The following is a 144,179-nucleotide window of genomic DNA, read 5'->3' on the forward strand; positions in this document are numbered from 1 at the left end:
TTCTTTGCTTAGTACTTGGTTTCCAACTGAGCTCTTGAGATTCATACATGTGGCTCTCTTTTCTCCGAAGGTCTCTTTAATTTTCCTGTGGGTAGTAGCCGTCTTACCCCTAGTGAGATATACCTCTAAATCCTTACATTTGTCCTCTAGCCGTGCCTGCTTAGCCATTTTGCACTACCTGTCTATCTCATTTTTCAGACGTTTGTATTCCTTTTTGCCTGCTTCATTTACTGAATTTTTGTATTTTTTCCTTTCATCTATTACCTTCAATATTTCTTCTGTTACCCAAGGATTTCTACTAGCCCTCGTCTTTTTACCTACTTGATCCTCTGCTGCCTTCAGTACTTCATCCATCAGAGCTATCCATTCTTCTTCTACTGTATTTTTCCCCCATTCTTGTCAATTGTTCCCTTCTGCTCTCCCTGAAACTCCGTACAACAGTGTCTATAAAGAGGCGATTGAAATTAGGTTGGCTGATAATTTAATTAACAGAGACAATGGGTTTCCTCCTGTATTATCTCGCATCAAAACTGAAAGTTCTTCGGTGCGGCCTTGATTGGGATATATCGTTGCCAGCAGTGTTTCACTAAGAGCGGCGCCACTTGCCTGTTTTGGAAGGCAGAAACCGTGATCGGTCGTGTACTGAACGGTGGCCTATATAGGACGTCGATTTGCAACCTGGCATCAGTTCTCAGTGGGACTCATCAGCAGAAGCAGCATTTTCCTGAAGATGGCGACCAGTTGGATCGCCGAAATATCGAGTCAAGTTGATTTAAGGATCCGGCAGCAAATCCGAAGAGACTTTCATGACTTATTACGCCGGGAAAGTCTACGGAATCACACATAGTAAAGCTGCATGCCCTCGGGAAAAACTACGGCTGTAGTTTCCTCTTGCTTTCAGCCGTCACGGCATAGTACTGAGGTTAAAATGAAGGATACCCTTCTGAGATTGCATAATCTGAACTGAAAATTAGCTTCTTGAAGAAAGTAACTAGCACCGTATTCCAATCTATTTTGGAGAGATTGACCCAAAGTTGAATACTTTGTAATGGATTTCTACTTAAGAGTGCTCGAAATAATTGTTGCCACGCGTTATTGAGTTGAAAAGGCCCCTACATTCTAGAAGTAAGTTTGCTAATTACTTGAATATGTAAAGTAAGAAAGACGTCTTTCAAAGCTAGACAGTTCAGATAGCATGCTCTATTATGAGGAAGAGAGTTGGTAGTCAGTTAATATCGCACTGTAGAGATATATGCATCACTAGAGGCTGATTTGGATTATCTGTTTAAACGTGAAGTAAATGCCAGCATCTTCAATTTATCAAATGTATCTTTGAATTTTAAAATCAATAACTCTTGCCTCATAATTGTATGTCGAGTCATGTTGTTAGCTTGCTACAAATACAAATAATTAAAACTGCTAAGCGAATCCCTGTTCAAACCCTGTGAGCCGTGACACCATTAAATTATTAGACTGTTCTGTCTGGCACCGCTGGCTCATGTGTAGTATCGACTATCCCTCTTTTAGCCCCATTGCCAATATCTATGAGAAAGAGTTGCTATCTGTGGGTTGTGTGCGTAAAAGGTCTTCGCCTGCCGATATATATACGGGGTTCGCTAGCCTGAGACGGAGGCATGAAGTTTGGGGATTGGCGGTAGCGTTTCGACAAAAGGTGGTCACGAGGTCCGAGTGGCCGAAGCCACCAAGGAGGGCCAGCGCAGAGCGAAGATACCAGAGTACTTCGCCGGGGTCAGCGTCGACTACGACCGACCTTCCGTCGGTTGGTTGGGAAACTTCGTGTCAGGCGACCGCTCGTGGCCTGGCTGCCCTCTTCTACCTGGCTTTCATCAGCACCACTCGGTAACCGCTGCGACGCACCGTGGATCCATGGAACTGCTTGCTGATAAGTAGGAGTAACATTCAGTAATCCTCGTGGTGATTTGTTTCATTCTCTACCTGCCCTCGTCATTATTTTCTGGTTTGTACCCGACCCTCAGAGTTTTACTAAGTTAGCTCTTTGGTCGTAAATATAGCCAGTAGTACTGGACTAAGACACTAGTTGTCATTTGAAAATTTTCCCCTCTATTATATTGACGTTCCTTTCTGGTTTGTATCCGATCATTAATGTTCTAATTAATCAGCTTTTGGCCGTAAATACAGCCGGAACAATTGTGCGTTAAAGAAAAGAGGGACCTTGTGGTTAGATTTAGCTGTTAACAGGTTCAATTCTTTGATTGTAATTGCATTTTGTAGTCATTAGTTTTAATATGAACAACCTGTTGTACTAAGCTGTTCGTCTCTGTGTTTGAAAACCCGGGTCATTATTGCTGTATTTTAGCTGGATGTTGTGGTTTCGCCGAGCGAGTTCTCGTGTAATAGGTGTTCACAAGTAATGTTTTAAGACGTTCTCTCAGAAAGGTCTTAATAATTGACAATCGGTTTAACTTTAAAAATATTAACAAACCAACTGTCACCGGGCCTTAAGTCAAAATAAAATTGTCAGAAGAGACGGGCTGGGATCCTGTCGCACCTCGGTTGTCGATTGAAATTAACAGCTTGGTTGCTTTAAAGTAAGCCTTTTCATTGTCATATTGTTTGGTAATCTGTTTAACCTTTAAACACAGGTGCGTCTTAAATCCCGAACCTTTCCACATACAGCTTTCAAATTAGAAGTTAAGTCATATGTTTTGAGTAATTGAATCACTCTTCTCATCAATAGCGCATATATAGTTTTCATGTGTTGCAGAAGGGCATTTAATAAGGCAGACTGTGTCCAACGCGATAGCAAACACCGTTGTTTCTCTCGATAACGTGAGGGTTGCAAGTCCGGCCGTCTTGTGATCGTTTTCATAGTGTTTGCTGTTTTACAATACAGCACTTCAGATTTTTCTGCAAAGATTAAAAGCTTATTCAGCTTAAGGTGTAAGGTCAAAAGAATTTTGCAAATTTGTTCATTTTGTTAAAGAAAATTTTATGGTTAAATGCCCCGATTATCTGTAAAAGACAGCCGGCCGCGGTGGTCTAGCTGTTCTAGGCGCTCATTCCGGAACCGCGCGACTGCTACGGTCGCAGGTTCGAATCCTGCCTCGGGCATGAATGTGTGTGATGTCCTTAGGTTAGTTAGGTTTAAGTGGTTCTAAGCTCTAGGGGACTGATGACCACAGTAGTTAAGTCCCATAGTGCTCAGAGCCATTTGAACCATTTTTTGTAAAAGACAGTTTATATCTTGTTAAATAAACAGGTTGTGTTAAAAGAAAGTTATATTGGAAGGTCCTCCCTTCCATGTTTTCCTAAATTCCAGTAAGTACTGCGTATCACCCTGCATTGGAATCTACACTTCTGTATAAAACAATGTGTTTTGGATACGAAATCAAGAGTCTATCTACATTATCGCAGCCATAAATCCTATAAAAGGTTAACATTATCTTGCTGGTGCACTAATAATATAAAGGTATGTTAAAAGCATTATTGGGGGCCACCAACATTCCTTCCTTCTTTGTATTTTACCTGAGTGGGATGTCATCTTCCAGGGTAAGAAAAGTACTACTGTGATTTGAGAAGCATGACAATGAACTTAGGTTGATCATTTGGTCACCAGATTTGCCTGCTCTGTGCTCTGTGGCACACATCTGGGACAGTGTAGGGCGCCAGCACCGCGTATACGTATTTACAGTATCGTAGTTTATGGTGTAAACCCGTGGTCTAGCGGTAGCGTCTTTGATTCATAATCAAAACGTCTTCGGTTGGATCCCCGCCACTGCCTAAATTTTGATAAATAATCAGCATTGGCGGCCGAAGACTTCCGGCTTAAGAAGTCAGCCTCATTCTGCCAACGGCCTTGTCAAAGAGGGCGGAGGAGCGGATAGAGTTTCAGGGCACTCTCTTGTCATAGGGGTGGGAAATTGCCCCTAAAGGCGGAAGAATCAGCAATGATCAACGACATGAGGATGCAGAAGGCAATGGAAACCACTGCATTAAAGACACGTAACGTGTATCCACAGGACATGTGGCCTGTAGTTGAAGAAGTGTTATGATGATCTCTTCATTGGCAAAAAATTCCGGAATAGTCACCCATTCGGATCTCCGGGAGGGGACTGCCAAGGGGGAGGTTACCATGAGAAAAAGATTCAATAATCAACGAAAGGATAACGCTCTACGAGTCGAGGCGTGGAATGTCAGAAGCTTGAACGTGGTAGGGAAACTAGAAAATCTGAAAAGGGAAATGCAAAGGCTCAATCTAGATATAGTAGGGGTCAGTGAAGTGAAGTGGAAGGAAGACAAGGATTTCTGGTCAGATGAGTATCGGGTAATATCAACAGAAGCAGGAAATGGTATAACAGGTGTAGGATTCGTTATGAATAGGAAGATAGGGCAGAGGATGTGTTACTGTGAACAGTTCAGTGACCGGGATCTTCTAATCAGAATCGAAGTCAAAACCTTTGGTGACATTAAAAGCAACGGTGGTAACATTAAGAGTACAACGGGAATTCCACTGTTAAATACAGAGGAGAGAGCAGATAGGCGGAAAGAATACATTGAAAGCCTCTATGAGGGTGAAGATTTGTCTGATGTGATAGAAGAAGAAACAGGAGTTGATTTAGAAGAGATAGGGGATCCAGTATTAGAATCGGAATTTAAAAGAGCTTTGGAGGACTTACGGTCAAATAAGGCAGAAGGGATAGATAACATTCCATTAGAATTTCTAAAACCATTAGGGGAAGTGTCAACAAAACTATTCACGGTTGTGCGTAGAATATATGAGTCTGGCGATATACCATCTGACTTTCGGAAAAGCATCATCCACACAATTCCGAAGACGGCAAGAGCTGACAAGTGCGAGAATTGTCGCACAATCAGCTTAACACCTCATGCATAAAGGCTGCTTACAAGAATAATATACAGAAGAATGGAAAAGAAAATTGAGAATGCGCTAGGTGACGATTAGTTTGGCCTTAGGAAAAGTAAAGGCACGACAGAGGCAATTCTGACGTTACGGCTAATAATGGAAGCAAGGCTAAAGAAAAATCAAGACACGTTCATAGGATTTGTCGACCTGGAAAAAGCGTTCGACAATATAAAATGGTGCAAGCTGTTCGAGATTCTGAAAAACGTTGGGGTAAGCTATAGGGAGAGACGGGTCATATACAATATGTACAACAACCAAGAGGGAATAATAAGAGTGGACGATCAAGAACGAAGTGCTCGTATTAAGAAGGGAGTAAGAGAAGGCTGTAGCCTTTCGCCCCTACTCTTCAATCTGTACATCGAGGAAGCAATGATGGAAATAAAAGAAAGGTTCAGGAGTGGAATTAAAATACAAGGTGAAAGGATATCAATGATACGATTCGCTGATGACATTGCTATCCTGAGTGAAAGTGAAGAAGAATTAAATGATCTGCTGAACGGAATGAACGGTCTAATGAGTACCCAGTATGGTTTGAGAGTAAATCGGAGAAAGACGAAGGTAATGAGAAGTAGTAGAAATTAGATCAGCTAGAATCTTAACATCAGGATTGATGGTCACGAAGTCGATGAAGTTAAGGAATTCTGCTACCTAGGCAGTAAAATAACCAATGACGGACGGAGCAAGGAAGACATCAAAAGCAGACTCGCTATGGCAAAAAAGGCATTTTTGGCCAAGAGAAGTCTACTAATATCAAATACCGGCCTTAATTTGAGGAAGAAATTTCTGAGGATGTACGTCTGGAGTACAGCATTGTATGGTAGTGAAACGTGGACTGTGGGAAAACCGGAACGGAAGACAATCGAAGCATTTGAGATGTGGTGCTATACACGAATGTTGAAAATTAGGTGGACTGATAAGGTAAGGAATGAGGAGGTTCTACGCAGAATCGGAGAGGAAAGGAATATGTCGAAAACACTGATAAGGAGAAAGCACAGGATGACAGGACATCCGCTAAGACATGAGGGAATGACTTCCATAGTACTAGAGGGAACTGTAGAGGGCAAAAACTGTAGAGGAAAACAGAGATTGCAATACTTCAAGCAAATAATTGAGGACGTAGGTTGCAAGTGCTACTCTGAGATGAAGAGGTTAGCACAGGAAAGGAATTCGTGGCGGGCCGCATCAAACCAGTCAGTAGACTGATGACAAAAAAAAAGTTTATGGGAATTGTGTGACGGAGCCTAGGTATTTGTTGTCACATACCTTGGTTAGTGTGACAAGGACTTGTCGAAACCATTACACGCAGAATTATTGCTGCATTGGCCTCCAAAAGTGCACCAAAGTGCAGTTATGAAGGTGGTATTAATGTTTCAGCTCAGATGTGTATATTACCAACAGACCTTAAAATACCTCATTTTGGAAGTGTTGTGACCTACTGAAAAACACAAAATGGGCTAGTAAGACAAAGACAAAATAACCATAAAGGATAGTCAAAACATAAAACAACGAGCAATGTAACATCTTAAAACGTATTTCGAACCTTGTATCAAAGAATCAAGTACATGTGACAGATACAATGAGTAAAAGTCACTGAGGTGACAGAAGTAATGGGACGTCCCAGTGTCATGTCAGACCTCCTTGTACCCGGCGTGGTACAGCAGCTCGATGTGTCATGTACTCAACAGGTCGTTTTAAGTCCCCTACAGAGGTACTGAGCCACACTGGCTCTATATCTGTCCATAATTGCGAAAGTGTTGCCAGTGCAGTATTTTGCGCACGAACTGACCTCTCAGTTATGTCCCATAAATGTTCGATTGAATTCATGCTGGGCAATCTGGGTGGTCAAACCATTTGCTCGGACTGCGGACAATAATGTGCCAATGATATGGCGCATAGTCATCCATAAAAATTCCATCATTCTTTTGAAACATGAAGACCGTGAATGGTGCAAGTGGGCTCCAGGTAGCCGAACATGACCACTTCCCGTCAGTGATCGATTCATTGGACCAGAGCACCCCGTCCATTCCATGTAAACACAGCCCACTCCATTACGGAGCCGGCAGCTTGCATAGAGCCTTGTTGACAACGTGGGTCCATTAGGTCTTACCAGCAGAAATCGTTGCGACTCATTTCAGCAGGGAACAGCTTTCCAGTAGTCTAGAGTCCTACCGATACACTCACGAGCCCAGGAGAGGTGCTGCAGGGGATGTCGTGCTGTTAGCAAACGCACTAGCGTCGGTCATTTGTATGCCACAGCCAAGTAACGCCAAATTCCAAGGCACTGCTGCACTGTCCTAAAGAATATGTTCGTCGTTCGCCTCACACAGATTCCTGCGGTTAGCACTGACAACTACACGCAAACGCCGCTGCTCTCGGTCGTTAAGTGAAGGTCTTCGACCACTGCATTGTTCCTGATGACAGATAATGCTTGAAATCTGGTGTTCTCTCACACTCTTGACACTGTAGATCTTGGAATACTGTATTCTGTAACGATTTACGGAATGGAAACTACAGTGAAAGTCTGTTATTTCCATCGTGCGGCTGTAATCATGTCGGAACGGTTTATGCATGAGATCCCCTGCTATACCCGCAGGACAGGACACATACTTTAATTTGTGGAATGGGACAAAATGAGTGGCTGTCAGTTACACTCGAACATACTACTTTATTGATTTGACAAACATTACAAGAGTAAAGGAAACATTAAAAAGAGATGAGGCTAAACATTAATTTTATAACTTTGCTAAATGTGCCATTCAGTCTCACGCCTCAAGGGCAAAACAACTTTAATTTAAAACCGGCTCAAGGCCAATCACCTAAGACTCAAAAAAAGGAATTTCAATTTTAAAAGGCTTAAGGCCTCATCTTAAAACATTTCTGTAAATTAGGATGAAGGCCCAAAAATCTCACGCCCTAAGGGCAAAACAATTTTAATTTAAAATCGGCTACAAGCCATATATAAACAAACAAGGACAAATAAGAAAAGGCAGCACATCAAACGGCCCTCAGAATTTTCCAAGGGTCGGCCTGGAATTCAAACACTAACGCTCGCTTAGGTGAGACAGACAGTCGGCCCAACAATTCTTGATCCGACAGCAACCCAACCGATAGACAGTTAACGGAGCAAGCGACAGGATAAATTGCGCTCCACCCGACCAGCACACCACAGGAAGCTCAATTGAACAAAACAGAAGGTATCGGCGCCCACAACGAATTACAAATTCAGCTGTCAAACTACACGGCGTGTTGGAATGTCCAACACGACGAGGCTAATACACTGCCTGAATTTACGTTAATGGCCAGGGCAGGTAACCGGAACGTTAACGGCCACAAGGCAGAAGATTCCGTTGGTGCAGTTCTATTCAACATAATCAAGTGAAACTCCACAGGAGGGCGACTTGAATTTCGCCAGCTTGCAAACAAACGTTGTTGCTCGCGGCAGTGTCCAACCAGCCCGCAACGAAATTCAAACGACACAATGTGAACAATTGGGGCTGGCTGGTAGATTAAGTGAAGACTCAACTTTCGTGTCCGGGATCAGTGAGTCACGGAGATCGTAGCATTGGAACAGCTCCTCACATTCCGACCGCGCGTGGATGATGCCAGCGGCCCCGGTCAGACTCGCGCTACGGAGACTTCCTCGCTGCTCCACGCAACCGACCAACTACCCACACGCGACACAGCCGGAAATTACAAACGCGAGGCAAAAGATAGCACAAGGGTGCGAATATCGATACACACTGCTGCTGCTCCTCGCGGAGAGAGAGAGGATTTCAGCGTAATCGCGGGAGACTAATTACAGAATAGCAACCAAGGTTTAATGCTAAGCATAACACGAGCCAACCACTGCTCAAAGCATAAAACAGTTAAGTGCAAATGACAGCTTGTACGAGTGACAGGAAGGCGTTGGTACGTCAGCTTCATCATGACTACATAAAGTAAAGCGCTCTGGCGTTCAGGCCAAATTTTCGAATGAGGGCAGCTTAATAGCGTAGCAACAGTGAAAAATGCTGTAGTGCAGTTACCACCAGAGACACGCGTTTGTCTGTACACATTCGCAACAAAGTCGTCCGGGAGATCAAATGTCTATTGGGGCAACCACCCAACCCGGCAAAATAAGACGGAGCGTGGAATGCAGTCCTTTGTGAGAAATACTGCGATACGTAAGGCTGGTGGCGCGCAGCTGAGCGTCGGTCGGCTGTGCGGCGTGAGCCGTCCCATTGTTCTGGCGAGGCGCGCCCGGCCTGCTATTGTCGTGGGGCGCGAGGACGCGCGCCCGCGCCTGCCACCGGGGCTTACTTGCAGGGAAGGCCTCAGTGGCGCCTGCCAGCGCGTTTCTCTCGAATTCTTCCGCACCTGGCAAGATAACGTCACGTTTCATACGTCACTCAGAAAAGAATTTCATTTAGTCACTCTCGTTGGATTCCAAGACGGCCATACTTTAGCATTAATGTTAGATCAGCATTTCTTAATCTATTAGACTTTAAGAGGACCCTTTTAAATGTCCACAGTTATCGTGCGGCCCCTCATCTGCAACAAACACGACACATAGGAAACTGGCCAAAACTGAACCCCTCTGCCCTGACCCCGACTCCCCCCTCCTCCTCCCCTCCCCTCCCCCCTAAATCGGACACCCTGGTTAGCCTGCATTCGCTCATGCCAGTGGAACCAAGAGTAAATAGTACACTGCGCAATAGAATTAAAGCATCACTTTTTCGAAACCCCATAACTGTCTCCCATTGCAACAGATAAATTTGAGACTTTTATCCATTGAGATAAATTTGAATCTTGGATCAGAGGTATCTACAACCTTCCCAGGTGATGGTACAAAAGTGTAAACCCCAGGCTCGACGAAACTTAAAACAGCAAGACGTCGACACTTGAGAAAAAAGTGCCAGGGCTCAGATGTTCATGTGAAGTGTAAGTGGGGTCAGTGATGCCAGACTGGCATCAAATTTCACCACAATTCTGCCCAGCACCACTGTGAACATATGACATGATGGAAGATCGTTTACATCTACGTCTACGAGGGTTGTTCAATAAGTAACGCCTCGCATTTTTTAAAAAGCCACTAATGTACATATACAAGCGTCCTTGTTGGTGCTTCACATTTGATAATTGTTTTGTTCGTCGGTGAATTTTCGAACCGTTCTGCAAGATGATAGAGACGTAGTACAGCGTCAAGTGGCGTCTACATGAGACTCACGGTACAAGCACGTGCTGTTACTGAATTCTCGTGTGCAGAAGAAGAAACCGTCGTGAATATCCATAAACGTTTGTGTGCAGTGTATAGCGATGCTGCACTTGATACGAGTACAGTTGGGCGATGGGTAAAAAAACTTAAGACTTAGGAAATGCAGAAACAGAGCTCCATCATCAGCCGCGCTTGGGACGTCCTGTCACAGCCACTGCTCCAGACATACTGAATCATGCGAAAATTGTTCCGACCGGCACATCGCAACCCGAAAATTGGCTCTACAGTTGTCGGTCAGCACTGGAAGTGCGTCTGCAATGATCGAGCCTCTCGGATATTCAAAGAGGTGCTCACGGTGGGTTCCACGACGGTTCACAGCGGACCACAAGATTCCAAGAAAGGCCATTTCATCGGAACTGTAGGAGAGTTTTGAGACCGACGGAGAGGCTCTTTCGTCACGGATCGTAAAGAGGACGAAACCCGAAAAAAAAGGCAGTCCATGCAGTGGCATCATTCTCACTCACCACAAAAGAAGAAATTCAGAACAACTCCATTTGCCGGAAAAGTCATGGTGACTGTCTTCTGCGATTGTGATGCCGTCATTCTCGTGGATGTGATGCCAAGAGGGCAAACCATCAATCAAGGGGCATACGTGAAGACTGAATAAACTCAGAAACCGTTTCATACATGTTCGATCGGACAAGAATCCAGCAGACATCTTCCTCCGACACGATAACTCACGCCCACACAGAAGTCTGAGTCCCGGGCATAGATCGCGAAATTGGATTTGACATCATTGCCCCATCCACCCTAGAGTCAAGACCTGGCACCCTCAGACTTCCGTCTCTCTGGGCCGCTTAAAGATTCTCTATGGGGAACACACTTCGAAGATGACGAGAGTGTCAATCATGCAGTGAAAACATGGCTACGCCTACGGGACAAGAGCTTTTACCCGCAAGAAATGCATACTCTTCCACAACGTTGGCACACGGTCATAGAACATGATGGAGGCAATGTAGAAAAATAGGACATGGACAAGACATGTTGATGTAAATTGTCATCAAATTCTGAATCTTAACAATAAATATGTTCCGAGAAAAAAAAGTGTGAGGCATTACTTATTGAACGACCGTCGTATATCTACATCGACATCAACATTTACACTGAAATAGCATGATTACGTTGCAATTCACAATTTAGTGCCTGACATAGAGGGTTCGTCGAACCACCTTCAAGCTATTTCTCTAACGTTACACTCTCGGACTGTTCGCGGTTTAAACGAGCACTTAAATCTTTCTGTGCGAGCTCCTATTTCTCTTCTTTTGTAATGGCGATCGTTTGTGCTTACGTAGGCGAGTGTGAAAAGAACGTTTTCGCTGTCGGAGAAAGTTAGTGATCGAAATTTTATGAAAAGATCCTGCCGTAACGAGAAACGCCACTCAATCACGTATCATATCCGAGGCACTCTCTCCCGTTTTTCGAAATTGTGAAAAACCAACTGAAATTTTTCAGTGTCCTCAATCAATACCACCTGATTCGGATCGCTGGACACCAATACCACAGAAGAGGGAGGACAAGTGGAGTGTAACCAGTCTCTTTAGTAGTACTGTTGCACTTTCTAACTACTCTGCAAATAATCGCTGTCTTTGGTTTGCTTTACTCACAAGATTATCTATTTGATCGTTCAAATTTAAGTTATTCGTAATTGTAATCCGTAAGTATTTAGTTGAATTTACAGCCTTTAGAATTGTATGATTTAACGGATTCTTTTTGGTACTCACGTGGATGACTTGACACTTTACGTGATCTAGAGTCAATTGACACTTTTCGCACCATACATGTATCTCACACAAATTTTACCCCTCCACTTGACGTCTCTGCAATGGAGGTCAGAACCACTACGTCCAGCGCTGAAATCACGCGGTATGAGTGGTCGAGGAAACATTTCAGACACAATGGCCCTCAGAATCGACATGGAAGGGCGTCAGGGAGAGACATAAGGGTCGTCAATGAAATCATACTTTCATTGGTAAGCAGATTTCTCGGTCGAAAACGGTAGTCCAGTGCGATGGGCAACAGGAAGACGTTTGTGACATTGTTGCCGTCTCCCTGAGGCTTCAAGCCTTGTCTAGTGGCAGAGTGGGCTATTCACCCCAGTGTACGGGATCTCGCCACTTTAGAGTGCAGCGCGAGCGCAATTTTTGATCCGGTGTACAGGATGGAGCCACTGGCGACCGTTCATAATCCGTTGACGAGATTTGATTGTGACCCGAAGCACCAAAGGATTCTTGTGCTTTTTCAGTGCTCCTGTTTCACGCTCTCTTACGGAGCGACCAGTGGAAGTGGTGAATGGGGGTAGGGGTGGGGGGTGCTACATTGGCACAAGCGTGAATATAACGGCAAACGGTTTATCTAAGACCCACCGGTTTGACGGTGACCTCGGTGCCACCCGTCCACTTTCATACAGAACTTTAAGAATGTGCATTTACAGAGAAAACCTCCAAAGTAGTTCTAGTGAATAGTGGCAGAATGAGTGGGGGGGGACAAATAATGTAATGGAAACTAATTAATAATTGCTACCTGAATAATTAAAAAGATTAATTGGAAAGAATAACTGAAAGAAATTGGAAGCTACACATATCATGGGTGAACTTTAACTGGCACTAACATCAACAGACCTTCAATGTCAATAGATTTAAGATCAATGTTTATTATTTACAATTACTTACTACTCAAAGTCCCATTGTGCATAGACCTGATTTTGAAAATACTGATGCACGATTCCCTCTCCGCTGCTCACGCAAATCCCTCTTGTCTGCTTCAATCCTCCTGATGCAGCATTCTCGAAGCGGGCGAAACGAAGAGTAGATGGGATTATTGATATATGTATATATAAATAAACTTGGTCTTCCTAATAACGTTTATAAGACTTTTTAATATACGGCTGAAACACATATTTTTGAAGAATACTGACAGGGCGAAGCTAGTCATACGTCCGCCCGTTACTACGTACGGAGACAAACAGGTGAAGATACAGAAATTAATCGACTGAAGAGCGTACCTCTTCTTTTTCTTGTTTTGTATCACAACATTTTCGCAGGCACAAAATAACTTCTTACGTTACCGTTGGTTATGCGTGGTTTACGCGCATAAAAAGAAAAGAACGAAGAAGAAAAGAAAAAAATAATATGATCCATTACACTAGGCACATGCAGGAAGGCAACTGGCATTGGAGTGTTGCCCACGATAACCTTAAAGAAGTGTTGTGGCGTCGAGGAGACGTCAATAACGTGTTCATCTTCCTCATGTCGCTGCAAACTGTCGTTTTCGACCGTGAAATGTTTGGGAATCAACGTCCCAAGTATGTCTCCTCCGCTACTCATAAGGAAACTGCCTAATTTCAACGCAAGGCGTCGCGGTTCAGACCTCCATCGCAGAGGCTAAGTGTAAAGTTTTTGAAAGTAATCTACTAAATTTTGGGCATGCATCGCGCTAATATTACATTACTGGCCATTAAAATTGCTACACCACGAACATGACGTGCTACAGATGCGAAATTAAACCGACAGGAAGAAGATGCTGTGATATGCAAATGATTAGCTTTTCAGAGCATTCACACAAGGTTGGCGCAGGTGGTGACACCTACAGCGTGCTGATGTGAGGAAAGTTTCCAACCGATTTCTCATACACAAAAAGCAGTTGACCGGAGTGGCCTGGTGAAACGTTGTTGTGATGCCTTGTGTAAGGAGGAGAAATGCATACAGTTCGAACAGTTCGACGACGCTTGCAGCAGCATGGACTATCAGCTCAGACACCATGGCTGCGGTTACCCTTGATGATGCATCACAGACAGGAGCGCCTGCGATGGTGTATTCAACGACGAACCAGGTTCACGAATGGCAAAACGTCATTTTTCCAGATAAATCCACGTTCTGTTTACACCATCATGATGGTAGCATTCGTGTTTGGCGACATCACGGTGAACGCACATTGGAAGTGTGTATTCGTCATCACCATACTGGCGTATCACCCGGCGTGATGGTATGGGGTACCATTGGTTACACGTCTCGGTCACCTCTTGTTCGCATTGACTGCACTTTGAATAGTGGACGTTACATTTCAGATGTGGTACCATCCGTGGCTCTACCCTTCGTTCGATCCGTGCGAACCCTACATTTCAGCAGGATAATGCACGACCGCATGTTTCAGGTCCTGTACTGGCCTTTCTGGATACAGAAAATGTTCGACTGCTGCCCTGGCCAGCACATTCTCCTGATCTCTCACCAACTGAAAACATCCGGTCAATGGTGGTCGAGCAACTAGCTCGTCACAATACGCCAGTCACTACTGTTGATGAAGTGTAGTATCGTGTTGAAGCTGCATGGGCAGCTGTACCTGTACAAGCCATCCAAGCTCTGTTTGACTCAATGCCCAGGCGTATCAAGGCCTTTATTACGGCCAGAGGTGGTTGTTCTGGGTACTGATTTCTCAGGATCTATGCATCCAAATTGCGTGAAAATGTTATCACATGTCAGTTCTAGTATAATATCTTTGTGCAATGAATACCCGTTAATTATCAGCATTTCTTCTTGGTGCAACAATTTTAATGGCCAGTAGTGTACTTAACTGCGACTCACTGGGGATGGTCGCACGATACGCAACCGAAAAATCTGTTGAAGTAATACACGTATTTGCGCGGTAGTATGCACGAAATGTAATGGATTATTCTTTACGCCATGAACAGTTGGAAACATCAATCACCCGTGCTCTGTGACGTCGAACATTATCGTCCACCAATACGAAGTCTGGACCCACAGCACCTCGCAACAACCGCAAACGAGGTCCCCAGATCTCGTCACGATACCTGACTTGCCGGTTCACCAGCACTATTTCATGAAGAGCGGTTCGAATGATCAACATAATCCCTGCCCACGCTATTGGGGATCCTACTGGAAATCAATCTCTTTCCACAATATTTGTTTCCGAAATCGTGTTCCACGTTCCCTCTAGATCCGAATCCATGAGTATCACTCTCCAGACTAAATCGGTACTCATCTGCGAAAACAGCATTGGCCCACTGTTCGAACGCCCTGGTGGCATGTTGCTGACTCTATATATTCCTTTCTGTGAAGACGCGTCAGAGGTAGACAAACAGCAGGCCTCCGACAGTAATGGTCACTTTGCCGAAGCCTCTGCAAACCGTTTGCCTAGACAGAACACGTCAAGTAGACGCTGCGAGCTGACATGCCAGCTCCTATGCAGTACTAAGACGATACTGTTGTGCCCTTAGAGCCAAATAACGGTCCTTTCTTCTGAAGTTAAACATGATCGTCCCTGTCATGGCCTTGATTCAGTTCCGATATCTACACACAGTCACCATACCCGAGAACGATTCAAACTAAGCCATCGAGCTGCATCAGTTTCGGCTGTCCTGCTTCCTTCCTTTCTTTCTCTGGCCCTCCACCGTAGACGGTCTGGTAGGCATCTTCTCTATGCCGTACTGCACCGACTGTACCTGTTTACACAACAGTTGTTGATGTGAAGCCACCCGGCAAACACTGCCTCCTTTCACAGGCTCCTTGACGTCATCATTGGCATGGTTGTCAGTTGATCAGAATGCCATATTCCGTGAATAACACGATCGTACTGGCATATGGTAGATAGTTTGTGTGATTATATCGTGAATTAGTGACAGGACAAGGAAATAGTGGTTTGTTGCTTTAATTTTGGACACCAGTGTATTATCACTATTTTCTATTTCTTAAGACAAAATGGGAGTCCAGCTTTGGGGACTCCCTCTATTTAGGCGACACAGAAGTGAGCTCAAAAACAGCTCAAAAATTCTTGAAGATCTTAAATTGTAAGTAACATAATGATGTGATACCATGAGTCAGTTTGGGCACAAGTATGAAGAACAGAGGCTTGCCACTACTTGCATCAAAGTAGTTCTGCGTCCTATATGGACGTTGTGAATGCTGCCATAGTAGGATATTCTGTGTCACTGGGGTTTCCTGTTATAAATGGGCTAAGCCAGCGGTGTGCTAAAGCCTCAGTGCTATTTTAAAATTTGCGTGGAGGAAGCAAATGTGAGGGCATGAGAAACCCTCTGGGAGACGAAATCTTGTACACATCACTCTTTACCAGGTCGTGGTAGCAGGAGACGAGGATGTGCTGAGTACATGCTTCGAAAGTTAAGTGAGGGCCATGATATAGATGGGGCCACACAACTAGCTTGACGAAAGCCAGATATCTGAAGGTTGGCGACAGTGCCGTTGGGGATCTGGAGGATGATGCAAGTAAGGTTATGGTATGTAAGTCTTTGAAGTATCTGGGGATACGATATAATCAGACGTAGAGAGTGGACATAAATAATAAAATAGGACAGGGTAAGAGTGTCGTATGACAACCGAACTCGCTCCTTTGGTTAACCAAAAGTAATAAACCGGTGATAGTTTGTTCAGTTCCTGAAAACGTCGCTACATATAAAACAGAAACATGAGAGGTAAGCGCGTGTCAGAGAAACAGATTGCTTACGCTAGAAGTGAACTTTTGAATGCAAAGTTATGAGGTCTTCAAGCTGGACCATATACCAAATACAAACTTAAGAGGCTATAGGTATCAACAGTGGACCCGTTCAGTGCACTAGGAGACAATTCAATGAGCAAACCCATCCTACTCACAAAATAAATATTAAAAAATAAAAAAATAGAAAATTATTTTAATTACTATTCATTAAATTTTATTACATTATTTAATTTTCGAAAACTATTATTTTATCATCCTGAAATGAGATTTATTTCTTAACCTGTTTGTTGACTAGATTTTTAGTATCAACATCTCTAGTGATATGACTGTACTCTAATTGTATCTTCTGCTTCACTTCACTCTCGATTAATCTTATTATAGAATCACCATTCAACTTTTGAATGTACTTATAATTTACGGTAAATCCTTTTACCTTCATCACAGTGTTCTCTTCAATTTTGTCATAATGATAGCTCTTTGGTCCAGTCAAATCCCAATTTGTTATCCATTTATTATCTCCTAACTCATCTGTCCATTCACCCAACGTGCAAACTTTTCCTAAATTGACTTAACCACCATCAATGTATACTACAGAATCGGTATCAAGATGTGCAACATTTTCTCCTAGTTCATCAAGCCTGTCATACTATCTAAGCATTCAATTTGATGTAGTGAGTGCTACTATAAAAATATTAGTAGCTATGTTATTTTCCACATAATAATCCTTGAAGTTGTATTTCCTCTGAACCATGTTGTTATCAATAAAATTTAAATCTATATTATCTATTTGGTCTTCCAATAGTAACTCCTAAAATTGTTGTAAAGCTGTAACACACTAACTTTCACTCACATTTTGCCTTCACCCACATTTTGCCCGTAATGAGTTAAGACATAGCTTAGCAACAGCTCGTTTTACTAGATTTTCCTATATTCTATCACAATCTAAGTCAATATCCAATTTCTCTTTATTTCTCTGCCTCGTGATGACTGGGTGTTGTGTGATGTCCTTAGGTTAGTTAGGTTTAAGTAGTTCTAAGTTCTAGGGAACTGATGACCATAGATGTTAAGTCCCATAGTGCTCAGAGCCATTTGAATCAATTTCTCTTTAACTGTTTTGATATATTCTTCATCAATTTCAAAATTATGTGGATTGGTTTCTAATTACATTTTCATAAAGTCTTTCACATGATTTTTAAACAACATAATTCTTAATTTTGTCGCGTTCATTCAACCACTATAAAAAGCTTCTCTTGGATTCGGTGGTTCAACAATTGCAGGTAACTGTTTTAATTTCTTAAGATTTTTATGCTCTGCTGAGTTAAGCTAATCACACTCTCTCATCTTCACTAAATTATGTCCCGCATTTCCTATTTTTGTACTTCTTGTTTAAGTCTTTTGAAAAATTAGCCATTATTTCTTTATTTTTACTATTAATCATCACTTTTTAAAACATTTTTACTACGGTGCCAAAAACAACAGTGTCATTCTCAAATCCATATACTTTTCCCTGGCTATTTTTACTTCTCCACTGTTAAGAGCATATTTAATATTGCTATTGTTTAAACTGTTTAACCAACCTTTGTATTCTTTACTATAATTATATTTTTGTTCTTTATCCAATATAGCGATTGTATTTTCAGGTAAATATTTAGATCTGTAAATCGCCATACAAACTCCAGAAATTGTTAAATAATAGAATGGATCAAATTGTTTTCTCAATTCTAAATAACCTCTTCTTAATATATCTGCATCAGAATTATAGTACTCATTTATTCCTTTCTTCATATTAAACACACAATTTTCTTTAACTCTGAAGCTATACCATTTGAGAAATGTTACTTAAAAACCGTCTTGATTGCAAATATTTTTACTCATATGACCGGTTTCGGTTCATTCACAACCATCTTCAGATCTGATATTTTAGTTACTGGAGTAACTCGTCCAAATCCAGCAGTTTTCACATGCTACGTCACATGTGAACCGAAACCGGTCATATGAATAAAAATATTTGCAATCAAGACGGTTTTTAAGTAACATTATAATTTCACTGATTGCTGTTGTCCCATAAGACATTATGTCTGTTTTTGCAAAACATTTGAGAAATGCTTGTCTATTTTTGTGTTTCAAAGTTTCAGCACAATAATATCGAGTATCTGGAATTGGTCCTATATAATTTTCATTTTCCTGTGTATGAACAAATGCGGGAAATAGCCTTTCTTCACTTCATTCGTATCAAATGTGTTTGGAGAAATACTAATGGACATTGTATAAAATCACTGCTATCTATAATTTTGAAGCCTAATTGTTTTATCTGTAATAACATCAGTTTAGATCCCGTATAGATAGTGTGTGGTTTTATTGTATTTTCAACGCCGTACTTCATAATGAACTGTGAATCGTATCCTTTAGGATAGTGAGCTGTAAATGTGTGATTCCTGTTTCGTTCAGATGTCATTCAGCAACAGAATTCGTCATTTGTCTTAAATTTATAAACAGAATGCCCATTAAAACTGTGAGCTATTATGAGATTTGGAATTTACACTGAAAACCCAAGGAAACTGGTACACCTGCCTAATATCATATCTTGTAAGGCCCCAGCAAGCACGCGTAAGTGCCGCAACGCGACGTGGCATGGATTCTTCTAATTCCTGAAGTAGTGCTGAAGGGATTTGACACCATGAATCCTGCAGGACTGTCCGTAAGATTACGAGCGGTTGATATCTGAAAACAATGTTGCAACACTTCCTAGATATGCTCAATAATGTTCATGTCTGGAGAGTTTGGTGGTTAGCGGAAGTGTTTATACTCGGAAGTGTGTTCCTGGTCCCACTCTGTAGCAATTCTGGGCGTGTGTAATGTTGCATTGTCCTGCTGGAATTCCTCAAGTACGTCGGAGTACACAACGGACTTGAATGGATACAGATGATCGGATAGGATGCTTATGTAGGTGTCACATGTCAGAGTCGTATCTAGACATATCAACCGTCCCATCTCATTGCTTATGCACACAACCCACACCATTACAGAGCCTCCACCAGACTGAACTGTTCCCTGCTGAAATGCAGGATCCGTGGATTCATGAGGTTGTCTCCATACTCATACACGTCCATCCGCTCGATACAATTTGATAAAAGCCTCGTCCGACCAGGCAGTATGTTTCCAGTCATCAACAGTCTATAGTCAGTTTTGACGGGCTCAGGCGAGGCATCAAACTTCGCTTTATGCAGTCATCAAGGGTACACGAGAGGGTCTTCGGCTCCAAAAACCCATATCGATGATGTTTCATTGAATGGTTCACATGCTGAATCTTTTTGATGGCCCAGCATTGAAATTTGCAGCAATTTTCAGTAGAGTTGAACGTAATGTTGAACGATTCTCTTCAGTCGTCGTTGGTCCCGTTCTTGCAGGATCTTTTTCTGGCCGCAGCGATGTCAGAGATTTGATGTTTTACCGGATTCCTGATATTCACACTACATTTGTGAAATGATCGTGTGGGAAAATCCCTACTTAATAGATACCTCGCAGATGCTGTGTCCCTTCGCTCGTGGGTCGACTATAACACCACTTTCAAAGTCACTTAAATCTTGATAACCTGCCATTGTAGCAGCAGTAACCGATCCATCAATGTGGCAGACTCTTGTTGTCTTAAATAGACGTTTCCGACCGCAGCGCCGTATTCTGCCTGTTAACATATCGCAGTATTTGAACACGCATGCCTAACCAGTTTCTTTGGCGCTTCAGTGTATATACCAGTTCCTTGTTGCGCTTCATTATCAAACAACATCAATGTTCCTGTTTAGGTACAATTCGATCTCAAAGGGAATCCATATTCTCAACACTCAATTTATTTACCTGCAAATATTTTATAGCCTTCACAGCACTGGAAAACATAATGATTTTTTAATTCTCCATTTTTATGACAATTTAGACAGCCTTTGTCTCTGACATCCTCACCAGTTTTTCTTTCACAAATATCGCCTTTATGCAGTCAGTGTTGGATGTAACATTTTTCATTTTTTTGTTTTACCTATTTACAGTTTCTACATCGTTCATAACCACATTTATGTTACTTAGATCTCAATCAAATCTTTTTATATCCTTTACATTTATAAGCAGTGTCAAAACCTTAATGGTGAATTTTTAAGCATTCTTCATTATAAAAGTATCTACTGCAGTTTTCACAGTAAATCTTTCTTTTCTCTCTACTGTGGTCTTCTTTGTAGCATAATATACAGATTTTTCTGTCCATTTTGCATTTGTGTTTGTTCTCGTGGTTGCATAGTTTGTTACTTTTATCACAGGAGTATGATGACCCTAATAATGCTGATATACTGTTAATTACATCAAAATTGGTTTGGTTTTTACAGAGCTATATCTCCATTTCCTTCTCAGGACCACAATAGATAAATGAATTGAAATTCTCAGCATATACAACACTTACTTCAATATATAGTAGTTGCTCAACATTTTTAATATCATCTAGAGTAAATCTCCTTCATTGTATTCACCTGACTGCGTAAAATCCAGGTTAATATTTCTTGCAAATTGTATTTATCTCCTTCTCCAATTTTCTGAATTTCGCCAGTAGTTAGTTATCTATGAAAGATATTTTTTGTCTGGTGTGTTAATACAATTACTATTGCTCTAGGAGAACAGTGATTGTCACCATTATTAATTCTAGTGTTACATTTTTAGTGTTTAAATAGTCAACTACATATATTATTTTTTGCCTCCGCCGCTATTTCTAGGCATCTCTAACACCTGAATATTAAATGAGGTATATGCTGCTATATCAGTAGTCTCATGAGATGTTAATATATCTCTGATTTTATTGCACAAAACTTGAACAGATTCTTGAGTATTATTAGATGCATTATAGCCTGTAAAAATTGGATAAAACGTTTTTGGATTTTTGGTTGTTGTATTCGCCGTACCTCCTTTTCTAAAATTAGTCCTCTTTTTTGCTACTTCTACCATTGAATTGGGTGCTTTCATTATATAATCTGTCTTTTTTACTAATGGTATCAAGTTTGTCAATGTTAGCATTGTCAAAGACAATTTTATAGTTAACAGACAATGCCTTAAATTTTTCATTAAATCTCGATCTTATTTCTTTAATCTTGAACAAATCCATTTTTTTCTCTTGCTCGGTTAGCTTTGCTAATGAACAGGTAAATTCTATCTAATTTCACTATCTTTCTTGTCTCAGGGGTTGAGTTTCTTCTGTAAGGTCATAATCAAACCAGTAAAAATAATTTATGTTAGGTACAAGTTTTGGGCGTGATCTGGTATTTTGGAATAATTCTGAATGAAATGTAAAATCTTGTAACCCACTAACATTAGTTAAGACTAATTCCTTCAATAAACTGTATCCTCTAATACCAAGATTTTAGCTTTAGCTTAGAGTTCAAGTACATTCAAACTGTCAAGTGTTTGTGGGATGAGGAGGCAAATTATATGAAATAATTAAATTTATTGAGTCTTCCTTTCTAAAATTCCTATATTCTCGTAAATTATTCGATCTGCATTAATAATGAAGTTGAGCAATTGTAAAATTTCTCAACGAAGCTACGATTTGATTCTCTTTTATTAACGAAATGTTTTTCATTAGGTTGTTGAAAAATGGGTTCTTTATAGGTGTTTAAATCTGTTATATATATATATACGTAAATTACTTATTCTGCAATAATCTCGAAGTTGAGCGACTGTGAAGTCTCTCAAAACCTCAGCCATTTATTAAGGATAAGAAAAACATCAGATTTTAATTTTTTTTTTTTTTAAAAAAAAGAGAAGTTACGAAATTTCATTTTCAGCCAGTTTTATGTTCTTGGCTGTCAGTAAATATTCTTTGAGATCGTTTTTAGCTATTTCTTTTCCATTCTTACATACTATTTTTCTTGTTTGCATATCTTCTAGTTGAAAAATCTTGCATCTCCTTGAGAGTTCGTCCCTACATATAAGATTATAGTAAAAATAATGAAAGTCTTCAATTTCTTGACAGATTATACATTTTTATTCCCTGTTTGTTGTTCATCATTCACTAGTTTTGTTAATTTTATTTAACATCCATCATTATTTACTATAATCCTGAAAACAAGTCTTGCATCTGCTTGACTGCTGGCTCCTAGGTGGTGACTTTAAGTAAAAGCAACTAAAATCTAACCTCTTAACAACCTAAACATTTCTTTGTTGCATTGCCACACTCATAATCTTTTGTGGATACCAATATTTTAGATTGGTCATCATTTGATATATGTTTTAAATAATTCTTATAATATATACTTGAAATGTATATTCCACATACTCAAAGGATTCGATTATTTCTATACATACTTTTATAGTGTTTCTCACATTATTTACAAACACGCAAATGCTTATCCCTTGTACACATATATGGATAAAAATTATCAGCTGACCTCTGTTCTTCACGTTTTTATCGCTTCTTGAATACTTTCGTTTATTGAGACAAATTTTCTATTGTTGATTATGAAATTACTAAATTTATTCTTTGAATCTGTGTAAGTCTCACTTTTTCATTTCGATAATTTTTATTTTCAGCTAATTATTCTCAATGAATTAAAGGTAATCTATCGATTAATCGGTGGACACCGGTATATTTCTTTATTAAGCCTCTACCAATTTCTTCTTCCTCACTTTCAGCGCATGATTCAAATTTTTTGTCTCATTGTTGGAAAAATTCATAATAATTTATTGTATCGAATACTTATTTTTATTTCCTTTACTCAATTTTATTTTATTTCGATTCCACGAGATAGGCATGGCTCATCCTCTCAACAGCGTGATCGAAGTCTATCGATACCATTGCATCCCAGAGATGACATGTTGTTGCCAGTGCGATATCACTGAGTGTCGTTTGTATATTGCTACCCCCTCCTAGTTGGGTTTGGTCGAGTGATATCACTTGGCGTAATACGCCTTTAAGGAGTGCTCCAAGTATCCTGGCGTAGATCTTGTAATCGTAATTAAGAAGGGTCAGTGGCCTGTAGGCCTGTATCACTGTGCCTGCGGATGGTTTGTGGATAGGGATGATCATTACTTCCACGAAGGCGGGTGGAAGAGCCACGTTAGGAGAGATAAATTTGCGGCAGTCCATCGCGGAGTCATGAGATCTTTAAATGTACGATAAAACTCTAACGGAAACCCGTCGGCCCCGGCAACTTGTTCGATGCACCGCTATCGAGCGCTTCTATTACGTCGTCATCTGTGACTTCCCCTGTTAACTCTCGGTCGGCCATCGCGTCGAGACACGCGGATAACGTGTTCCGCTTCCTCAGAGACGTGACCTATTATTCCATTAAGGCCTTGGCGAAGTCTTTTTTGCGTTGTCATACGGCGACCGTCCGGCAGTACGACCTCCTGTATTAAGGTTCTGCTACTACGTTATTTTCTCTGGTACCTTGATACATCAACGCTGATTTTTTACGCGCTAGTTCAAAGGCCCTTGCGCGACTATGACACCCTCCACTGTGAAATAAAATCCGTTGAGTGGCGTTTCCACATCATCTGCAATTAACGCTCGGTGCAATGCAGGCTTAACGCATTCCAGCCACCATTGCAACGTCTCGGATATGTCGGGAGGCGTCGTTCACAGACGTGCCAAGCATATTCGACTATGCGTCTGCACTCACGTTCCCTGAGGTGCGCTGTATTCAATTTCCAAGCTCTGCTAAACCTCCACACTCGTTGACGACTTAGGGAGTCCGTACATATGTATGCTATGTGATCTGAAAAGGCCACGGGCCACAATTCCGCATCGAGGATCGCAGATTCGAGACGACGTGATACGTAAATTCGATCGAGGCGACTTGCAGGGTGGCTAATGACATGGGTATATCCGCGTCTGTCGCCATGGGTTGTCTCCCATGTATCGATTAGATTTATGTCCTGTATCAGCTGCCGTGGCTCCTGGCATGAACTATAGCGCGAGTGCTGATCCTTTAGTGCGAGCTCTCAGTTGAAGTCTCCCCTAAATAAGACGCCTTCATACCAGCCTAAGAATAGTGGTGCATTCTCCTGTGCGCAAAATCGGGATAGAACGCGCTGTCTGTCGGTCCCCGACAGTACGTAGATGTTAATGATCCGTAATCCTAGCACTGTGAGCGCAAGTTCTTGCACTGAAGGCGGGTACACCACGTCCTCGGCTACTATGCCGCTATGTACAAGTATCGGAGTTATTGGCCCAGTTCCTGTGCTGGAGGTGCATCTCTCGTCGCATTTCTCGGGCCAGGCTGACCGAAGGCCGGGATGTTGCTGCGGTGGGTGGAGGGACTGTTACCGGCCGCTCTCCATCCGGTGGGTCGGCATTCAACCCCTGTCTCGTGTGATTCGCGTCGTACTGCTGTGTGGGAGGCAGAACTTCCAGTTGCGCATCCAGTATCGTTACACGCAATTCCGTCTGCCTTGGAATGCATTAAGTAGGTGTCTGACGGTGCTAGCCGTCGTTTCCTGTGGTGCTTCGGCGATCGTTGTTTGCGCTTGTGCGCCTCCGTGTTGAAGGGCTAAAAGGGCTCTGAGTACTAAGGGACTTAACATCTAAGGTCATCAGTCCCCTAGAACACAGAACTACTTAAACCTAACTGACCTAAGGACATCACACACATCCATGCCCGAGGCAGGATTCGAACCTGCGACCGTAGAAGTCGCGCGGTTCCAGACTGTAGCGCCTAGAACCGCTCGGCCACCCCGGCCGGATCCTCCGTGTTCGAGTGCGGAACTAACCCCGGTGCTCAGGGACAAAAGTCGCTGTCGGCACAACCGGAGGATCAGTTTCCATACCTCCTACCGATCCTTTCCGGTCGGGTAACGAAGTCGTCGACGCCGAGTGGCAGAAGAGTGCGTAGTTTCGGTGGTCTCTGCTGCAGTCGGTTGCCGTAAACTGGCAGGGTGTTGGAGCTCGTTATTTGTCCGGATGGGATCTGTCCCAAACGCGTCCGCATACGTTGGCATCAGCGGCGACAGCGTGGACGCATGTATGGATTCGCCAATTGGACCTTGCACAATCCTCCACTGCATACATTCTGAACGTACGTGGCGCTCTTTTCCACATCCAGAGCATGTTTTGGGTTGTCCATCGTTGACGATTATTGCTCTGCCGATGAACAAGTACATGAGATCATGTTTTGTCAGTTCTATTCTGATTTGTTGCGTCCCATTGAGAACGGCGTAGGTCGTGAAGCTCGACCATTTTTCCTCTACGTGGCTAAGCACTCCTACATATGGGCGTAAGGCGTCAATCACCAAGTCAGACGGAACCTCGAAGGGAAGTTAGAAGACACGTATGCTTCGTAATCCCAGTAGCGCGTGATCAGTTGTTACCTCTCCAACGTGGCCATCAGAGTGACAGAATTTGAGTTCCTGTTCAGTATCCCGAATGATTCTTCCACATACTGCATCATTAATCAGTTTGACGTACACTACACTGCTCACTATGGAGAGGTGTATTCCAATACGTTCGTTGTAGTGAAGTTTAACTGCCGGCGCGGTGGCCGTGCGGTTCTAGGCGCTTCAGTACGGAACCCCACGACTGCTGCGGTCGCAGGTTCGAATCCTGCCTCGAGCATCGATGTGTGTGATGTCCTTAGATTAGTTAGGTTTAAGTAGTTCTAAGTTCTAGGGGACTGATGACCTCAGATATTAAGTCTCATAGCGCTCAGAGCCATTTGAACAATTTTTTTTTTTTTTTTTCGAGCTTTGACTCGGAGGTACCTTTCAATTTAATATGCTTTCGGTCTCGCTTGTTCATTCGAAAAACAAATCATGAGAGTCGAATTTCGGTATGCATGTCCCATTCTCTGTCGAGTTTTCGAAACGTGCGAGTACACCGGATAGGTAAACAACCGCGTGCGCCCGAACTTCCACCGCAGCGACGTAAACAGACGCCCGTGCCGCAGCACCGCCGAAGGCAGACTGTATACAACCACGCTGACCACACAGCTACGAAGATGGATTGGAATGAACAGCCTTTTAAGTGCATAATATGGACTGAAAGTAAACCGTAAACTGATGAAAGTAATAAGAAGTAACGTAAATAAGTGAGGCACTGCGAATCATAACGGCCCAAAGCACAGAAAAAAGCTCTGAGAAAATTAGATGTTTGTGAAAATAAAATTTATAGACATCTCAGTAGTCACAAAGGTCTGAATTGTTTCTAACCAAGACTCATCATCCTATACTTCCAACACAAAATGATGTATCCGCCTTGTTATGTCACTAAATATCAATTAACAGAGATCATATCATTATTTATGATAATTTACAAAATTTCTATATATAGGCTAGCAGCTTCTGACAGTTGTCAAGTTTTTAATTATTATGAAACTAGAATTACAACACAAAGTACTAAACTCGCCACAAACACAAGTATGATCTATTCCAACACATCATGGTCCTCGTTATCATCAGTTTCATTAAGCACATATTTGGGCTTGAGATCCAGATGAGACTGCCGATACACCTCCGATTATAAACGTAGTGGAGAAGCTAGAAAATGCAAAGGCTTAATCTAGATACAGTTAAATGGAAAGAAGACAAGGATTTACTATCAGATGAGTATGGGGCAATAGCAACAGTAGCAGAAACTGGTATAAAAGGGTAGGATTCGCTATGAATAGGAAACTAGGGCATGGTGAGTCACTGCGAACAGTTCAGTGATCGGGTAGTTCTAATTACAATCTACAACGATAGTTCACATCTACACGCCGACGTCGCTTGCTAAAAATGAGAAGAAAGTACATGCAGATACTCAACCGGTAATACAGTATGTAAAGCGAGATGAAAATGTATTGGTCACGGGGGATTGGAATGTGGTTGTAGGAGAACGACAGGAAGGAAGACGTACGGAGAATATGGGCTTAGTCCTAGAAATGAGAGAGGAGACAGGTTAATTGGGTTCTGTAGTAAATTTGAGCCAGTAACACAGAATACCCTGTTCAAGAAGCATAAGAAGAGGAAGTGTTCTTGAAAAAGGCCGGGAGATCCGGGGACATTTCAGTTAGATTACGTTACGGTCAGGCAGAGATTCTGAAACCAGATTCGGCATTGTAAGACGTACACTAGAGCAGACATAGACTCAGAGCACAATTTAGTATTAACGAAGAGTAGGCTCAAGCTTAAGAAATTAGTCATGAAGAATCAATGTGTAAAGAATGGGGTAGGGATGTACTGAGGAATGAAGACGTACACTTGAATCTCTGCAGGGCTATAGATACTGCGGCAAGGAATAACTCAGTGCGCAGTTCAGTTGAAGAGGACTGAGCGTCTCTAAAAAGTGCCACCACAGTAGTTGGAAGAAAGACGTAGGTAATCAGATGGTAACTGTGGATAAACCGTGGGTTACAAAGGAATATTTCAGTTGATTGATGAAAGGAGAAAGTACAAAAATGTTCAGGGAGATTACAAGTGAATGAAATAAATAGGAAGTGTAGGGAGGCTAAGGCAAAATCGTTATGTGAAAAATGTAAAGAAATCAAAATCAAATCTGTCGGAAGGACAGATTCAGCATGCAGGAAAGTCAAAAAACCTTCAATGAAACTAAAATCAAGGGTGGTAACATTAAGAATTTAATGGGAATTACACTGTTAAATGCAGAGGAGATAGCGCATAGGTGGAAAGAGTACACCGAAGGCTTCTTCGATGGTTAAGACTTGTCTGATAACGTGATAGAATGATAGAAGAAGACACATCAATCGAAAGGGAAGAAATAGGGAATCCGGTATTAGAATCAGAATTTAAAAGAGCATTGGAAGATTTAAGATCAAATACGGCAGAAGAGATGGATACTATTCCATCGGAATCACTAAAATCATTGGAGTTGGTGGTAACAAAACGACTACTCACGATGGTGTAAAGAAAGTATGAGACTGGTGATATTCCATGAGACCTTCGGAAAAATGGCATCCACGCAATTCCGAAGATAGCAAGAGGCGACAAGTGGGAAAATGATCACACAGTCAGCTTGACAGCTGATGCATCCTAGTTACTGGCAAGAAAACTACACAGAAGAAGGGAAAATACACTCCTGGAAATGGAAAAAAGAACACATTGACGCCGGTGTGTCAGACCCACCATACTTGCTCCGGACACTGCGAGAGGGCTGTACAAGCAATGATCACACGCACGGCACAGCGGACACACCAGGAACCGCGGTGTTGGCCGTCGAATGGCGCTAGCTGCGCACCATTTGTGCACCGCCACCGTCAGTGTCAGCCAGTTTGCCGTGGCATACGGAGCTCCATCGCAGTCTTTAACACTGGTAGCATGCCGCAACAGCGTGGACGTGAACCGTATGTGCAGTTGACGGACTTTGAGCGAGGGCGTATAGTGGGCATGCGGGAGGCCGGGTGGACGTACCGCCGAATTTCTCAACACGTGGGGCGTGAGGTCTCCACAGTACAGCGATGTTGTCACCAGTGGTCGGCGGAAGGTGCACGTGCCCGTCGACCTGGGACTGGACCGCAGCGACGCACGGATGCACGCCAAGACCGTAGGATCCTACGCAGTGCCGTAGGGGACCGCACCGCCACTGCCCAGTAAATTAGGGACACTGTTGCTCCTGGGGTATCGGCGAGGACCATTCGCAACCGTCTCCATGAAGCTGGGCTACGGTCCCGCACACCGTTAGGCCGTCTTCCGCTCACGCCCCAACATCGTGCAGCCCGCCTCCAGTGGTGTCGCGACAGGCGTGAATGGAGGGACGAATGGAGACGTGTCGTCTTCAGCGATGAGAGTCGCTTCTGCCTTGGTGCCAATGATTGTCGTATGCGTGTTTGGCGCCGTGCAGGTGAGCGCCACAATCAGGACTGCAAACGACCGAGGCACACAGGGCCAACACCCGGCATCATGGTGTGGGGAGCGATCTCCTACACTGGCCGTACAGCTCTGGTGATCGTCGAGGGGACACTGAATAGTGCACGGTACATCCAAACCGTCATCGAACTCATCGTTCTACCATTCCTAGGCCGGCAAGGGAACTTGATGTTCCAACAAGACAATGCACGTCCGCATGTATCCCGTGCCACCCAACGTGCTCTAGAAGGTGTAAGTCAACTACCTTGGCCAGCAAGATCTCCGGATCTGTCCCCCATTGAGCATGTTTGGGACTGGATGAAGCGTCGTCTCACGCGGTCTGCACGTCCAGCACGAACGCTGGTCCAACTGAGGCGCCAGGTGGAAATGGCATGGCAAGCCGTTCCACAGGACTACATCCAGCATCTCTACGATCGTCTCCATGGGAGAATAGCAGCCTGCATTGCTGCGAAAGGTGGATATACACTGTACTAGTGCCGACATTGTGCATGCTCTGTTGCCTGTGTCTATGTGCCTGTGGTTCTGTCAGTGTGATCATGTGATGTATCTGACCCCAGGAATGTGTCAATAAAGTTTCCCCTTCTTGGGACAATGAATTCACGGTGTTCTTATTTCAATTTCCAGGAGTGTATAACTCTGTAAGATGACGATCAGTTTCGCTTTAGAAAACGTAAATGTCTTATGGGACGAAACTGCTGATATCATCGGTCCCTAAGGTCACCCACTACTTAATCTAACTTAAATTAACTTACGCGAAGGACTACACACACACCCATGCCCGAGGGAGAACTCGAACCTCCGACGGGGAAGCCGCTCGGACCGTGCCTCTACCCCGCTCGGAGGGAGCAGAGAGGCAGTTAAGGCGTTGTGGTTGATAATGGAAGCAAGACTAAAGAAAAAATAAAGACCTGTAAAAGCGTTCGTCAACGTAAAATGGTGAAACATGTTCGAAAATCTGAGAAAAATAGGGCTAAGCTATAGGGAAAGACGGATAATATACAATATGTACAAGAACCAAGAGGTAACAACAAGACTGGAAGACCAAGAAAGAAGTGTTGGTATTAAGAAGGGTGCACGGTAGTGGTGTAGTATTTCGGCTCTACTGTTCAGTGTATACATCAGAGAAGGAATGTGGGAAATAAAAGGAAGAGTGAAAGGATATTGATAAGGTTCCCTGATGATATTGCTATCCTCAGTGAAAATGAAGAAGCATTAAAAAATGTGATGAATGGAACAATAAGATTCTCTGATGAAATTGCTATCCTCAGTGAAAGTGAAGTAGCATTAAAAAATATACTGAATGGAATGAATAAATCAGAATATGGACTGTAGTAAATCGAAGAAGGACGAAACTAATGAATAGTAGCGAGAAACTTAACATCAGGATCGATGGTTACGAAGTGGATGAAGTTAAGAAATTCTGCTACCTAGGTACTAAAATAACCCATGACGGACAGAGCAAGCAGAATCCAAAGTAGACCATCACTGGAAAAACGAGGCGTCTGCTAATATCAAAAATAGACCATGGCAAGGAAATTTCTGAGAATGTATGTTTGGACCATAGAATTGTATGGTAGCGAGAAATGTAGGTTGGGCAAACCGGAACAGAGGAGAATCGAAGCCTTTATGATGCTAAAAATTAGGTCGACTGGTAATGTAGGGAATGAAGAGGTTGTCTGTAGAATCGGCGAGGAAAGGAATATATGGAAAACACTGAGAAGAAGAGGGACAGGGTGATGGGTCATCAGTTTAAGACATCAGGGGATAGCTTCCATGGCACTAGAGGGAGCTGCAGAGGGTAAAAACTGTGGAGGAAGACAGAGATTGGAATACATCCAGCGAATAGTTGAAGACGAAGGCTACAGTCGCTACTCTGACATAAAAAGGTTGGGACAGGAGAGGAACTAGTGACGAGACGCATCAAACCAGTCAAAAGGTTGATGACTAAAATTTAAAAAGGAAAGTTTACACTCTCCGCAGATCCTTCTAGACTGATGAAGTGGTTGCACATGGGACGAGGATACCGATAATTCAAAGGTCCACATTTAATCCCTGCACCCCGGCGTCACCCCCTCTATCGGAGTGTTCTGGAGCTCAGCGCATTTAATCATCTCTCTCCTCTTCTCTTTTCACACCAGTCCACGACAACATAAATACAACGCTACACTAAGCGACCACCTATCATAGTAAAATTATAGTTTTGCCATATCTTTCAGAAAGTCAACAGCCAACTACTTCGAAGAGGGTGTTTTTGCATAGGACCCTTTGCAGGATTCTCTGTTCTCACTGAGCCTAGTGCGTATTGTGATGTAGTACCTCCTTAGTAGAAACATACGTGATAGTTGGATCTGCCGATATATCCATCAGTCCTCTGCTTGTGAAGGTCTGTGGGTAACAGCACTAATTCTTGTGCCCGTGAAACATTATCGAAGCACCTGGTTACATCCTACGCTGGTATTGAGGAAGTGTTTGTTTCGAAATTTCGTCATGCGATACTGACTTTGTCTTCCCTAGTTTTCGTGCTTATAATTCATTCCTCATAAAAAAAAAATGTCATCGGCTTGTTTCTCGGGCGACTGCGCCAGTGATTCATATCTAACGACCTGGAGGCATTTCCGAGATGTTGTACTGCAACATTCCCTCGTTCCTTCCTTTCGTGTTTAATCGTCTTCACGATGTTACATCCAGAATACCATTCAACTAACGACTTCCACTTCCTTGCACAGGCGCCTACTCTTCATTATAAAATGGCTATGACCACTATGCGACTTAACTTCTGAGGTCATCAGTCGCCTAGAACTTAGAACTAATTAAACCTAACTAACCTAAGGACATCAAAGACATCCATGCCCGAGGCAGGATTCGAACCTGCGACCGTAGCAGTCACTCGGTTCCACACTGTAGCGCCTAGAACGGCACGGCCACTCCGGCCGGCACTCTTCATTATAAATGAAGCCGTCGTAATTGATGTTTCAGATATCACCGTTATAATAACAGTGTCCACAACGTTGAACAGGGTATGGACAATCTGCCTTTGTGAGATGACGCTTTTGTAGGACGTGTAAGTGGTGCAGCATCGCCATAAATACTTGGATTTTTTTTAAAACAGCGCGTCAGATCCGCAGCAATGATGATGACGTTTTTGATGCCCTTAATTTCAGTGGAGGACCCTTACACGCATATAGGAATAATAACTGTGTCCTTAAACCGCTAGTCTGGAAATCACCATGTCAAATGTGGATAAAGTTGCTCGGCGTCATCTGTATATCAGGTAAAGTTGCGACATTCTGTAAACACTAGCATGTCTTATGTCACTGTTTAACTGATTATCAATGCCGATAATGTAATTATGTGAAACATTATTATGTATTAAGGCATTTACATGGTGATATATTGACAGACCACACTTGAAACTTGTCAGTAAATAAAACTTTAACAAGAAATGTTATGTTGATTTTGAAGACTTGATAGAGCAGTGATGTAAGGCCTGCTTAGTGCCCATTTAGTATTTGTTGCACATGTTCCAATGTCAACACACGCAGGCTTGCCGGTGGGGGGCCACGGCGACCAATGAGCTAACACAGTTAAAAAAATCACCCCGCAACCGTCTCCGATTGCGACACAGCAATTTGAAATATGACTTAAAGGCATCTACAAACATCTTCTGTAACGATACAAAAGAGTGATGCCCTGCAACGTCACACACTAACTCAGCGACGCTTTGAAAAGCACGGTGTAGATACATAAGAAATAAAGGCCAGAGCTCGGAATTTCATATGAAAGGTGAGTTAATGACGTCACATTGCCACCATGTTTCACCAAAATTCGGCCAACCGCTATTTAGGACGTGTCATATGATGGTAAATTTCGTCATACTCCAGACATATCAGCCCCCTTCTCTTGAGGTCTCTGCGATGGAGGTCAGAAGCACGACGGCCAAGGCTGAAATCACGCGGTTTTCTTATGGGTGGCCGAGGAAAAGGTTTCAGACATCCCACTACTCAGAATCGTCAGGAAAAGATCTCAGAGGGCAGCATAAATTTGAACATGGCCAGAAACAGCAAATGGTGTTAATGCTTTCTCAGCTCTCTTGCTTCACGGCTTCCTGTGGCGTGGTCTTGGGAGGGCAATGACATCGAAACTTGCATAATACAACACCAAAGGGTTTGTGTAAGCCCCCATAGATCATCAACACCCTCAACGACGCAGACGTACGTTAGTTAGGCACTATGAAAATGTCCCTGTAGAGAGACAGCCATTAAGTTATTCCTATGTGCTAGCGTCGTGCATCCCTTTTAACAACCCCCAAATTTCGCATGCGGCCAGGAGACTCCAGTAACGTAAAGCCACTCACATTGTGTGTGTTGAAATGGTTGCCTGTCACATCGGCATCTAGGTTTTAGTTCCTGACAAAGGGGTGCGGGTGGCATTGTGGCTGTTGCTGTATTGGGGGGGGGGGGGGGGGGAGGGGGGTCTTAGCGGGACACTTTGCCGTTTTATTCTCACATGTCGCAATCCCCACATGATCACATCACTGAAAGGCGCTCTGTGCACCAGTGTTAAAAATGCGTTCGTACTACATTACAAATGGGGACGGTCACGTCCAGTGGGTTTGCAGGCTCGCGATGTCCGTAGAGAAATACTGAATCGTCTCGGGGTGGATGGGGTGGGTGTCAACGGTAGTACAGGGAGCTGTAGGACAAATAGAGATCTTCGAATGGAAGCCATGTCTATTTTCAACTAAATCTTAATTTACTCTAAATCTGAAAACGATAAATCAAAAATTTTGTGCCTCTAACAGAATTTTAATTTTTACTTTTGATCGAACCACAGTTTAATAACAAGTAATCTGCGTTTAGCATAATCTTATTTCCCCTTAAATCACACAAATATTAGACAAAAATTAGCAGTGAATTAAAATCAATTGAACCTCGAATTAGATTAACAAAATGGCTGAGACTAACGGTGTGGAAGGGAACATTATAGAAGGAAGATTGCAAGGAAGCACCAAGATCCCCTTGCCTGTGCAGCTCGCTGGTGCAAGATTAAAATTCAAACTGGAGTTAAATCAGCTGCTTATGCTGCACATCCAAAACATATGAGAGGCGAATTGCTCAGATTACGACTAACACGACCGTGGATTTCGAAAACTGAGTGCTGCAAAACAGCCCAGATGTCTGTCAGATCCCATCTCTAAAGACCTCCAATCATGGGGTTTGACCCTCCGTGGCCAACTGTCCACAAACTGTAAGTGTTTTCTTTCCTCCCAAATTCCAAGTTCTCTAAAACCACAGGCAGAGAAGCTGACTATACTATTTCCATTATGAAGACCGACATATCCCACAAAATTTTCTAAAAATCGGGCAAAAGACAGCAACTTCCCTGGCACTCCTCCTCTCCCCATCCTCTGCGCACACGATGAACAGTTTTCCTTCACGATGTCGGTACCGAAGTGTAATTATGTTTCGATTGGTTCTTGCGTCCGCGCTCTGCGTAAGGAGAGCCGATGCAGTCTCATTGGGGGAAGCGAATTTTTGGATTGAAAACAGACGCCGCTGCAATACATCTACTGGCGTAGGGTTCGTCAGGCCGTAAATAATGTACACAGAAAGCCACATTATCACACCCACTTTGTCTTCAGGTGGTGTCGATGCCGACGCGTTGTTGCCGCCCATCTTGGCGCCATTCGCCAACGCACGAGACGATCGTATGATGCGTTCTAGTTGTTGTCAAGTCTCGGACGCCAACAACAGGGCTGTGGTTGAAGCAATGCGATTGGCCAACAGCCCCTATCGCTACGAAAGCCCGGACCAGCAGGTTACGAAGTTCTTCCTTCCAAATGGAGCAAATGACCCTAAGCACTATGGGACTTAACATCTGAGGTCATCAGTCCCCTAGACCTAGAACTGCTTAAGCCTAACTAACCTAAGGACATCAGACACATCCATGGCCGAGGCAGGATTCGAACATGCGAACGTAGCAGCAGAGCGGTTCGGGACTGCAGCGCAGAGAACCGCTCGGCCATAGCGGTCGGCCAGCTCTTCCTTCCCCACACACATTCCAATAGACCGCGTACATGATGATGTAGTATGCCGGCGCTGAAATGAATACTTACCTCACAGCGATGGGTCACTTTTGTCACAACAAAGAAAATAGATGTAAGTAATGTGTACTAGAAGTGAATTTTTTGATCAAATTTGGCACATTTCTCTGAGTTGTGACGAGACTTGTTTGTCACACGTCGCTAAGCGACAAAATGTATCGCCATGTTATGTTCTCGTAAACTTTCTGAATGGAAATGCAAGGCCTGTGAATTCCGGCGGTTTACTTCGTGTCTTTACCACGTTTTGGAATGTGGTGGGATGGTCCAGCTACAAGCTACATGTGTTATGTAGACAACAGCAAAAATCCGGCAAATTTCCCACACGGAATTCCCCCGGGCAGTAGCCACGCGACTAAACTACTTACGGGTGTCTCTAAAGGCAGAGTACTTCGTCCCTGAAAACAGTGCGAGCCATGTGCGTTCGAACGAGAATTTCACGAAAGTCCACAGGTCTTCCTATAACAGAATGCAGAGAGAGCGCCACCGTTTAGTTTCCGTAAACGGCATGGGAAGCTAACTGCATTTTCATTCGCAGACGTCTTTCCGCCAATCATAAAGTGAGGTCCTGTACACTGCCATTCTTAGTTCGTTAACTCAGAACACAATACGCTCCGGCCTCCTGGGGGAATTGTGTTGAGTTTCTGAGACCTGGCAGCCCATCAGTTGTGGCTGTTCGTGTCTCGTCGGTGGAGAGTCGCTGTTCGGCGTCCGGCTTCAACTCGGTGCTCCCTTAGCTGCTTTGGAATAAGCGTCGTGTACAGCACTAGCGTTTTCTTGCATCGCATAGTTCGTAATTTGGAAATCCGTTTTTCAACTTGTGATTACTTCTTATCGATAGTCCTGTATCATACTGGGATCAAGTGTCGATGCTACGCAGTATTCGCCTTTTATGAGTTTCCCAGACTTTGGAAAGTGATTTTCATCTCAATTTACAGCCTGCCAGACAACATTCAGATCTCTTCTGCACAGGTATAGCGTTCCTGAGTTTGGAGATTATCACACTCTTCAAATTCAAGATCACTGTATTCAGAAAAATTTTGAAATTGTGTGCTTATTGTTATCTACCTTTTTTTGTGAGTCACTGTAAATTAATCCAACATGAGCTTGAACAATATTGATTGAGGGCAAAGAAATTAGTATTTTGAAATAACATTCATTCACTGCATCGTTTACTCCCATAGTGTTCTGATGAGGCGAACGATTTTTCTTTTTAATAAATATCGAAAGAGGATTCCAGCTCACGGTGTTTCAGTCTCACTGTGTCGGCGTTTACACTGTTATACAGATGCCACTGCGAGAAACGTATTCTTTTCCTTTGATTTGGAAAGTTAGCAGAGTCCTTTCTATTATAAGAATTCAGTTGAATTGTATTTTGTTGACAATGAAACTTTAGCTGGATTAGCACTTAACAGAGTGAATAATTGTCATTGCTTCACGATTGTGTTATATTCTATCGAAGTATAGAATTGCTTGTTTGGTCATTTCTGTGTTGAAGTCGCGAGTATGGCAGGCAGCTAGCACGAACGGTTGCTGAAGTCTGGCGACACGCACGCTTCACAGTATAAACTTACAGAGAGAAAAAAATCATTTCAGGATATCAAATAATTATAGATACCAGTGGTTTCTGTTGTGTCAGACGTGTGCGATGCAATAGTCATCATTCATATCGATAATCCCATGGACACGACGACCCTTTGATGAAATGTTTCAGTCCGGATGCACAACGAGCGTTTGAATTGCTACGGGAATCGATGTAGCGGCGAGCGAGCAGTTGGCAATATCGGACATGGAATATGTGTAATACCTCTCCGAATGGCCGAGGGAGTTAAGCAATCGTTTTAGAGAAGCAGAGCATCCCGGTTCTAATCCCTGTCCTCTTTCCTTGCACGTACACAATCTGTGGCGCACTCTCCCAGCGCCTGCAGCTGCTCCTGTCATAGCTGTTGTAGACAACTGGTACCTGTTACGTGTCGCGCGGGCTGCATTGATCCCGGCAGACAGGGGCTGCGAGGCGCTGCTCGGCCCTGGTACGCTGCGCGCCTTGCCTTATCGCTGCCGAAACTCGTCGGAGGACCGAAGGTAGGCCGCCGGCGCCACAGCGGCCGCGATTTACGACTGTCAGATAAGGCAGGCGTCACTTCAGGCGGCAGCGGCGGTCTCCTCAGAAGAACCGCACTCGCCACTCCGATCGCAGCGAAGTACGTTACTTCTACCGGAGGGAAAACTTACTTTCTGATGGTACGTCTTTGCCCAAGGACTGAAAATTTCTTTGCGACAAGAGCACAGTGTCTTTGTCTCTTACTTTTTGGGCCAGCATATGCCAGCCTATGAGTTATATGAGTAGTATATTTTGTTGTTGTGAGTCTTTTCTGGCTGCCAGGACAGAGTGTAGCCCCGACAGTGCTTATAGTATTGAGCAAGCAAGCCAGCAGTGGTTCACCTCTTAGTCAGGACAACTAAGTTCATAGGCTCATATCTGGGCACAGAGTTGTGGAAGTTGGACACGTGAAATCTAATGTGGGAATCCACCCCCCATTAATGGGATCACTGGCTATCACGTCAACGTGCAATACTCGCTCACAGACGACAGGTGGGAGCACTAGCAGCGGAATATATATTAAGTATGGTGAGAGGACGCGATAAATAGTGCAGCCTCTGTCGTATTGCAGAAACGGAGTGATTTTTCTGAAGTGCAAAAAGGCAATATATTCGATACCTCATCCAGAACACCCTCTCGAAACCTTGACAGCAAGCTACACCGCGAGGCAGAGCGCCTCTCTTGCAGAGTCTGCCACTTGAGTTTGCTAAATATCTCCGTATCGCTATCACGCTTACCAAATAACCCTGTGACGAAACGCGCCACTCTTCTTTGTATCTTCTCTATCTCCTTTGTCAACCCGATCTTGTACGGATCCCACACTGATTAGCAATACTCAAGTATAGGTAGAGTGAGTATTTTGTAAGCCACATCCTTTGTTGATGAATTACATTTTCCAAGGACTCTCCCAATGAATCTCAGCCTGGCACCCGCCTTACCAACAATTAATTATACATGATCATTCCGCTTGAAATTGTTCCGCACGCATACTCCCAGATATTTTACAGAAGTAACTTCTACCAGTGTTTGTTCCGCTATCATATAGTCGTACAATAAAGGATCCTTCTTTCTATGTATTCGCAATACATTACATTTGTCGATGTTAAGGGTCAGTTGCCACTCTCTGCACCAAGTGCCTATCCGCTGCAGATCTTCCTGCATTTCCCTGCAATTTTCTAATGCTGCAGCTTCTCTGTATACTACAGCATCATCCATGATAAGCCGCATTGAACTTCCAGCTTTATCTACTAGGTCACTTACATATATTGTGAAAAGCAATGGTCCCATATCACTCTCCTGTGGCACGCCAGAGGTTACTTTAACGTATGTAGACGTCTCTCCATTGATAACAACATGCTGTGTTCTGTTTGCTAAAAACTCTTCAATCTAGCCACACAGCTGGTCTGATATTCCGTAGGCTCTTACTTTATCAGGCGACAGTGCGGAACTGTATCGATCGCCTTTCGCAAGTCAAGGAAAATGGCATTTACCTGGGAGCCTGTATCTAATGTTTTCTGGGGCTCATAAAGCGAGTTGGGTCTCACACGATCACTGTTTGCGGGATCCATGTTAATTGCTACAGTTAAAGTGTACCGTGCGAGCAACTGCGATGCACCACGGGCCATCGAGGATAAGCATGAACGACAGCTGCGGAGATGTGTACGTGCAACTATTGAGAAACTGACCACCTAGATGAACTAAAAAGCTAGTAACAATGACTCTACAATGACAGTTCAGTTAATGTTTCTACGTTTAGGGCATCGCAAATGGTGTCTGGTTCAAGCACCCATGCTGTTCATCGGTGACAGAGGCTGAAATTTGCACATCAGTACCGAAACTGGAACTCCACTAAGTGGCGAAGGTAACCTGTTGAGCTGAAGAACATGTTATGCTCCATAGGATAGACAGCCGTTGGAGCGTAGTGCGTGAAACGTTTGAGATCTAATACCCTGCAACGGGGACGGGGTGCTATGCTCTGTGGAATGTTTTCGTGGCATTCTGTGCGTGATCTCGTTATTCTGGAAGGCACAATGACCGACGCAAGTACGCATCTATTCTAGGAGACCATGTCCACCCCTATATGTAGTTTGCTTTTCCTTGGCAATGTGGCATCTACAAATATGACAATGAAACGTATTACGCAGTTGGCAGTACACACGTGTGATTCTGAGAGCACCAAGGTGAGTTTCCCGCAGTATCCAGGCCACCATGCTCCCTGCATACAAACTCAATCGAGAATCTGTGTGGCCACATCGATCGGGCTGTTGACACCAAGGAACCACAAACGAAAACTAGCTTAGCTCGGCACGGCATTGCAGTTTGCGTGGTTCCACATCCCTGGCGGTACGTTCTAGAACCTCGTTGACTCTCTTCCTATGTGTCTTGCAGCAGTTCTTGATGCAAAAGTTGGTTGTACAGGATTTTGACTGGTAGCCATATTTTGACTCGAACTTTAGCAGTTATGTCGAAGGTTGTTTTATATGATGTGACAAGATTAATTAAAATATGCGATTCAGTGAATCTCTCAGGTTGAGCGGAGGTAAATTTACGGGACCAGATCTCGAATTCAGCAGTTCGTGTTAATAACGGTTATTAGTATGGATACTGGACCGCGAAGGCAACCTTACTATATTTATAATCAGACCAACATGAACAAACTACGGCATCTCAGGATTAAATTGATTTTGATGAGGAATGAGAATTACGTAAGCGTGTTCTGTTGTTTAAAGACTATTGCACGAATTCAACTGATATCATTTTATACTGCGGATGATCGCTATCCACCACAAGTTATTAATTTTCTGTAGCAGTTAATTACAGGCACGTCACTGTGTGTAGCCCTATGGTTTCATTCTCTCCCGGTCGTGATCTTTTCCTTTTTTGTCTCCCTGCTAAAGATCCGATTGTTTTCAAATTAAATAAATTGCAGTATTTCGAGGAACGCTGACGACTTACTTCTAAGAGCAATAACACAACAAAGCAGACATCTCAATATTGATACATCATATACACAAACAGTAATAGTAAGGATAGAACAAGAATTCCAATGACCAAATTTGACTTTTGAAATTACAGGTATTTATGGACGGAAAACCACCTTGTAAGCATGCCCACGCTGGACTATGAAGACCAATTTAAGCAGCAGATACATTTCGACGAAGTTTGTCGCTTAGATTGGATTTATACAGCTCTCTACGTTAGTGTACTTCCTGCAAGCCGCTTCATCTCTGCATATCTGCGTAATCGCTGCAGTCTACATCCATCTGAAACTATTTACTGTTTTCTCAAGCCATGGTCTCCTTCCATTTCTGTGCAGTCCACTCTCCCTGCACCTCCCACTATTACCAAATTCAAAGTTTATTGATGCTTCAGAATACGTTCTGTCCAACAATCCCTTCTTTTAGCCAAGACGTGACAATTTTTTTTCTTCCTAGTTAGATTCAGTACCACTTCATCAATTTATCCATTTACCCAACTGTCCTTCAGCGATGTCTTGTTGCCCTGTATTTCATAAGACAGACGTAATTCGACTACATTTCATCAACCTGTTTTACATTTGTTAATCTTAATCGTGTAACACTACGCATTCTGCAAAGGAAAACATTGTTAGTTATGGGCTGTAAAAAAATTTCATTTTGTTCGCTACTGGCCAATTTCGACGCTGTAATCATTTTCAAGTAACATGCAGGAAACCTTTATGTTGCATGTCGCAATATGTGTAACAGACAAATCAATTCACATGTGTAACAGCAACTGTAGTTGTCGATTTGTACTTTTGTTACATACAGCTGCCCCTTGAATGGGCTCCATAGGTCATCAAGGAGCTTCTGATTTGAAGACAGTCGCTTGGACTGAACGTTACCATCATAAATAAATAAATAAATATTTGCTGTTTCTGTTATAAATTTAAGTGCTAGGAAATCTTTTCTAAAGGTATTTTTGTGGAATGTAATTTTGTACAAAGAATTGAAACGTGAGTGATAACCAGTTTAGGCAAGTTGAGAAATTTTTTAGTGTGGCGCTACAGAAGAATGCTGAAGATAACGTGAGTAAATCGAATAACTGATGAAGAGGTATGGAATCGAAATGAGTGACGAAAGACAGAAATGTGTGGCACAACTCCATTAAAAGAAAGGATCAGTTAACAGTACAAGGATTTGTCAGTTTGCTAATGGAGGGATGTGTATGACATTATGTTTGTAGAGCAAGGCAAACGTTTGAGTACAGTGAGCAGATAGCAGCGGTTATCCAGAGATGAAGAGACTTGCATACAGTGGCGGCCATTGATCATGTGCTATAACGCTCTGTAAATATCGCACTTAAATTATGAAATTTCTCTTAGAATGAGAGCCAGAAATCGCTTTAAAAGTACGCCAGTTTTCTTCGAATGTGTGTTGTTACGTAAATAAAACGGATGAAAATATATATCGTAGAGCTGTCTCCGCGATGACTAGAAACCAGTGTCGAATGCTGAAATGCAGAAAAGGGAGGCAGCCGTCTGTTTTCGATTGCACAAGCTCTGATGTGAGGCCCTTTTCCAATAGACCGCTAAGCATGCCTACTCCAAATCTTAATCTCACAAGGGTATGGCGTGCGACGGAGCTCACCGATTTGACTCATGTGACAAGCAGCAATTTCATATTCCTAGAATACTTCATCTGAGTGGGCCATAGGAAAAGGTAAAAACTCACTCTGAAGGTTCATTCATAGAATATGAGTTCACATATCAGTGCTGCGGTGCAGTGGTCAAGTTCACCGACTGGTAATTCGTCGGCTCGTGTTCGGTTTCCGATGCTACCATCTTTTTACTTTTTATTTTATTTTATATCTCACAACAGTAAGCTATTAATCATAAAATTCAAATATATTTAGACAGTTCAATTTATATACATAAAATTAATGTATTTAATTTAGTTACGCTTGTTATCCTTGTACGTCACAAGGAAATAGGTGGTGGTAAAAATAGCGAATATACGTGGAAATTTAATATGAAAGAGTTTGAAAAGAGCTGGACCTGTGGTTGAGGTGTTGCAATGAACTTCTTGTTTTTCGTGTTTGCTGTTCGGGAACAGTGATGACTGGGGTGCATGGGGAATCAAAGATCTTGAACAAATTACTTTATTAATAACAAAAACTTGGCGGAAATTAAAAACAACATGCCTGATCTTTTTTCAATAGATCAAGCTAGTATCGCAACAATATTAAGACACCTATGACGAATACATAGTTAAACACAATCTGTTTAATTCTGTAATACTCTAGCGCATCGGTAAAAGTTTGAGTGAGCCGCCGCTGCTTGCAGAGAATAACATGTAGAACTGCACCAAACCAGTTGATGACTATGACAACAACAACAACAACAACAACAACAACAACAACAAGATCCCGGGGACTCAAACCTGGATTCCTGCGTTTTGCGGAGAGTGCATTGTCAACTATTTGGTGCTCGGAAAGCAAGGCACCTGTAACACGATCTGTGACTGATGCTTAAGTAGCTCATAATCAGCGGGGAACACGAATAGTAGCAAAATATCAACTGCTCCGCTACTTCTGACTTAACTTGTACTACAACCTCCTTTTCTTTATACACATGTTGCAGAGGGTAAACGGTGTCTGGAAGAAGGATGTGTCGTGACTCAAAGAATAAAGGTGTGCAAGTGTCCGGAAGCAATGACATTGGAAACAGCTCGCATGAGCAATGATGAGACTGTCTTTATGCAGTACAAATGGCTTCATGTTATCTGTAATACTGTCAGTAATTTGAAGTGGTCCACCACTAACTTGTCTTAAGTATCAGGTGCAGTGGTGAATGTGCTATGTAAGGCAATGAAGCTAGTTCGTGTTCGCAGTAACATGACTGTGAAGCACATTACGTTGTCGTGTTGTAATCTTCTGCCTGTCGATAGACGTGCCCGCTATCTGCAGTGTCACTGCAGGTGCAGAGTGGTGGGGGACGCCGGCAGACATCGCGTGGCTAACCAACCGCCTCGGGCTTCTTTGAGTAGCGCCTTCCCCACTGGAGCGGTTAGACTTCTATTAAGGGGCAATCTGTTTAAGCTCCTTAAGGACAGGCTCAGGGCTATTTCGCTCAAGATAGCGCTTTCATCCGCGCCTGATTCTTCTCGCAACTAATAATCTTAAGCGGTTACGAAATTAAGTCCGTTGGCGCAAACTTCTGGCTCGGGAAACGTCTTGCGATTACCATTAGGGTAGGCTGTTTTCATAATCCTCGGCATTACGGAAGCTCGGAATAGCTCGCCGCAATTTTGTGCTGCTATCCCTCTTTTGATCTGTTTTCTAATTTTTGTCTTGTGTACTCATTTACAACTCTGAACCTGCTCTGAATGTTGCGTTATCTTTGTGTAATTAGTAGAACTGTTCCGCAGCAGAGAGAGATACATTCATGAAGAAATGAGTGTAAAAAAATTCGTATGCTGTAAGTAATATTTCCTAATACACATTCTGAAAGATGACTACACAAATAATTAACTTAAATAACAACAGATTCTTATAAACTTAAGTACTCGCCACTTCCCCGCATCTAATGCAGCTTTTCTCTTTTCATTTTACTTAAAGGAACACCGCACACTGATTCAGGCCTGTCCGCTATACAGAAATATATTCTTTCGTTTTGTAGAATTCATCAATGTAAATAGATGAAATTGCCAATTACTTGATGTGTCTTCATTATGGTTTCTATGCAGTGGTGCTCTTGAAACAAATAGAGAGAGAGAATGCAGGAAGAAGATTATCATTTAATCGTCTGTCAGTGACGTCTTGATTACCAACGGAAACCTAGTTCAGTTAAACACATTCGAGAAGGATTTAAATCATGTCCGTGTTGAGAGCTAATTTGGTGTTACTATTGTGACATCACACACATCAGAATGAACAGACCAGGATTGGAAGCCTTTAGAAAGAAGTGAGATTAATAATAAATAGTTAGTATTAAAATTAAAAATAATATTTATTGCAAGGTAAATGTAATGAAAAGTTTATCCCTTAATAAAACCTTAAAAAGCACATGGATTGTCCTACATACATTCTTTTTTCATGAACGAAATTTTCGCTCTGCAGTGGAGTTTGCACTGATCTGAAACTTCCGACAGATGAAAACTGTGTGTTGGACCAAGACGCGAACTCGTGACTTTTGCATTTCGGAGACAAGTGCTCTGCCGATTGAGCTACCCAAGCACGACTCACAACTTCTCCTCACAGCTTTACTTCCGCCTAAAATAGGAGGCGAGGTACTGGATTGAAGTTAAAAAACATATCCCCTCATATCTCTATATCGGTGGCTGCTGTGTCACCCTCATTTGGACAACATAGTACTTCTATATGTGGGACGGAGGAGTACCTCTGATCTGAATGCAGCCAACGCCTGATCACGTAACTACGGGCTGTGGACATGGCGCCGCCGCAGCCGACACTGTTCCCGTGGTTTATGATGACGCTCTGACGACTGCTGCTGTTTCACCACGGCATCCAACACGCCCTCATGGTCCAACCCAGTATCCTCCGATGTGGCGGGAAGATGAAAGCAAGTTCTAGGTGTCACTTGCTCCACTCCGACTGCGTCGCCTCCGTCGACGATACGCATAACGATAAAATGGTGATAGGATCGTTGATCGTCCCAACTGCGACCTCTGCGTTGGAACAGTGTGAGTCTCTGCCTTCGTCTGACACAGGAGGACACACCAGAAAGCAACAATCCTTAAAGCATCATGCGCGGAGATGCAGAGCAACAGGACAGGATGAGAACCAGCTGCCAGAGGACGACAACTCCACCCGCCTAGACGAAGCTCCCATGGAGGAGGAGGAGAAAGAGGAGGAGATTAGCGTTTAACGACCCATAGACAATGAGGTCAGTAGAGACGGAGCACAAGCTCGGATTAGGGAAGGATGGAGAAGGAAAGCGGCTGTGTCCTTAGGAAGGAATCATCCTAGCATTTGCCTTAAGCGATTTAGGGAAATTACGGAAAACGTAAATCAGGAACCGTCACCATCCCGAATCCGAATGCGAATCCTGTGTGCTAACCACTGCGCCACCCTCCTCGGTATGTTCGCGCGAAGCTAACCGTCGCCGGCAGCAGTGTGGGAACACTGAATGAGACAGAGGCAGTTTCGTACGTACCCACAGCTGAGTGATCATACATCAATACACGAGATGGGAGTCCATCCCGTGAGATGTTGAAAGACGGCCTTAAACTGCGTTCAACGACGTGGAATAAGGACGATGACGCCATGCAAGATACACCGACAGGGCCAGAGCCGTTGGCGCCTGTGCTTTAGAACTGGTTCTGGCCAAGATGATGGGAGTGGCCTGAGGTGACAGTACGGCTTGACAGTCAAGAAACGTTTCCAGCCTAATAAATAACTTGAAAACTGCAATTAGACGACAGGCTTATCGTATCGGTACAGGGAACCCCAATATGATAGGAAAAATGCTGAAGATCCATTTACTGCGAGAGAGTCTTCATGCACTGGGTACTGAATTTGCTTTACTGTACGAAGTGCATTTCACATCGCTCCCCGACTTCTATGGTTACGTGACATATATGACACTGGGTGATCAGACTGGTAGCAACACCCCGATACTAGTGTGTGACGGTATTCCCATCGAAGATGAGAGGTACCTGTCCTCTGCCTGAGCGTTGGAGGTCACGGCGTTAGGTACACATATTATTAATATGTACGCTCCATCAGGATCCAACGAACGCTGCTTGAGATTGCAGTTCTGCTCAGACGTAACCACTCGGCTTCTTCTTGGTCGCTACGATCAATATATCTTCGGCTGCGATTTTAAATGTGTGCTCCATCCGAAAGGATCAGGTCGAACACTTTTTGGCTTGTTGAGAACGGATATTGGTGCGAAGCATGCATTTAATCGATACTTGGAGGAAAGTGCATGGTGAGCAGCACCAACACACAAATCTTACTAGTCACTTAGCCAGTCGTCTTGATCACGTCATGTCTCACATGATATTGCTCTGGGAGTGTTGGACGCCTTCTCAGATCATAGTGCCTTCATATGCACGGTCACCCGCCAGCAACAACGTGTATGGGACAGCGTGTTCGTAAGATGAATGTGGCACACCCCGAGGACCCAGAATGCCGTCAGATTATTGCCGTCGGGTTAGTGAAGCACGTCTTCCACGATATGCTTCGACTTTGGCATGGTGGATGGAATGTGCAAACTTTGCGTTCTGGCGGGTGCTAATACATTACGGAAAGGACTTCGTCTTCTGGCATCGTAATACTTTGGAAATTTATTATACGATATTTCGCGAACTCATATCCCAACATCCGTCACCAGACCGACAGTTAGCAAGCTGCCAAATTAATGCGCCGCTGGACAGACGTGGAGACGCAGCTTTCGATTTTGGTAATGTTAACAGAGATATCAGAGTGTCTCAAATCTGCTCGTTAATATGGTCCATATGTTGAAATCAGGTGTGATATTGCCATGAAACCCTCACAAGGGAGCTTATTTTCATAGTTTAGTCAAATTTCAGTAGAACTTCGCAACCGTGCCTTGGTGAGGCAACGCACCATAGGTCTTAAGCTCGCGGTCGTATTATTGCTGTGTTTAACGGAAGTTCACTCATTTAATGTATTTCAATGCGGTCTTTCTTTCACAGTAATATTTTAGAAGATTTTTATTTATTTTTTTATATGTTTTCTTTGTGTACTTACTTTGCCGCCACATGGCCGGTTGGAGCAACCGCCACATTGGTAAACTGCGGTTTCAGTCTGAAAATGTACAGTAAACGAATGAATAGCCATACGGTAGTGGGTGAGTGTAAGATAGAGAAGGAATAATCTTGTGTGTCCGTATTTTTTGCAATTCACCTACAATGAAGTGCGTTACGTTAAACACGCTGTTTAAAGTCTTGTATCTAGGAAAGTTCAGATTTTAATGCCCATTGATAGAATATAGACTGAAACGTCCCCTTAGAAAAATTATACAAGACTGTGCTTAAACTGACACACAATATCTTTAGCGCAACGCAATCTGACTTCCAAAAATTCCTACGAAAGAATGGCCCTGACTAGCATTAACCTATACGTTTCACAAATCACTTACCTCACAAAAATCTTCGTTACTCAAGCTACTGCAATACAGCGAGCGCCACTACTGCCAGCTAACTAAAAGATTCAAACTACTGAAGGCACTAACTACTGATAGGCATAGTTAGCAAATGAAAGATTTAACAGAGAACAAACAATGTATTTACCTCACTAGTCATAATACATATAGCAGTTCATGACACCAATTCTTACAAATTTCAAAACTCCGCCATCTCTCTCCCCACGTCCACCACTGCTGGCGGCTCACCTCCAACTGCGCAACGCTACGCGCTGTTAGCATCCAGCTGCCGCTGCCCATGAAAGCATAATTAAACCAAAATTGGCAGTCATAATTAAGAGCACCACTTGCTACCCCTTTCTTCAGCGTACGTTTTAACGAAAATTGAAATATTTAGGCAAATACTCTTCCGACCTGACCCAGTTCGCTTGTAATGTCTTTGCTAAACTTGTTTGGTGACCCATAGTAATTGACTGTGATAAGCATGGGTTTAGGTATAATTGTGTGCCTGCATAAAATTACATTGAAGCCAAGTGTGCGCTCCCTTCTCATTTTCCGTAATTACGTGGCGACAGTGAGTCATGTTAACTAGAGGGACCAGTTGTGATGATGTAGATTCCAACAGACACACGGCTAGTTATTGAAATGCCATCGGTACGGAATATAATCAATTAATCTATACGCTCGACTGATTATTTCCTGGCTTCGTCATAAACAATAGGTGAAAGTCAGTACCAGAGTTGAATGCTGGGTCATGAAAGTATATACTAGATCTATGCTCCCTATTAAGCCCTGCGTAGGTCCCTTATGTAGTGGTTCTAAAAAAAATATATTTCGTTATCTGTTGCCTTCAAATTTTTACCAGTTGGTTAAAACATTCCGCTAGAAATTAAAAAAAAATGGTTCATATGGCTCTGAGCACTATGGGACTTAACTGCTGAGGTCATCAGCCCCTAGAACTTAGAACTACTTGAACCTAACTAACCTAAGGACATCACATACATTCATGCCCGAAGCAGGATTCGAGCCTGCGACCGTAGCGGTCGCGCGGTTCCAGATTGTAGCGCCTAGAACCGCTCGGCCACTCCGGCCGGCCACTAGAAATTATTAATACCCGGAAATAACTCACAGGTGCCTGTAATTTCGTGCACCATACGAATTTGTTAAATCATTACTATAGAGGGTAGCTTGCAGGAATTGTAGGACATGATAAACGACGGTAATCTTCGTACCAGGTCGAGTTACACCCTTAACTATACCACCACCAGTACGTAGGTTACGTGGCACCATCAACACGCTTACAGGCAGGCAGTCAGACAATCTGATTCCCGTGTCTGCTCTGAAACCTGTTAAGATTGCACCCATTACTCCTTCTCTTTTTCACATCCCGCCATTCATACTCGAATATAGTTACGTGCACCCTGGTGTGCTGGCCACGCCAGCTCTAAGAGTGAGAAAAGTGTATCGTTTGCTACCGAGAACCCTGTCTCCCAATGTGATGTAGAGTAAAAGTCCGGCCACACTATGGCCTGCGGCATGGAAAGCAGTCTTTGCTCCCTACACAGACATGAGTAACATGATACCATGTGCTCAACTGGAAATACACGACACAGTTTGCACGAAATTTGGCTGATGGATTCTCCCCTCTGCCCACATTGTTATCTTCCGAACACTGACGAATACCATTTAACATTTCTAACGGCATTTGACCTAGAGATACTGGTACACAGGATCTTCGACTGCTATCTTCTTGCTCCGCCTCATACAATTGACCCTTGGCTCCTCCTATGCCTCGAGGACACTTACTTCCCAACCGTCAAGAATTACACTCTCACATTTTTTAAAGGCATGTCCCTTTACTACTTATTATGCGATGGTAAGAACATAGTTCTTGATTACTGGCAATATGTCCCAGATAATCATAGCACATTTGAGCACACTCCTTGCTACCAACAACTCTTCGCAAATTATTTGTGCAGTGGCTCATAAACTCCGCTCACAGCTGGGATATACAAGGCAGAATATTACCCCCACAGTGGGTTTTGATGATGACACGAGGCGAGATCGTTATCGACTTGGTACCAATGAACATTGTCCGCATACAGGTAACGCATGCAGAATTGCGTCCTGGACTTGACTATTTGTTTTTCATCATTATTTTGGTTTGCTTTGGCCCCGTGTCCACTGTTTAAGCAATAAATCTGTTGGGATTTCCATTCTTTTACTTGCTATTAGATGTATTCAGTTCACCTGTGTGTTGGAAGGTCGACACACAAAGTATACGTGACTAAAAAAATATTTCACGTTGAGATAATTTATGTTCTTTAACTTGTTTGCGATGCCTTCTTACTAACAGAAACAATTTGTTTAACAAGTACATCCTCAATAAAGAAAAAAGCCGGTAAAACACTTGTCTACGAAAGCAAAGGTCCCGAGTTCAAGTTTTCGTCTCGTACACAGTTAGATCTACCACATCAGAGCACTCTCCGCTACAGAGTGAAAATTTCACTGTGGAAATATCCCCCAGGCTGTGGCTAAGCCATGTCTCCGCAACAACCTGCGAACATTGGTATAAAAACTTTTTTATCATCATGTTGTTTGTACACTCCTGGAAATTGAAATAAGAACACCGTGAATTCATTGTCCCAGGAAGGGGAAACATTATTGACACATTCCTGGGGTCAGATACATCACATGATCACACTGACAGAACCACAGGCACATAGACACAGGAAACAGAACATACACAATGTCGGCACTAGTACAGTGTATATCCACCTTTCGCAGCAATGCAGGCTGCTATTCTCCCATGGAGACGATCGTAGAGATGCTGGATGTAGTCCTGTGGAACGGGTTGCCATGCCATTTCCACCTGGCGCCTCAGTTGGACCAGCGTTCGTGCTGGACGTGCAGACCGCGTGAGACGACGCTTCATCCAGTCCCAAACATGCTAAATGGGGGACAGATCCGGAGATCTTGCTGGCCAGGGTAGTTGACTTACACCTTCTAGAGCACGTTGGGTGGCACGGGATACATGCGGACGTGCATTGTCCTGTTGAAACAGCAAGTTCCCTTGCCGGTCTAGGAATGGTAGAACGATGGGTTCGATGACGGTTTGGATGTACCGTGCACTATTCAGTGTCCCCTCGACGATCACCAGAGGTGTACGGCCAGTGTAGGAGATCACTCCCCACACCATGATGCCGGTTGTTGGCCCTGTGTGCCTCGGTCGTATGCAGTCCTGATTGTGGCGCTCACCTGCACGGCGCCAAACACGCATACGACCATCATTGGCACCAAGGCAGAAGCGACTGTCATCGCTGAAGACGACACGTCTCCATTCGTCCCTCCATTTACGCCTGTCGCGACACCACTGGAGGCGGGCTGCACGATGTTGGGGCGTGAGCGGAAGATGGCCTAACGGTGTGCGGGACCGTAGCCCAGCTTCATGGAGACGGTCCGGTCCCAGGTCGACGGGCACGTGCACCTTCCGCCGACCACTGGCGACAACATCGATGTACTGTGGAGACCTCACGCCCCACGTGTTAAACAATTCGGCGGTACGTCCACCCGGCCTCCCGCATGCCCACTATACGCCCTCGCTCAAAGTCCGTCAACTGCACATACGGTTCACGTCCACGGTGTCGCGGCATGCTACCAGTGTTAAAGACTGCGATGGAGCTCCGTATGCCACGGCAAACTGGCTGACACTGACGGCGGCGGTGCACAAATGCTGCACAGCTAGCGCCATTCGACGGCCAACACCGCGGTTCCTGGTGTGTCCGCTGTGCCGTGCGTGTGATCTTTGCTTGTACAGCCCTCTCGCAGTGTCCGGAGCAAGTATGGTGGGTCTGACACACTGGTGTCAATGTGTTCTTTTTTCCATTTCCAGGAGTGTAATTAAAACCTGAATTCGCGGTTTTTATGTGATTCGCTGACTAAACGAGTAAGGTTCGGTATGCAATCACAACGCTTTGTGGTCCAGTTATGTCTGCCCCACAAAATGTTGTCACTATTATGTCGTTTTCAAGGATAATTAATTTTTACTTGTTAGTGTCGGATACATCGTGATTGTTAAATATTAGCTACGGTGTTTTGATACTGCCGTTGTTACTGTTACTTGCACTGTTGCAACAGGATGCTTAGAAGAAAATCTGCCCGCAGGGAGGCGGGGAACTGCTTCCGCCCCTCAACAGCCCGTCGTCTGTGTATTGGACTTCCGAAAACATTAACGTACCAGTACACTTAAAGTTCAAAGTTGTTGTGTTTCATTGTCTGTACTTTATGATGCCTGGTTTGTTTTATATGTGTGCACTAGTGAACCGGTACCGAAGAGAAAAATTCTAGTGAAACGTACATGTATTCCCATTGTAAGAAACCGACGATAACACTTTGTCATTGATGATTTTTTTAACTGAACGAAACGAAACTTGCATGACTAACAACACACATATTTTAATAGTTGCACGCACAGAACGAAACGAAACTTGCATGACTAACAACACACATATTTTAATAGTTGCACGCACAGTACCAGTTTCAATAAGCCATTGATACGGTGGCGACTGAGACCATGTACACACAAAAAGAGAAAATGAGATATTATTTCGGAAGTACCAGTGTACAAATGAGTTGAGAGGAAAATTGCTCTGAGCACTATGGGACTTAACTTCTAAGGTCATCAGTCCCCTAGAACTTAGAACTACTTAAACCGAACTAACCTAAGGACACCACACACATCCATGCCCGAGGCAGGATTCGAACCTGCGACCGTAGCGGTCGTGTGGTTCCAGACTGTAGCTCCGAGAACCGCTCGGCCAGACCGGCCGGCAGATGAGAGGATTTAGTATACCTAAGTCACGTGAGCCTCATAGTGCCAGCCATACTTGCAGTACTGACGTAGCTTGGTTCCTGAAAATGTTTGTAGAACGACGCACTCTATTCTACTGTATGGTACACATTCGACCCGCTGCTGCACTGCTGTCCTGCGCATCCTTCCCAGCAGCCATCATTACTGCAACCAGCTTTGTAATTACACCATCTGTAGTCTTAAATGCAGTTTTATATTTTCTTAATAAAAGTTACAGAATGTTAAAGGTCAACTTCATAATTAAAGTAACAACTTTTATTTTTATTTTTATGTGCTGTCAGAAGTCTAGAACTCGTCAACCAAACTCCAGAGAGTGTAAGTAGAGAATCGATTCTCACAGTGTAGATCATCTTTGCTGTGTTTCATTCATTGATTACTTCGTACCGGCTGTATGTTTCCTCCCAACTTTTGTTAAGTGATCACTGGAAAGCAAGTGAAAAATAAATATTAAATAAAATAAGAACAGGACAAAGGTTACTCGAATATCACTGTTTATCCATTGTTCCATCAGTAGGTCTATATTACAAAAAATTACTAAAAAATTAATTTAAATTAACCTTAATCTACATTGTAGTGTAAATTTTACAAACTGAGCTCACGATGAAACTATTGTTTAACAAGCGAGAACCATTCGGACAAACTAATCGTTGAAGTAAGGGTAAGATAAATGAGGTTTTTTAACCTCTTCAGATGGAAGAAATTACTGCAGTAGTTTAGTGCTAATAATACTGAGAATTTACACACCTTTTTAACTTTCTGTCTTCATCACTTATTAAATTTTGTTAAAATTGTTTCTTCAGTCATCTATGTATTGAAGAAACACGTCATAAGAAAAAAGGACCTGCATTTCAACACAGCATTCCGTATTTAAATGTTTTATTGCTGAGCTATTTACGAATCATCTATGATGTATTATGAACACACGGAATATTTCTATTCAGAACAGAAGTAAGGACTGAAATTTTGATATGGGTACTCTGCACTGTACACTGGTATCCAACAACCTGGCAGGAAGGGGGAGAGGTACTGATGGAAGTAAAGCTGTAATGGCGGGTCGTGCGTCATTGGATAACTCAGTCGGTTGCCGGCACGGTAGCTCAGCACGCTCTGTCAGAGGGTTAGCTGCCCTCTGTAATAAAAAAACTGGGTTAATCAATCAACAACGAACTTCAACGGGTGTCTTACGACGTCCGCCCCGAGCAGATGCAACGAACAAAACCGAACAAAATGAAAATGAGATTAAAAAAAAAAGTCGGTAGAGCACTAACCCGCGAAAGGTCACGGTCGCAGGTTCGAGACTCACTCCGGCACATAATTTTAATTTTCCAGGAAGTTACATTGGCATCGCTTACGCATTATGTCTGTGATAGTGTTGTTCCTGATCCGCACTGGTAATGCACTGGAAGAAAAGATTGATAGCCTTACTGCTGACGTCAGCCTTCTAATTCTGATTCACTTGATCAGTTCACGCCTGAAAAGAAGCACAAAGTAAGTGAGCCCAGTATTGTAGCTGAATGTAAAGCAACTGCTTAAAAAGGGCTTTCTGTTTCATTAGTGTTCACAGCGGTTCCCCATTAAGGCCTATACTCGCCACCGCGGCTCCCACCATAAATCCCGCCCGTCCAATGGAGTGCACCTGAGCTGAAAATTCAGTGGCTCCCTTCTGCGGAGCGCACGTGCCTGCTGCCTCCTCTTTCCTCCGACTTATATCTGCCCGTAATATTCGAATAGGCGGCGGGGGCGGACGCGAGGCGGGAAGACAAGTTCTATATAGCTAATACATCCCCGACGGCTATAAATAACGCCAAATTGGTTCGGTGCCATTGCGTCAGACGGCCCGCACGCAGACAACTTTGTTAACGAAACTGGCCTCGCCGCCGTCTCTGCATGGCGGGTATAACTTCGCCAGCGGACCCGGGCAATTTATAACCGACTGGTGCCGGCTCTGGGATGGGCGAGGAGCGTGATGTAGGGGGAGGGGGTGGTAGGGCGTGTGGGCGGATAGGGAGGCGGGGGTGTAAGGTGCGAGGCGTGGCCTGCCGTCCGCTCATGATTTACGCGGGAAGCTGAAGCCGCCGCGTTCAGGGGCGCGGCTGTTGCTGCCGCTCCTGCCGCCGATGGAGGCTCCGTCTGAAAAGCGACGTCTCGTGGCGAACTCCGTTCATCACTTGGCTTCACAATAGTCATTAAAGCTGGGTTTCCACGTGCAATTACACTAAGGTGTCAAAAGTCATGGGGCAAAGATATGCACGTATACAGATGGCAGTAGCATCCTGTGCATAAGCTATAAAGGCGGAGCTGTCATCTGTACTCAGGTAATTCATGTGAAAAGGTTTCTGGCGTGACTACGGCCTCATGACGGGAATTACAGACTTCGAATGCAGAATGCTAGTTGGAGCTAGACGCGTGGGACATTCCATTTCGGAAATCGTTAGGGGGCAGTTCAGTACTCTGTAGTCCACAGTGTCGAGAATGTGCCGAGAATACCCAATTTCATGTATTACCTCTCACAATGGGCAACGCAGCGGCCGACTGCCTTCGCTTAACTACCGAGAGCAAAGGCGATTTCGCAGAGTTGTCAGTGCAAACCAAAGGTGTACAACTGCTCCTTCCGGCCAGCCTGCCCCTATCTCCGCCGCAACCAGTAAAGCAGCTCAACCTGCCACAACGCAGACACGAACGTACATGTGTACTGACAAAAACGAAATTATCCTATCACATTGCTGATCCGGGGAAGTTCGGCCGCCCAGTGCGAGTCTTATCTCAGTCGACGCCACATTGTGCGACTTGCGTGCCGGTGATGAGGACAACACAACACCCAGTCCATGAGCGGAGAAACTGTCCAAACCGGTCGGGAATCGAACCCTGGCCCGCTGCATGAGAGAAGTACGTTACCCTTCTTTTTTTTGTATCCGGTCGCAGCGGACGTCACATGACATCCGTTGAAGTCCGTTGTTAATCTCTTTTCACTCAGTTTTTTATTATAGTGACCAACCCGCTCTCTGATCGAACAAGCTGAGGTACCTTGCCGGCATATTCCAACTAAGCATGCGGACTTGTGTACTGATGCACACGGTTAAAGCACGCCGGTTTGGGTTTCCCCTAGCCTGGCAAGCTTCACGCTACCCGTTCGGCTTGTTGCACCTTATAAGAGGTTACGCTGTGAATCCAACGTGACTACAGAATAGCCAGGTATATGTTTGCGTTGGTAGTTTCATTGCTGCTCATTTATCACGACGGTGGAAGCGGCAAAATGAACTAACTAGACTTAAAGGAGATTCAACAGAAATTAAGAATTGAAGAATATATACCTCTCACGAAACAGAGCACAAGTCCAGCAGCGGAAAATCTGTCGTACATTTGTAAGGCAGCTCCATATACATTTATAGGTGTCTCTCAATACAAGTTGTGTCAAACGTTACTAAACTCTAACTCGCCAACCTCGAGTAAGTTACAACATATCTGTAAAGTTGACCAGCAATTTCCTCACTCCACAACCTTTTTCAAAAAAGAGGACAAAGACTTGGTGGCTGATAAGTGTGTGGAAATATGCGCTAAGCAAAACTCGATGCAACAAACTCGCATTGCACTTCATCGAAGCAATAACACACTGCACCATGACTTTCTAAATTACATATTGTAAATTTATGGCCAGCTAAACTGCGCTTGCCTGTAAAAGTGGTACTACTTTCACGGCCTGTAATTGCATTGTGTAGACTGTACAGAGATTGCGTTGGACATATTTCTTTTCGGGATCTTTCTGCAGCCTTTCGTGGTCTTTGCGTTGTATGTGCTGCATCCACATGTCTCCACAGCCCATAAAACTAAAACCCAAGTCTTGGGCGATAATAAGCTAAGGTTACCCTCTTCGAAAATGAAATTAAAGGTGCCCTGTTACTTAGTGCATTTTTCGGTGTAGTGTCCATACGGTTGCTATTTTTTGTGTACATAAACTCAAGATACAGCTTGGAGGAGGACATCCTGCAGTAATATGATGGCAGTTTCTGAAGACATTACAGGACTTCTTTTCCGAAGTTTTTCTCATCTTTCTTCTTCGTTTTTTATTTATTTTTTATTTTTTTATTCAGAAACGTGACGGTTTTGAATCAGTGCTCATCCCATATGTAGAATTATACAGCCAATATCTCACTGTTTACTCTTTAATGCCAAGAGTGTTGTGTTGGCAGAAGAGCCACACCGTGTTACTAGTGGCGGCCGAAATGCACGCGTTTTAGCTCTCGCAGGCTGGCGTGAGGAGGGAAGAACTATACTGACGTCAGCTCTGCAACATGACAAGGAATTAGAATTCAGAAAGCGGACGTAATTAGTTTGATACTTAATTTTAATCCATTAATGATGAACGTCGCTCTTGACGGTACATGATTCACAATACTGTCTGTTCAGAATACATTCATTGTAACTGAATATGGCTTCTTGCTAGGTCGTAGCAAATGGCGTAGTTGAAGGCTATGCTAAACTGTCGTCTCTGCAAATGAGAGCGTATGTAGACAGTGAACCATCTCTGGCAAAGTCGGCTGTACAACTGGGGCGAGTGCTAGGGAATCTCTCTAGACTAGACCTTCCGTGTGGCGGCCATCGGTCTGCAATCACTGATAGTGGCGACACGCGGATCCAAAGTATACTAACGGACGGCGGCCCATTTAAAAGGCTACCACCTGGCAAGTGTGGTGTCTGGCGGTGACACCACAAAGAGTATTTAGAAACCTTTTTTTGTTGTTGTTCTTTTCCCGTATCATTTCTCAGGTAGTAAACCAGCTTGCCTTTATTCACCAGTGAGCTTCCCCGGAAGTTTGGTTGGAATTATGTTCACAAGACATAAAGTAAACCTTCCTCTGACCCCATGACATCGTTTCCTAGAAAGTGTTAAAAATTTCTTACGAGTCACCAGCAGAAATTCCTTTGAACGCATTTCTGACTTTCTTTGAAGTACACATCAGATCTAGTTTTCGTGCCTCTCTTGGACTATTATGAGTAATTTTAACACTTCGACTTCTTTTATTTCCAATATACACTTGTCCGAGCATTGTCGTAGTTTTGTTGGCGTTTTACTCCCAGCCTTCAGGGCAGGCTGTGGATTTCCTTTTCCCGTCACTACTTACGTAACCGCAAAATTCTTGGGCTTCACTTACAACAGCCATGCTTCCGTCAACTTCCGATAAGTTATCAGAATTGTCTGACTAAAAACCAGCACCTTGGTGTTGCAATAAATGGGAAGTAGTACTGTCGTCTCCAGTGGAAACTGTCACTGCTGTATCACCTTCAGCATTCTTGGGTGGAGTCAGCGAAGTTTCTAGACAAGAAACATGTGAAAAATTAACTTATGAATACCAAAGCTGAATTTCAAATCCAATTCCTTATGATAACAACGTTTACAGTATCATTAATAACACTAATAGTCGCAATAGAGTTACCTGTGTCACTATATGGCCCAGGAAAAGTGACTGATAGCCTCATACAGGAAATTAATTCTTCTTCTGTGTGTGTGACTTCACTGTTACTACTGTTCGTTTTCGCCTGTTGTTCCTCTTGAATTTACATCAGAACCTATACTCAAATGGTTATTCAAAACATCTTTAGCAGAAAGGATGAAAGCGCACAATAAGTGAAGTATGGCGTCACAATAAAGCACCTGTAGTACTACTAAGTTTTAGAGTTTTAGCGGAGTGCTGTTAATGCGAGGTAAATATTAAAACAATTTTCTTGTCACTGACAATCACTGTCAAAAGGGATTCTCTGCACTCATACGCTAAGTTCAGCTGAGAAACAATTTCTACCCCAGTAAGGAAGTTCATCTTGTAAAATGCTGTCCATTTTCATGAACAGGAGGTAGTACCAAGGTACGACTTTCGAACACTGGAAGTAAGCAATAACAATGTGCTACAGCTGCGTGTGCTTTTGAATTTACGCGACATTATTTACTACATCCAAAACACACCTGTTACGCAATATTTCATTCTTTTGCCCTTACGCGGTATTTCCATCTAGATTTGTCGGTATTCTGCAGTTAGAGTAGATGCTCTGAGAGTCAACGATATGAACTGAAAAACGCAAAATCAATAATCTTTCCGTTACTCAGTATTGTTTGTTCACCGACGATATCCAAATCACGTGTTCAAAACATTCTACAGAATATGCAATTGCATTCTTTCTTGGTGTATTCCACTGATGAATTCTTCTCGGGTTATCAGCCGAATGGTGGCGTCGTATTGTCGCAACTTCTGGCGAAGATGATGGATACGAAACTCATTGAAACGTCGCGACAAGACGACGCCACCACTCGGCTGATAATTCGAGAAGAATTGAAGAATTCATCATTCTACAGAAAGTTTTGAAGAAAAGAAAAGTTTATCAAAATCACTTGGCACGTGTTTAACGAACACCAGGTGAAGAATACGACGACGGTATTTCGAAATTCAGCCACAAGATGACACTGAAATAACTGTAATGCCTCTCTAGCTAATGTGTGGCACGGGAGTAAGGTGGCGTCACAAAATTAAAGCGACTTTTATTTTTACTGGCATCGGTAAAGATTCCAGTGACCCCACAGGAACCTGGGTGTTTCCTCGTGCAACTGTGGTGACTTCATTTGACTGGCGTCACATCAGTAGCATGTGGAAACCAAGCTTAAGGCTGGTTCACAATGGACCACTGCTGTAGTCAAGTAGCTTGTAGTTTGCAACTCAGCGTGTGTCTTCGAAATTGTTTAATCGGAGGACAGTGAGAGGTGATATCCAAAAGTTCAAGACATTTGAATTTCGCATGCAAACGGTTATTAGTGCACTGAAGTACCTCCAGGAGTCTCCCCCCCCCCCCCCCTCCATATACTATTTTTGAATCAGCGTGCCAAGTGGCATCGAAGTAACTGGTTTAGTTGGTCCTTAGTAATAATTATTTACTACTATTTAAAAAACAGTCGTGGTTTCAGAGCATTTTTGATTAACTCAAGAGCAACGCGTTTCGTCCAGATAGGGCATCATCGTGGAACATGACGATCCCCTATCTGGACGAAGAGCGTCTTTCGTGAGTTAATAAAAAACATTGTGCACCTACGATTGTTTTTTAAATAGAGCAATAATAAGGTTGCTTTACCACAACGACAAAAAAGAATGGAACAGTTTTTATAATTATTTGCATTCGAAAACTTTAATAATATTTGATAGAATTTAGCTACACATTTCAAGAGACAGTGCATTCATCATTAGGTTGGTGAGACTCAGATTGTGGTGTTCACTCAGTAACATAAAGCAAAATAGAGTAAATTAAAATGTAATAAGACATTGGGCTATGGATCCACGAGTTCCATAAATTTTAAGGAGCGTGATAGTTAATGATCTCTTAAAACGCGTAGCTGAATTTCTGGAACATTGTTAAACATGTTAAATTTAGTTACTTGTTACTGATAAACTACAGGAGCCTCTACAACCGAAGAAGTTCTCAGTAAGTATACTTCCATTGTCACATTTCCTAGTGGTTTCGGTGTTGCGATAGCTAGCCTGAAAAGAGCGTAAAGCACGTGTAAAGTTTTGTTTCAAACTGGTGAACACCGATGCAGATCGCACGAAATTATCCAGCAAGATTTTGTAAATAACGCTTTAGGTAACGCCAGACTTACATTCAATATAAGCGTTTCAAAGGCGGGCAAACATCGACTGATAACGAGCGTTCTGGTCGTCCGTCAACCGGCTTCACACCAGAAAACGTTCAGAAAGTGACGGATCTGTTTCTACAAGATCGTAAACAATCCATCTGAGTGCCCTGAAAAATACAGGGTGTAAGTTACAGCTACATAAGGACGTATTCTGTCACAACATGAGATCCATTGCGAAGAAATTTGTTCTGAGACTGTTTCTACGTGATCAGTATCATGTGAAAGTCCGCCGGGGCCTTAAAGTTCTTGCACTTCCTTTCACTGTGACGTATTAGAGTTTATGACTACAACACAATGAAAGAGTCATAAATACAAATTCTGTCATTTATATTTGTCCCTCCCTGTCAGATCGTCAATAATTTCTGTCGTGATGCTCTAACACGTTTGAGGGAGGACACGACGAAAACCTATCAACAGAAGTGGCTTACGAACGACTGGCTACTCCACAACGGTAATCCACGACTGCACACAGTCCTCATTGTTTGGGTATTTTTGTTTAAGAACTAAAAGACTGTCGTACTCCACCCGCTTTAGTCATCATGTTTAGCTTCCAGAGGCGAAAATCAAGTTGAATGGAGCGAAGATATGACACAGTACAGATTCAGTTGGAATCGCAAGTAGTGAAAGTCTCCAGGGATGCATTACTACGTGACAGTAACGTTCAAATATTTGTATTCGCTCCCAAGGAGACTACTTTGAAAGTGATACTGCAGGTAATAATATACGAGGGTTTGCTGAAAAGTAATGCCTCCGAATTTTTTATGCGAAAACTCATAAAGCTTTCGAAATAGAACAAACTTCATAACGTTCTACATCTTTATTCTTCGTGTCTACATATTTATTTCTGAAGATAGTCACCCTGACGATAATAATTTTTCTCCCAATTAGAGAACAGTTTGTTCATACTGTCACTGCAGAATGTTTGACTTCGTTGACAGAACCGCGCCTCACCTCTGCTTGCAATGCTTCATCTGCATAAAAGTGAAGTTCTCGAAGGTCTCCATTGACGTTTCGAAACAGATGAAAATCGAATCTACTCAAATCGGGACCATATGGAGAAAGATCGATGACAGTGAATCCAAGGCGAAGGACAGTTTGCTGATGTCGTAGCGCTCTTGTGTGATGGTGTGGCACTATTGTGCTGAAAGATGTAAAGTAACCCTTTGAGTTCGAGTAACATTTTATTTCCTTATTTTCTAGTTTTATAATTTTGTATCGCATCTGCAAGTATCACGTATCATTCAGTGCGTAAAGCAGTACAGCAGAACGCACACAGTCAGGAACAAGATTTCAATTCCCACGCTGGCTGGAAGTGACGGTGAACCATTTGTCGTTGTCAGAGGACGGTGGTGTGAGGCGCTGTGGTTAGACATGAGAACGCCAGTTATGTCAACAGCGAGGCACACTGGGAAAGTACAGTTATTCTGGCACGAAGAAAATAAAGTTGCTCAATAAATATTAGGTGATAAAAATCGCTTTTCCCACTAAAGATGTCAGGAGAAGCCTAAGAGTCATAAGTACTTGATTACAACAATATATATATATTGTTTTGTCATCAGTCTTCTGACTGGTTTGATGCGGCCCGCCAAGAATTCCTCTCCTGTGCTAACCTATTCATCTCAGAGTAGCCTTTGCAACTTACGTCCTCAATTATTTGCTGTATGTATTCAAATCTCTGTCTTCCTCTCAAGTTTTACACTCTGCAGCTCCCTCTAGTACTATGGGAGTCATTCCCTTATGTCTTAATATCCAGTCCCTTCTTCTTATCAGTGTTTTCCACATGTTCCTTTCCTCTCCGATTCTGCACAGAACCTACTCATTCCTTACCTTGTCAGTCCACCTAATTTTCAAAATTCGTCTGTAGCATCATGTGTCAAATGCTTCGATTCTCTTCTGTTCCGCTTTTCCATGTTTCACTACCATTCAATGCTGTACTCCAGACGTACATTCTCAGAAATGTCTTCCTCAAATTAAGGCGTTTTTCTTATATCAGTAGTATTCTCTTGGCCAGGAATGCTCTTTTTGCCACTGGTAGTCTGCTTTTTCTGTCCTCCATGCCAGTCCGTCATTGGTTATTTTACTGCCTAGGTAGCCGGATTCCTTAACTTCATCTACTTCGTGACCACCAACCCTGATGGTAAGTTCCTCGCTGTTCTCATTTCTACTACTTCTCATTCCCTTCATCTTTCTTCGATTTACTCTCAATCCATTCCCTCCATTCATTAGACTGTTCATTCCGTTCAGTAGATCATCTTCACTTTCACTCAAGATAGCGATGTCGTCAGCGAATCGTATCATTGATACCATTTCCCCTTGAATTTTAATACCACTACCAAACCTTTCTTTTATTTCCATAATTGGTTCCTCGATGTACAGATTGAACAATAGGGACGCAAATCTACATCCTTGTCTTACTCGCTTTTTAATATGAGCACTTCGTTCTAGGTCATCAATTCTTATTATTCCCTCTTGGCTGTTGTACATATTGTATATAACCCGTCTCTCTCTATAGCTTCCCCCTACTCTTTTCAGAATTTCGAACATCTTACACCATCTGACACTGTAGAGCGCTTTTTCCAGGTCAACAAATCCTATGAACGTGTCTTTATTTTTCTTTAGTCTTGCTTCCAGTTTTACCACAAAGTCAGAATTGCCTCTCTCGTACCTTTACCTTTCCTAACGGCAAACCGATCGTCATCTAGTTCATCGTCAATTTTCTTTTCCATTCTTTTGTATGTTATTCTCGTAAGCAACTTGTCAGCTTGTCAGCTCTTGCCGTCTTCGAAATTGTGTGGATGATGCTTTTCCGAAAGTCAGATGGTATGTCGCCAAAGTCTTACATTCTACACACCAACGTGATTAGTAGTTTTGTTGCCACTTCCCTCAAAATTTAGGAAACTCTGTTTGATCTTAAGTCCTCCAATGCTCTTTTACATTCTGATTCTAATACTGGATCTCCTATCCCTTCTGAATCGACTCCTGTTTCTTCTTTATCACATCAGACAAATCTTCCCTCTCATTGAGGCTTTCAATGTATTTTTTCCACCAATCCACTGTCTCTTCTGCATTCAACAGTGGAATTCCCTTTGAACTCTTAATGTTATCACTCTACCATTTAATGTCACCGAAGGTTGTTTTGACTTTCCTGTACACTGACTCTGTCTTTCCGACAATCATTTTTTTTTCGATGTGTTCACATTTTTCCTGCAGCCATTTCGTCTCAGCTTCCCTCTACTTGCTATTTATTTCATTCCTCAGCGACATGTATTTATGAATTCCTGAGTTCCCCAGAACGTTTTGTACTTCCTCCTTTCATCGATGAATTGAAGTATATCTTCTGTTACCAATGGTTTCTTCGCAATTACCTTCTTTTTACTTACGTTTGCCTTCCCAACTTCTGGGATGGCCCTTTTTAAAGATATCCGTTCCTCTTTAACTGTACTGCTTACTGAGCTATTCCTTATTGTTGTATCTATAGCATTAGAGAACTACAATCATATCTCGTCATTCCTTAGTACTTCTCTATCCCACTTCTTTGCGCATTTATTCTTCCTGACTAATGTCTTGAACTTCAGCCTACTCTTCATCACTACTATATTGCGACCTTAGTCTATATCTTCTCCTGGGTACATCTTACAATCCAGCATCTGATTTCAGAAGCTCTCTCTGACAATGATGTAATCTAACTGAAATCTTCCCATATCACCTGACCGTTTCCAATATACCTAATCCTCTTGTGATTCTTGAACAGAGTATTCGCTATTACTAGCTGAAACTTGTTAGAGAACTCAATTAGTTTTTCTCCTCTTTCATTCGTTGTTCCAAGCCCATATTCTCCTGTAATCTTGAGAGAGAACAAGTTAATCTCTCACCTTTTTTTGTATACAGAATAATATTAAAGATTTTTTTACAACCTTATGCACCTTGACTGAGAGAAAGTTAATAGCTTTAGCTGACATTGATGGAGCCTGGCAGGGCGCCAAAAGAAGACGTACTTTTATGATTCTTAGCTCGCAGAAACAGCATGTTGGAAGTTGAAATCAATTAGCAGCGAGCCCATCTCTCAGTAAATCTTGCTGGATAGGCCCACAGCCATACAGGGCAGACAGAGCTGCCCGTTGGCGAGGGAGGTCTCCAGCAGAACAATGCCACTATACCTGCATTGGCGCCAGCCAAAGGCCAGGCTGGGGGTAATGGACTGAAGGGATGCATCTACACAGTGGAGTTGTAAGCTGGTCTCTGTGCAGAGCCAAGCGTAATAAAAATTCGTAAGTTTTCGTGTTCACCGATACTGCAAATAGGCCTCTGAACCACTTCCATCTGTTGCTTCAGTTGTATAAGAAACTCTGGCGTCTGCGAAACGTTTAGAGATAGAATCTTAATTACATCTCATAGCTAGGACTAACAGGCTCCAAGTTACAGGTGATGTAGATAAAGATCTTTAAGATTGTGTCTGTTCACTTGTTGCCGTGGAAAGTGACGTGACTTTGGAGAAAAACATCTTCCATGTCCGTGAAAACTTAAAAAGACCAGTAATAGGCGGTTTCTTTTCTTCCAGAGGCGCAGGTTTCTTAACTCTTGCGCTGGTTCGACAGGAGTTTGTGCTCTCATGTAGGAGCGCCTCTATAGCTCTGTGATTGGCTCAAGATGGTGTGAAGGCGGTGTCGTTCGTGCACTATGCGGCAATACGGAAACTTTTTTATCTAGAGAGGGGCGAGGCTCTTGGGTTCTGTACTTCAGTCTGTAAGCATCTTCTGGATGAAGCTCTGGCATGTGTGGTTGGTACTTGGGACCTGTCCTAAGTGTGACTTCATTTGCAAGTAGCTAGACTGGGGAACCTGTGGTGAAATTCTTACTATACCGACGGTGTGACTTCAAATGTCTCGGACTACTCGTTTGCCAAGGGCACACTAATTCGTTTTTGGTTTACCAGTCTCAACATTTGGTATCCTTGTGTGCTCTGTCGTATAAGTGAGCCAAACTGATCCTTGGTACGACCAGCGAATGAGTGTGTCACATATTGAAATCTACCGTGATTTCAGTGCTCTGATAGAGAGTAAATTTCGATCCACCTGCCTGATCACTAGACCGTGAGATTTTTTCATTTATTTCGTGGCCGCCGTCGATTCACAGGTGCTGTTCCACTTCTCGCCATTGTTGCACACTTCTTAACGACTGCTGCTCTGGCCTTGTCAGAGCGTACAGATCTCAATCGCCACTTGCTGTCAGCTGCATCTGTATTGAGACATTTCTGTAGATTATCAACAAAGTCTGTTCAATGTCAGATTAATTCAGATTGCGTTATCCATATTTTTAGGGCTAGAGAACGTGACTCACTTCTGCCACCCATGGTCCTTGTCCATTGTTCTCTTAAGCCAACTGTTAGTTGTTTACAGTATTCAGTCAATAACTATAATTTGTGTCTGCCTTTTCTTTAAAAAAATAAATGTTTTCAGTAAATTTTATTACATTCTCAATCATTTTGTATAGTCTGCACATTGGGTTAACTATTTAATTGTTACATCTCCTGCTGGGGGATCTTTTCTTTTAGTCCTTCCCCTACAATTGCATTCCAGTCTCCCATGACTATTAGATTTTCATCCCCCTTTACATACTGTATTACCCTTTCAGAATCCTCATACACTTTCTCTCTCTCTTCATCTTCAGATTACGACATCGGCATGTATACTTGAGCTATCGTCGTCAGGTTTAGTTTACTTTTGATTCTGAGAACAACAACCCTGTCACTGAACTGTTCACAGTAACACACTCTCTGCCCTACCTTCCTTCTCATAACGAATCCTATTCCCGTTATACCGTTTTCTGCTGCTGTTGATATTACCCTATACTCATCTAACCAGAAAATTTTGTCTTCTTTCCACTTCACTTCACTGACTCCTACTGTATCTACATTGAGCCTTTGCATTTCCCTTTTCAGATTTTCTAGTTTCCCTACCATGTTCAAGTTTCTGACATTCCACGCCCCGACTCGCAAAACGTTATCCTTTCGTTGATTATTCAATCTTTTTCTCATGGTAACCTCCCCATTGGCGGTATCCTCCAAGAGATCCGAATGCGGATTACTCTGGAATCTTTTGCCAAAGGAGAGATCATCACGACACTTCCTCAGTTACAGGCCACATGTCCTGTGGATACACGTTACATATCTTTAAAGCGGTGATTTCCATTGCCTTCTGCGTCTTCATGCCGTTGATCATTGCTGATCCTTCCGCCTTTAGGAGCAGTTTCCCGCCCCTAGGACAAGAGAGTGCCCTGAACCTCTGTCCGCTCCTACGCCCTCATTGGCAAGACCCTTGACAGAATGAGGCTGACTTGTTATGCCGGAAGTCTACGGCCGTTAATGCTGATTATTAATCAAAATTTAAGCAGCAGTGGATTCGAATCCGAGACCGAAGACGGTTTAAAGATTATGAATGAAAGGCGCTACCCCTGGACCACGGGTCCAAGTCGTATTACAGGGCCAGAAATCGATCACCTTAATAAATAAATGAATAATGTTTAAGCTAACGAAAATGTGCGAACGTCTACGAAACATCACGAATGTCAGTGCGAGGTACTAGCTGCGCGTCATAGTCTCCAGTCACGGATAGGATGCCTTCCGAACTAGTTTTGCTGTGAGACCACGTTCTCAGGAAATTGTTAGTTTTCGGTTAATCATTGTTAATCGTGTCGATATTATCAGTTTATGGCGTTTAGTAAATAAATACATCACAATGGCATCCATTGTAAACTTTATTCCGAATAATATAGCTTCCCGCTTCAGGAGAATCACAGAAAGCAGAACTGCATTCAAAGAGAACCCGAAGGCAGAGATACCGCTTCTGCGAGGGACATAAATTTCGAGACCTTCTCGGCAAAACGGGTATAAAGAATGTAAACGCAGGCTTCCGCGGTCTTTTCCACAGTCAATAAAATTCCTCTGTGTTTACGACAGCATTGTCAAGTATAAAATTCCGACGTTTTGGCGACTGTTGCAAGACGCCTTCCTTAGGGTGTATTACTAACAATACAACCTGAGGACGGCGTCTTGCAACAGTCACCGAAACGTTGGAATTTTATAGCCGACAATGCGGTTACAAACACAGAAGATTTTATTGACAGGTAGAAAGGACCCTACATAACGACACACTACTATAGCCCGAGAACTGATTGTCTTATCTCCGTAAAACTCGGATGGGAAAGGTCGGTCTGTCGCACTGTATGCAACTACGGACTCACTAGCCAAACTGAGGTTTAGTACACGTGGGCTGTTCTTACGAGGAGAGGACACTCTATGTCTGAACGAGCTCTTCGAATTCGGGCTGTCAGTTTTCTGAGGATTTCCTACGCACCGACATAGTTAGACATCGTCGTGCTACGTGCTACGAGTCTGAGCCTTCTAGCGGCAAGAAGTTACAACTTGCGTCATCGAAGCGAGGAAGTCGACAAGTAATACGCATGACTTGCAATGCCTCAACTGATATTGCGAACAGAATAAAAAATTCGGAGGCATTACGTTTGAGAACGTCCTCATACTACACGATATTTTGTATATCACTTCGTAAAAGCATTTAGTGGACCCGGTCGAGCAACCTGAGGAGTAGCCGATAAGGCTGCCTCTTCCGTCCCAACTTACCACTGACACGCTTGGATATTGGTGTATCCCTGTCTTTTCAACGGAATGCTATCGGATCCATTTATGTTTCGTTATTTATTAATTAAGAAAAAGGCGAACGGGTCATTTGGTCGCTTTACATACAGGACATACAGAAAGCCCCTCTCTCGACACTTCGAGTCTTCACGCCCCCAGACAAATGGAGCCCTGCTGAAGAACGTTGTTACTAAAGAGTGGGCACTCAGATCGACATTCAGCGGACGTTGCATTCAAAATTAACAACGCCTATGAACGAACCGTGATGCTGGCTCTGTGTTCGGAAAGGTCGGTAGACTTCTAAAGAAGCATGACTTTCAGTGTATATAACTGCTGTCAACGAAGAGAAAATATTCTGTTTGTAATGTTAAAGTCACCCTAGGTCTCAGAAACCCGGGTTTATATCATGTTCCATACGAATGTTGCTTGTCATATGATCTCATATGAGAAAAATTGTTGGAACAATCGAAGGGAGGTGCAATGGACATCTAAATGTGTAGTCTACAAGCCACTATCAAATGCTTGGTAGAAGGTAGTTCCCTTGATACAATTTACCGAGCCTTCTTCCTGCTCCATTCGAGCAGGAAGGATGACTCCTTGCCCTGTGCTGCGTGCTTTCTAATATTGTGTTTGTGATGCTCAAGGAAGCGAAACACGGGTACTAGTAGTATATTCCCTGATATTTGACTTAAAACTGGTTCTTGTAAGTTTGGAAGTAGGTTTTCATGATGTAATTTACGTTTGTCTCCAAGAATCTACCAATTCAGCGACAAATCGTACAAGAAACAACAAGCAATTCAGCCGTCGCCAAGTACTACGTCGAGTGCTATCTAAAACTAAAATACGTAGAGACTTCCAGCGCAAAAACCGAGTTTTGGGGACATCGTAATTCCGGAATCTGTCGAAATAAAGCTTTCGGAAAAATAAGTAAACACAGGCGGAGGTTTCAGTTCAACCAAGGTTCTGGATCCGGCCCTCATTTTACTAACCTTTCACCGGAAATCTCACCCACCTAACAGGAATACGGAGAGAGAATATGACTTCCTGGAATAACAATGAGCAACAAAGTAGGGTAAAGTTGCATACAGAACTTCACAGTCGAGGCAGTGAGTGCGCTAAACAACTCAGAACGCAACTCACAGCGTCTCAATATGACGACTGGGTCGGTTGTTCAAATAGCGTGCAGAAAAATGGAATTACTCGGCAGCAAATATTGTTAAACAAGGACGCTGAGAAAAACAGATATCGCTATTTGTTTTCTGAGCGCACTTGTAGTCCGTCTTCGACTTGTTCTCTCTTTTCAGTCATCTGTTCCCTACGTAATTACGATATGACAACCAAGTTTGTTACTGCTTACGTAGAGCGGGAATCCATATGTAATATCAATTGCTCCATGTGTAAAAGTAAAGCGTCTAAGCAATTTCAGCCGTTTGGGTTATAGTAGGTGATGAGAATACACTGCTTTCGACAGAAGGACAATAAATGTAAAATGTAAAACATCTGGTTATGAATTCAGAAACATTTGATGTCTTCAGTCGAATAAGGCGTGTTAAACTGCACACAGTACAACCTGTAATTAAATGTACTGTACAAACAGTTACATCGATTATGAAACACTCACTCTGCAGAGGACTGTGCGCTTCTTTTAAACTTCTCTGTGGTGGACTGGAACATGAATACACAGTATTACCTCTTGCAACCAGTGATCCTACCGTATGAGTTATCCAGGGAACACCCACAACCCGTCCTAAGCGTAGGAGAATGGTCTTAGTGATAGCGAAGCTATGAGGGTGAATGCTTCTTCGTGCCTGGGTTCCACAGAGCACTGACGCTGAGAGGCAATATTTCATGTTAGACCCTCGGTCTAGCAGAGAATTTTAAAATCTGCCAGGACATTTCTCAAAATTGACTAGGTTCCCATATATAAATTGCGCGTTATAGTTTCTGTGGATGCAGATTCACAGAGCATGTTATGCCAAATGTCCACCACCAGCCTCAGACAGAAATTTAAACTGACATTCAGAGAAGAAAAACAGCTGATACTGACGTAAAGTGACATTTTTGTAACAGTTTCTCGTTTGAAACCCATGACGTGACGAAGAGTGAGAAGGCAGTTACACAAGCAAAATATTCATTGTTTGGTGACTCTTCCTCTTAAAGTCGAATGGAATGCGAAATGTTCAGCATAAATTTTGTAATTGTACAAATACTATTCGATAATGGTATTTGTACCATAATAAAATTGATACTGAACATTTCGCATTCCATTCGACTTTAAGAGGAAGAGTCACCAAACAATGATTTTTTTTTATGTAATTGCCTCCTCAACAGACAAAGCATAGAATTCAGCATCGCATTCCTTAGTTCAACTACATTCGATTAGCTTTTCATTACTATACGTTCATATTATAATCTCTTTTCAAGACACTGTCTATAATGTTCAACTGCTCTTCAAAATCACTTACCTTTTCTGACACAATTACCATGTCATCGACAATATTCAGTGGCTGAACTTCTTTTCCCTAGCTTAAAATTCTCGTTCCAAAGAGTGTCCTTACATCTTGTTGAATGTGTGTATTTAATAACATGGCGGATGAGTGATAACACTGCCTCATTTCCTTCTCTCTCGATACCCCGGTATGAAGTGCCCTTTCTTTTACAACTCATCACAGCTACTTCCTTCCCCCTGTCCCCTTCCATTTTACTCGAGGGTTCTCACGCCCGCGAGCACGTAAAGAGAGCGAGAGGGAGAGATAGAGAGAGAGAGAGAGAGAGAGAGAGAGAGAGAGAGAGAGAGAGAGAGAGCTCTTGTTAACAACAAAGTTACGCTCGGCCGCTGTGCCTTTGAAGTGGCGCTGATTGTGGCTCGCTAATCTGTTTGCTTGTGTGTTGGCCTACTCTCCACATGGGGCGGACAGCGTGCTTGCTCAGTACCTACAGCAGCGTGGTTTCACGGCTGCGGCTGTCTGGAGCAGTGTGGCCACTGTGTCACTCGCCAGTTTTCATGGGTGCATACGACCTGCTAGGGAACCGACACCGACTTGCACTGGCGAGGCCGATCATTCCAGAACACACAGTAGTTTGTCCTTTGGTAGTTATAGGTTTATTGTCGAATAACACGAGGTACACACATACATAACTTCAGATTTCTGCACTCATTCTGTAACTCATACAGTTTACGTACATGTGCTAAAAGATTCAACTGCTTTCAGACTACATCTTCACCACGAATGAGGGAAGAAAGTTGGACTCGTTTTAAGTTACGCATCCAAACTAAATACGTTGGCACCAGTTGAAAGTGGTCTAATCAGGCAGTTGCTGGTAGTGGTGTTCGTGGTTTAGGGGCCTAGCTACCTCGCTATTTCGTCCACTAACCGAATGTTTTGATATGGCGATAACACAAAACCAGGAGTTTCATTTATATACAGCACAGCGCCGGAATGTAGAAACAATTCCTAATGGCGAGCTGCCTCAAAGATGACTCCGCCGCAAGCGTCTTCTCGTCTTGCACCGATAGCTTGCAATGTCGCCTTATCTCGTGGTACGTGATTTTTTAATGTTTATTTATTCATTTATTTTCGAAGATTTGTGCAGAATTTCATTTTTGAGGGAATAGTGACGCCACGTAGCAACACCAGTGAATGCAGTAACATGCTCGCAGCAGTATCTGATAAGCAGTATTACTGTTTGGCTGTATGTGACGTATTGGCTATCTTGGAAGGTAAATGAAAACGTTTCTCGAAAAAATTATTTATACGTTACATGAAAGTTGTATGTCCGTGCATGTACATGGAAAAACACACAAACCTTTGAAATTGCAGGTTTCTTCCGAAAATAAATTGCATAGTGCTACGTGTAAACGGGAATTCACCCCATCTTTACGCCGTCATTGATATCGAGCAGTAGGGGGGAGAGAGGACTGGGCTCATTGTGTGCTATACATTTTACAATAACTCTCGACTGGTTACAAACAATACTTCAAACTTTTACACCAGCTGCCATTGTTTGCTAAAAATATGTAATCATGACAGGACCACAAACTCCAGTTAACATTAATAAACTCTTACTCTATAACAATTGTCTCATTGCTGTAATCTGTCACTGTATGTTATTATTTCATCTCATGTGATTACTCGGCAGTTATCTTGTGAGTTGAAGCAATAAGTCTGAGAAGGTTGATGGGTGGAAACATACACCCACTGCAGGTGGCCATTCATTAATCACAAGAATTTCTAAGCACAACATCCCGAACACTTTCAGTTTAAATTAACACAACACATTGAGCTCGAAAAGAGACAATGCTTAATTTTAGTTTACAAGCTAGCCGTGATTGCAAAAACGTTTTTTTTAATTGCAACCGGTTTCAATTTTGATAGTCATCATCAGGCTATTACATATCTCTGAAACATAAATAATATTTTCCTTATGGGGTATCTGGAGGGAAAGAAACAAATGATAATAATATATACAATAAAAGTTACAATAATAAACAGAAAGATGTATACTCTTAGGTGCCGCGCAGAAACACCAAGAGCAGTAGAGATATATGTCAGAAGACACATTAATCGAAGACTCAATAGCGTAGGAACGTTCGAATTGTCCATAATGTTCTCCAAACCAATCGCAAATAATTTTGGCTTGTGGTCATGGCGCACAGACATCCATAAAAATGGATGATATTTGTCACCTCAGTGTATAGAAGGGGAACTGTAAAAAAAAAGCAGGTTAAAATACATCAGAGATAGCGACTTAAACATAAGTTATATTTTCGAACAAAATAATTAAAGTTACATAGTTAACCCATCAAAATCGGTTATGCCAACTATGGGTGGAAACCCATGGGCAGTAACAAAAGTATCGTGGAAGCAATATCGATTTAAAGATAAATACAGACGTCGCTATCAGTTGTCATAGATACGGGTAGCGTGGAGTAAATCAATAACGCGCTCCTTCATTAAGCAGACGACGTTGATCGCCATGGAGACAAGGACGTCGAAGAGCCATAGATGTAAAGTCGTTGGTCACCATGGAAACAGGAACATCGATGAGCCGACGAGTGTGTCTTACTTCAGAAATAGTCGGCCTACAACTCGACGAAAAATTAGGGGAGGACATCAGTCACTGTTAAGAAAATGAGTACTGTCAAATCAGTAGTTAGCGAAATACTACATCATATACCCCGTTATAAATATTAATGTGCTAATAGTAGATATTGAAGTGACAGGAATTGGTTATACAGCGAATAATATAAAATAAAAATAAATAATTTACAGGCTTAATGCCAGAGAACCAAGAGAATAAATGAGAAAGAAGAATAAAATGGAGAGAAAAAATATTTAAAATATTAAAGCAGGAAAGAGAACAAACGAGTAGTACTACAGCAAATGGTCAAGCAGACCGCAGAAACGTTTATCTCTGAAGTCCACTTGTTTGTTAAATAAGTTAAATGAATGTTTTTCATAATATGGGTATTTAACCAGTGTCATTTACGGACATTATGTAAAATGTTTAAATTCTCTTCAATGGATCCTTCAGAATGGTTGTTTTGTACCTGTTGCTGCCCAAACGATGATTTATTAAAAGCAGCACCAGTTTTAATGACTTTGAAATGGATAACAAAGTTATGACCTCTTTATCCAATGCATAGCCTCTTACAATCATTATAAAAATCTCTGTAAATACCAGAGCTCAAACATTTCCTCTCTCGACTACAAACTGTATGCTTGAGGTTCTTTGGAGGAGGGTAATGGTGGTAAATGCTGAATTTGTGCCTGTATTTTTAAACAATTTGTTAATCTTATCAGACTGATTACATTGGCCATTGTAACAAATTCTGGAGTAGTTGTGACAGGAGAATCGGAAGATTTTAGAGTTAATTTACTGAACGAAATAGCAACCTCATTTAGCCCAGCTATTTGTTGAGGAGAGTAATTTACTTTTGACTTTCATCTACATCTATTGGGGACTTTAACATTCTATGAATCATTGAGAAAAAGAATGCTCTTCTATATATTTTGCGGGTGACATGATGTAGCATTAATGATAGCATTCGTTAGAGTAAATTTTCTATAAATATCAAAACTTTGTTTGAAAAATATATTCAGACTTGTAAGCATCTCTAATATCTGATTCCATCCAATATGGGCTGCTCTGTTGTTGATCATGAAAAGCCTCAAGGTAAAAATTCATATGATTATGATATGGAGACTCTTCAAAAATTTTAACTTTGTTTCTATTCTTCATGGACAGAATTAGTAAAATTACGTTTCCCCGCTTTGGGATATTCTGCCCATAGGTACAATAACATCGAAGTTCAATTGAAAACAAGGACTTCAACGTAATGAATTACTCAAAATGATTCTAGTGACTCCAGATATTGCCACAATTATTGTGTGAGAGGCTAATGTGTCAATATACCCTGTAATTATCAAAAGTACAATAAAACTCAGTACATTCATGTTTCATTTTACGAATATCGAACATTAATTATTTCCTTTTGCAAGCACGTTTTAACCTGCTGTTTTGCATATTTTCTTTCATAATGCAAACAGATTGGTTGTTATCATTAGTTCCTGATACCCTCTAACAAGGGAACCTCCCCATTGCACGCCCCCTCAGATTTAGTTATAAGTTGGCACAATGGATAGGCCTTGAAAACCTGAACACAGATAAACAGAGAAAACAGGAAGAAGTTGTGTGGAACTACGAAAAAAAATAAGCAAAATATACAAACTGAGTAGTCCATTTCCAAGATAGGCAACATCAAGGATACAGTAAGCTCAGGAGCGCAGTGGACCCGTGGTTAGAGTGAGCAGTCCTTGGTTCAAGTCTTCCCTCGAGTGAAAAGTTTAATTTTTTATTTTCAGACAATTATTATCTGTCCGTCCGTCCGTCCAATGCGAGGTAACTGTTGTGTGTCAATTATCACACATAATCAACTTCGCTCTCCAAAATTCCAGTACATGTTCAGATTTGCTTGGACATATGCAGGATTTGACGGTGTACGTTAAAAACCTATGTTTTGACAGAGCAAAGGGAAAACTGTGCGACTGTGTAACTGTTGCATTTATTTGTTGCAACTTATGGGACAAACTTTTGTTTTCATCACTTTTTTGGGAGTGATTATCACATCTACAAGAAAATTTAAATCGGGCAAGGTAGAAGAATCTTTTTACCCATTCGATAAGTGTACAAGTTAGGTGGGTCGACAACGTATTCGTGTCATGTGACGCACATGCCGTCACCAATGTCGTATAGAATATATCAGATGTGTTATCCTGTGGAGGAATCGGTTGACCTATGACCTTGCGAGCAAATGTTTTCGGTTCCCATTGGAAAGTCACGTCCTTTCGACTACTAATCGCACAGTTTTGCTATGGGGTCGCAAAACACAGAAACTGTACATATTACAGTGAACAGAGACGTCAATGAACGAAAGGACAGATCATAACTTTGCGAAAATAAAGAAATTAAACTTTTCCCTCGAGGGAAGACTAGAACCAAGGACCTCTCGTTTCGCAGCTGCTCACACTAACCACGGCACCACGGCGCTCCTGATATCCCACCATCCTTAATGTTGCATATCTTGCACATGGATTACTGAGTTTGTATATTTTGCTTATTTTTTTCATAGTTCCACACAACTTCTTCCTGTTTTCTCGATTGATCCGTGTTCAGTTTTTCAAGGCCTATCCACTGTGCCAACTTATAAGTAAATCTGAGGGGGGTGCGATAGGGAGGTTCCCTTGTAAGGTAAATTTCATTTATGTTTCAGAGATATGTAATGGTTTGGTGATGATCATCAAGGTCAAAGCCGATTATTATTAAAACACGATACGAGTACTTTTGTGGTCTAGGCTGAGCATTTCTTGAAAAATTTCAAAGTCTATTGTTTTGTTTCCAGCAAAGTTATACAAAACATTGATTTATAGTTCAGCAGTCATTTTTAAAAAATCAGCGGGATGAGAACTAAGATCATGAAACTGCGTATTAAAATTAGTTTTAATAAGCAGTGTCTAGCTGAGCATGTAACTCCTAAATTTGCAGAAATTAATATTAAGTAAGATAAAATTTTGCCTATTGTTTGCTCCTGCAAAGACAATTGTTTACTATAGCAAGCCTACACTATAACTCAGGACGAGGATTAATTTTATTAACAGCTACATGTAACTAATATTCCTATCATTGTTACTCTTACATCTCCCGCAGTAGGTACTCCACTGGGCATATCCGTCATCTTCGACCAAGGCGTGACAACAGTGCCCTATCTCCCAGCTGCCTCACTGGGCAGCGGCACAGGGAAATTAATGTTGAATTCAGCGTTGCCGTGCCAAATCAGATGACTTTTTTTTAAACGTCTTGCATTTTACAACCTCACTCTCTTGACATAAATATATTCAGTACGTAACAGCCGGCCGGAGTGGCCGTGCGGTTCTAGGCGCTACAGTCTGGAACCGAGCGACCACTACGGTCGCAGGTTTGACTCCTGCCTCGGGCAAGGATGTGTGTGATGTCCTTAGGTTAGTTAGGCTCGACAGCAACATGTCGTCTGCTCCTGTAATTAGTTCTAGTAAACGGTGTTTCGTCTCATTTTAGCCCTTTGACATCTCTGGATGCGTGAAGTGTTCAGTCAAAAAGCTCGCACGCATTTGACACAATCTGATCGCGCATCAAAATATTTCAATGTCCTTCACGTCAATTGCAGTTTCAGATATGTGCTTTACATGCAATATTTTTGTTTTCATGTACGTCCACACCCTCAAAACCACTCTGAAGTGCATAACATAAGGTCACTACCGTTGTACCACTTATTATGGCGTCTTCCTGATCCATTCACGTTCGGAGTACGGGAACAATTATAACTCAATCGCCACCATACGCACTGTAATTAGTTTCTCTCGCCTTCGCGTTCCCTACAAGATCGAGACGTAGGGGACTGCTCATAGGGTCATCATCTAAAGCATGACCTAGAAAAGTAGTAAGTAGGATTTCTCGGGATAGCATGCATCCACCTTCCTTCAGCATCTCCGTGTTACCCCCGGAGATTGAGTCTGGGACCATTCGTTCTGCCCTTGTTTGTGTACCTCCAGTCGTATTTAGTACGGCTCCTACGTACATGAACAATATTCTAGGATGGGTTGCATGAGTGTTTTGTAAACAATCTTCTTTCTAGATCCCATGCATTTCCCTCAAATTCTACGAACGACCGAAGTCTACCACGTATACTATCTCCTACCAGTGAGCCTATGTGATATTACTGTTTCAGGGAGAGCATAAGGGAACGATTAACAGGAATGGGGGAAAGAAATGCAGTAGAAGAAGAATGGGTAGCTTTGAGAGATGAAGTAGTGAATGCAGCAGAGGATCGATTAGGTAAAAAGACGAGGGTTAGTAGAAACCCTTGCCTAACAGAAGAAATATTGAATTTAATTGATGAAAGGAGAAAATATAAAAATGCAGTTAATGAAGCAGTCAAAAGGGAGTACAGACGTCTCAAAAATGAGATCGACAGGAAGTGCAAAATGGCTAAGCAGGGATGGCTAGAGGTTTATCTCACTAGGGGTAACATAGACATTGCCTACAGGAAAATTAAAGAGACCTTTGGAGAAAAGAGAACCACTTGTATCAATATCAAGAGCTCAGATGGAAACCTAGTTCTAAGAAAAGAAGGGAAAGCAGAAAGGTGGAAGGAGTATATAGAGAGTCTATACTAGGGCGAAGTAATTGAGGACAATATTATGGAAATGGAAGAGGATGAGGTTGAAGATGAAATGGGAGATACGATACTGCGTGAAGAGTTTGGCAGAGCACTGAAAGACCTGAGTCGAAACAAGGCTCCGGGAGTAGACAACATTTCATTAGAACTACTGACGGTCTTGGGAGAGCCAGTCCTGACAAAGCTCTACCATCTGATGAGCAAGATGTATGAGACACACGAAATACCCTTAGACTTCAAGAAGAATATAATAATTCCAATCCCAAAGAAAGCAGGTGTTGACAGATGTGAAAATTACCGAACTATCAGTTTAATAAGTAACAGCTGCAAAATACTAATGTGAATTCTTTACAGACGAATGGAAAAACTGGTAGAAGTCGACCTCGGCGAAGATCAGTTTGGATTCCATAGAAATATTGGAACACGTGAGGCAATACTGATCCTACGACTTATCTTAGAAGAAAGATTAAGGAAAGGCAAACCTACGTTTCTAGCATTGGTAGACTTAGAGAAAGCTTTTGACAATGTTGACTGGAATACTTACTTTCAAATTCTAAAGGTGGCAGGGGTAAAATACAGGGAGCGAAAGGCTATTTACAATTTGTACAGAAACCAGATGGCAGTTATAAGAGTCAAGGGACATGAAAGGGAAGCAGTGGTTGGGAAAGGAGTGAGACAGGGTTGTAGCCTCTCCCCGATGTTATTCAATCTGTATATTGAGCAAGCAGTAAAGGAAACAAAAGAAAAATTTGGAGTAGGTATTAAAATTCATGGAGAAGAAGTAAAAACTTTGAGGTTCGCCGATGACATTGTAATTCTGTCAGAGACGGCAAAGGACTTGGAAGAGCAGTTGAACGGAATGGACAGTGTCTTGAAAGGAGGATGTAAGATGAACATCAACAAAAGCAAAACGAGGATAATGGAATGTAGTCGAATTAATTAGGGTGATGCTGAGGGAATTAGATTAGGAAATGAGACACTTAAAGTAGTAAAGGAGTTTTGCTATTTGGGGAGCAAAATAACCGATGATGGTCGAAGTGGAAAGGATATAAAATGTAGACTGGCAATGGCAAGGAAAGCATTTCTGAAGAAGAAAAGTTTGTTATCATCGAGTATAGATTTAAGTGTCAGGAAGTCGTTTCTCAAAGTATATGTATGGAGCGTAGCCATGTATGGAAGTGAAACATGTACGATAACTAATTTGGACAAGAAGAGAATAGAAGGTTTCGAAATGTGGTGTTACAGAAGAATGCTGAAGATTAGATGGGTAGATCATATAACTAATGAGGAAGTATTGAATAGGATTGGGGAGAAGAGAAGTTTGTGACACAACTTGACTAGAAGAAGGGATCGGTGAGTAGGACATGTGTTGAGGCATCAAGGGATCACCAATTTAGTATTGGAGGGAAGCGTGGAGGGTAAAAATCATAGAGGGAACCCAAGAGATGAATACCAAGAGATTCAGAAGGATGTAGGTTGCAGTAGGTACTAGGAGATGAAGACGCTTGTACAGGATAGAGTATTATGCAGATCTGCATCAAACCAATCTCAGGACTGAAGACCACTACATCAAAAATCCCTGTAAAGTGTTGCTCCCATGTATTTGTACGAATTAATCGTTTACAACTGTGACTCACTGATTCATACATACTCACAGGGTATTAGGTACTGTTTTGTGCAGAACTCAACAGTCTCGGACACCTAAAGTGAGTTGCCAATATTAAGTGTCTTACAAAGATTCTACTGAATATTTGTGCAGCTTGTACTGAAATAGAGATAACTTCATCACGTGCGAGAAGTCTGATTCACCAATATACAATATGAACATCAAGCACCCGAACACACTTCCCAGGCTCACACGCGAAGACACTTCTACATCTTTTGATGATTCTCCATCCAAGATAACATATTGCGACCGCCCTACTACTAAATCCTAAATGCAGTCACAAATTTCATTTGATACCATATATGATTGTACTTTCGATCATATGCATAGTTACGGTTTTGGCTAAAACAGTTTTTGGAAGTCAATAGATGATGCAGCTAAATAGTTTTTGGAAGTCAATAGATGATGCAGCTAATTAATAGCCTTTTAGGATGTCATCTGAGAAAAGTGCGGAATGGATTCAAATGGTCGATGGAGGAGGAGAATGAAATTTTTGTGAACATACTTGGAACATTTTGGTATAAGTTGGTATATAAAAGTAGTTTCTTTTATTAATAGGTGAGTCATAATGGACTGTGAAGTAGATATCAGGTTGCTACAACGGTCGGTGATGGAGTTCCTCTTCAAGACCAGCGATGACTCTGCCACATAGATTCACAGAAAGTTGCTCCCTGTTTACGGGGAGGACGCAGTGGATCACAGCAATATCCTGCGGTGGTTGAAGAGGTTTAAAGAAGGTGATTTCTCTCTACTGTATAATCCACGATGCGGTAGACCATCGACGGCAATGAGTGATGTGAATAAGGAGACCATTGATCAAATCATCCAAAATGACAGATGTGTGACGATACGACAGCTATCTGAATTTACTCGTTTGTCATTGGGTAGTGTGGTATCAACTGTACAGTCACTAAGGTACAGAAAAATCTGTGCACTTTGGGAGCCTAGATTATTGACAAGAGAACTGAAAACGATGAGAAGGAATGTGTGCGGGAGTCTCATGAAGGCATTTACTGAAAAGTATAATCTGTTTTGACCGCTTCATTACCCATGATCAGACATGGTTGTTTTTGTCTGAACCTGAGAGCAAAATCCAATGCATGGAGTGGCGTCATCCAGATTCCCCTCGGAAGAAGAAACCAAGATTTGCTCGAACAGCACGTGGCAAACTGATGGCCTCCTTCTTCTGGGATCAGAGGCGTGTCATTTTAATTGGCTTTTTGGAACCTGGCTCCACTATGCCGTTACTGTTTGTCATTAAGCAAGCAGCGACATGCTACCAAGACCCACAGACCACAGTTTCAGGGTCAGCTCAGCAGACTACAGCATGAATGCCAAACCCCATACAGCCCTTATGACGGAGGAGAAAATCAGGAAAATCGGTTGGAAAATTGTTCTTCATCCTCCCTACAGTCCGGGCTTGGCTCCGTCTGATTATTACCTCTCTGGTCGTCTGAAGGACCATCTGCGCGGTAAAACATTTGATAGTGAGAAAGACCTTATTTCCCGTGTCAAGCGATGGTGTAAAACTCAATCCCCAGAATTTTACCAAAGTGCATTTACATCATGTAAAGAACGTTGGGTCAGATGGATCACGGCAAATGGAGGCCACATTGAGTAGGCTCAATGTATAGCTAAATGCTGCAAGCATGTTCACGAAAAAATTTCATTCTCCCACTGCAAAAAATAAAATAAAAAATTAGAGGCGACTGTGCAAAACTATTGAAATGTCCTTTGCAGTTCCTTTGAAACGACACGGCTGGTCTCTTTCCCTGTCCTTGCTCCACTCAGCGCCAGTGCTCAGGGTCTATTGATGTCTTCGTCGATAGTACGCTAAACCTTAATTTCATTTCCTTGTTTCGGAATCTGGAAAAAATAGGGAAAAGAACCGAGTGAAGTTTGCACTGGCTAGCATCTGCAAGCGAGCTCGCTTCCACACCATAGCAAAGACGTTGACGATCTATGTCTGGTCAGGTCACGTCAGGAGGTCAGGAAGCTCTTCGCGTGGATCAGCAGCCAGGTATTCAACCAGACAGGGAAGTGATCCACTATCTGATAGAAAGTATCTGCCCACTCCTAGATGTCACGATAGGAGAGCCCATCACCCAAGTATTAATGGAGGTGGGGGTGTCGTATTTTCCGTAGAGAATCAGTAGCAGCAGAATGGTTCGGAAAGCTCGGCGACTTGGAAAGTAAACAATTCATTCGTTGGACATCAAGTGAGTAGCAAATCCATCAGCGGCATTTCAGCCCACTCGAAGTCGACTGCTGCTGACGTGATTGTGAAGCAGAAACGTGGGGGTCAACTACAGTTAAGCCAAAACTACGCAGACGTTATATAAAGCTTTCTTTAAGTGATTATCTACAGATTATAGATATATGGAACAAATAACTTTTTTTGCCGACAGTTGTACAGTTTTATTTATTCTCTACCGGTTTAGATACTGGCTACCACCTTCACAATTCATATACATTATTGTCTGCAGTGAACATGGTAGCCGGTACCGGAACCAGTAGAGAATAAATAAAACTATACACCTGTTGGCTCTGAAAATTACTTTTTCACGAATCATAATTGGCAGTTACTGACAGCCGAGAATTACGGAGAGTGGCTCTAAGAAGTTCACATAAAATCAGTGGAAGGAAACATTCCTAAGGTGCAAAGTGTTACTATCAGTCCAGCTAGCACAGGGAGTTAAAAATAATGAGGAACAATGGAGGAGCTGCTCCTCGTAAGCCAAACGTTTCTATAGGCAGTACCGTAGTACTCTTGATGTGGGGTGATGAACGACGCAAATTGACAGTACATGGCTGGAAGCGACTGATTTTGAGAGATGAATCACTCTATACCCTGTGGAAATCCGACGGAAGGGTTGGAATTTGTCGAGTGCGTGGAGAGCGTTACCTGCCATTACGTGTAGTGGCAACAGAGTGACGTACAGTGGAGGTGTTGTTATCGTATGGAGGTGTTGTTCGTGGTTATTGTGAGGTCCCCTTATTATGCTTAGGGACAAGCTAAATGCGGAACATATATGAATACATTTTACAGCATTATGTGCTGCTTACAGAACAGGAAAATTTGTATCAGTATGTCATCTACATCTACATCTACATTCATACTCCGCAAGCCACCCAACGGTGTGTGGCGGAGGGCACTTTACGTCCACTGTCATTACCTCCCTTTTCTGTTCCTCCGTGCGCGCTCGAATCTCTCTAATTTTATATTCGTGATCTCCACGGGAGGTATAAGTAGGGGGAAGCAGTATATTCGATACCTCATTCAGAAACGCACCCTCTCGAAACCTGGAGAGCAAGCTACATCGCGATGCAGAGCGCCTCTCTTGCAGTGTCTGCCACTTGAGTTTGCTAAACATCTCCGTAACGCTATCAAGGTTACCAAATAACCCTGTGACGAAACGCGCCGCTCTTCTTTGGATCTTCTGTATCTCCTCTGTCAACCCGATCTTGTACGGATCCCACACTGATGAGCAATACTCAAGTATAGGTCGAACGAGTGTTTTGTAAGCTACCTCCTTTGTTGATGGACTACATTTTCTAAGGACTCTCCCAATGAATCTCAACCTGGTACCCGCCTTACCAACAATTAATTTTACATGATCATTCCATTTCAAATCGTTCCGCACGCATACTTCCGGATATTTAACAGAAGTAACTGCTACCAGTGTTTGTTCCGCTATCATATAATCATACAATAACAAGTCTGTCAGCATGAGATGCATTTCGTGGCATCTGTGAATAATGGACAGTAACATTGCTCAAATGGACTGGTCTGTCCAGAGTCCAAATCCGAACCCAATGAAATATCTTTGGGTTGGGTCATAACGAGGAATTCACTCCAGACCCGAGCGACCAACGTCACTGCTTTTCTGGTTTCTGCTGTTGAGGAAGAATGGGCTGCCATTCCTCCACAGACCTTCAGACACCTTATTGAACGTGTCCTCAGTTGAGTTAATAAAAGCGAAGGGTGAACTTATTGCAAATTAATGTCCGCTAATGAGTGTCCGGACGTTTGTGACCCAATAGTGCATACACTCAGCAGTCACCCGTAAGTCGGAAAATGTAGGAGAATGTTTCAACCCTTTTTGTAAACCTCTTAGTAATAAATTACTGTGATATTTTTACAGCATATAAATCACATAATCCCCACACAAAGCTTTCCTGGTTTATCTCTCCATTAGTAGCAGAGACGTTTTCATTCCCTCGCTATTCCTCTCTATCATAGTGTAGAAAAAGTAATTGCTACCTCACTTTGTCGTTAGAGGGTTCACGACGCGCTTTCCTCATTATTCCACGTATAAGTCCGTACACGAAGACTCGCATTATGACCCCGAGTTTTATAGGGACGAGAGCATTGGCACTGGGAATAATGGCCCTTAAAAAGACGACCAGGAGAGGAGTTGTCGGTGAGGTGCGCGCCGCTCCGCGCCTCGGACATTTTTCACGCCCCCGCTGCCAGGAAGCCGCCCTTAACCGTGACTGATGCCCTCCGCCCCCGCTCCTGATGAATGAGGCCGCGACGTGCCGCCCCCCGCCCCCTTCTGCCGCTCTACTCCCGGCAGTCAGCAAACCGACGCCCTCTGCTCCGCCGTCAACAAAGTCCAGACCCATATGTCTGCACTGCCTTCCTTCCTCCCTCCTTACCTTCTCTCATTCATTCTTTCATTCTGCCTTGCTTTCTGTCTGCGAGCGAAAGTTCTGAAGCGTAATTTTCGATCACGTACAGTACTATGTTTTATATAAGAAACATTCCTATAACTCAGGTTACGGAAGAAATAATTCTCCACGTTTCTTTTAATTTTAATTATATTTTTTGTTACACTTAAGACGGTGGCAACCCTAAGTATTCTCTGCCTTAATCCTCTAATTGCTTTAATTGAATTTTGGAGAAGGCAGATTATGTCCCACTAAAAACATATTTAATGTTATAAGTAAAAGTAATATCTGTCTTGCTACATTAATCAGCTGGTGCAGGGAAAGGGTCTAACTTCTATTAATTTTTGTACATACTCATTTTTCTACCACTCTGGCACACTACAAAAAGATTTTTAACCCTTTGCATGGCTCAGAGTATCTTCGTTGTACACGCATTTTCATCTCTCTCAAATTTTCATTGTACATACAGCAAAAAAAGTTTTGCATCAAGTCCGTTCCGACATTTCTGGAACCTGTACAGAAAATTGGAACAGATATCAACATAAACATCATTTCCGCGCTTTTGACTGCTCACGAAAACCACACATTGCATGGTGTACGACCATACAGCGAGACTTTCAGAGGTGGTAGTCCAGATTTCTGTACACACCGGTACCTCTCATACCCAATATCACGTCCTCTTACATTGATGCATGCCAGTATTCGTCGGGGCTTACTATCCACAAGTTCATCAAGGAGCTGTTGGTCCAGAATGACCCACTCCTCAACGACCATTCGGCGTAGATCCCTCAGAGTGGTTGGTAGGTCACGTCGTCCATAAACAGCTCTTTTCAATCTATCCCAGGCATATTCGATTGGGTTAATTTCTGGAGAACATGCTGGCCATTCTAGTCGAGCGATATCGTTTTCCTGAATGGATTCATTCACAAGATGTGCACGATGGGAACGCGAATTGTCTTCGATGAAGACGAATGCCTCGCCAATATGCTGCTTATATGGTTGCACTATCGGTCGGAGGATGGCTTTCACGCATCTTACAGCCGTTACTAGACCTTCCGTGACTACCAGCGGCGTACGTCGGCCCCACATAATGCCACCACAAAAAGCAGGGACCCTCCACCTTGCTGCACTTGCTGGACAGTGTGTGTAAGGCGTTCTGCCTTACCGGGTTGCCTCCAAACACGTCTCCGACGATTGTCTGGCTGGAGGCATATGCGACACTTATCGGTGAAGAGAACGTGATGCCAATACTGAGCGGTCCATTCGACTAGTTGTTGGGTCCATCTGTACCGTGTTGCATGATGTCGTGGTTGCAAAGATGGACTTCCCCATGGCCGTCGGGAGTGAAGTTGCGCATCATGCAACCTATTGCGCACAGTTCGAGTCGTAACACGACGTCCTGTGGATGCACGAAAAGCATTATTCAACATTCTGGCGTTGCTGTCACGGTTCCTCCGAGCTATAATCCGTAGGTAGCGGTCGCCCCTGCAGTAGTAGCGCTTGGGCGGCCAGAGCGAGGCTTGTCATCGACAATTTCTGTCTCTCTGTACCTCCTCCATGTCCGAAGAACATAGCTTTGGTTCACTCCGAGACGCTTGTACGCCTTCCTATTTGGGAGGCCTTCCTGGTAAAAAGTAACAATGCGGAAGCAATCGAACCGCGGTATTGACCATCTAGGCATGGTTGTATTACAGATAACACGAGCTGTGTATCTCCTTCCTGGCGGAATCGTTGGAACTAATCGGATGTCGGACCCCCTCCGTCTAATAGGCGCTATTCATGCCTGCTTGTTTACATCTTTGGCCGGGTTCAGTGACATCTCTGAACAAAGGGACTGTGTCTGCGGTACAATATCCACAGTCAGCGTCTATCTTCAAGAGTTCTGGGATGTGTGTATTTCGTGTGCTGTTCTTACGAACTTATTTACAGTAATACATACAAATAATAGGGTATTTTATATGTGAGCATATACAGCATTAATATGTATAGACTGCGCGACAGAACTACAGGATTATTTTTCCGTAACCCCGTAACTGTCTTCCATTGCAAAGAATATGTTTGAAATCTAATTCAGAGGTGGCTACAAACTTTGCCTGTAATGGTGCAAAACGGTGACACCCTTTGACGTCACTCTTGGGCTTAGCGACACTTCAAACAGCAAGGTACCTTGCGAAAAAAAGACCTGAGCTTGTAAGTTCATGTGACGCGTAAGATTGGCTAATGCTATCATATTGGTGTCAAATTTCACCACAATTCTCCCCAACGCCACCTTGTAAGTGTCTGGAAAGATCATCACATTCCCTGTTATCCACATTCCACCCTTCTTTTGACACCTCTGCGGTGTAGGTCAAAACTGCGACGCCCGACATTCGAAACATGTGGTTCTCTTATCGGTGTCCGAAGAAAAGATTTCAGATACACTGCCTCCCAGTATTGATACGAAATGGACTCAGAGGGTGTAAAAAAGGGTATCAATGAATCAACCCGTTTTCTTCAAGCTCTGACTCCCGCACACATCGTGGTCGAACACGGCACTTCTCAGTTGAAAACCTTTGACGATGCTGACAATCCCAGACCTTTTAACCTTTCCGTTCAAGACGTTTTCGTGATATATTCCGATTGAACGTCAACGTACCCCATTGAATTGCAGCACGACCGCAATTTTGCGTTAAAGTGTACAGGTTGGAGACACTATGGACCGTTCAAGCAACTGGCGTCGGAGAGGTGACAAGTGGTTGTCTGCCTGCAGGCGTCTATGATTACTTTATAGGTTTCCTCTGTAAATACACATTTTGAAAATTTTTCAGTAAATATGGTCGGGTGCTGTCGCGGATAAAGCCAATCTGGGGAGACTTGGAAGGACACTTTCTCGAAGCAATCACGCTTGTATCAGTGTTGCACCCCTCTGTGATCACACTACAGGAAGCGAAAACAGGATGACTGAAATAGTGTAACTAACCTTTACCGTTTCGGATCACCTTCAAATATCGTCGAACGGTTTTGAACGGTCCGTAATGGTTCCAGCCTGCATGAGAGAGCAAACATTGCTGTCGTGTTGCAGTCGAAAGTCAGTGGTGATGCAGCCCGACAATGCGCTTAGTAACGGGTTAAAACGTCCAAGGCTATTAAAGATAGTCAACAACGTCCTCTCGTTGCTCATCGTAGTGACAAGGTCGCTTTCGACCACGAAATTTACCCAAGAAACGGGGTGGTTTCATTTACCCCCTTTATGCTCTCGGACACCCACAAGAAATCGGCGTTACTTCAACGCTGGGTACTGTTGTTCTGACCTCCAACGCAGAGGCTTCAAAAGAATGGGATGAATATAAATAAGAGGGGGTGAGACGACCTTCCAGTACACGTCCAAAGTGGCATCCCGGAAAACGGTGGTGAAATTTGGTGCCAATTTGACATCATTAATCCACCTAAATGTCACATGAACTTCTGCCCTGTGGCCTTATTTTTACAAGTGTCGACGCCTTGTCGTTTGAAACACTGTGGAGCCCGAGGGTGTTGTCGCAGGGTGCCACGCTTTTGAATCAATACAGAAGAAGATTTTAGCCACCTTTGAACCAAATTTCAAACTCCTGTATTGCAATGGAAGACAATTACAGGGTTTCGAAAAACTGATCCTCTAATTCTGTTGTTCAGTGTAATGTCATACATACCAGTTAAACTGCAGGGGTTATATCACATGGCTAAAGCAAAGACACCAGTAAACACGTAGCTTTTGTGGACTTCTCAAACTACACAGCAATAGTGATTAAAGCAACAATGATGCGAAGAAACAACCTCGCAAACTGAGCAAGATTACTAGGAGTATCGTCTAATAAATGGATACACTAAATACCAAAGAAAATTCTAAAACATCGGAAGACGCCAATAGTATTGTTAACAAATTCAAGTACGTTGGAAAATATAAAACAGGGGTGTGTGGTAATAAGAGAGCAAAGAAGATTACATCATATCATGTAACAGCAAAATTGAAAATGTATCAACAGTATGAACCTCGGCTGCTGCATGAAATGTGATCATACAGCCTGAGATCCATTGCCAGGATAATATAATGCGGAAAAACTAGACTTCAAAAAGATGGGAGTAAAACGAGGATGCTAAAGAGTATTATCTACTTATGAATTTAAACTGGCAATATTAAGGCCGCCAAGCCACTTCTTACATCTGAAGAGGCATTCTGCATATTTTGCATTACATTCATTACGATAAGCATCTACATACATCTACATCTGCATACATACTCCGCAATCCACCATACGGTGCGTGGCGGTGGGTACCTCGTACAACAACTAGCATCTTCTCTCCCTGTTCCACTCCTAAAAAGAACGAGGGAAAAATGACTGTCTGTATGCCTTTGTACGAGCCCTAATCTCTCTTATCTTATCTTTGTGGTCTTTCTGCGAAATATAAGTTGACGGCAGTAAAATTGCACTGCAGTCAGCCTAAAATGCTGGTTCTCTAAATTTCCTCAGTAGCGATTAACGAGACTTCCATCCAAGTTCCTGAAGCATTTCCGTAACACTCGCGTGATGGTCAAACCTACCTGTAACAAATCTAGCAGCCCGCCTCTGAACTGCTTCTATGTCCTCCCTCAATCCGACCTGATAGGGATCCCAAACTCTCGAGCAGTACTCAAGAATAGGTCGCATTAGTGTTTTATTAGCGGTCTCCTTTACAGATGAACCACATCTTCCCAAAATTCTACCAATGAACCGAAGACGACTATCCGTCTTCCCCACAACTGCCATTACAAGCTTGTCCCACTTCATATCGCTCTGCAATGTTACGCCCAAATGTTTAACCGACGTAACTGTGTCAAGCGCTACACTACTAATGGAGTATTAAAACATTACGGGATTTTTTTCCTATTCATCTGCATTAATTTACATTTATCTATATTTAGAGTTAGCTACCATTCTTTACACCAATCACAAATCCTGTCCAAGTCATCTTGTATCTGCCTACAGTCACTCAACGACGACACCTTCCCGTACACCATAGCATCATCAGCAAACAGCCGCACATTGCTATCCACCCTATCTAAAAGATCATTTATGTAGATAAAAAACAACAGCGGACCTACCACAATTCCCTGGGGCACTGCAGATGATACCCTCACCTCCGATGAACACTCACCATCGAGGAAAACGTACTGGGTTCTATTACTTGAGAAGTCTTCGAACCAGTAACATATTTGGGAACCAATCGTATATGCTCGTACCTTAGTTAGGAGTCTGCAGTGGGGCATAACATATGTTATGAAACATCGCTTATTAGTAATTACGATAGTGCAAAAAAGAAAATTGTGAACAGCTTACATTCATTCATGAGTACAACAATGGAGAAAAATTAGAGGGAAATGCTTTTAAACAATTACAGCTAGTAAGTATGGCCATGAGGAGAAAGGTGGAAGACAGAGAGAGAGAGAGAGAGAGAGAGAGAGAGAGAGAGAGAGAGAGAGAAATCGGAACATGGTGAAATGCAATGCTATAAACCTAGGAGAAAGGTATGCGACTGAGAAGTGAAAAGAAGAAGATACGTAAATGAAGATGGCAGCCTTTAGTGTTTTACAGAGGTAAATGTTACTATACGCGCTAAATTTTGTAGGACCTTTATAAGGGATGCAGGAGGAAATGATTACCTTCTTGTTGGAAGCACCAGCACATTTAGTTGCTCGCGGATTGCAGGGTCGCTTCCAGACACGGATGGCACCGACAGGGGAGGGGTTTCGAAGGTGTTTTTGATTGCTTTGATTGTTATATAATTGAGACCTAGTGTTTAGATTATGGTTACAGATAATTAATTAATCTCTGATGCAAGGTACTAGTGTGCTTTTGAAATGAGGTTCCGATTAAGTGAACAAAAAAAAATTCCTCTGAGTACTATGGGACTTCACTGCTGAAGTCATCAGTTCCCCAGAACTTAGAACTACTTAAACCTAGCTTACCTAAGGACATCACATACAGCCGGCCGGGGTTGCCGAGCGGTTCTAGGCGCTCTAGTATGGAACCGCGCGACCGCTACGGTCGCAGGTTCGAATCCTGCATCGGGCATGGATGTGTGTGATGTCCTTAGTTTAATTAGGTTTAAGTAGTTCTAAGTTCTAGGGGACTGATGTTCTCAGAAGTTAAGTCCCATAGTGCCCAGAGCCATTTGAACCATTTGACATCACACACATCCATGCCCTAGCCAGGATTCGAACCTGCTACCGTAGCGGTCGCGCGCTTCCAGAGTGTAGCGCTTAGAACCGCTCGGCCTCTTCGGCCAGCGATTAAGTGAACACAACGTGTGGAAGACACCTAACTTGTTCGGCGTAACTATTCCGACTGGATGTATGAAGCACTGAGATGATCGATGATCATACAGATGGATGTTTCAGATGTAACGATCAAGTATCCAGTGTTAACTCTAAAGTATAGCATGCGCACTATTCGAGCTCTATTAAAAGTTCCTTAGAACGATCGACTGCCCAACTTGAGGTTTCATATTCTGTGAACATTTGTTCCAAATCCTTTTAAGGGCATAGAGGCAAGTCTAAATATTCCCCTATGTGGCGACAGTATTTTCTGCACCATGTGAGGTGCTCTTGCGTAGTTAATCGCCAGATTTTCATTGTTTCCTGATAAGATGTTGGAATAACGTCGAGAAAAATGAGGTAATTGCTCGTGAAATTCATAATTTATTAACTTGTTACGGGATATTAAGTTTCTTGGGCCCTTTCGCATTTCATTAACAGTGAGAGCGATGAGCTGAAAAGAAAATACGCACTTTGAACATAACTCAGGATCATCATATGTTAATCACGGTCATAAACGATACACCGATTATGACGCAGAGACCGTATGAATGAAGAAACTTTTAAATAGCCACTTACCAGCAAGTTGTTATGTTTATACTATTGCAAGAGTTCAGTCTTGTATATCATATGACCGTCGGCACTGCAGTTCAGTGGTGAATCTGGAGCGCGTGTCATCAGGTCTGGAAACCAGAGGCGGGCGGTGTGGTGGTGTCCGCATTTGGCGGCTCGCCAGGCAAAGCCGAAAGGAGTTAATTAGTGGCAGAGAGCCGACACGCCTCCTACAAACGGGCCTCGGCTTGCACCTTGTTCACTGTGGGGTCTCCCCGCGGAACTTGTAGCAGTATTTCGCATAGAAGTCCTTGCGCTACACTCCGTTAGCTGCTAGTTTACTTCTAGTCCCGCACACACCTTCTAAATATACCTCCACTTTGATTTTCGCTCATGTAGCCCCTCAAGCGCACACGGGCCAGGTAGAAGGTAGGACGTTTGTTATGAAGCTGTGGCAGTGGGCAAGAGTAGAGGGTTCCAAATCTCTTTTCACACGATGTGTTTTAGGTGTTCCAGGGTTTCTCTGTGAACTCCCACGGTACCCTGGCAGCGCGTCTATCGAAATCTGGGATCGTTCCACTAACAAGACCACGTTTGATCCTTTCCTCTGTCCTTGTTCGATACCAGCTGATACAAAAATTTATTGACTATTTCGGCTGCTTTACAGTTTTATTAATTTTCAGTTCCGAACATAGTGATTATAGGATCAGACGCACACAATATCTACTGTTAAATAATGTTCTGAAAGAAATCTGAGCCACACTTGCGGAAACATTGTACAGCATGCTTATGTCCCTATTCCATTATAATTCGTTGTTGCTGTTGTTGTTGCTGTTGTTGTTGTCTTCAGTCCAGAGACTAGTTTGATGCAGCTCTCCATGATACTCTACCGTGTGCAAGCTTCTTCATCTCCGACTAACTATCGCAACCAATATCCTTCTGAATCTTCTTAGTGTATTCGTCTCTTGGCATCCCTCTACGATTTTTACCCTCCACGCTTCCCTCCAGTATTAAATTGGTGTTCCTCTGATGCCTTAGAATGTGTTCTACCGATCGATCCCTTTTTAAGCAGGTTGTGCCACAAATTCCTCTTCTATACAAATCATTAGTTACGTGATCTACCCATCTAATCTTCAGCATTCTTCTGTAGCACCAGATTACGAAAGCTTCTGTTATCTTCTTGCCTAAACTATTTATCGTCCATGCTTCACATCCATACATGGCTACATTCCATACAAATACCTTTTGGAAAGACATCCTGACACTTAAATCTATACACGATGTTAGGCCGAGCGGTTCTAGGCGCTTCAGTCCGGAACCGCGTTGCGGCTACCGTTGCAGTTTCGAATCTGGCCTCGGGCATGGATGTATATGTTAGTTAGGTTTAAGTAGTTGTAAATGTGGGGGACCGATGACCTCAGATATCAAGTCCCATAGTCCTTGGAGCCATTTAAACCATTATACACCATGTTAATAAATTTATGTTCTCCACAAACCGTTTCCTTGTCATAGCCTGTCTACATTTTATATACTCTATATTTTGACCCTCATCAGTTATTTTGGTACCCAAATAGCAAAGCTCAAATGTGTGTGAAATCTTACGGGACTTAACTGCTAAGGTCATCAATCCCTAAGTTTACACATTACTTAATCTAAATTATCCTAAGGACAAACACACACACCCATGCCCGAGGGAGGGCTCGAACCTCCGCCGGAATCAGCCTTACAGTCCATGACTTAAGCGCTCCTTAAAATCCTACCTTTTTGTAGTTTCTGCAGTTTTAATCGACAGTTCATAACCAATAAATTGCTGTTAGAGTCTACGTCTGCCCTTGGTAATGTCTTACAATTTAAAACCTGGATCCTAAATCTCTATCATACCATTATACAAACTATCTGAAATCTTCCAGTATCTCCACGCCTCTTCCACGTATACAACCTTCTTTCACGATTCTTAAACCAACTGTTAGCTATGATTAAGTTATGCTCTGCGAAAAATTCTTCCATTTTGATTCCTTATCCCCAATCCATATCCACCTACTACTTTTCCTTCTCTTCATTTTTCCTTCTATGAAATTCCAGTCCCCCATGACTATTAAATTTTCGTTAACCTTCCCTATCTGAATACTTTCATCGCATCATAGATTTCTTCGATCTCTTCGTCATTTGCAGAGCTAGTTGTAATATAAAGTTGTAGTGCTGTGGTAGGCGTGGACTTCGTGTCTATCTTGGCTACAATAATGCGTTCACTATGGTCTTCGTAGTAGCTTATCCACGAACCTATTTTTGATTCATTATTAAACCTACTCCTACATTACCCCTATTCGGTTTTGTATTTATAACCCTGCATTCACCCTACAAAAAGTCTTGTTCCTCCTGCCAGTGAACTTTACTAATTCCGCCTATAATCGTTTTAAAAAACATGGCACTTAAAAGTATTCGTAACTCTAATCTTTTTTTTAGTACAGATTTGAAAACACCTTTGTCTGAGGATGTCACCAGCTAACTTTCACCATTTAGAGCACCTGCCATGGTGGTATTGTTCACACAACTTTCTTCTTTCCCTTTAATCCATTTTTCAAATCCATATACTAAATGTACGACTTACATTTTCAGCATCGTTAAGTGTTTCCAGTAAAGACTTGCTTGTCTTCATCAGCGTATATTTTCAAACTAGCGAGGAAGAGCAATGGTACGACACTGAACTCGTATTCTGGAGGTCGGCTGTTCAAACCTCCGTCTGCCCTGCAGATGTTGGGGCTTAGGTGATTGCCTTAAATCACTCAGGCAAGTATCGGGATAGTACCTTCCAAAGGGCCCGGCTGTTTTCCTTTCCCTCTCCGAGACTGTGCACTTTACTTTAACGACCTCATCGTCGCAGGTCGTTAAACCCTATCATTCCTTCCTTTTTTCAAACATTTTCCATTCATATTTGCTTCCTTTTCGTTTGTTCTTTTGTCATCCTACATCTTTCGAATGCAAAATAATTCAAGTTTCCTACTACAAATTAATGCAAGTCACACGTATATGTATTTTCGCTCTTACTGGATTTAGAAAATATATTCCTTCGTTGTATAGCGTGACCAATTTCAGTGTTCTTGTGGTACTACACATTGATCACTGATTAATAAGACACGTTAGAATACTACATTAACAGCATTTAATAAGCTGAGAATGTCGTTCACATATGGAAACGGAAAGCCCCTCGCAATGTGCATTTCATACAATTAGCTGAACTGCAGATCCTATAGAAGAATGAAAATCGGAATGGGCTCTACCAGTTAACGCGTATGAAAAGGGTAAATAGATTGGAATTACTGTGAAAAGTTAGCAGGAAAATAATTTGCAACAATGCAGGCTGCCACTATCGGTTGAATTACCAGTTGGTCCTCCGTTGGTTATGTGGCGGCAGATGTCTGCGGCGTGCTGATCGTTGTAATAAAAGGTATGAACCAACCACTTCTCAAAACTCTCCAGCTTAAAAGCCTAGGCCAGAGCGCAAAATCTGCACGAATTTTTAAAAGCTTGGCCACACTTGCCTCGTCATCAGTCAAAACAGCATGCAGAATCCCGCCTGTATTTCCTTCTGTCCTCTTATCGCACTGTAAAATTCCCTCAGTTAAGATGTGGCGCACAGCGATTTGCACGCCGCTGGCATCACAGTATGGCTTCGGGGACCTCTCTCTGAAGTGAAAAGCCATGCGTTAGGAGAATGTCCTATTCGGAGCGGTTGGCATGAGGAACGCCACTGCGGACAGTTAGCTTCACTAACAGAAACTTATTGTCCAAAACTGCCAGCCAGTCCTCCTGCCACAATGGCATGGTTGTCCGACTAAACAGCGAAATGACAGCCTGCGGGGGAATGACACACTGTGCCATGCCGTGTTCCCTGCAAGCCTCCTTGGCGGTTTGCTCTGCTCTTGTGGCGTGAAATCATTAAGTGAAGCAGAAACAGAATTGCGTGTTTCCCTAGATGATTGGTATGATGGAGCAGCTGAAGCAGTTAACATTAGATAAGAATAAGATTGTTTCGATAACTACCTGACTGCAGAACTTTTCTTTGGTATGCGACTGACTACCACATGAACAGAGTACTATGCTGGATACCATATGATGACTGTAGAGAAAACTCAGGAGCAATATATTATACTCACACGACCATAGCTATAGCTGCGATTCAAGACCGCTAGCTATGAGTTATTCCTTTGATCCCTGTTCTCTCCTTCTGGGCTCATCGTATGACCGACACAAAATATCGCCATGTCATTACGCACACCCTGTAACCACACTCGTTGTGAAGTCTCAATAGTTATTGTTCATTCTGCATTCCAAACTTTTCATTTTGCTTTTTATCAGAGTCAAGTGTCACACTTTGCTTCAGGAGGCAATAACCTAGAGAATGCACCAAAACCATTTTCTTTGATAATAGTGTTTCAGTGCTGACAGTATTGTTTTATTTTAGAACACTACTATTTGGACTCATATTCACCGTTAGAATTCAAGGTATTCTTAATACAGTACAAGTCAGGCAAGCTATATACCCCTTGTAGGTTGTCCAGTGTTTGACAAATGTAAGGAAGACTAGGTAAGATGATACCCTGGTTTAAATATAGTTATCTTAGATTTCTCCTATGGTTGTTACTGCACAATAGATGGCGAGCGAAAGATTGAATGGGATATTGCAGATAATGCTATATTTCGGCATCAACGTTGAACATTCAGTTTCAGACAGTGTTAAATTTTTTGTAGCGCCTTCAAAATCCACTCGATCATTGGAAACGCTGAGTAGACGTTTCAAACAGTTTTCTGTAACACGTGTCGCTTTCTGATGCCGATACCTATGTGCATAGCTGTAGCATGTCGTCATCATCATCTCCATTTAATGGTTAAGCCATACAGTTGTTCCAGTGATAGTTTTGTTATTCTTTCTGGGCCTGTTCTACCGGTAGGTCGGCACAAGACTTCACAGTGGGCCAGTTCGGTAATACAGGTATTAGTTCAAATGTCGTTATCCTACCTTCCCTAGAAAATTACCTAACTTGTCGGTTAGATATTACTGTGTACTTCATTTTCGGCGCTTTTCTTGACGTGTGTAGGGATGGAATATACGTCCCGTTTATTGAACACAAAACACAAGAACAGTTTCAAGAAAGTTCAATACTAATACTCGGAACCAAGTCCACACAGGGTCTTCGGTGTAAGACAAGGGCTAATTCGCCCTTACGGCAAGCCCTGTTGCTGTCCGAGTCAAACTTCCCGGGAAAATCACACTCCAACTACGAGGCTTTGTGATCCCTGATATCTACACTCTATTTAACTCGTAGCGAAAGGGAGATAATAAATAGCGAGTCAGTGGCGTCTTAACTGCCATACTGAGAGAGAAAATCTCGACAGAAGATCACGTGTCATCCAAATAATAGAGACTCGAGTAAAATCTGCGAGTGTTCTATGTATCCCATTTCAAATCATTGAAGTTTACCGCTTCCACGTCCGGTGGCAGACTTTCTTTGGCATGATCAATGAATGCTCCAATCAGAACCGAAAACGTAATGGCAACATTAAATCTTGGTGGTTTCTGGTGTATTATGGTGTGTTGCAGGCTAGACTTTAGCAGTGCGGTATGCTAGGCCACATTACACTAAAACTCATAATACGTTTACAAGTGGTTATATCAGTCTTACTGAGTGTCTGCTCAGAGTCAAGCTACAAGCTATTTATCATTCTGGATAAAAGTCGAAATTATATTATTTTCGAAGCATCAAGTTAGTCAAGGTCGCTAATAATTCTTTTTATTATTATTATCGCCGGTTTCGACAGATGTACGCTGTCATCGCAGGATCTTGTAACTTGACAAACTTGATTCACCGAGCGAGATGGCGCAGTGGTTAGCACACTGGTCTCACATTCGGGACAACGACGGTTCAAACTCGTGTCCGGCCACCTTGCTTTACGTTTTCCGCGATTTCCGTAAATCACTTCAGGTAAATTTTGAGATGTTCCTTTGAAAGGCAGGGCCGACTTGCTTCCCCTTCCTTCCGTAATCCGATAGCACCGATGACTTGACTGTTTCGTCTTCTCCCACGAATCAACCAACCAACCAAACCTGATTCTTCAAGAATAATATAACCTTCAGATAGCCCCCAACAATTAACGCTCCATAGGGCTTCTGTGTTTTTTTTTGTTTTTTCCTTTTTTTTGTTATTTTAAGGTTGTTGCAGTGATTGCTGTGCAGACGATATCACATAATGAGTGGCCGTATCAAACCTGACACATTATTCGTTTCCGCATCACTGTATCGGGCCACGCAGCCCACATAAAAACTCACCGAGCAGAAGAGCGTCGAGCAGCGGTCTACTTCCACCCACGTTACAGGCAATTCAATCTATGGCGGCAAAGAGGTCGCCCTCTATAAGTGAGACCTAAACGATGGCATTCGCCGTACGTCTTCGCACCGCGTGACGCCTGCTGTGGAGGCAACTTAAATGACACTGCTGTGTCGCATGGAACCTCTGCACCCAGAGGCGTACAGCAGTTTCGAAAGCCATCAGTCTTCATTTTATCGCATGGTGGTTAAAGAGCGTGTATGCATTTCATAATGCAGCCATATTTCGCAAGACTCTCAGAAAAAAATATTTTTCTCACTTGGTTGACTGCGCCGACATTGTTAAGACAATCTAAGAGATCGAACAAGAATTTCTCGACCTGCTAGAGAAAGAAAATTTCCATAGGTTTAATTTCCTCTCTAAGTAAATGTTATTCAGCTAATGTTTTTCCATGGATGAGGTTCCCTAATTCTATTTCCCACGTACTTTTCTGGGTGAAATTAAAATTACTAATTTCCTGCTACCATAACAGCTCCAATAGATTAAAGTTTTGTCAGTTTTCAAGCCGCGTCAGTCGAGTAAAATTATCAAGCTTTCTGTAGTTATATCCTCCAACGCCGTCAGGAATAAAATCACTGACTCCTGGGCTGGCATGGGTTTCCGCTTATATAACTACGTTTGCAGACTCTGGAATCAGTCAGAGAGGGCCGAAATTACCCATGCGCCGAAGGTGAGTTGGGCAGCTCAAAGCAGCTTCAGCCCGTCGCGGGACTGAGCTCCACGGCAAACACAGGCCGTGGCGCGTACATCAAGGTGACACTACACGACTTAAGAGTGCCAGCAGCCGTCTCCAGAGCCGACGGAGTAACTATTTGGAACGAGTTTAAATGCATACAAGTTCTCGATAGCACACTACAAACTTAAGAACTTTAGTGCGTACCCTTTCAATTAAATATTGGTTTCCGTGGTCTCTGCACTAAGCCGATCGTTAGCGAAGTGCAGCGGACAAGCCGGATACTATCATGTCAAAACTTCGTTGCCTCGGTGGCTCCGAACGGGACCGAGTGCCGTCGCATGGCGCGAGGGGTCGGCGCCACGTTTGAAACTGCCGCTCCTGCCTCCCCACAAAGATCAAGTGTCCGTCGTTGCTTCCTTTCGATATCCAAAGCCCCCCCCCCTTTCCCCCTCCCCCCACCCCGATCTACTAAGTGCGTGCCCCTAGTCTCTGTCAAAACCGATACTGTTCATTCTCTTTCACAACTGAATCCCAGTACGTTAACGCATGACCCAAGACTCGCTTATTTCCAGAATGTGTTTTGTGTCCATTTTCCAGGCAATGCTCAGCTATGGCCGGCTTGTCAAGCTCCCTTTGTTTCACATGTCGCCTGTGTTTGTTACAACGCTCTGTAACTGTGCGAATTGTCTGATCAATATATATATATATATATATATATATATATATATATATATATATATATATATATATATAATGCTGCCGCATTCCCACGGGACACCATATATGCCGGGCACACGAACAGCAATGTGGTCTTCAACAGTGCACAGCATGTCTCGTATCCTGGGGCGAGCCGGAGCGCTGGTGTTAGTTCACAGCTCTGCAGCACACGTCCTAACTTGCTGCTCGTTGCTCCAGAGTACGGCAGCTTGCCGGCTTGGCCTCTTCTGCCGAGTCATAAGGTGTCCTTCTTAGTTGGCACCTGAAAGCGTTTGCTGTGTCTCTTTTACCGTAACCGTTCTCTCATATTAAACAAAGGAAGCTTGACAACTCGGCAGTAGTTGAGCATTGCCTGGAAAAGAGGACACAAACCGTAGTTTGAATAAACGTAAATCTTAGCTCATGCATCATCATTCTGAGATTCAGTTATAAAAGAGGCGGCTGGGATTAGAACTACCAGGAGAAACAGAGGCCAGAGGTATACACTTAGTAGGGCATGGGGGAAGGCTTTGGAGGTCGAAAGGAAGCAACGACGAATCTATATGCTTGTAGGTAGGCGGGAGCGGCATTTTTGAACGTGTCGCAGTCTCCTCGAGCCATCTAACGTCACACAATCCCACGCGAGAACCATGAGAAAGACAGGTCGTGATGCGTACGTCACAGCGTATCATACTGCAGGTCTTACGAATACCAGCAGACGTCTTCGGCGGGATGTGAGTAATTATCTGAGACGAGTTTAATAATTCTTGGCTGCGAGTTAAATGCATGTAAGTACTCAATAGCACGAAATTAATACCTTTGATGGGGACCTTTTCAATTACTTATTTCCCATAGGTCTTCCAGAGAGGCGAGCGTTCGCGAACTGTGTCGGAGAAGCCGACAAGGGGCCAATGGGATACACGTGCCCTACAACGAACTTGTGACGTCATATCATTCAATCTGTCCGCTATAATCCGTGAACGCTTGGCTCCGTGGAAAGCCAAAGAGAAATGTAATTGAAAAGGTACCCACTAAAGATCTTAATTTTGTTGTGTGCTACGGAGAACTTCCATGCAATTAAATACGCAGTCGAGAAATATTTAACTCTTTTGAAATAGTCGCCTGCTCTCCGCCAGAGACAGCTCCTGGCGCTCGTAAGACTTGTAGTGTCACGTGCTGTGACGTACGCGACACGGCCTGTCTTAATCTAGGAGTTCGTACCGACAAGTGTGACGTCACAAGTTCGTTGCAGGGCCCGTATGTCGCGTTGGCCCTGCTCCGTCGGTGAGCCGGAGCCGCTATGAACTATTCAACTCACGTTCCCTTCAGGCGTCGTTTCGGCCATCTCTGATTTCTGCTAGAGAATGCAACCGCTCGTAAATAAGCGAAAAACCGTGCCAGCACTCAAAACACAATCCTTTCGTCACCGAGGAACCGACTTTACAGTCAGTGATTTTACTCCTGATGAATACTGCGGGCTCAAAAACGGCTCTGAGCACTATGGGTCTCAACTTCCGAGGTCATCAGTCCCCTAGAACTTAGAACTACTTAAACCTAACTAACCTAAGGACATCACACGCATCCATGCCCGAGTGGTCGTCTGGTTCCAGACTGAAGCGCCTACAACCGTTCAGCCACTGCGGCCGGCGATGATTGCGGAGACAACCATCGAAAGCTCCAGAAATTTGTTCGAACTGACGAGTCTTGAAAACTGAGAAGATATTCCGCCGCCAGAGACTCAGAGGACAAAGCTCCAACATAATTTCCGAGAGATAGAAGTTAGGTGACACCTTTTTGATCTTTTGACAATACGTACTACATATCTTACACAGATTTTCAAGAACCGTTCTTGGGCAGGACATACAGTGACGATCCAAAACAGTATAACCGCTATCCACCGTGATATGAAAGTCTTTGCTGGTGATGCCTGTACGTAACGCCATCAGGAAAGTATGTAACCGGAGCAGTCACGAATGAGGAACAATTCAAAGGAGATACTGGCTAAAAAATAGGAAATACGCGGATGTAAGCAACTTTGAGGAAGGACAGATTGTTATGACGCGGCGCCTTTCAAACACCGTCTCGGAAACGCCGAACCTGTCCCATTCTGCGCGTGTTACTCTTGTAAGCATCTGTGGAAAATGGATGAATGACAGTGAAACAATGAGTTTGTGGCAAGATGTTATACGTTTCCTCCTCGACACATAATGTGGTTGGAGGCTTGTCAGTTTTGCACAGCAAGACACACGACGAACTGCGACAGATGTGGCGACAAAGTAGATTGCTGGTGCTGGCGAAACTGTTTCAGAGCACACCGTTCAGCACACATTGTTGAATGTGGGACACAGCAGAGCCGACCGGAGTGGCCGAGCAGTTCTCCGGCAGGAATGGCCGAGCAGTTCTAGGCGCTACAGTCTGGAACCGCGCGACCGCTACGGTCGCAGCTTCGAATCCTGCCTCGGGCATGGCTGTGTGTGATGTCTTTAGGTTAGTTAGGTTTAAGTAAATCTGAGTTCTATGGGACTGATGACCTCAGAAGTTAAGTCCCATAGTGCTCAGAGCCATTTGAACTATTTGACACAGCAGACAAAGATCCTACGTGTTCCCCTGTCAGCCAAACGAGATCCTCAATTACACTTGCAATGGGAATGGGATCATCGATACCGGACCGTGCATCAGTGGAAATGTGTCACCTTGTTGGATGAATGGATGAATAAGGTTTCTCATTACTCCAGGTCGACGACAGAGTCCAGACATCCCGTCATAGTCATCTGGATGCAGATGTAGATGGTATAGATGTAGATATACGGTGTCCGGCAAAAGGACCCCCGTATTTTAATCTGAAGTAACAAAACAACAGCGAAAGATACACAGACAATACTTTTTTAGTTCTTCGCATCATTTACAGTGCAATGACGGCCACTCCCTGGTCATTACGTCATTATTTGCTCGCAGGGTTGTGAGGCAATGTTTTTACGCTTGAGCCTCCAAGCGTCCCCAGCCCAAAAAATCACAAGGTGATAAATTGGGTGACCTTCGTTGTTAGGCTTACTCGCCCCGTGAAGAGGCAAGACGTGTAGGAAACAACCCTCTCAACGATGGGAAATGTGGGCTGTGGTCCCAACTTCTTGGAACCAGATTGCTCTCCCTTCATGGTCCACAACAAACTGGTTTATCTTAGGTCGGAGGATGGTCTTTCTTATGTGACAAGTGATTTGAAGTAATGTTGCAATTACGCAACCTTCTTCGAAAAAAAACTGAGCTTAACAAATTGCCTTCAGCAACGGCGTAGCAAGCTGTCACACGATGACTGTGAAGTGGACTTTAGTGAAATTACTGTTTTCTGCTGCCCAGTAACGGAAATCTTGTTTACTTACTGTACCTGGCCCTGGAAACGGGCTTAATCAGAAGAAATTAAACAGTGCCAGGGGAAATGTTCTGAATAATTCCCTCCCATACAGCACTGCGAGTTTCAGAATCTCAATTAAATGTTGGATAACCAGCATTTTTTATATGTGTGTGTGAAGATCTCAGCGCGTGATTCTACTTACGCTCCTATTAGATAAACTCAGGGCATTTGCATGTCTAAGTGCTGAACACTTTGTAGATTACTGGTCAGGCGCTACCACACGCGCCGGATTTTCCGGCGTTGTTACAATCGGAGGTCGGCCAGTAGATTTTCTTTCCACTGCAGAACCTGATGCTCTGATGTTTGACAGTCAAACTGGAATAGTTTTTCTATCAGTAACAGAATCACGTAGGCCAATTTCGAACCGAATACGAAATGCTCGTTGAGTAGTTATCAGATGGTACAAATGGCTCTGAGCACTATGGGACTTAACTTCTGAGATCAACAGTCCCCTAGAGCTTAGAACTACTTAAATATAACTAACCTAAGGACATCACACACATCCATGGTCGAGGCAGGATAGGCAGGATTCAAACTTGCGACCGTAACGGTCGCGCGGTTACAGACTGTAGCGCCTAGAACCGCTCGACCACAGTAGTTATCACAAAACTAGCATTATTAGTATTATCCTCCATAACAAACCCCCGATGCTTACCTAGCCGCTGCTCTTGAAAATGGCATGTAAACCTCTAGCGATCGATACCACTTCCACGTCAGTATCCTCACTACAACTCACACAGCGGCCTCTCCAAATACGCTGGCCATTTTGCCAGTCCCTGTGGAAGACGCAGATGCAGATGATTTACATAAAGATGCAGATGATTTAAATGTGGATGTGTACGAGCTAGATGTTTTTGATTGTTAACGTTGTAGCATTTTCTATTGGAAATTATTTGTCGAAAGCAAGCAGTTAATACGTTCCTAGCGTGCCCAAGACAAATATAAGAGGTGTCACAGAACCCATTACCCTGCGAGCTGAGTCATCGAAAGAAGAAATGTCGTGTTCGGCCTTTTTGCCATACGTCCCCAGGCTGACAGGCAGAACCGGTGGTATATTGCAAAAACAAAGCATAAATACTGTATGCAAACCATTCGCTCTCTCAGTACCAGTATCATCGAACATAAACAGTGCTGCTGCGGGAGGTAAGCCGAGAAACTGGCCGTGGCTGAGCTCCCCTGAGTGAGACGTATCAAATAACAAAATCCTCCGACACGCATGTTCCCGATGTGGAAACGAGCTACCAGGCCCGTTCGTTTGGGAAGCCATTGACATTAGGAAGCAAGACAACAGTTTTAAGAAGAAAAAAGGAAGTCTCCTGGGTGCCCGAGTTGCATCGAACGAGCTTTGCAAGTAACAGTGGAGGATCCGCAGAGACAATGACAGAGAAACGCCCTCGCTGACGTTAGCGGTGATGTTATTCTCAAACAGTCCGCCACCAGCAATGGAGGGCGAATTTTGGCAAAGGCAGCCACAAGTCGCATGTGCTGGCGAAACGCCGATGAATCATTTAACAAACGTCAGTCGAAGATTCCGAGACGAAATCGAACAGACAGTACGTCAACAACTGATTGAGAAAGTTTCAACAGTGCCGTACTCGAGTTTACCTACATAAAAAAATAGAAAAGAAGTGGCGAGCATGACATAAGTGCAATACGAATCAGGTTACCTTCCATTCGGGAAGTGAATGCACTCAGCGACTGTTATGTGATTTATAAATTATAGAGCGCAGCAATCAGTCGTCCTTTTCTTTGCAGGTTATATTAACTAAATCCAGATTTCGGCGGCTAGTGGCTAGCCATTATCAATGCACTATTTTCTAATCTCGATGCATGTTAGTTCCCTATTATTCTCGAACAGCAGGGAACTAACATTCATGAGATAAGAAAATAATGCATTGATAATGGCTAGGCACTAGCAGAATTCTGGATTTGCGTAATAAAGCCTGCAAAAACAAAAAACAAAAAAGGACGATTACTTGCTGAGCTGTATAATTTACAAAAACAATACAAATGTACTGACACAAAAAGTTACTTTCTTTGAATGTGCTTTTAGGGTCCAATGGGAATGTATACACCATAAATACGAGGCAATGACTGACTCGTCCTTGGAAGAAAAGAATCAGGTCGATGAAAGAGAAGTAAATACTTTCTAAAGCCAAAATCGCATAAATATTTCTTTATTTGCAAACAACTGTTTTCGACTGGCTTTCGTGCATCTTCAGGAAAAATTTATTCTACAAAATGTCTTCATTTTGAATTATACCTTACGACTAATCGCCATGTAGTTGAAAGGTATCACATAATACGAAGCTATGTCCAAAATTATATGTTACAGTTTATCGAAGAGACAACTTGACGTGAATCCAACTCTAAATGAATACATTTGGTAAAATACGTTTTGGAAGACCTGAAAATGAGAGCAAAGTCCATCGAAACCGGTTGTTTGTAAATGAAGAACTACACCGATGAGCCAAAACTTCATGACAACTGCCCATCTCGTCGTATGATGCCGCCTGGTGTTGTTGCGGTCAGAAGTATGTAAACGGGGCAGACATGTACGGGGGTCGCCCTAGCAAAGATAAGGGCCACAAATGGGAAAATCCTTTGAGATAAGCAGCGTTGACAAAGGGTAGATTATTATCATTCACCGCTTATTAGCGAACATCTCGAATGTTCACGTGGTACTATCGTGAACATCTATAGAAACAGGTAGAAAGACAACGAAAGTAGCACTAGACGCTAAATGGTTAGACGTCCTCGACTCTTCACAGTACGTGGGGTTCGGATGCTTGTCTCCTCTGTGAACTAGGACATATGGTGATTGTGGCGTCCCTTCCGAAACAGCACAATACTGATTTACGCACAATTGTTTCCAAGCACATCGTTCATCGTACATAGTAGAACTTGGAGCTCGGCAGCAGACCACCGCTACGTGTTCACATGTTGACCCAATTACGATTGAAGTGGGTACGCAACCACGGGGATTCGAACGTGGATCGATGGAAACGTGTAGGTTCTTGGAGCGAATCACTTTTTTGCTACACTAGGTCGCTGGTCGTCTCCACAAACGCCGTCATCGACTTGAACTGCGGCTCGAAACGTGCAGCGCGCTACGGACGCAGAATGGTGGAAGCTGTATTATGCTATGGGAGATATTCTCGGTGAGCGTACATGGGACCTGTGGTAATAATCGGAGACATGTAAACCACCTGCATCAAATCGTTCAAAGGGCTCTGAGTACTATGGGACTTAACATCTTAGGACATCAATCCCCTGGAACTTGAACTACTTAAACTTAACTAATCTAAGGACATCACACACATCCACTCCCGAGGCAGGATTCGAACCTGCGACCGTAGCGGTCACGCGGTTCCAGACTGAAGCGCCTAGAACCCCTCGGCCACATCGGCTGGCCCACCTGCATCGCATCGTGCCTGATGTCTTCCCCGACGGCGACGTCATCTTTCAGCAATATAACTATCCTCATCTCGGAGCTAGAAGCGAGCTACAGTGGTTTGAGGAGCATTATAGTGAACTAAAGTTGTTGTCTCGGAGAAAAAAATTCGCCTTATGTAAACCGTGCGTAACATATTTGGTCTGTATCGGGCGCCATACCTCATACGCAAATCAGCGGCCCGTTATTTATGCGAATTAGATGGCCTGTGTACATCCATCTAATGTTACGTACCTCCACAATGCTACCAACATACTGTCGTATCCCCGATACGCAGAATAAGTGCTGAGTTTCGCTCCAAAGAAGAACAAACAAGCTATTAAGCTGGTGGTTATAATAGTTTGACTCATCAGTGATTTTATGCCATCTTGGCTTTAGAGAGTTATCACAAAGTAAAACACATATCTCAGCATACGAAATCCAGTGAGAAATATGTCTACCGTTTCCAGTTACTGAAGGCTGACGCATATTTCGATTTCACATGAGGCTGGATTCTTCTTACACATCGATCAGGGGACCTGATGACGCAGTGAAACTGGCCGCATAAACAAACTATATTCGAAATGTAGATGGGTGAAGATGTATTTGAATTTACGTTTTATGAATCGAACTGGCCTCGAGACGTCGGACCACGGGTTGCCCCCAGGTGCTGCGAGCTGCCCGCGGCAGACAGGGCGGCGAGGGTGTCGCAGCACGGGACGGCTCAGCGCTGCAGAGCGCGGCCTGGGACGAGACGGGACCGCAGCTCGTTAGCACGGCGAGTAATTACGGACGCAGCCGCGCTGGCGGGGCCCGCTCACGGCCGCTGTGAGAAGCGTACCGCGCACCGCGTTTGTGTCTGAGCGCGCCGTTCCATTTGTCCGTGCAGAGCAATTCTCAGAGAGAAAACTAGAAACAGCGGGGAAATCAATTTCTCCAATCACATAAAGGGGGATTTAGAAGGTGCCGGACTTGATAGCAATCACGAATTTAAAACTGATCGTACTGAAGAGTGAGTGAGTGTTGGTGTCAGGCCCGTAGACCTACTGGAAACACTGTTGAGTGTAAAGAATGCTGTAAAGAATGCCTTTACTCAATTCCAACACATGTAGTTCCACAATTCCAATACATGTATTTACAATTTCTACAGAAACCAGATGGCAGTTATAAGAGTCGAGGGGCATGAAAGGGATGCAGCGGTTGGGAAAGGAGTGACACAGGATTGTAGCCTCTCCCCGATGTTATTCAACCTGTATATTGAGCAAGCAGTAAAGGAAACAAAAGAAAAATTCGGAGTAGGTACTGAAATTCATGGAGAAGAAAATTAAAACTTTGAGGTTCGCCGATGACACTGTAATTCTGTCAGAGACAGCAAAGGACTTGGAAGAGCAGTTGAACGAAATGGACAGTGTCTTGAACGGAGGTTATAACATAAACATCAACAAAACCAAAACAACTAATGAGGAGGTATTCAATAGAATTTGGGAGAAGAGGAGTTTGTGGCACAACTTGACAAGACGAAGGGACCGGTTGGTAGGACATGTTCTGAGGCATCAAGGGATGACAAATTTAGCATTGTAGTGCAGTGTGGAGGGTGAAAATCGCAGTAGGAGACCAAGAGATGAATACACTAAGCAGATTCAGAAGGATGTAGGTTGCAGTAAGTACTGGGAGATGAAGCAGCTTGCACAGAATAGAGTAGCATGGAGAGTTGCATCAAACGAGTCTCAGGACTGAAGACCACAACAACAACACATGTAGTTCGTAGCCCAGGAAGGCAGACATTCAGCACTCTATTGTCCGTGGCTGGCGCCCTGTATGCTGCATAGGCGCCCTGACATGCGGACGGAAGCCTGTGGCCGGCCAGCGGCCTCTCGGAGGCGCGACGTCAGCGGTGTCCTGCTACCTTTGGCGGCATCGAGTCTTGGCGGAGCTTCAGCTCCACTCGCGTCCTCCACGGTGGCGCATGGAGATGGCTGTGTGCAGGCTTCGACTCACTACCCTCTAGCAGAAGTTGGAAGTTGGCTGGCGCTGAGTCACTAAGTCCCACTAGGAAGTCAGTATTGGCAACAGGCACAGACGGCAGGTTGGCGGGTCTGTGCCACTGAGTTCCTTCTGGAACTGCGCTGGCGGCAGTAGGCTCAGACTGGTCTTGAACCTGTCGCTGCTGCTGTGGTGCCCTGTTGTCTCACTGCCTGACATGGCAGTGGTGATGCTGCTCGACTCCAGCGAAGAGGGAATGCTTCTCCGCCCAAATTCAGCCATACCGCTCTAAGGTGCTTGTGTCTCACGAAAATCTGGCACCTAGTCACGTCGCCCATAACAAGAGACTTGCCCTGGTGTGGTGACATTGACCCATCTGCTATGGTTCAAAATGTTCAAATGTGTGTGAAATCTTATGGGACTTAACTGCTAAGGTCCCTAAGCTTACACACTACTGAAACTTATTTATCCTAAGGACAAACACACACACCTATGCCCGAGGGAAGACTCGAACCTCCGCCGGGATCAGCCGCCCAGTCCATGACTGCAGCGCCCTAGACCGCTCGGCTAATCCCGACCGGCCCAACTGCTATGGTCGTTACCGTTGTGTGCTGCAGCGCTCCACTGAATTCAACTACCCTCGTCTCTCAGTCCTCTCACGTGTACCCCCAGTGAACCACATACCACTACATTTGCGCCTACCAGTCTGAAGTTGCTAATTCAGTGCTTCATGGTGGCTTTCTCTTCACTTCTTATCAGTTCTAGTAAAAGACTGGTAGTGACACTACAGTATGGAACTATTCTAAGAAGCGAAAATCTTGCTACATCTTCAGTGGACTTCAAGCAAGCCTACGACTCTACACTCTTCAGCACACTGGAAGAAATATGCACATACAAAAAAGTTTTGGTTTCAATTAAAGAAATATTGGCAGAAACAAAGTCCAAAACAAAATTCCGCTGAGAAGTTTGGGACACGTTAGAAATAAATACTGGCGTAAGGAGAGATGACGGCCTCTCCCCATCGTTCTTCATATGCGTTCTGAGAGAGGTAAAAACGAAGTGGAACCTTAGATATCAAGAAAATGGAAACCAGCAAATCGAATCGGAATACAAAAACTCGAATGTGAAACGTAGTTGTCCAGCCTTTGCAAATGATTTAATAACATTTCCCGCTAACATTGATGTAGCAATTCAGGAAATTAATGTACTGAAAGAGACTGCGGAAAAGCCTGGCTACAAATTTATTTCAAGAAGACAGATTTGATAACGAACAGTAAGAATTCTCTGAAGTTCCTAGTCACAAGATAGGATGGAATAAAGAGAATGAATAAATTTGTTAGAGGAGAAATAATGGTCCAGAAAAAGGAATTGATTTATCAGTTAAGCAATAATATCTACAATAAAAAATCGATCTCCGTAAAGACAAAAATCCAACACTTCAGTACTATCATAAAACCGCTATATGCAGTGGAATTTCAGTCCTCAACAAAAGGGAGAAATTGGAGAGCTAGAGGAAATGAAATGGAAGATACTAAGGAAAATACTTCGTCCAAAAAAAGATGTAATCAAGAAATCTATACCCAAAATGAAAAGAAACAGAAGTAATCCAAAAATGTACACCCAAAATGAAAAACTGTCTGGTGCTCTCAGGAAAAAGAGAATTTTGTTTTATTGTCACTTCGTCTGAATGAACCCGACAAAAACCCCAAAATTAAAATCAGTTGGGTCAGGGATATGATAAAAAACGTAACAGAAATTTCTGTTACGGAAGCAGAAATTTTCGAATAGGAAATTCGAGCGTTTTGACGAAAATGTCAGACAGCGCGTAGACAGATGACGGAGCAAAAGAAGGTAATAAGCGAATAAAGAAATACTGAGAAGATCGAAAACCAAAAAAGGAAGACAACCCAGAGAGGCAATTATTTCACGTGGTTCATACTTGACCGAAATCTAAGAAATAAATGGAGAAGTATATTTCACTACAGAATTTAGTTGCCACAGAGTACACAGCAGTGATAAACTTTCTAAAAGAAGAAACTACTACACTCCTGGAAATTGAAATAAGAACACCGTGAATTCATTGTCCCACGAAGGGGAAACTTTATTGACACATTCCTGGGGTCAGATACATCACATGATCACACTGACAGAACCACAGGCACATGGACACAGGCAACAGAGCATGCACAATGTCGGCACTAGTACAGTCTATATCCACCTTTCGCAGCAATGCATTCTGCTATTCTCCCACGGAGACGATCGTAGAGATGCTGGATGTAGTCCTGTGGAACGGCTTGCCATGTCATTTCCACCTGGCGCCTCAGTTGGACCAGCGTTCGTGCTGGACGTGCAGACTGCGTGAGACGTCGCTTCATCCAGTCCCAAACATGCTCAATGGGGGACAGATCCGGAGATCTTGCTGGCCAGGGTAGTTGACTTACACCTTCGAGCACGTTGGGTGGCACGGGATATATGTGGACGTGCATTGTCCTGTTGGAACAGCAAGTTCCCTTGCCGGTCTAGGAATGGTAGAACGATGGGTTCGATGACGGTTTGGATGTACCGTGCACTATTCAGTGTCCTCTCGACGATCACCAGCGGTGTACGGCCAGTGTAGGAGAACGCTATCCGCACCATGATGCCGGGTGTTGGCCCTGTGTGCTTCGGTCGTATGCAGTCCTCATTGTGGCGCTCACCTGCACGGCGCCAAACACGCATACGACCATCATTGGCACCAAGGCAGAAGCGACTCTCATCGCTGAAGACGACACGTCTCCATTCGTCCCTCTATTCACGCCTGTCGCGACACCACTGGAGGCGGGCTGCACGATGTTGGGGCGTGAGCGGAAGACGGCCTAACGGTGTGCGGGACCGTAGCCCAGCTTCATGGAGACGGTTGCGAATGGTCCTCGCCGATACCCCAGGAGCAACAGTGTCCCTAATTTGCTGGGAAGTGGCGGTGCGGTCCCCTACGGCACTGCGTAGGATCCTACGGTCTTGGCGTGCATCCGTGCGTCGCTGCGGTCCGGTCCCAGGTCGATGGGCACGTGCACCTTCCGCCGACCACTGGCGACAACATCGATGTACTGTGGAGACCTCACGTCCCACGTGTTGAGCAATTCGGCGGTACGTCCACCCGGCCTCCCGCATGCCCACTATACGCCCTCGCTCAAAGTCCGTCAACTGCACATACGGTTCACGTCCACGGTGTCGCGGCATGCTACCAGTGTTAAAGACTGCGATGGAGCTCCGTATGCCACGGCAAACTGGCTGACACTGACGGCGGCGGTGCACAAATGCTGGGCAGCTAGCACCATTCGACGGACAACACCACGGTTCCTGGTGTGTCCGCTGTGCCGTGCGTGTGATCATTGCTTGTACAGCCCTGTCGCAGTGTCCGGAGCAAGTATGGTGGGTCTGACACACCGGTGTCAATGTGTTCTTTTTTCCATTTCCAGGAGTGTATTTTTTCTTTATTGTGTGTGCAAGTATAGTAACGGGTGCAAACGGAATGTAAGTTTGTCAGTCAAACCATTTTAACTGTCATTATACATAATTTGTAATAATAACATGAAATAGGATACTATACAGATTCTCATATTCCTTCTTAAGAAACAGCGCCATCATTAACATTCAAATAAAATGATAAAGAATAAATGTCACGGTTTTCATCACAGTCTAGTCTGACATTGTGTTTAATATAATAAATAAATTTCAAGTCCCCGTTCCTGCACCTGCACACTTCTTTAAGATAGCAATCAAGAGTGAACCTCTAGACAGAAGTATAAAATCTATGAAGATTTGATTAAAATTACATGAAGTGTTAAAATATAAGAACATAAAACTGGAAGTTTCTTCCTTAACGACTCGGAAAAATTACCTGGACGTACAATATCGGTCAACTGTACAATATAAAGCGAATAATGGTTACAGCCGCCGCGGTGGCCTAACGGTTCTAGGCGCTTCAGTCTAGAACCGCGCGACTGCTACTGTCGTAGGTTGGAGTCCTACCTCGGGCATGGATGTGTGTGTTGTCCTTAGGTTAGTTAGGTTTAAGTAATTCTAAGTTCTAGAGAACTGATGACCTCAGATGTTAAGTCCCATAGTGCTCAGAGCCATTTGAACCATCTGAAATATTGGTTGCAAATCAATAGGGAGGCTTATTAATTGATGTAACATAATTTCCGTAACAGTAAAGGTCTTGACGGAGCACCAGAAGCTCCACCGCACAAACAAACATCCCCTGTTACGATGAAAAGCAATGATCGTATCTTTTCAGACGTAAGCGTTAATCTCATGTGAAAAGCAATTTTGCAGGCGCTCTACGCGTGGTAGTGGCACCACGTAATGTAGTTGCCTACTTGAAAGTAAATGCTTTAAGAGCGCAGGACTGGGCGACCTGACTACGAATGAGTTCGCTCTTTCTCGAGACGTGGTGGAGTGAGAAACCTGGGCTATAACTGGAGACATCGTGCATAAACTATACTTGGTTGCGAAAACTACTGTGGCTGTTTCATCAATGTACACCCCAGCTACATTTTTCCACATAACGGGGTACCTCGTACTGACACACAGAAAATAAAAGTATTGCTCTGTTGCGTTAGCAGTGATTAAATAAACTGCCAGCTGTTGGGTATGCTTACGATTTAATGCCATTCTAATGGATGTGATCCGACACTACACCGATACTGCACAACGAGATTGCACTATCAACGCGAACCAATTTATGTCGGCGGTGGTTTGGACATACACAATTAGGGTGGAGTGGGGGGGGGGGGGGGGTTTAGAGTGAACCGATACTGAATACAGCTGTTGTAGGCGAGGCCCGTTGAGCCTGACCACCCCTGAATCATTGATTTTTCTCTTAGTACAGGTGTGATTCGACCTTGTGTCGACAATCACTGACAAGTAGGTCAGCCATGACGACAGATTAAGGACAGCTCAGGGTAGGAGAAGTTTACTTAAATAAGGGTAGTCTTCATACAGGGTGTTTCACTAAATGTGTTTGCCCCTGTAAGTAACGAAGTAATAGGTGACGGAAATATTTATTACGGTAGGTCACCATAAGAAACGTTACACTGTCTGCGGAGCTATGAACATAGTTTATTTTGTTACTATCCAAAGAGTTACAGCAAAAGGATACAATTTTTTAAATGGAACAATACTTCTAGAATGAAATTTTCACTCTACAACGGAATGTGCGCTGATATGAAACTTCCTGACAGATTAAAACTGTGTGCCGGACCGAGACTCGAACTGGGGACCTTCGCAGGAGAGCTTCTGTGAAGTTTGGAAGGTAGGAGGCGAGGTACTATCGGAATTAAAGCTGTGAGGACGGGGCGTGAGTCGTGCTTGAGTAGCTCAGTCGGTAGAGCACTTGCCCGCGAAAGGCAAAGGTCGCGAGTTCGAGTCTTGGTCCGGCACAAAGTTTTAATGTGCCAGGAAGTTTCATATCAGAACAATAGTTCTTTCTATCACGCACTGGAATCAGTAACACCAGCTGTGTATACATCAATTAAATTGCATTCCTATCACTTTTATTTTGGGACCTACAATCCTTCAAAGTTTCAGGGGCAGATGCCACATAGGCTGCGCATTACGCAATGCGCCTTCTAAATGTGGTTCGGCCGAGTTGTAACGCCGAGAGTGTCACGGAGCGAGAAGCTTCCTCGAAGCGCTGTTAGACTGCAGACTGTCGCCGCACATGGGCGTATACTTGACAGTTCGAGCCACACTCGAACTCGGCTCAATATACCACAGTTCAAAAAGTTCAAATGTGTGTAAAATCTTATGGGACTCAACTGCCAAGGTTATCAGTCCCTAAGCTTACACACTACTTAACCTAAATTATCCTAATAACAAACACACACACCCATGCCCGAGGGAGGACTCGAACCTCCGCCAGGACCAGCCGCACAGTCCATGACTGCAGCGCCCTAGACCTCTCGGATAATCCCGCGCCGTGACCACAGTTACTGACTCGGATGAAGATGGCATACACGAACAACGAGTACGTTGACACGTTGCTGTTGCTCGGCGAGTGCCGACATGATGCCACTGAAGCAGTCACGGCGAAGAGCTCCGGCAGCCATGACGTTCTTACGTGCCGAACAACGACTTCGGGAAACAGGCAGCTTGGTAATGCGCCGCAGTAACAGACGAAGAACTGCAAGAATGAGGAGGCGGAGGTGTTTGTTTTAGCTGCAGTACACCACTATCCTCATGTCAGCTTACGAGCCGTTGCTGCAGTCGCTGGTGTCAGTCTCACATCTGTGTCGCATGTAGTACACGGCCACACGTTTCACCCGTACCGTTTGTCACTGACCCAGGAGCTGCATGGGAACGACTTCTGTGCGAGAGTTACATTCCGTGAATGGGCCACGCTAGAGTCTTTACAAGGTGTTATGTTCTCTGATGAGTCCACGTTCACAAATTATGATGCAGTGAATCGCGATAACGTGCACTTCTGGGCCGCAGACAGTCCTCGGTGGATACGACCCGTCGACCGTCAACGTAGGTGGTCTATTAATGTATGATGTGGAATCATTGGACTACTTCCTAGGTACACTGACAGGTGAGTTATATCGCGCGTTTATAGTCGACAGTTTGGGTGGTCTCCTTGAACATGTGGATGCAGCACGATGGTCGTCCAGCCCATTCTGTGCGTGCTGTTGTGGAAGAACTAAACAACAGGTTTGCAGGAAAGTGGTTGGGGCGCCCTGGTCCTCATCCATGGCCCGCAAGGTCGCCCGATTTAACGCCATTAGATTTCTTTTTATGGGGATATCTAAAGGATCGTGTTTATGTCACTGTGCCCACATCCCCAGATGATCTGAAACGGCGCATCGAGGACGCATATTGCTCCGTGACACTGGCAATGTTACACCTCGTGCGCAGATCCGTTGGTAGTCACATTGCATTGAGCATTCAGGAACATGGACACACATTTGAACATCTCATTTAAATCAACTTCCCACCGCCAGAACATCCATAACCCACCACACAACCATGTATTATGTATTATCTGTCCCTTAAACTTTGAAGGGTTGTAGCTCCCAAACTAAAATTGATAGGAATGTAATTTAAATTGATGTGTAGCCGGCCGGGGTGACCGAGCGATTCTAGGCGCTACAGTCTGGAACCGTGCAACCGCTACGGCCGCAGGTTCGAATCCTGCCTCGGGCATGGATGTTTGTGATATCGCTAGGTTAGTTAGGTTTAAGTACATAGTTCTAAGTTCTAGGGGACTGATGACCTCAGAAGTTAAGTCTCATAGTGCTCAGAGCCATTTCAACCATTTTTTAAGTTGATGTATACATAGCTGGTCTTACTAATTCCAGTGCATGATAGAAACAAGTATTATTCCATTTAAAAAATTGTATCCATTGCCGTAACTCTTTGGATAATAACGCAATAAACTATGTTGATAGCTCCGCAGACAGTGTAACGTTCCTTATGGTGACCTATCGCAATAAATATTTCCGTTACCTATTACTTCGTAACTTACAAAGGCCAACACATTTAGTGAAACTCCCTGTATATGTATATTTTGATACCCATAAATAAGTTAAGGATGAAGCTCACAGATTGAAAAAGGTAATGAAACAGCTGACAAAAGTGCCTTGATGGAAGATAGTTATTATTGACCTGCAGACGAGACCTCGTCAACAAAGAATATTCGGCGAATTATTATAAAACGAAGAAATAAAGCGCACAATTGGGGGTGGCAGGTACCACAGCGGCGGCAGGGAGGGATCTCTGGTAGAGATCATAAACGGAGCGAGAACGAGTCTAATTTTGTGGGCTGCACAGTTCCAAATTAAGGCGCCTCTGTTACATCAGTGCTAGTGGGCTTCCTTCTCTCTCACTTAAGTTTCACGAGAATGACAATCCTGAATACCGTGGAGGTGCGGTCGCTTCATACACGTCGTCAAATAGTTCTCTCTTACTGAAGCATGCGCGAGTGTAAGGCTAGTCATGACACATTTTTTATACAGAGGATGAGTACACCACATTGGTGCTGTAGAGAAGCGTTGACAAGGCAATATGACCGACTGTCATCATCAAATGGCATTGACGAAGCTGCGTTTTATGATACCGACAAGAGTGTAAGACGAATATTAATAGACACAAAGTACACATTTGACAATGTTTCTTATTAGAGGAACACTGATATTTGGAATAAGTTTCATGCTATACTCCACGATACGGACCAAAAGCAGTCAATTTTCGTCTAATACAAACAAAAAATGTTGTATTTTGTGTTTATTCCACGTCCACCATGAGAAAACAGATGTGATGTGTCAAACGAAAACTGTACACAGAGCAACGTTACTGTTATATCCCTACGACCGAATATGCGCTATTTGGATTCGTTCGGTCATGGAAACTTTTGTTTATGGGCCAGCAGCAGGTTGTTTAGCTTATCATTCATTTCTGTGATTTATTTTAATAATTGATCACCATTTAGAGACTGCACTTCATTCTCATGTCATGTTTTCTGGAGAGTTTGGCTGGGACATGTGACGTCGTTGGTGTTCGAACCTCATATACAAAAAATTATTTACATATATTTTATTTATTTTTATTTTTAATTTATCAGCATGATTCTTTCTCTCAGGGATATTGTCTTTTCTTATTACTTTTATTTACGTACATAAGTAAATATGAAACGGGTTCTTGAAGGGCCTCAGTTATTCATGTACCAACTTAAGATTTTGAACGTGATGACTAAAATGTAGTTGCCGTTAACTGAATTGAATGTAAATTTGTTGATTTCTATTTACTGATTGCAAAGCAAGGCTTGAGAGAATTTCGATTGTTGCCGTGGAGCGGCCAAGATAAAACTTACTGAACTCATGGAATCTGTATAGTTTAAAAACATGAACTTTGATGTAACTTAATTATCTGTTGCAATTTATAAAGGTTCTTATAACGAAATCTCTCGCATTTATAGTTACTGTTAACACTGAAAAATAAATTAATGCTTCGGCTCGTAATGGCCGACCAGCGGCTGCATCGGAAGATGAGCTTCTCGCAGCGCAAATTATTGAAAAAGTGCTTATTAAAATTAACCAGCCACTGAGAGCATTTGAGGTGACAACTATTACAAAGTAATTCATTTTGTAATAATAATAAGTTTATTTTAGCAATAACTACGAATAACTTACATAAAATATGTGTAGCCGCTCAATGGCTGCCTTCCGTATAGCGAAACAAAAGTGTTTGTCTACCACAAAATACGTCCTTCTTCTTCGGCCGTACACTCGCGTCTCTTTCGATCTTTTTTTATTTTCATAGACATTAAACAAAGATGCTATCGCTGCATATCAGTTGTTCCTAGAGCATTAACTATATCTTTTACACTAATCATATTCATAAAATACGTAAACTGCGATTTACAAGGGCTAAAAATTTCAAAATTTATGTGACGTACCGTCACAGACAAGAAACCAATCTACACCCATTTACCCTCCTATTAGCAACACTCGGTAACACCATCCCTGGCGAGTCTTGCATCACAATAACACATCTTAAGTCATTGAACTCCCTCGCAGCACATTCGCTGTACACCAAACACTGACGTGTACTGTCTGAAAGGTTAAAGGTAAGAGTCGCGAGAATACGTTGAACGTCGGTAAGATGAATTTTGAATTTTACGCGTATAAAGTAGCACAATAGACCTCGAGTTATTTGGATTAGCCCTGCACGAGAACCGCGTTCTCGGCAAATTTAGAGATGAATGTGAACGTCTGAGGAGTCACCGAGCAAAGCGGAGTTTAAGGCGTGTGAGAAGTCGCGGCGCGGCTCGTGTGTTTGTGGGGGGCGGGAGCAGCCCGGGCTGACAGGCGCGGCCGCATTGTGGATGCTGGCGGCGCACCCGTCCGGCGCATGAATAATGGAAGACGAGCCAGGGCCGGCCGGCCGGCCGCGCGCAAATATCCGCACACGCTTCACACCGGCTCCGGCTCCTCTGCCCTGGGCGCGACTCGGGGCACCGGCTGCCTGCCCCATGCGCTCCACTTGGCCTCTAGCGCAAACTTCACCGCGTCGCGCCAGCTCAGTATTCTAAGCAGAGCCTTGTGCACTGCTCTAACGAAACCCTTCTGGGTGTGTTCTACATCTACGTCTACGTACATGATCCGCAAGTCACCGAATGGTGCTTGGGAAAGGGTACACTGTACGACCACTTGTCATTTTATTTTCTGTTCCACTCGCAAATTGACTGAGCGAAATACCACTGGCTACTGTCTCTGTACGAGTCGTAATCTCCGATCTTTCCTTCATGGTCCATAGGCGAAATGTACGTTGGCGGCATTAGAATCGTTCTGCAGTCAGCCTCAAATGCCGGTTCTCTAAACTTCTCAGTAGTGCTCGCCACCACTACATTGATTACGATTTGAATTCCAAAAGCATCTCGGTAAAAGTTGCGTGTTGTTCGAACCTACCGGTAGCATGTTTAGCAGTCCGCCTCTGAATCGCTTTGCTATTTTCTTTTAATCCGATTTGGTGCGGCACCCAAACACTCGAACAGTAGCCACCAATGAGTTGCTCCAGTGTCCTACAAGCGGCCTCCTTTACAGATAACCACACTTCCCTAAAATTCGCCCAACAGCCGAGTTTGATAATTCGTCTTCCCTACTACAGTCCTTATATGCCCATTCCATTTCATTTTGCTTTACAGCATCAGCTCTATATATTTAATATTGTCAAGTAACTCACTAATAAAAATGCATTTGAACGTCATGGGTTCGATTTTCCTTCTCATTTGCATTAACCTACGTTTTCCTACATTTAGAGCTAGCTGCCATTCATCACACAAACTAGAAATTAGCTAAATCATCTTGTAGCCTCCTACAGTCAGTCAACGGCGACATCTTACTGTCTCATTGTATGATATACACCAAAGTTCGACATTTGTTACGTGTCAGCGTCTCAGGTTTAAGACATGTACTTTTTACCCGTTGCCAACTTTCTTCGTTTTCCTATGGGTCATCATTTTCATCATTCACAAACTGCCTATTCGCTTCTGTTCCGGGTTCTTTGGCCGACGTTCATCTAATTATTTTACTGACGTTTCGCGAGCACGAGTGGCTGGCATTGTCAAAGCTTCGCCCTCCATTGCCGGTGGTGAACTGGAGCCGAGCTCGCGGCTGCAGACTATATCAACCTGGCGCGCCAACGTCCGAGGACACACTATCACACGTACTTCTTCAGAAAATCCGTAAAAATACAAACACACGCGAATAGTTTCAACAAGAAAGAGGAAAGCCTTAAGGTAAACGGATCCTGGCTTCCCGTACTGCAACGAAAGACCGTCGCAGGTAGCAAGAGGAGAACCACACCGGAAATTACCGCGGAGAAGCCCTCGAACGTTGGCGCGCCAGGTACATATAGTCTGCGGCCGCGAGCTCGGCTCCAGTTCACCACCGGCAATGGAGGGTGAAGCTTTGACAATGCCAGCCACTCGTGCTGGCGAAACGTCAGTAAAAATAATTAGATGAACGTCGGCCGAAGAACCTGAGACAGAAGCCAATAGGCAGTTTGTCAATTAGGGCCACGAAAGCCTTAATAATTGTGTATTCTCATCATTCTTTCGACTGGTATGATGGAGACTGCCGGAGTACGACTTACACTCAACGTCGACAATTACGAAAGCTATTCATAATTTTTTTTCTCTGCCTCGTGATGACTGGGTGTTGTGTGCTGTCCTTAGGTTAGTTAGGTTTAAGTAGTTCTAAGTTCTGGGGGACTGATGACCATAGCTGTTAAGTCCCATAGTGCTCAGAGCCATTTGAACCATATTAATAAATTAATCTGCGATTGGCTATTAAAAACAAATTGGTTCATTCTCCATATTCGACAGTATTTGTATAGTTCAGTGCAATGTTTCTTCGAACGTGCAGGCATGTCCGAAGAAACACTACATCGAAATGTACAGACACTGTCAAATACATACAACGCCCTACTTTATTTCATGCAAAAAACTAGTCAACCTAATGACAAAATGAGGGAATCACAAAAAGTGCGAGCACTATGGGACATGCACACTAGGAAGTATGAAGATCTGCATCAGTCCTGGATAGCCAAAGTGGTTAATACGCCTGCTCGTGACTTGCAAGAAATCAATGGTTCGAGTCCCGGCCCGGCTCAGATTTCCACATGTTTCTGGGAAATTGTGTCGCTGTTGTGTAGCCGTATCCGCAGTTTGCAAGTACATTTCATAATATTAAAAATAAACATATGCTTGTAGTTAATGCCGAAAGTATGGTTGGAAAGGAAGACATTGAAGGTGACGTTGCTTCCGTCAGTGTATAAGCTGCAAGCGATTCAAATACACGACGTCACTTGAGTCTCCCGCCAGCTGCGAGGTACAGCCTCTTATTAAATTCCTGAAAGCAGGAGGAGTCGATATCGCCGGGATTCGTCTTCGGTTGTGTCGTGCGTACAGGTATGCTGTTATGAGTGACTGCAGTGGGGTAGGGGTGAAGAATATTCAAGACCGGTCACACGAATGTGCATGACGAAAGTGGTCGAGCAAGGTACTGAGATGTGACTGATGAACTTGTGCAACATGTGCACTAAACTGTGTGTGCAACACATCAGTTCACAATTTCTGAAATTTCTGAACACGTGCTCCAGATTTAAAGGACATCCCACTTTGACAGTGTCACAGAGAGGTTATGTTACCATCAGTTTTGTGCACGGTCAGTAACTGCTGCTTACAAATGTGAAAGAATGAGTTTAGATTTGACATACCTGTAGTCACATCATGAAAAGGGACACAAATTTCTGGAAAGAATCGTGACTAGAGACTATACTTTAGAGCTATATATGAACTCTAAAACAAGGAACAGTCCCAACAGTGGATGAATACTTAGTCTCACAATAAGTCAAAAGAATTCCAGCTACTCTCAAATAGCAGCGTGATATTTACAGTGCTTTGGGACTGCAAAGGAGTTTAGACAGCAGATTTGATGAGGGTATCGCATGAGAATACTGTGATATCACAGTTTTGCTGTAAGACTCTTGCGAAATTCCGTACGTCAATCCAAAACCATCGGTGCTGTATAATTACCAAAGCAATCATGGTGCTTCGCGATAATGAATGTTCCCGTACTGGAAATCGAACAGTGGAAAACCTCTAACTTCTCGACTGGAATATTTTTCAAATTCTTCCCCAAGGTGAAGGCCGGACTGACTACCCAGCACTTCACGAAGAACAATGACCTCAAGAATGTTGCCGACAACTGCTGAAGCACGAGGTTGCATCATTCTTTGAAAAAGTGACAAAGAAGCTGGTGTCACGGTATGACAAATGTTTGAATTTGAGTGGCAAATATATGAAGTAATTGCCATTACCCTCGATTACAAATTATATATATAAATTTCATCACTCTTTTTTATTTTCAATAACTAATCGAATGTTATTTTAACAATAGCTCTTGTAGTTGTTACACACACTCTGTTCTCATCTACACTTTCTGCCGTCCACAGCTCACAGCACCCTGTAGTACCATCGAAGTTATTCCCTGATGTCTCAGAACATGTCTTAGTAAACCTCCACTCCCCCATCCATTAACACTCTTCTTCTGTTTATTATTCTTGTTATATTACTTTTCTCGCCAATTCTGCCCAGAACATTCTAGTTTCCTATAAGTAGACTTAATTTGTAACATCCTTCTGCAACACCGAATCTCAGTCGCTTCGATTCTCTTATCTTACGATTTCTCTACAGTCCATGATTCCCTTCCATAAAACGCTGTGCTCGACAAGAACAATCTGAGAAATATCTGAAATATAATTGTGCGTGTGTTGTTAGTAGACTTTTTGTAGAGGTATGCTCTGTTGGCCTGTCCTTATGTCCTTATCACGCGACAGAATATGAAACGCCAGCGGCACAGTGTCAGGGTTTGGTTATCCACGACTGCAGCGTCTTAGACTGCTCGGCTAATCAAGCACGGCGATTTGGTTGCGAATTATACTCATGCCCATAACTTAACATCCACTAAAAACATGAGGTACTGTCACAATGCATTCAGCGATAGACACACTGCCGACAATGAGGTACGTGACACTAATGGGAAGCACAACATACAGAAAAACAGTCCACGGTTCGTGAGCGCTGTTTAGTGTATTCTATCTCTCCGTCAGAGCTAAAAAGAACATCGGAACGGGACGGAAACGCCCTATCAACACAACACGACAGATAGGGATGACTAACGCTTCCCAATGTTATGGTTCAAATTTGATGTAAGACTTCACAATGCCTGCTCTGGATGTCAAGGTGGAAATGGCTCTGAGCACTATGGGACATAACATATATGGTCGTCAGTCCCCTAGAACTCAGAGCTACTTAAACCTAACTAACCTAAGGACATCACACAACACCCAGTCATCACGAAGCAGAGAAAATCCTTGACCCCGCCGGGAATCGAAGCCGGGAACCCGGGCGTGGGAAGCGAGAACGCTACCGCATGACCACGAGCTGCGGTGGATGTCAAGAATGGGCCACGGTTGTGGAGTTAGCGCTGCAATCTTTTGGCTTACAGCATCTCGCACGTGAACGAATTCAAGATAGTGTAGTAAGCGGGCCACTCTTCATGGGTGAATCCTCTACCATCATGCACGCCCATTATCCACTCATCAAACTAAATCATGGTAACGCTCAGGTAAGTGTTTTGCGAGGCACAGTATCATCTTTCTGTTTCTGACTTTAGTAATTAATCAGACGTAGTGCAAAGTAACAATTCTTAAATAATTTCGGTTGAAAGTGTTCCATTTACCTTAAAATGGGTAACTCGTGATCCATCACACTACCGCTCGTTCATCAGAGTCGTTCGCCGCCTTCAGCAGTGTCGCGGACCGCGACCCCTTGTTGTCACACTAGCTGACTTCCAGCACAGAATCTTGTCCAATGAACATTATATATACTGCGCCATATTAATGCACCCAATAACAAACTAACTGATCCTTTACACTGCCGAACTGCAACATACGATCCATTTGAAATACGCTCGTTTACTCTCTTTTAGTCACAACTTCCTTGATCTCTTTTGCAGGATTTATGACTGTTAATTGGTTTTGATTCTAATTAATCATCTTCCAGTGACAGTAATTCACATATACTATTTGTTATAAGTATTTGTAAAAGTAATAAAATTGCAAGATAGAAATTACTGTAAATTGTGGCCTGCTGTGTTCTAATAGTCAGAAACAATAACTGTTATAGATTATTTAAACATAAATATCTTTTATGTTGTAACTGTACAAACAATTTAAGCGTACTCACACGCATTCTAGTCATGTTATTTCTCTGTCAAAATTTGTGATCCATACAATGAAACCATCAAAAAATCCATTTTGGCTCTGTCCAGTTTGTACAGAAAGAGGCACGAATTTGCGATTTCAATGCAGTATAAGAACTTTCCCTCCAAATTATTTGATGACTGCAATTTTTCACTTTGGAGCACCTCCGACTAATGATATCATGATGGACAACCAGCTGATGAGACTGACTTTCTAAACGAATAGCTGCGTCTTAAAGTTGCTTTATTATGTGTTGTGTGCTTAATAAATACGATTGATTTTACATCCGCTACCGCAGCTCCACTTCTTTAACCCCTTAAAATGAAAATTTTGTTATCAAGCAACACAGTTTTCCGGTAGACATTTTACGAACGCTAATAGTCACAGCGGATTTAGATTGGAATTTTTACTTTGTCATCCAGTATACGGAAAAATAATATTTTAGAAGCTTGAATGACTTCATTGCTTACACGCAATATTTTTTTAATAAATAGAAATAAAGTTTTATTCCTACTTCATAGCATTCACGACTAGTCGATTTTTGACATAAACGAGAAAATTAAGACATTGTTTTCAAAATTTTGCAGCAGCACCAAATACGTGGTTGTATCTCGTTTCCAGAAGAAGTTAGATATTCACTTCGAATAAATCACACATAGCACTGGAGGACGACTGAGGATAAAGCTTTATCATTTCGAAAAACTAAAGTTACATAATTTTTGTTCATTATCAAGTACATGTCTGTAGACCTCTTGCAATTAAAATCCCCAAGCCACAGTACCGTAGCGTGCCGCTACATGGCCCAAAATAAAATGAAACAGCCCACTGACAGAGTACACACGAGTAATCTCTGCAGAACGCCGCTGTCACAGTATTCCGAACAGACATAGGCAGTAGCGTAGATTTTCCCTTGATTAAACCACTACGTAAAAGAAACCAGGGATATTCAGTGCTGCGTCCTAACAGAGGATAGAAGGAAGACAGTAGTTACAACACAGTCTGCAGTTTCCGAGCTGTTAGGATCAAATGCAGAATGGTAAACTTCCTCTGAAGGCAAGCTGGTTGCATGGATTAGCTCCAGACACTGTCACAGGGTAGCGACGATAGGTGTGTTTATTGGGACTCGATACTATCTCGCTCCAGGAGACTCGTGCTTACTCATTGATCTGATTAACTCTATTTATTTTCAATCACACGCACTACTACACTGAAGGCTAATTCTGAACATTAGAAAAAGAAAAGGGTCCAACAGGTTGGACAGCAGAAGTCAGTGTCTGAGCTCGTGGTGTGAGAGCTAACCAAAATAGTCACAACTAGCAGCACCGGAAAGTACGAACTTTGAGACCAGCACTACAGGTGAGAAGAAAAGACTTGTCGCAGCTCACCCGAGGCCGGCGACGAGCGACACGCAGTTGGTGCTCCAATGATCGTACTCAGAAATTTGTCTGAAACAAAATCATGGGTTGTTGAAGGACAGTGGCGGTGCACTATTTTTCCCTTCCAATGCACCGCCCAACCTGACGAGTGTCTGTACCTCCAGGGCACCTGTGTCCAATTGCATTTAGACTCCTCCCTTTCTCCTACTCGGTAGGTAGGGACGTTGCTGGCATTTACACTAAGAAATTCCAGGTTTGGTAGCAACAGCGTTCAGCTGAAAGCTAATCGTCATTACCACTCCTATTGTGGCTAGTAACAACAGTGTTTTAATTCACTTGGCCCCTCTCTGAGGCTTGTCGTGAGTGGGGACCACTGTAATAGCATTCTAACCTGTGTAAACCGTCTGACGCTGCTGTTCTCAGGAGCAAGCACCAAGCTTGCTGTCCTCGCTACGACGAGACATTTTGTAACCATCTACGACTGTGACGCCTTACAATAGCATCTATGTGATGTGTGGAAGTACTAATTAATTCTCTGAAGTGGATCTCCTCCCATGTGATAGGTGCTGTGGGAGTATGGAATTAGTAGAGCTCTAGCGTTACTGTTTATCTCCGGTCACTTAAACACTAGCGCATTTGCCTGCGCTCTGCATTTTGTCTCTAACTTCCTATCTTGGAACACTCTTGCTGCCTTCTAACACCCTTAAGCCTAACAATTTACAGGTAAATACATCGTCAATATATAACATTACATCGCTCGCGTTTCGAATTATATGTAATATTTCCAAGAGGCGTACCAGATGAACAGATTGCTCTGTGAACGAGACTTGTCTATTCATGATGGGTAACATATCATATGAAGGGCTTATTTCAATAGTAGTACACGTCCATTTTTGTTCATTTTGAGATACAGAGTCCTAAAGTTAAATCAGCGCTGAAAAATCTGCAGCTGAGATACCAGAAATATTCAAGCATATGGCTTCTTGCTAGAGATGAACCTTTCTTTCTTTCTGTTTGTTTGGATCACTAATTTCAGAAGCTTTATAGGCAGAAAAGTGGAGGCAATGTATCTGTACCACTCTCTGGGTGAGAGAAATATGTCTGGCTACTTACCATCCATGGAGAGCAACCTTCCCAAGCCAACAATGTGAACTATATAGTGTTAGATGAATACTGATTCTATAGGTCACTCAACTGGAAAGTTGTGATTCTAATTTGGAGCAAATGAATTTGCCAACTCCTGAGATACGGTTTATAAATACGAGGGTTATTCGGAAAATAAGGAACGATTGGTCGCGAAATGGAGAGTACAGTGAAAATCTGATGAAACTTTGCACATATGAATTGGGCACTGTGTCTAGTACGCCCGATGATCGCATCATGTCGCTTTTTTCAGTTCTGAGCTCACAATTAGAACGAAAAGATAGCTACAAATTAGCGTCTTCCGCCAATTATGAGGGCCTGGCGAAAGATTTCGCCTGAAGCTATGCAATCCACATAACATAAGTGTCATGCAGTTCGTTCTACACGACAATTATGGGCCGCACTCTGTAGGAGGAATGAAGACGCTCCTGCAGCGTTTTGGATGGGAAGTGTTTGATCACCCACAATACAGCCGGTAATTGGCTATCTCTGAGGTTCATCTCTGCTCAAATGAATCGTTGACTATGTAGTCAATATTTTCACACAGACACCCAGCTGCAGTCCAGAGACGAAAATTGTCGAATAGAACTGGCGGCCGTCTTCTATAATGAGGGAATTGAAAAGTTGGTACAACGCTACGACAGATGTCTAAGTCTGAGCGGCGACTGTGTAGAGAAGAAGCTGGAACGTGTTTGCTAACCGTTGCAAATAGTTTTGATTTTCACTGTGGTTTCCATTCCGCGACCTATCGTTCCTTACTTTCCGAATAGCCATAGTAACAGATAGGCGAAAGACTGAAATTCTTCTGAGAATAGACCAATGATACGTTTCTCTGATTTTTTTCTGTTTTATGAGAATCTTCTCACTGCCTAATCTCGTATCGTTCAAGGTACTTCCTTCTTTAAAAATCCCTCGAAGTATAAGTAGCTTCTGAACTGAAGAAATAAAAAATTCAGAAGGGAAAAAGGGAAACATAAACTTTTTGTAGATACGCTTGGGAAGTCCTGTCAATTTCAAATATGCGAAAAAGGTATGGGGCTCTCCCAACGGCTGAATATTACATCAGGTGTTTCCCCCTACTTTGTGAGGAGCTGCTGCCGGCAAGCTATGATCGGAATTCTCGGGAACAAGTCTGCCCTGCTTCCACCGCAAGTCACGTTCCGCCACCACTGTAATTTGTATCAAGCAATTTACTGCTCTTTTACCGAAAGTTGGCGAATGTGTGCAACCAGTTCTTCTCTGTAATCTTGCCATTATTTCTTTCAGGAAACTGGCAGCGCCAAATGGAATTTAACACAGGCAAAGTTATAGCTGCAGGTCTAGCCCTGACAGTCGCTTTGCGCCTACGTAATGATAATGAGAGCATATAGCTCTCAGTCTGAGTTAACACGATACGCTCAGGAATCGGGACATTTTAATATTCGACGATGTGTAGGCCCCCCCCCCCCCCCCCCCACGACTAGTTGTATGAGAAACGATTATTCTGTTGTACGGTTGGTGTGCCAATGAGATATGCAGCTGATGAGCTGCCCTGTACTCCAATGGCTATCATCAGAAAAAAATAGATAATAGACAAGTTCCTAGGTCCACCATGCAGTTTTAATCTGCCATCAAGTTTCGTAACAACGTATACTCTGTTGCAGAGTTTAGAATTTATTATGGCAAAAATCCTCTCAGTTATGGCTAACGTACGAGGTATGTACTGGCGAAAGTAAAGCTGTGAGGACGGGTCGTGAGCAGTGTAGCTCTGTCGGTAAAAGCACTGCCCGTGAAAGGCAAACGTTCCGGGTTCGGGACCCAGTATGGAAAATTTTTAGTTTATTAGGTAATTTCAAACCAAATAATGTCAGCAAATACTCACAGTTTAACCTGCATATCACTTTCATTAGCGTCGTCACTGTGAAAGATGTGAATAGTGCTGTTCAGCAAGTAGTTATATTAAACAAAGGCTATACTTCTGAAATAATTTTACTAACCATAAGAACGACTAGAGATTTACGTGCTATTCATCTCGAACTCAGCTAGGCAACCATCGCAAACGAAATACACATCTATGTTTTTGAAGAAGTCTGCCACCATTTTTCCCTCTCTTCGTGGAAGCTGATACATAACTTGGATTCTCAGAGCTGGGTCTCACTAGTTTTTAATGTAAATCCAGAGTCGTTATCATTGCGCCACTGAGTACAGCATATGGGAAAGAATCCAGCTGCAAAACCAAAGAACAGATTCTCTAACCCCGATTCTACTTTAATCTACTGCACTGTTTTGATCAATTGAAATAACTAAACTGCACAATGGTGCGGAATGCTTAACTGTACGTTCAGCTATAAATGGCTTTCTGAATAGACTCTCTGTACAAAGTCAAGGTATTCCTCCTCCAAGACAAAATTGTGAAGTAAGCAGTAGAGTGCTGTGTAGTAAAAGTCTTCTACTCTGGAATATTTTGGAAGAACTTGTGCATGTGTACGATCTACACTGATGTGCGAAACATCAGGACCGGATTAACTTTTGCATGACATGTCAGAGCTAAGTAACATAGCTCTATGAAACCTGGATCATATATACAAAGAACGGCTACAGTGTAGTATAGAAGCTAAACTTTTATTCAGAGACAATAATTACACTAAAGTCAAGTGGATTCATGACTGGCCCCTGAAGATCGTTCTTAATAGGGTATGTGATCACCATGGACAACAATGATGGCTCTGAAACGTGTTCCCATGCTCGCCACAATGTTGGTTAAGGAGTGCTTGTGGTAGAGCGTTCCATTCCTCCATCATCGCAGTTGACAACGCCGGATGGTCGTTGGTTCAAGTGGCCGTGCCGCAATACGTCTCTCCAACGCGCCTCACACGTGCTCGATGACATTTATGTCGGGAGAACGAACTGAGCAGCCCATTCTCGGAATAGCCCCTCGTTCCAAGAGCTCCTCCAAATGAACTGTACAAAGTGTTTCTGCATTGTTTTCCATAAGAATGATATCAGGGCACGAGGCACCCCTGAAAAGTCTCACAGCGGGAAGGAGTAGAGTGTGGCATTAATGGTGACTGATGAGTATGGGTGATCAAAGAGTTCGAGACCAGTACGCCCGTGCAATGTTATACCTCCCCACACCGTAACATATGGATCACCAAACTGATTATGTTCGACAATGTTCCTCGGTGCAATGGGTGCCCTACCCTCTCGCTGCATGAGGGTACCTCCAGCATTGTTGTTTCGGTGGTCAAGGTGTTGTGGTGTGGGAAGGCATAATGTTACGTGGGTATCCCGCCTTCCAAATCTTTGAACATGGTAGACGCAGCGCTGTACGTTAACATGACTCTTTCCATTGTTCGTCTTTTCAGAGGTGCATTGGGCACTGACTCCATTTTTATGGATGACAGAGCTCGACCGTGTCGAAATGCGCGTGAGGAGGAGCTTTTGCGACGAGAGGATACTTCGCGAATGGGCTTGTCTATCCGTACCCCCTTTTAAACCCATCGAGCATGTGTAGAATGAGTTGGAGGGACGAATGCAACACTTCCAGATGCGCCAACGATCTTCTAGAAGTCGTCGACCTCGCTGGTGGAGGAATAGGACGCCCTGCCTCAATAACTCTACACCGGACTTGAGGTCAGCATGGTAGCACGTCTCAAAGCGTGCATTGCCGACCGCGGTGATCACTTACCCTGTTGAGAAACACGTCTCGCCTGTTTTAATGACCAGGGGGCCACCATAAATGGCGGTGACCAGCATAAACATTGTCTTTCAATAGAGGTGCTATCTCAGTTCGTCTCACTGTGTATTACTTTGAGTGCACTGTAGCCGTTCTTTCAATGTACAGTCTAAATTTCATAGCGCTATTTTACTTGGCAGTGACACATCATGCGAAAATTTATTCGTCCTTAGATTTTGCACACCATTGTGCTATAGCTATAGTAAGGCACTTGGTAGCTGCGAATATTGAATTTACAAGCACAGAAAAGTCATTATTAGCACACTAAACACTGAAGAACCTCCAGTGACTGGTGAGACCTTCTATAGAACCAGATACTGCCTAAGACCTGTACACACCAGCATCACAGCTTATTACGGTGCACTGCCGAGCCAGTCGGTCATCCTGCGACGCAGGCCCAGCCGACTGCTGCCTTAGAAAAAACGCGCACCAGACAGGCTCCTGCGAAGTGTCAGGCTGCGAGCTGAGGTCTCAAGAATTGCTAGTCCAGTCAGCACTGTGGTATTCCAAAAGGGCGCGGGTTGGTGTGGGTGGAGGACGTGAGGGGGAGGGGGTGGCTTACAATAAGCCCGAGTTCTCTGAACTTGTAGCATATCGTATGTACTTACTCTGTGCTGTAGAATTCAAGTTTTACACCGCGAGAAACTTGTGCTAACATGGGAGGAAACGAAAAACTGAAATTCTGACGCTGTTCCCGTTTCTTATCTGCAACTTTTTCCTCTTACGTTCTACGACAAACAACACTTTCAACTCTTTTGCATATCGTCAAATTTTCTGCATATATTTAATTAGCGGATGGCAATACAAACTGAACTCCAGCTTACGTACATGAACTGAATAATTTTCCAAAGTAAATAGAACTAAACGACTTAATAAAAATTACACGCCTCAAAAAAAGCTTTGCATCACCTCGATTCCGAGAGTTCGGAACCTGTACAGAAAACTGGAATAGAGATCAACATAAACATCATTTCCTTCCTTTTTATGGCTCATGAAAACCACACATTGCATGTTGTACCGCCATACAGCAAGACCTTCAGAGGTGGTGGTCCAGTAGAACGTCTTTTTGCATTGATGCCTGCCTGTATTCGCCGTGACATACTATCCATAAGTTCAGCAAGGCACTGTTGCTCCAGATTGTCCCACTCCTCAATGACGACTCGGCGTACATTCCTCAGTAGGCTGGTGGATCGCGTCGTCCATAAACAGCCCTTCTCAATCTATCCCAGTCATGTCGATAAGGTTCATGTCTGGAGAACATGCTGGCCACTCTAGTCGAGCGATGTCGTTATACTGAAGGAAGTAATACACAAGATGTGCATGATGGGAGCGCTAATTGTCGTCCATGAAGACGAATGCTACACTAATATGCTGCCGATATGGTTGCACTATCGATCGGAGGATGGCTTTCACGTAATGTACAGCCATCACGGCGCCTTCCATGACTACCAATGGCCCCAAATAATCCCACCCCAAAACAGCAGGGAATCTCCACCTTCCTGCACTCGCTGGACAGTGTGTGTCAAAGGCGCACAGCCTGCCTGGGTTGCCTCCAAACACGCCTCCAACGATTGTCTGGTTGAAGGCATATGCGACACTCATCGGTGAAGAGAACGTGATGCCAATCTGCAGCGGTACATTCGGCATGTTGTTGGGCCCATCTGCAGCGCGCTATATGGTGTCACGGTTGCAAAGATCGACCTCGCCGTGGACGTCGAGAGTGAAGTTACGCATAATGCAACCTATTGCGCACAGTTTGAGTCCTAACACGACGTCCTGTGGCTGCACGAAAAGCATTATTCAACATGGTGGCGTTGCTGTCAGGATTCCTCCGAGCCATAATCCGTAGGTACCGGTTATCCACTGCAGTAGTAGCCTTTGGGCGGTCTGAGCGAGGTATATCATCGACAGTTCCTGACTCTTAGTATCTCCTCCGTGTCTGAAGAACATCGCTTGGTTCAGCCCGAGACGTCTTTACACTTCACTTGTTGAGAGCCTTTCCTGGCACAAATTAACAATGCAGACCGCGGTATGGACCGTCTAGACATGGTTGAACTACAGACAACATGAGCTGTATACCTCCTTCCTGGTGGAATGACTGGAACTGATCGGCTGTCGGACCTCCTCCGTCTAATATGCGCTGCTCAAGCATGGTTGTTTATATCTTTGGGCTGGTTTAATGACATCTCTGAATAGTCAAATGTACTGTGTCTGTGATACAATATACACAGCCAACGTCTACCGGCAGGAGTTCGGGGAACTGGAGTGATGCAAAACGTTTTGTGATGTGTGTAATATCTGATGTTTAAATCAATTCAAGGGCTGCTTCTGTCACTTCAAAGATGTCTTCTACATTTCCTGGGTAAGCTCGCCTGTTGCAGCTCATCACAGCCTGATGGTCTGATGTCCATTGCCAAGGTGGCATTGAGACGATGAAGCATTTCTCATCGGTGGAGGCTTTCTATACAGTTGCGATGGCTGGTCGAATCCTGTTAACTATCTTGCAAGCATGTCATGGTAATTCGACTCCGTCTGGTCTTATGTTATGTCTTATGAGCATCTGATATTCCTTAGAGGCAATATTGTTCCTCGTTTCTGACCACTTCTTGCTCATGTTGAAATTCACTGCTTGCAGCGATGCTGCTAATATGCTAGGTTACTGCTTGGAATTTAATCGGCTCACTTTAAGTGCAGTCACTTGAAAGGGGTTGTGATCTAAGGAATTTTTATTAATTACTCATATTCCTTGAGGACAGCATTCTGTCTTCGAAGATATGACGGCGCAATGTGGCTTAGAGTTGGTAACCAGTGAAATAAGATTTCTTTAGACCGAGAAACTAATGTCAACGAATCAGCATTTTTTTAGAATTCAGTGCTTCGAAACTCAGCTTGTCATTGTCTCACGTGATATAATGCGAACTTTGGATGAATGGCGGAAGGTTAACTGGCAGATTCCCTATTTCTACATTTGCGGAAAGTATTTGACACGGTGCCCCATTGCAGGCTGTTTATGAAGATACGAGCATATGGAATGTGTTCACAAATATGTGAGTGACTCGAAGGCTTTTACGGTTATACAACTCAGTATGTTGTCGTCGACCACCAGTATTCATCAGAGACAAAAGTATCGTCAGTATTACTCCAGAGAAGTGTGAGTGGACTGGTATTACTTCCTATATACATAAATTATCTGACTGACAGGGTGGGCAGCAATTTGCGGTTGTTTGCTGATGATCCTGTGGTGTACGTGAGTGTACAGGAAGATGTGGAAATTGAGAGACTGTAGGAGGGTACAAGATGTCTTAGACAAAATTGCAAATTAGTATGATAAATGGCAGCTAACTCTGAATGTAGAAAAATATAAGTTACTGCGGATGTCTAGGAAAAACAAACCCGTAATGTTCGGATGGATCATTACTAGAGTCCTGCTTGACACAGTCAGGTCGTTTAAATATCTGGGAGTAACATAGCAAAGCGATATGAAATTAAACAAGCATGTGAGGACTGTGGTAGGGAAGGCGAATGGTCGACTATGCGGTTATGGGAGAATTTTAGGAAAGTCTGGCTCATCTGTAAAGTAGACCGCATATAGGACACTGATACGACTTATTGTTTAGTAGTGCTCGAGTGTTTGGTTTCCGTACGAGGTAAGATTCAAGGCAGATATCGAAGCAACGCAGAGGATGGCTTATTGCTTCTAGATTTGTTACCGGTAGTTTGGAAATACACGTAAATGTTACGGAGATGTTTCGGGTGCTCAGAAGGGAATTCCTGGACGGAATAGGACGTTCTTTGCTAGGAACACTATTAATAAACTGTAGAGAACCGCCATCGTAAGCTGACTGCCGAAAGATTTTACTGCCGCCAATAAATACAGCGAGTAATGACTACGAATATAAGGTACGGGATATTAAGGCTCAATCTTTATTCTCTCGCTCTATTTGCGAGTAGAACAGGAAAGGAAATGAATAGATGTGAGACAGAATATCCTCCGCCGAAACGATGACTTGCGGAGTATCTATGTAGATGCAGAAGAGGAGTAGATCTGACGCAGTTTGTTATTGTCCTCACTGCTGTGTTTAGCTGAACATCGATTTTTCTCGTATCTGAACTATTAAGCCAGACTGGAGCACAGTATTCGGCTGCAGAGCAAGGAAGAACCTCGTAGTGTTGCAGCTCTTGCATCTCGTTAGGAACCACTCAACTTATGTGTTATGTTATTGCATAATCTCCGTTTTGCTACGGTGTTTTCTGTGTGTTACTTGTGCGACAAGGTTCTATCAAGAGTGAAGCGTTACCGTGAGTACGCTCCAAGTAAACAATTTGCTTACCAGCGATGTTAGAGTGTCACCAGACTAATTGTTTTGTTACTCCGTGACACAGAAAAGTTTCTTTGTTCTTATAAACATGAAATACGGCCTGTAGATAAGGGAATTAACCCTACTGCGTTTTAGCACATTTCACAGTTCCTATCTACACCATTAGGTGAGTGTGTGATTGCAAGAAGTTTCGATGTGATAGGATCCGGAAAGATGAGGATCTAGCCAAATATAATTAGGGTGTACTAGGTTTGGTCAAAATATAATCTGTGAGAAAGCTAAGCAAAGCAATTCCCTATAGGCTTCAGAAAAGATCGACGGAGTCGAGAGTAGTGGGCGTCAGGTGGCAACAACCAGAAGGAGAGACTCACCTCCGGACTGTTTGAACAAGGAGGCCCGCCATGCTTGAGGCAGTTAGGTGGGGCTCCCGTGACGTGCGGACGCTGCTGTGTCGGAGGTCTTGATGATGTCGACTAAAAGGAATAAAAATGAGTTACGTTATAGTGGGTAGCGTTCGTAATATGTCATTTCTAGTCACTTCAGTCGTTCAGAAAACCATTTAATTCTCATAATTTTTTTGGTTGTAAAATAATTAGGAAATGTGATCATGAACATTAAGCGTCAGCGTTGGCCATCAGCTTTGTACTCTTTTTGTGTAATAATGTGAGTAAAATCTATTCATTTGAGAGAATATATCGAGTTATTGCTTGCTTACTAAAGTTTTGTGAGATAAAGTTAAATTTTATTCCATATTTCTTTGTGACGTGGTCTGAACAAATGGGTCAAATGGCTCTGAACACTATGGGACTCAACATCTTAGGTCATAAGTCCCCTAGAACTTAGAACTACTTAAACCTAACTAACCTAAGGACATCACACACGCCCATGCCCGAGGCAGGGTTCGAACCTGCGACCGTAGCATCCCCGCGGTTCCGGACTGCAGCGCCAGAACCGCACGGCCACCGCGGCCGGCGGTCTGAATAAATGTTTGCACCGCTTCTGTGAGCACAGATTAACAGCTAGAAGGTCAAGGTTTTGCTAAAGTGAACGGGAACCAGACCATACCATTTTCACTCAGTTATTTTACCATTATTAGGCAGTTTTCTTTGCGACTTGTTATGCAACTGCTTTCGTCACCACGTGGGTGCGTGGTACCTCTTCTTGAGCCAACTTGAGGTGTCAGAGTGTGCTAAAGGGTAGTAATGTTTTCAAAAGCTAATCCTATGAAGTTTGTTACAGCCTTTCGTGAGAATTTTTGTTCAATTTTAACTTGTTCTTTGGTAAGTGAGGTTTGGACATGTGTGTAGTAGTAGTTCACATGGTACATACATTTGATAATGACTCAGATTTTATTGAATTTCCTGCAGTACGATATAATGATTTTGATGGCCATGCCTTACATTATGATTTATTAATTTTCGGTGATACGCTTTTGTGGACCCTAACGGACTCTGTGTGTTGCTGTCATTGTACACTCTTTATCCCCTTGCCAGTACAAGGCCTCTGTTTCAATCCTTTGGGGTAGAATAATAACCTGTAAAAGCTAAATTTATTTCGTATTTCTAACTTCGCAATAATTATATTTTTTGAGTCCATCCACACTAATTTGTTTTATTAAACGATAAGAAATATAATGACTATTCTGACAGTGTATAACGCAGTTTCTGCACAAAGTCCTTCAGTAATCTGTTTTGTTTCTCGTTCCTACAGTACTAGCTGACACAATTAGTCGCAGTATCTACCACGCGAAAATCCCAACTCTTTGCTGTGCTTCTTACGTGGTTTTGTGTGATTGTGATGTCGCGTACTGCTACGTAGCACAAAACTGATTTTAATCCATACCACTCCCATATAGTGTGATTGAAGTTCCCTTTTTTATGTACGGGACCAGACAACATGAAATCCATAACTATAATCGATAATCCAACGTAAAATTCATGATTATTGTCATTAGTCGAAACGTGATTACCATATGTAGAATCAATCTCATATTTACATCACAGTTCGTGGTGCAGCCAGTGTTATCCATTGTGTCATTAAATTTATTAGACGTCAGTTTCCATGAAGAGCCAGTAAATATAATTGAACTTGGAATTTTATTGTTTATAAGTATCGCTGTACCAAGAACGCCAGCACCCTTGTAAGAGGCTAAGATTTGCATAGGAAGTATCACAGAGCCGTTAGATTAAATAGCCTTCGCAAGAGTATTTGCGATTATCTACCACTTAGTTATAGCTAACCACACTGACGGGTAAGTATAAAAGAGTTACGCCTAGATATTTTGGGAAGTCTGGAGGGTGGGGGACTGTACATATAGCTTTGCATTGGCTATCTATTGTTAAGCAGCTAACTTTGGTCTTCGTTGGATATGGTGTCAATCTCCACGTTTTGCAGTGTCCATGCACTGTACTTAGATCCGCAGAGAGCTTCTCTTCACCCAGCTTCGAGAATTCTCTGTTGATTCGTCACAGAATAAATGTAGTTCCTCTTATGTGTTTCAGGCTAAAAAATGGTTCAAATGGCTCTGAGCACTATGGGACTTAACATCTGAGGTCATCAGTTCCCTAGAAATTAGAGCTACTTAAACCTAACTAACCTAAGGACATAACAAATATCCATGCCCGAGGCCGGTTTCGAACCTGCGACCGTAGTGGTCGGGCGGTTCCAGACTGTAGCGCCTAGAACCGCTCGGCCACTCTGGCCGGCTGTTTCAGACAGATCATGTGTATATAGGTTGGACAGAAATGATACCAAAACTGGGGAACAAGGTTGTTAAGTTTCTTCTGTCTGCTTAACCGATTGCCGAAGACCACCTCAGAATATTTCTCTGGTAATATGTTGTTTATGAGTCTAATTTTCGTTTGGCATTGTATAACACTTGCGAGTTTGAACAAGACTACCTGTTTCCTTGCTGCAGCATAGACAGCTTCACAATCAACAAGATGCATTGCTTAGTTGTATTTTTGCACCTCATACTTACGAACACCTAGAGCTCCAGAGGTAATACCTCCAGAAAGGATTTCCTGACATTTAAATTTATATACAATGATAAAAGTTTCTCTTTTCCAGAAAACAATTTGTTGTTAATGCTTGTCTGCATTTTATATCCACTTTACTGCGGTGATCGGCATTTATTTTGCTGCCTAAATAACGAAACTCTTCTACTACGCTTAATCTCTCATTTCCTAATATAACTCCCTCAGAGTAGCGTAATCGAATTTGATTACATGTCATTGTTCTCGTTTTAGTGTTGCTAGTTTCATTTTATAACCTCTATCCGAGACAAATGATCTTCCATGTTCTACGCTGTCTCTGCTAGAATTTCAGTGTCATCGATAAAGCGTAGTATTTACTGTAATTCTCATTCCAAATTTGTCCTCCTTTTCCTTTAGTGCTTGCTCATTGTGTAGCTTGAATGACATCGTAGATTACGAAGCTGCTTCGGGCTCTTCTCAACTTCTGCTTACTTCGACACTTACAACTGCATTACTCTGCTAACGACCTCATCGTCGGTGAGACGTTACCTCATTAAAGTCGCTTGTTTCCTCCGCCATTGACACAGGCAGCTGCCGTTTCGAGCACGGCTGGAGCAGACAGAACGGTTCCACTACCAAGCGCGGTTTCGGTTGCGCCGGTAACTCAGCGCGGAATGGGCCCGCAAGTGGCTGCCCGGATTCCGCTAATGCAGCTGTTAATACGGCAAAGCGCCCGCATATAGGCTACTCCGCTCCACTGGCTCGCACGGTGGGATCCCTAAACCACAAGTCACCGTGTATTCACTGTCCTCGACAGTATCTTACTCTTTCAACATGACGCTTGCGTTTGGTTTCCTTGGTAAAGGGGCCGCTGAACGTAATTCAGAGATTGATGAAGCCAGTATTTAAGGGGAACTTTACTATCTTTGGCCCAAAAAAAGCATGTGCTTTGAAATTTTTTTCTCGGGATGCCTTACAGATATCAATGCCAAATTTGGTCAAAATGTTTATTGATATACAAACTGGAATGCTCCCTGTTTTGTTTGAAACCGTTCTGTTAGTTTGGCTGTGCGCTAAGGAGAGTTTTCCGTTCCCTCCAGACTTGGGTGCCGAACCGTTGTAATGCACAGGACAATAGCAGGTGGAGGAATCGAAGAATAAGGAGACAGATGGTGTCAAAGAACGCAACCCTCTCTGTCTTGGCGTACATGACTTGGGACACGTAGGTGGAACGATTTTTCCGCTGTATTCGTGGGCGAGTGTTTCCGCTGGATACAGGAAGTTTGCGGTAGATGTTATGAGCTCCTTTTAGAGAGTCTGTCCGTTACGACATCGAGCAGGGCATCCATAGGGTATGCTTTCGACGAGAGGTGACTGGCCAGCCGTGTTGTGCCTATAAGATAGAGCTGTGACTGGCCGGAAGGAGGCCGAAAAAGTGCGCCCTCTCGTGGGTGTAGTGGAGCGAACGAGGCAGCTGAAGGCGGGGCGAGCTACAGGCTCGACATGTTGCAGATGCTGTTAGCCAATGGCGACAGGCCGTGCAGCAGTACGACGGGGCAACGATGGTGAGAAGGAATGCAACTGCTTGCTGACGTACCATTGCTCTGGTTACCTATGTGTATGGTTTCTCTTAATTGGCCGAGGATTGTCTCCCAGTCGAGTGGTATGTCTCTCGTAGCCAGGTACTTTCGCCACCTATTTCAGTACCTTTTTATCTAGTTCAATCGTGTGGTTAATCATATATATGATTAACTACGAAGCCCACATGATTGAAATAGATAAAAACGATATATAGTTGAAAGTGTAGAAAGGTCCAGTCACGCCTGGTGGAGACGAAGAGGCGGTCACGACAGGAAGTAGGGTACTGAGTGTTTGTTTCCAAGCCATGCAGTTGTGAGTGTGAACTCAGCTTTTCACAACCAGGATGAATGTATTATCAGAGGCGAAGGGCGAGAAAATATATATTGTCGAAAGGAAGGATTACTTAACGTAGTAAATGGAAAATAAGTAAGTATTTGGCTGTGAATTAGGTGCCTACACTGTCGGTTGTTCCTTGTGTAGTGTGGTTTTAGTTTGAGTGTAGCGGGGCGGGGCAGCTGAACGCCCCCAGCGCCACGGAAACACGAGGAGCGAGAACAGAAGCGTGGTGCGCGGCTATTCGTGACGTCAGCCAGGCATCCAATAAAGCGCGGCGGCCGCGGCCGGCCCAGATCAGGAATGCCAATAGCCGGCGGCGGCTCGCCACGCGCCTCCATTAGGTGCCGAGCTGAGCTCTAGGGGCGAGGCAGTTGGCGCCCCTGTCCCTACATAGTCCGGACCTCTGCGTGCTCTCTTGTTGCTTTCAACTGTGGACATTCTTACTTAATTATGTCTACCCTAAAGTGGACTGTACGTAATTAACTGCAGCACTTTGCGTAGAAGATCTGACATTGTTTCTGAGTCAGTCATGTCAGCCTGAGACTCGCAAATCCTTTAACAATTAGGTCATCTCATCGTCATGTAATTTATGTTATGAGGAAGAGCATTTACCAGCACTTACTTGCTGTTCGGTTATGCTGATATTTATGACAAACTGGGCCCATTTTCCTACAGTTTTAAGAATAACTTCCATTCCTCTGCACTTCGAATATTAATCATTATCTGTGTAAATTATAGGAGGAAGTTTTGCTTATCATCTCAAGAAAATAGTGATGCATAATTTATTCCTTTTTTTTTTTTTTTTTTTTTTTTTTTTTTTTTTTTTATGCAGATGCATACCATCAGTCCTGATACACACTGACAGCCCCGCGCCACAGCTCCGTACCTTCGGACCTGGCGGTTTATAGTCGAGACGGCGTAAGATGGTCCCTGACAGCTCGCGGCACTGCTTTCAACAACGAAGCGCTAAGGCTGCGGGCGAAAACAGTAGCCGTCTACAAAGCTATGACAACATTCAGGCTTTTCCATAGAGACGTTTACAAAATCGCGTTACCCTATTGCTTGATGTAGGCTCGCTAAGCTGCCACGCCCAGCACACCGCAACTGTCAGGGATCAACTTGCGCTGACTCAGCTGTAGTGAAGCGCGTGCCTGGGAACCGATAGCTCGCGGAATCGAATCCTAATTGGATCACGGAAATGTTAATCTGCCTTTAATATAGCCTTACCCTCTCAGTGATTTGAGGAGTCTCCGAGAACGACACGTGGTTCGGATTCCACGTTAAACTGTAAGTTCCCTTTCCCCCGTTGAATAACTGGGGTAAATTAAGATACGTCGGACGGTCGGTGTGCCCGAGCGGTTCTAGGCGCTTCAGCCTGGAACCGCGCGACCGCTATGGTCGCAGGTTCGAATCCTGCCTCGGGGATGGATGTGTGTGATGACCTTAGGTTAGTTAGGTTCAAGTAGTTCTAAGTTCTAGGGGACTGATGACCTCAGATATTAAGTCCCATAGTGCTCTGAGCCATTTGAACCATTTTTAAAAAACGTCAGGTCGCTGAAGTGGTGTCCAGCTGAAAGTTCCGTGTATTGAGCCACACGAAATTATTATTAGTAACGTTGTACGCCGCTGTAAGAGACAAAACAAAAGAGCACAGTTCATCTCCACGTTATTAGTGCGCTCCTTTCGAGGGCTGCTATGGTACTGTGGCACGAAGATGGATTTCAGTGTGTACCAGGATTGCAGACATACAGTTGTCAACAAACAAAACACCAAGTGATAGATAAAAGTTTGACCACCTCTTGTAAGCTTTAGTTTAAGAATTAAACGCTATTTTTGGGTGTTATAGACCTCACTCGATGTACAGACGAAATGAAAGGTCTCTTCGATGCAATGGAAGCCATACTTATGTTAGCGCGGAATGTCTTTTAACGTTCAACAAAGCACAGAGCAAGACAATGAAAAGTAGTAGAAATGTAAATAATGGCTTAACATTAGAGATGAAAATGTCAGAGATTGGGAAGAAAAATTTACCTATCTACGAAGTAGGACTACGCAGGATGGACAAAGCAAGGAATAAATCAGAACTTGATTAGCAGGCTCGAAGAGATCTTTCTCCCATATAAGACTTCTACTGGTATCTCACACTGACGTGGAACTGAGAAAAAAAGATGTCAGGACAATGCAAGTGAAACCTGGACCCTATCAAAGCTACGGAGAAGAAGCATTTCAAATGTGGTGTTGTCGGAGAATCTTAAAAATTACGTGCACAGATAAAGTGCGAAATTAAAATTAGGCGAGAAACGTCCTAACAAGAAGGAGGGACAGTTTAGATATCTGCTAAGATATACAGTAATATTTAACTAATCTTTTGAAAGGGCAGTAGTTGTACGAGAAAAGTATTCACTACGTCTAAGCGCAGAGAATTCATCGAATCACTTTCAGACCATTTTACTACCGTTTCACTGTCGAATACCACGTGAGAATATAAAAAAATCAAGTCTTTCCGTCCGAGCTCCGAGTCCTCTAATTCTGCTACGACCACCAGTTCTCGTTATGGAGTTTGGAGCCAGAAAACACTTTTGCATTCGGAAGAGAAATTTGGCCATTGAAATTTCGTGAAAAGATCTTGCCGCAACGAGAAATCCTTTTGTTTTAGTGAATGCTATTCCAAGTCTCGTATCATATCCGACACATTCTCTCCGCTACAAAACGAGCTGAACTTCTTTGAACTTTTTCGTTTTTCTTCGTCAGTACTCTCTGGCAAGGATCCCATAACCCACACAAATATTCTGTTGAATCGGTCGATTCCATCTTGTAACTGTTCTTCCAATAAACCGCAGTCTTTGGTTCGCCTTCGCCGTACCATTTTTGGAGCTGACAGCCGCTTAGTGCCGAGGTTACCAGAGTCACCACTTCTTATGCTATCGTTCCATTTTAAATTGTTCGTACTTGTAATTCACGTATACTTTGTTAAATGGAAACATTAATTTGTCCGATTATCGTGCAATCGAAATTTAACTGATTTGTTGTAGTGCTCGTATGGCTGAACTGACACTTTTTACTGTTTAGAGTCAATTGCCACTTTTCCCACAATACAGATATTTCGTCTAAATCATTTTTAAATTGGTTTTGATCTTCTGATTGCTTCAGTAGACTGCAAGTGACATAATTACCTGCAATAAATCTATGAGAGATACTCAGATTGTCTCTCGAATCTTTAACGTAGGTTCGGAACAGCAGAGGCTCTGTAACTCTTCCCTGGGGAGCGCTAGATATCACTTGTATTTTACTTGGTGACTGTCCATCAGTTACTACGAACTGAGGCATTGCTGATAGGAAATTACAAACCCAGTCACAAGAGACGACACTCTATAGTCATGCAATTAGTGTGAATGCCACTTATAACCTTGTGTCTATTTCTGATTAGCCCTTTCAGAGAGGAGAGAGGGTGGACAAACTGAGTCTGCTTCTCGAGCCCAGACCGCTGTTAGGCGCCCATTTCACACATTTGTTACGCACGTTTTTGAATGCGTGTATGTGCTAAAGGCAAATGTAATGTCATTTTATAGAGCGAAGTTTATCGTCTTCTCTGTCCGTGAGAGACGTAATTCCAGAAATCGATTACGGAATGTCATGTTTTACGCTGTGCTGGACTGTATTACAGTCAGCGTCGTACATCAGTATAAGACCGCAGGGGAACCGCACGACACGTTGGATTTTTGGGGGTTACTTCAGTTTATCCACGGTAAAGCTTGGAAAGAGGTTCAAATGATGATGTGAAACGTACCAGTGACGTGTGAGAACCAAAAGCGACGGTACCTAACCGTCACCGGCACTGGTAAGTGTAGTGGCTCTTCCAAACAGCGTCACATACGAGCACACAAGCTGCTTTCTTGTCTGTGCTTACTCTTACTTTAGGTACTTGCACTGTGCACTACTTTGTTTGAAAGGATTAGTTCGATCTAGTCACAGTACCGAGCAGCGTAAATCTACATTCATACCCCGCAGTCAATTCGCTGCGAATGAAACCAGCAGCTTTGATCCTACCGCCAAACGTCTATGTGCTGGTTAGAATTGCGAGTTAATAAGATACACAGAAATTCAAAATAAAAGCTCTTGGATCTACCCGTTTATAGCTACGCGCTCATTGTGTGTGGCCTTGAGCTCGTCGGAAAGAGTCAGTTAGCCAGGCTCGGCGTGAGTGCCCTTTGCTCTGAGCCTGTTAGTCTTTAGCCTGCAACAAATTCGGCTCTCCATAATACCAGGCCTGGGTCGACGTATAACTCGCCCATACATTCGTCACTTTGAGCTCCTCCTCTTAATGTGGCACATTAGCGGCTCAATTTGACAGAGTAGGTCGCACGAAATTTGACATACTTACATAACAAATACATACATAGCATAATAATTGGAGTGCCCTACGTATGTCAGAACAATAGAGTATGTATCTTTGTTGTGGTGTATGAACCAGTATGTTCCTCCTAGGACATATCATGACACATTATCAGCATACCTTTACTAAACCTAACACAAATTATAAAAGTTGCAGCATATTAATTAAATGCCCAAATAAACAGACAACATTAATTTAAAAATATAATAATATAATGTGTGTGAAATCTTATGGTGCATACGTTTTAGCGCTGTTGAGCTCATTTGATTTCACATTTTGCTTTGACCACACGAAAGCACTTCACCATCATCAACACACACGATCGCTTTGGCGTCAAAGTTTAGATCGTTCGCAGTCCAGACACCTCTAGAGAAATTCATGACGCCCTTGGTCATGTACTGCGCAGAACATGCGTCACTTTGCATCACCGTCAGTACTGAAAGACGATAGCTGCCGAAATACGATTGTGTTATAGTTAATAACAATCACACGATTTCCTAAATCCCCATAAATGAGGCACTGAACGCCATCTCTAGTCGAGTTGATACATTCACGACAAGGACATCAAGCAAAAACTGGTTTATAGCATATGCAAAACATCTGATTTAGCTCGGAATTTCAAACACTCTGTCCATGTTTCCACTAGGAAACATATCGTTGATTCTTTGAAATTTGTTCAACACCACAAATCAACCAACATTTTTATTTTTCATTTTTCTACAATTTTATCACATCGTAGAAACTTGAAAACTAATACTACCCTGTGCAGTAATCGCCCATTTGTCTTTAATTTTAACTCAGTGCATAGCTGATTCATAAATTCAACAATTGTTTCCCCAGACATTGTTCTCATATACATATTACGAAATTATCTCCACAAATACACAGATCTATACATACATAAATCTATTTAAAACCTTTTCAAAGTAACATATATTACACAATTCACCTACGTAATATGCTCCCAGAAACTTAGCTTACGCTCTGCGCTTAACTACAGTTTTACTCGAACAAGTAATCAAAATTTTAATGAGGTTTGATGACCTCCATAAAAAAATTTTGTGCGAAAAATATGAACAAATAAACTGCACATATTACACGAGAAATCAGTCCAACATACCACAAGTAACCCCTTAAAACTTTCCCACAGTACAAACTTTCCACAGTACAATTTATTGCTCTCTTTCGCATTCAATGAGATTAATTATGTTCTGCTGATCTTCGCACACCAATTTCAGCACTCTTCTTCCACTAAGTTGCATCTTAATTTACCAAAATACCCCTTACACAAAACAGAAGTACGTTCCCAAAATTTTTACTCTTTACACGTGTAATACGATTATAGGCATCCTCATATTAATGTACATCCCACATTCTTCTTTTACAGGGTGGGAATATTCCATTATTGCCTCTTATAGCATTCTTGTCGCCATTGTATCTCCTGGATCTCACATTTTTATGTTTTTTTGAATTACTCAAACTCGAGCCCTCTTTCCTCGTTCACTGTCGGACTCTCCTGTCCACATACAAAATTCCTAACAACCACTGGAACACAAGTTTTAGTTTCGATATACGCACAGTTTCTTCCATCATTAAGATCGATC

This window comes from Schistocerca gregaria, chromosome 2 (genome assembly GCF_023897955.1).
Source record: "Schistocerca gregaria isolate iqSchGreg1 chromosome 2, iqSchGreg1.2, whole genome shotgun sequence".
Taxonomy (NCBI): Eukaryota; Metazoa; Arthropoda; class Insecta; order Orthoptera; family Acrididae; genus Schistocerca; species Schistocerca gregaria.